Source organism: Mya arenaria, chromosome 4 (genome assembly GCF_026914265.1).
Source record: "Mya arenaria isolate MELC-2E11 chromosome 4, ASM2691426v1".
Taxonomy (NCBI): domain Eukaryota; kingdom Metazoa; phylum Mollusca; class Bivalvia; order Myida; family Myidae; genus Mya; species Mya arenaria.
Genome location: NC_069125.1, coordinates 35775977 through 35886541, shown reverse-complemented (window position 1 = coordinate 35886541; position 110565 = coordinate 35775977). Strand labels below are relative to the sequence as shown.

Sequence of the window (110565 nt, the reverse complement as noted above, 5' to 3'; positions counted from 1 at the left end):
TTTTAACTTTTAAAACAAATAATCAACAAATGGTAAACAACAGTTCTCAAGACAATAAAATGGTCTAGAATCGGGGCAAAGAAATGGGGTAGGTCGAAAAACCGGTAACAAAATATTTTTAACGCCCTAAGATTGTGCAAAAACAAGGAATCACAAATGATATCTATACCAAGTGTTTTTCTTAATAGATAAGTCAGTTCAACAACCACTTGAGACGTTTTTCCCCACGACGTTCGTACGTGTCTGTTCCTATGCAGAATACATACCTGATTCGCATGCGTGCTTCTATTACTTGAAGACCTATACACAATTATAAGACTCACGCGTGTGCATTTACACATCTTTCGCGTGTGTGCTGCATTTTTCATTTAACATACTATTTTTCATTTCCGGTTCAATAACCGGTTGTTACGTCAAGTTGACAAAACAGCGCTTGTTCACTAGTGGATTAAGGGGGGGGGGGGGGGTGCGCATCCTGCGCGCTCCCCTCTAAAATCTTCAAAGTTTACTTTTTTCATCAATATGGGATATAAAAGGTAATGAAAACGCTCATCATGCATCATTTCCGACTACAAATTGTTAACATTTGCTTGAGGGAGTAACCCAAAATCCTCATGCAAACAGTTTATGCCATATACTTTTGGTTCTGAGGGAGAGGCGCATGTCAAAAGGTTGCGCCCCTAAGTTACGCCCCCTCTAACATCAATTCCTGGATCCGCCCCTGTTGTTACTGACATACTGTGATAACGGGTATCGAGGACATTAGAATATTTTATTGACATGCGCGTGTTGATAACGCGTATTTTTTTTCACCTAAATAAACGCAAACATTATCACATGCGAGACAGATTAACTTCCCCATCTTGAATATTAGTCGAATATCAAGCGGAAAAACGAGAACTTTTATATCTTTTAAAATGACTTTATATGGGTCAGAAAAGGTTGCTTTGGGGTAAACGAGACAAGAATGTGAAGGTAGAAAAGTTTACCATCACACGAAAAAAGTAAATAGTTTCCAGACTGGACGTCAATCTACTTGTATGGAAGTCATTGTACTGTTTGCTTATGGGGTGTCTTGGTTTTCGGTAAGGAAACAGTGGAGCGGAAGAGACTATGACATGCCATTTGGGTCAAAACTCGAGTCGAAATAGAAATGCACTCCTAAATAAAGAGGTGCACCTCTCTTTATAAACCCCTTTAAATATAACAACTACTACGTTAGATAGCCACACCTCTAAATTTAGAGGTGATCCTCTTTTTCGGCACTTCTTTTGACTTTAGGCGACATTTGACCAAAAATGTTCGCCATAAATGACAGAGAAAGATACAAGAAGGTCCGAGTACTGTACTCTACCAAGGTAGTTCTAATTGGTTCTTTAGCGTGCATTAACTGTTCGGAATTTATTTAGTAAATCAGAATGATCATTCAAGGATGATATATAACAGACTGAAAATCCGAAGTAGAACATTTTGTTTGAACATGAAGCATTCAGGCCCAAAGCAAGGTAATGGGCTTAGGAAGCTGTTGATAATGTTCTGAGAGCCATTTATTTATTTTTAAGTTGATTCGTTATGCCAAGCAAAAAGAAATATGTGCAGATAACTTGCACAAATTTTTTTATCTAAAAATAACATTTCTGGAAAAGACCATGCGTTGTAGCCCAATTTATAACAATTGGGCATACATAAGCAGAAGCCTAGTCAGTTACACGGATGAAGTTTTAATTCAGTTCAATACGAACGATATCTAATTCAATTCAATACGAACTATATCTAATTCAATTCAATACGAACTATTAATAATTAAATTCAATATGAAAAGGTTATTAAGTCAATTTAATACAAGGGGTAAATCGATTCAGACGAGTTACTTATTAGATTCAATAGGAGAGGTTAATAGTTCGATTTAAAACCAGTGTTTAGTTATTTGATTGAATACACTTAGTAATTCATTAGATTCAATACGAGAGGTTAGTAATTTAATTCAAGATGTGTGTAATTATTTAGATTCATTACGAGTGGTTTCTAATTCAATTCAATGTGACTAATATAACTCGATACCAGTGGTTACTAAATGAATTTAATACGAGTTACTCATTAGATTCAATACAAGTGGTTACTAATTGGATATAATACAATTAAGTGGTTACTTATTCGAATCAATATGAGTAGTTACTTATTCGATTCAATACGAGTGGATACTAATTCAAATCAATTCAGTATGGGTGTTTACTGATTCGATTCAGTGTGAGTGGTAATTAATTCGATTAAAACAAGTGGTTACTAATTCAACTCAACACAAGTGGTTACTTGAATAAGTGCAAGCTGCATTGCCAGTAAAACGTTTTATTAGCTGAAAATAGACCAGAAGTTACACCTGTATGGCATTTGAGGTTAATTTTCGAAACCATTTATTTGAGATAAAAGTTGAGCAATGTCCGTTTTCAATAAACTCCCTTTAGACAAGTTAGACATGACTTGATATGCCACACACTGCAATTATAAAACAGACAGACACACACATACAGTTGTATTGAAGATCATATCCCTGCAAAACCAGCATGCGAAAATGTATAGTAAAGTTTGATTAAATTTGAGCCAGAAATATTTAAGACAACTACATTTCTCATGTCTCTTACCCCTAAGCTGTGGCTCAAGCCATTAATAATCTCCCATACATTGTAAGGGTCCCTACATAACACATTGGTGGTAAGTACTAAACACTTGCGCATAGCTCAAGACATTGCTATTATCCCATACATTGTATGCATCCCTACATTACACATTGATGGTAAGAACTCAAACACTTGCTCATAGCTCAATACATTGCTAATCTCCCATACATTGTAAGTATCCCTACAGTACACATTGATGGTAAGGACTGAAACACTTGCTCACCGCTCAAGACATTGCTAATCTCCCATACATTGTAAGTATCCCTACAGTACACATTGATGGTAAGGACTCAAACACTTGCTCACCGCTCAATACATTGCTAATCTCCCATACATTGTAAGTATCCCTACATTACACATTGAAGGATAGGACTGTAACACTTGCTCATAGCTCAAGACATTGCTTATCTCCCATACATTGTAAGTATCCCTACATTACACATTGAAGATTAGGACTGTAACACTTGCTCATAGCTCAAGACATTGCTAATCACCCATATAGTGTAAGTATCCCTACATTACACATTGAAGATTAGGACTGTAACACTTGCTCATAGCTCAAGACATTGCTAATCTCCCATATAGTGTAAGTATCCCTACATTACACATTGAAGATTAGGACTGTAACACTTGCTCATAGCTCAAGACATTGCTAATCTCCCATATAGTGTAAGTATCCCTACATTACACATTGAAGGATAGGACTGTTACACTTGCTCATAGCTCAAGACATTGCTAATCTCCCATATAGTGTAAGTATTCCTACATTACACATTGAAGGTTAGGACTGTAACACTTGCTCATAGCTCAAGACATTGCTAATCTCCCATACATTGTAAGTATCCCTACATTACACATTGAAGGTTAGGACTGTAACACTTGCTCATAGCTCAAGACATTGCTAATCACCCATATAGTGTAAGTATCCCTACATTACACATTGGAGGTTAGGACTGTAACACTTGCTCATAGCTCAAGACATTGCTAATCTCCCATATAGTGTAAGTATCCCTACATTACACATTGAAGGTTAGGACTGTAACACTTGCTCATAGCTCAAGACATTGCTAATCTCCCATATAGTGTAAGTATCCCTACATTACACATTGAAGGATAGGACTGTTACACTTGCTCATAGCTCAAGACATTGCTTATCTCCCATATAGTGTAAGTATCCCTACATTACACATTGAAGGTTAGGACTGTAACACTTGCTCATAGCTCAAGACATTGCTAATCTCCCATACATTGTAAGTATCCCTACATTACACATTGAAGGTTAGGACTGTAACACTTGCTCATAGCTCAAGACATTGCTAATCACCCATATAGTGTAAGTATCCCTACATTACACATTGGAGGTTAGGACTGTAACACTTGCTCATAGCTCAAGACATTGCTAGTCTCCCATATAGTGTAAGTATCCCTTCATTACACATTGAAGGTTAGGACTGTAACACTTGCTCATAGCTCAAGACATTGCTAATCTCCCATATAGTGTAAGTATCCCTACATTACACATTGAAGGATAGGACTGTTACACTTGCTCATAGCTCAAGACATTGCTAATCTCCCATATAGTGTAAGTATCCCTACATTACACATTGAAGATTAGGACTGTAACACTTGCTCATAGCTCAAGACATTGCTAATCTCCCATATAGTGTAAGTATCCCTACATTACACATTGAAGGTTAGGACTGTAACACTTGCTCATAGCTCAAGACATTGCTAATCTCCCATATAGTGTTAGTATCCCTACATTACACATTGATGGTAAGGAATAAAACACTTGCTCATAGCTCAAGACATTGCTAATCTCCCATATAGTGTTAGTATCCCTACATTACACATCGATGGTACTGAATAAAACACTGCATCATTGCTCAAGACATTTCTAACCACCTTTATTTCACATCGATGGTACCGAATAAAACACTGCATCATTGCTCGAGACATTTCTAACCACCGATACATTGTAAGTATCCCTACATTAAACATTGAAGGCAAGGAATAAAACACTTGCTCATAGCTCAATGATTTATTGTATGCATAACTGGAATTACAAAATGGAATGCTCTAGAAACAAAGTTTTTTTTACAACCATGAAAATATAGAATAATTAGACAGGGCATTTCTAATAACAAAATACACTTTCAGGTATCAAAGCATTGATTCCATGTAATTGATATAAAATATGTTAAATAAGATATGTAAATGTTTTAACACCATGAGGTCAAAACACATATTGGACGGAATACAAATATATATCATTAAAAGCATAAAGCTATAGCTTAATTAATAGTTATGAAAAATAAGGGAAAAAATGAAATAATCTATTATACGTGTAACTATTTTAAAGGTTTAATATGACCTTTATATATTCATTTAAGTGAACATGTACTAGGGATTTGTAACAATTAACACTGAAGGCCTTGTTAGAAATTGAAGCTGAATAAAGCATTAATTAAAAATGACCTTAATGTTGTAATTTCATTTTGGTTTTATGTTAAGTAAACATTTTATTGAATTAAATTCACATCAATAGTCCCCATTAAGATAAAAACAGGTCTTAAATAAGGTCAGTTTTGTTCAAGAGTGTCAAACAAATAATTAGCGTATTTAATAATGTTTTAAGAAATAACAATTACTTTGTATAAAAACGAAATAAATGACTGCCATATAACTCTATTTAGTACCATTCTAGAAATTGATTATTCTACAAAGGGACATCAATTATAAAGTAAAATTAAGGCACATGAATTCATAAACTAAGAATAATTTAAGGACATATAACAGGATGATACAGCAACATTTATCCATAAAAAAGTATACCGTACATTCACTGGCCAGTGTGGAACTATTTTGTTAAAAAATTAATGTTAATTTGGATATATATTTCAGTTATAAAATGACGAAATTGTAGCATTTACTAATTTTTCGTGTTTGTTTAGAAACTCAGCCCAATGAAAAAATGCAGCTTAAATAGCATTTAAAGGGCCTGCAGTTGTATAAGTATGTTTAATTCATTAAGATGCTTTCTAAGTGATCATTAAAAGTTTATAATATCTTACCACAGTGCTGTGGAGCTAACACAATGCTCTTTTGTTTTAAGCAGTCAGACAAGGGCATGACTCGACAATTATTTTAGCGAGGGTTTTAGGCCAAGCTGTACGTGCGCACAATTTCTCTTGCAACATGTGCACCAAATTTATCTTTTATTGAGTAATTTGCTAAGCTTTAAGTTTGTTTGCACCACGATGCCAACAGCTCCAAGGCTATCGCAATACCCCAATTTGTTTCTTCCAAAAATAGACAAGTTAATCATTATTACCAGAGTTGCAAAACAAACAAAACAAATATATATATGTATATATTAAAAAATACAACATCACAGGCATATTATAGCTAGACTATGTTCAAATATCACAGTTATTATAATATCTACAAAACATACAATAATTATCTGATATCAAAATCCCATGCTGCATGTGTAATAAGCTCATATTCACAAAGTCAACTAGTGTACTGCCCTAATACAGCCAGATCAACTATAACATTTTAAGACAGGATCTATCCGAAATAACAAGTGGGATGACTAAGAGTGCTGCATGCTCATCTAATATTTATGTTCATACATAACTGTCAGAAATGGCCAAATAATGCTAGGAAATAACATGCTGATCACATGGGTTTAAATCTTGTAGATTTGATTTTTTATGCATTTTGTATTTCAATTAAATTAATGAGGCTAAAAAAGGTGAACAGAATAATTTTCAATAAATTTAAGTATTTCACTCGTATTTCAGTAAGTATTAAATACTAGTAAGGCCATAAAAAAGAAATTGTATGGTAAGGGTTACATCTTGTCCAAAAACAGGTAGAGTAGGTAGGATTAAAAAAAATAGATAGGTAGGCTTGATGTTAGAATGATACTGTCATCATTTGGGAATGGTGTAAAATTAATCTTCTGTATAAAGCCTTTTAAACTACATACTAAACCACACATCTTGTTTTTTTTATGAAAAATGTTTCTTTAACCAAAAGGACTATAAAACTGGTAGGATCAGCCGCTATTTCGTATGTAAGGTCAAGTAACCTGAACCAGAAGTATTTTTTTAGGCCTAAATAAAATTTTCCATAGAATCCAAACATTCAAAAATTGTCTTTAAATCAAATTAAACCAGAATGCAATAAATTGGTCATGAAAAGCTGGAAACAAAAATACAAAGAAGTTTTCAAAATGAGAGCTCACTGTTGTTTCATGGAATGTAAAATAAATAAACCAAAAGTGCTAAGCATAACAGTGCAGATTATAATAGAGCAGGTAAGGCGTATCTTAACAAAGACAGATAATAAATAACACATAGACATGGCCATTAACACAAATAAAACATCAACACCGACTCTTGAGCAACACCTTTGCTACATGTAGTTACCATGGCAACTATTACAAATATTTAACAAATTTTCCAAATTGATAACATAACACCAAAAATCTACTACTCTCTCAGATGTATGGAAATACATTAATTTTTTTTGCTAAAAAAAATCCCAATGTGCCTTCATAGCATAAAATTCCTTAAACATAAAAACGTAAGGTCATACTTAATCAATTCTATGTATAGCATTTGGTTATAATTTGATTAACTAATATCAACATGTTAATAAAATATCATAGAGTTTATGAGACAGCAAGCGCTAAATTACCATGAAAATCTAATGATCTGGGGCCGTATTCAATAAGCATCTTAGTAACAATTTTCAACTTAGTGAAAAATTGCCTTTTTTCTAATTTGAATTTTAAGAAAATGAACGATGTTTGTACACCGAAATTATGAAAATAAGCAAGATCATGGTCTAACCAATGTATACATATGAATAAATCTGATGAAAAGTAATAATTTAGAAAAATAATTGATGTCGAAAATTACAAAAATCTCACTAAGTTGAAAATATTTACTAAGCTGCTAATTGAATACGGCCCCAGGTCATAATAATTTCTTGGTTCATATCTGAGGAGACTTTTCACAGTAAGCACTATTTTCCTTGAGCCATCTTAAGTCATTTACGTCATTTTGATACAAGTGACGTATCTCTTTCATTGCATTCATCGAAAACACTTTTATGTTAAAAACACTTTTATACTTTACTTTAATTTGGCTTCGAAACTTTAGAAAATTGACATAAGCTAGGAAATGACTGAACTTTAAAGATGTTTTAAGAATACCAGCCAAGCACTAAATATCTGATTAGTTATGCTCAAATTTCAGTTTTAAATCATACTCATTCAAAAATGCTAAACATAGAATTGTTTCACATGGCCTTGTGGCTTTATATTATTCAATGGAATCTTTATAACCTGTCCTGATATCCAGTTGTGTCACAAATGAGAAGGCTAAATCCTGTAGCTCACTCAATATATCACATAAATGTTTGGCAACTATGCTCTTTATGGGGGTTATTCTGTGGAAACATGTCATGGTGGGCACATTAACTTGTAGAAAAAGAACACATGCATACAAATTATATAACTTTAACTGCATAACAAACCTTGTGATAATTTAATAGGTGATCTTGGTGTTTGAAATTATATTTTGTAAAATCTGCCATACATACACGTTGAAAAATCAACAGTCTGCTAATTTTGAAATTTTATCAGGTGAATCGGTAAATTTAAACAGAGGCTGAGTCAGTAGAATTTTTTTAATCTCAAACACTAAGCTGGTTAAACAGTTATTTGTAAATACATACTAATAACCTTAATGTTCTAATAAAATATATGATTTTCATCCAAACATTTGAGTGCTGTTTGTAATACTAGAGTAACAATTTCCACTTATTAGAAGAGAAAATACAGAGTTACAGCGAAGCCCACAACTGACATGGTGCAGTGCCACCCTGGTGTCAATATTCGGAACTGTTAAACCAATGGAGAAATTTACTTGAAGTAATGTGAAAACCCTCAACAAGGAAATGCACATGGTATTGGATTTAAATTATAACCTTCGTTTAAACAATATAGATGACCATTGAGGGTGGTCCTAATCCCCTTTAGCTCATATAGATTCAGTTACTAAAACCTACAGCCACGTTAATAAGGTCATTTGTCCATTAAGCCTAAACCTATCACTAAATATTTACCTGTATATGAAATTAAATTGATCTTCTACTCCTTTCTTTATTTCTACTTCAAATTTCAGTATAAAAATCTCTATATAAGCTAACTAGAAGATTTCAAAATGAAAAGAGAAAAAAGTGATATTATTTCTAATAATGTGAAATAAACACCTAAACAGATAAAAAATTCTCCATCAAATATTACAATAACAATGCATTTGTTTTGAAACACTATCATCTTCACCATTAAATTATCAACACTTGAACAGGGAATGTTTTCTGATACAAAATAGGCTTCTTGAGTACTAAATTACACAATATTTACTGGAGTTACAAACTTGAAACACTATCACAAAGTCTGAGTTATCAGCTCTGTTCTTAATTCTTTTATCAGTGTATACAATACCTGAGATTTAGAACAGTATCATATTTAATGGTGGTGATATCAAATGTTCAAGAGACCGCAATAAATAAATAGTTTGTTTTGGAGTTTCTCTACCCACCTCTTTATGTTTGGGTGGGTAGGTAGGTTTTTCTTGTTGTTGTTTTTAATTCCATAATGAAAAAAAATATCTTCACTGGAGAGGCTAATAATAATTGGGTTCTGGCTACTATTTTGAGTCAGTTGAAAAAAGCCAAACAAACCATTTATTTTGGCCTGGAACTTGGCAATTTTACTTTTTCATCTTAAGGCTATTAGAGTCAGTCTAAACAAAACAAGAGCAACACATGCTGAAATGATGTCAATGCTTGTTCAATTTTCATAATCAAGGGCCATAACTCTACAAAACTGAATATTCAGCCAGTTATGGAACTTGAAAAACAGACGAGCTAAGGATCGAAAAGCATTTAACGATCATTCTTTCCATGTGGGGCCAAAACTCAATAAATATTAAGAGACAGAGTTATTAGACTTCCCTTATAAAGACAAAAAACAAAATGATCAAAATAACAGTTTTTCCCACTAGGGCTACGTCTCATTGTTGCTGTTCTGACGTCGTGAGGGACGTCGCGGCGGTGACGGGTGTTTGTATCTCATGGAGGCGGAGTTTACGCTTTGTCGCCCACGAGGAAGGGGAGGCTTAGCACTACTGGATCGTTCTACGATATTTCGATTATCCTGAAAAAAATAATATGCAATGGATGTTTATCATAATTAATATCTTATCATTATTCTCATAACAGTTCACAAACATTTTATTATTTGCAACGTACATTGAGACATTAGCTATTGATAATAAATTGATTATAATCCACATTACTGACATAAGTTCAGCCAACTAAGACACATTTGCCAAGTTCTTCACTTTTAGATCAGAAATCAAAACTGTTTCATTTACTTTCTTGCACTTTTCATGTCAAACATTATAAGTACATGTATAATTTCAAAGCATTGGGCATGCAATATTTCAACAAAAAGTAAAATAAAAGTATCATACGGATATTACACAATAAGAGTGATCATAAAAGCATAATTTAAAATAAACATTAAATAAAATATACATTGTTCAAAAAGTGGAAAAATAGGTTTATTAAATGGGGAAATTAAACTGATTACTTATTTAAACTGCAAGTTTAATACAATTTCCTGTGTGGCTAAGTCAAGGAAGCATAGTATTACGGTATGATAGGTAAATGTTGTGATCTATCGATAATCATGTCATATACTATTTTAAATCAAATTCTAACTTTACACAGATGTGAAAAGTTTGTGCAAGCCCTATTTTCAGATTTGCTTGAAGTCATGAGACAGAGTTTCAAAGGATTGTTATGACTATTACATATTATATTCACTAACAAGAGGAGCTTGAATACTGAGATGAGGCAGATCAACCCTGATCTAAATATTCATAATGGCTTAACCAATGGCAAGATTTTCTAGTCACATCACAACCCAGGACAAAGAAAGCCAAAGAAAGCACAATGAATTTAGGATTAAATATTTGATTCTTTACATAAACAAAGTATGTGAATATCAAGGGTGATCTTAATGCAATTTAGCAACTCTCTGCAAAATATAAAATATGATATATTACGATGTATTCAAATTACATGTGCATATATTGTACCTATTATGTGGATATTGTGTACTTTAAATTTGATAATACCTTTTCAAAACAGGGACAGTTCAAGACTTAAACAAATTATTGTCCATAAATACCTATGTTTTCCTGAAACAATTGAAATGTAAGTCTGTTAAATATTCAAGGCCATTTGGTTTCTCTTTTCATTATAACAATTCAATTTATTGCCATAAGGAACAAAAAAAGCACACAAACATGCAACCATAGTTCTTACATTACACTTTGTTTTCCTCGTACCCATTAGATTACAGATAATACATAACATAATATTTAAAATCACAAGAAAACATTCATGCAATGTTAACATTGACTACCAAATCCTAGGTGTAAATGTTTTTGATGATGCATTTAATATACCGGTAACTGTATCCACACCCAGACAGGGTTTAAGCTCAAGAGTTATGAAAGGGTGATGCACCCTGCCCTTTGTGGGTAGCACCCTTCTACCTCTATTGAGACCAGCATGTGCACCCTTCTGCCTTTTTAGAATTGAATGTTTTAGATATTCAAACCATTTTATTTTTGTGGAATAGCTTATAATATGATTATAAATGCGTACAAACTTAATATATCTGGCAGTTGCATTTCAAAATTTTAAACATATATGTATCTCTAACATTTTTACATTTTTTGTCAAATTTATAATATTTACATTCTTTACAGCTTGATACAATGAATATTCTCATTTCTCCACTAGCACCCTGTCCCTTTTCGGCGGCATCCTGCCCTTTTTCAAACCTGGCTGAAACCCTTCTGTTAACTATTTAAACAGTATTAAATTGATGGTAATGAATACTAGTATTTACTGCATATAGACCACAACATTTGACATAACATATATTACGTACATAAACCGTCCTTGACCGACTATACACACAACAACAACTACTCTCTCAAAACTCTGTCAAGAAAATGACTACGGTTTTTCCAAATACACGCACAGAAAATCCAAATTTTGCTTTCTTCTTAGTAAATACATAATTTATAATTGGCATGACGTTGAGCTACTCCGATATAAATATTCATATTAGAGATTTATTTGTATATTATTACCCTGGAATAAAAATTAAATGTGGAATAAGATTAAATAATTTTAATTAATATTTCCAGATACAAACTAACTTTTCACAGGAATCCAATTTAGCGTCATGTCAATTTAAACTGTATTTACAACATGAGCGGAAAATATCGAGTTCAAAAGAATCTGCATGGCAAAGCATTGCTAGAGCAAGAAATGGCCCCATGCCCAATTAACAACACCATATAAATGTATAGAGTATAAGAGACAGTGTTTTTGAGAGAGTTCCTATACATACTCTTGAACATCCTCTTCCAATATTGTGTCAACCTGACAGACAGAGACGGTTACAGACTCGTGGTACCCAACAATGAAATTACTATTCAACACATTTACAGCCACTATTGTACTACCAGACTGATTGACAGGTTGTCAGCTAGCCATGGTCATATTAACTATGATAGGGTTTTAGCTCAAGAGTTTTGGCAGGGTGCTGCACCCTGTCTTTATTTCGGTAGCTGCTCCCCCATGGAGACCAGCATGGGCACCCTTTTGCCTTCATAGAATGAAATGCTTAAGACGGTCAGAGATTCCCTTTTTTTTTATTGAAACAATATAATAATAACTACAAACAAAATTTACATATTTGGCTTTTGAGACCTGTAATACTTTAATTAAACTCAATTGCTAACATTTTCTGATAAATTCATTTTTTTCAAGTCCTTCACAATCTGACCACATGTCGCCTTTTCTCCCATAGCACCCTGCCCCTCTTCTGCAGCACCCTGTTCTTTGTAGAATCTGGCTAAAAACCTACATTAAACTAAGAGGATCACATGCCCATACCAAAGCTTGCATGTCTTTCTCAGATGGGCAAGTGGCATAATTCCAAAAAACATTTGGCCAAACTGCGAAGCTAAGAGAAGTTTCTACAACTCATAATACCATTGGTATGGATACAACGGAACACATAATTATTAAGTTCAGAAGCCAACTTCTACAACAAATTACAAAAGTAAAACAATTCCACAGAAGTCACTATTAAAATCTATGACAATGTAACAACTAAGGGAATTAACTGTCACATACTTGTGGAACAGATTGTGAGAGTGGCCTCCCTTGAGCAGGCCTTGCAGAGGGGCCTCTGAATGCCTGGGGAGGAGGGATAAGTGGCGCAATGTCATCCTCCTCATTGATCACCGATTCCTGGAAATACCAAAGTGTTTTTAAAAACATATATGTAAGTAAATGAGCACATACATCCGTAGTAACTTGCTTTTCAAACAATAGAATTTTATATTCAGGAAATAAACACCGCATTTCGGTCAAGTTTTCATCAAGTAATAACATCTGCATACTTTTAAGTATTCATCAACTTGACAAGACATTATAGTCATTTCATGTACAATGTAATGCCTCTTCAACATTCTTTCCCAGCCAATCTCAGCAACACATGAGACCTTCAAAGACCCCACGAAAAAACTTCTCATATTTACATTGATCTCAAAAGTGCCCCTCGACCCTCTAAATCCAGCTTTTAGAACTCCATTAAATCTGAATTGTTATCTAAACTAACAACAGCTAAACCACACAGCAACAACAGCTTAAACATAGTCCTAGACAGTTGAAGTATTACAAATACCAATTTATTACATGTATAATAAAAGAAACAACGTGAATAACATCAGTCTTTTGATAAACTGACTTACAAATCACACTATTTATATTTAGTAACATTGAAAGCATGAGAAAAATGTAACTATGATTTTTACAAGGTTGTGACATTCTTTTGAAAAGAAAGTTTCTTAGGAGCACAACTATATGAAGGTACTTGAATCAGATTCTCAGATAATGTGACACTATGCAATATGGTATCCAACAATATTAAAACTACATGAACATCACATCTTTACCAAATGCTTTCCACCAAACCAGAGCTTATTTTTCTTCTGAAAAATGTTCTGTTTAAAACCACAAAAACATTTGAAAAATAAATTCATTTTTGAAGAGTTTATGGCATTTATTTATTTAGGGCAATTCCAGTTAAACATATAACGCACTTGGGGAAGGCAATTATTTAACTAGTATACAGGTGGGTGTATTTTTTTCGCTTATTTGGACCCTACAAGGGTAAATTTGCTTCTATAGGGGGATGGCATAATTCAAAAGTTCCTCCCCCCCATATGTTTAAATGGAATAGCCCTTTTATGTAACTATTATGGTCAGACACACACACAAAAAAATAGCATTGAAATCTGACCATAATTTCAGTGTTTTTTCAGACTTTGTAACTTATTTTAACAGTATTTCGACATAACGCGAAACTGATGCAACAGTCTTAGTCAGCTCTGACATGAAACAATACAACTTTCTCTTGCAAAACCTATGCATATCAGTCTACCACATGTATGCCAGAGTTTTATAGAAAAATGATCCAAATACACAAGATATTTCAGTCATTGCAATTGAACTTTTTGATGAACTAGCCTGAATTCTTAAAACTAGTGTTTTGGCATGAAACATTTTAAAGAGCCCTAGGAGTCGTTTTGTCAAGAATCTGAAGACTGTTTTTCACCTAGGAGAGAATTTCAACAGTAGTTCTGCACTGCTTAAAATCTCTCCTAGGTACCAAATCACTCCTAGGATTCTTGATGCAAGATCTGAAATAACTCTGCTATATAAAATTTAGAATATGTGCAAGCCTGGAAAACACTCCACCAATGTGCAGCTTGCAGGCTTGTGCTACTTTTATATAAGAGCAAATGCCAAGTACTTATTTGTTGATGAATTTTTTATCCAAAAGGGGCATAACTGAACAATCATAAAAAGAGTGGGTTATGGACCATGCTATGCCTGTGCATATTAACTCTGGCAACATGTGTATCACGATTCATTTGAAAATCTTGAATGCTTTTTAGTTATGGCCAAAATTGAAGTTATTGCATTTGTTTGGTCGAAAAAGGTGCATTATTCAACAGTAATTTAAGTCACAGTTATGGGCCTTGCCAAACATGAGCCTGTTTTCATAGGCTACTTGTGTACAAAGTTTCATTTGAATATCTGGGATTTGGGTTAATGCTGAGTTAAAGATTTTGATGACACCAAGGCTATGACTATACCCTCTTTTTTTAAAACAGACGACCTAAACAACCATTGAAACTAGACTTTTGGATGAATAAGCCCAAATTCATATACTATAGCTTGGCATCAAATTTTTGAAAAAGCCCTGCTATATAAAATTCAGAATTTGAGCAAGCCCGGAAGACATTTTACCAGTGCAGGGCTTGCAGGCTTGTGTTTATTTCGACCACTGCCTAAAAAAGAACACATGTCTTGAAAGTACCTGTAACATGCCATCCCCATTCCCCACCACATCTCCATTCATCTCATACTCGTCGCTCGTATCCATCGGCTGTACCCGTTTTCCTGGGCGTGCAGATCGGGCAGGCCCCTCCTGCAGGGCGACCGCCTGACCGTTTACCATGGGAACTTTGTCACTAGTAATGATGGGATCCTCCTTTTCCTCATCCATACTTTCTTCAAAATATCTGAAACAGAATTGACAGATTGGAGAAATAGTAACGAGCAGCTTTTTTTTCCACAAAAGTCTTTGAAGTCTTTTACTTTAATTTTTTTTTAAAAATCATGCAACCCCCCCCCCCCCACACTCCGAAAAATCATAAATTGAAGCTTAAAAACTAACATTTAGTCCATGACCAACACATTGTTCTCTAGCACAAAAATAATAATGTCAAATCATGGAATTTTCATTTTAACAATTTCTAAGTTACTTATACAAACCTCTGAGGTTCATGTTTTTGTGGGCCTCCCTTTGAGTATTTCGGTGAAGGTATCCCAGACTGAGCTCTGGGCGGCCGACTGGTAGCTGAGGGAGGGGGATGCAAGGGAGCCGCGAAACCCCGAGGTGGGGTCAGGTTCTCTGGGAGTTCAGGCGGGGAGCGAACATCAAGCTCCCTTTCAATGTCATGCTCAGCTAAAAACCTGTCCCTCCTCTTCTTCTTTTTCTTCTTGGGTGGCTTTGAGTTGTCCTTGTTCAAATTGGGACGTGGAGCATTTTCTAGAGGCATCAGCATGGGGGGAGGTAAAATCTTCTTTCCTTCCAACATGCCTAAGGAAAGAAAAACAGAACTAGCATTTATCTTCTATATTAACATCAGGTAACATCAATTATTCAAAGCAACAATAGCTTGAATTAATTAATCTTTTCTTACATTATTTGCCAAAAAGCTCTACAGCCAAGTTATTTCATATGTGAATTGACCTAATAAGCAATCAATGGACATTTCACTTGCACGTTAGTATAAAAACAAAATATAGCTGATAGTTTTAAACTTCAACTGACACATTCATGGGTGACTTGCAAATAGTAAAATTAGGCAAATATGATAAAATATATGTGTGATTACTCAGATCAACATCTAACAAACCTGGTGGTTTATTTCCTGCAGAATCAGGCCTATGAACCTGGTCACCTGAGGGTGGACTAAGTAGACTTTCTCTTGAGCCCGAGACCGGTCTATTGGCAGGTGGGGATGGGGTAAGGCGTTGCTGAGGTTTCGGAGGCGAGGGCTGCATCCTAGGGGGTCGAGGAGCAGGCCGGGGCCTGTTAGACTGGGAGGGGTTGTTAAAGGCGTCGGGCATGTTAGGAGAGGGGCTGTTTCTGTTGTTGAAAAAGTTAGTCTGCGGTCTCTGGGTCCCAGGGGGAGGGTTGGAGGCCCGTATTGGGGGTTGCCGTGACTGCATGTCTCCCGTTGGACCCGGTAATTCATCATTATGGTAGTCACCACTTTTTCTGTAACTTGGCTGAAATTTAATGTGACATTGTAAAAGGAAAGATGATTTCAAGAAGAAGTACCCTTGTGTCTTAACATAAAACATCCAAAATAAAAATCGAAACAACAACACTTTGTTTGTTGAAATCTGAAAAAACTTAATGTGCATAAAACGGTAAGGAAGATCTTACATGTTTTTTTTTATTTCACACATAAATCTTTCCGTTGTTTTTGCTCATCGCATATACATTTAAGGCTTTGACTAAACTAATCACAAGTAAAAAATACTGAATTAAGCATTTATCTTTAAAAAAAGAATTAAATATTTGTAACATACTTGAGCAAAAGACTGTTGGCCACCACCAGGAGGCCTGGGAGCGAATCTAGGTGGGGCAGGTTGGTGGGAAGGCTGCTGGCTCATCGGTGGTGCACTTGGGCGAGGATGGGGTGGTCCCTGGCCAGATCGGCGTGTGGGCGGGCCCCGAGATGTCAGGGGTGGGCCGTGGTCGTCGTCCTCTATGTCGGATACATCCATTCCGCCAACACTAACACCATCTACATCCTCATCTGGTGCCTCTAGTACTTCATCTTGAAAAGGTGCCACACAGTTGCAAACAAATTCTCTAAGTGAACAATGGAAAACCAGCTACCCAGGAGTGGTTAGCAAACTCACTTTTTACCAAGTCACCTCCAGTTCGATTCCTGCCATGGGCACATTCGAGTTTGGTTGTTGGTCACCTAACCAGACTTGTGTTGTTTTTTTTAACCAGTTCTCTGGTTTCCCCAACAACACAAGACCTCTAATATGTGATCAGTTTTAAATCGTAGTAAAAAAAAGGTTTCAACTTAACTAAACTTCCAAATTTTCAAAAAAATGGACATGGCAATGAAAGAATCAGGGTTGCTTCCTTGACTTTGTATTAAAATGAATAAAGCAATGGTGTCTCATAATTCATTGAAGCAACGAAAAAAATGATTTGTGGCTAAAGAGAAAGCTAAATCACTCAAAGCAAAACATCCAAAAGTTCAACATTCAAAATCAGATCAATGGTTGTGAAAGATGCGAGTCCTGAGAGATGCACTCAAGCAATCACTGCATTTTGTTAGTATTTTTTCCATCAAATGCTAAAATATCCTAACAGATTTTCTTTTCAGTACATCTGGTTTACATAGAAACCTCTAAATGCAAATACTGCAAAGCAGCTCTAGCCTAACCTAATTTCACTACTTACAGACGTTGTCATCAGTTGCCATAGCGACCTCTTCTCTAGGGTTGCCACGGGCAGGGTTGAAGTAACCATCTTGTGAGGCCGTTCGTCGTGTGTTAACTGACACCTGGTAAATAGAAAATACATAATTAAAATTACACTTCTTTGATATGAACTTTGTACTAAACAAGTCTCCCCTTCAATTAAATCAAGTCATTCTTCTTTTCTTCTTTGGCAACTTCTTTTAGGAACTTAATGAAACTTTGAGCCTTGATAGACATTGCAATTGTTCACAGCACAGGAAGTTAATCTCTTGGGCACCCTCATGCAAAATTATCTTCCCATATACTTTCTTTAATTTCTTCTATATTCAAAGTACAAATATTTGAAAAAAAGGTTTAAAACACGAGAGGAAAATAATGCTTTATATAAAGCATTCTAAACTAAAATTTACCTCCGTTCTTATCAAAGTTTACCTCAATTCTTTCATTTGGTCTCTGGTTCTCTGCAGCACTGTTCACTATTCTCCTGTCACCACCAATCGTGGAAGATGTCATATTTGTCATATTTGACGACTCCCTGCTAATTGTGCTCCTTTGTGAAAACATGGCTGAAAGTCGGTCCCGGTCCTTCGAGCCAAGACTTCGTGACCTTCTGACAGGCATACCAGAAGTACGGGGACGTTTTGGCGGGTGGGGTGGGGTGACCGGCATACTGTCCACACTGCCTCTTGTGCTCTGAGAAAAGAAAGTAGCTGTGTTAACATAGATTTTGTTATATGAATGGAGACATAAGAGTAGACTTCATCTTTTTTTTTGACATACAATGTTTACATTATAAATAATATGTAAATGTTACAAACTGTCTAAATTAATAATGTCTTTCATCGGATACTTTGTAACAGCAGTTTGGATAGAAAAGTTACACTTCAAATCAAATTTCATTTTCTATCATAAAACTTTCACATTGATGAATTAACAATGGTAATAAGTTGAATTTCATACCTTAATACTTTTAAAATTGCAAATAAAAAAATTCTCAGCATGAAAGCATTAAATTCAAGCACAGTATATTTCAACCAATGAACCTACAGCAAAATCAAAGTCTGTGCTGTTATCAAAATCTCCCCGGGTAAAGTATCCCGACAGCCCACCATTCATCATAAGCCCAAGCCCGTTAGGTAGGGGACTGTTCGGGTTGCTGACAAGCCTCTGTCGCTGATGGGACATAATGATCAGCTGACAGTAATGCAGTTGTCTGTTCTTTGCATAGTCCCATGGTGTGGCATTGAACTTGTCCACAACTGTCAGGTCAGCTAAGGAGAGATGATGGAAGATTGTTGAATAACTTATTCACATGATTTAATTCAGGTCTGAAAAGCTAAGAAGATATGATAGAAAACTGTACTGTAAGAATTACTTTCATTCACATAATTTAATTCTGCTAAGAATGCTGAATTGCATACATCGGACAAAAAAATTACATAAAGATCAGTTGGCCTAAAAGAAACGGTGTATAAATAATCATTTCATACATGTGTTTAGTGAAACTTGTTTTATATATTTTAGGTTAGTAATGTTGATATCCATACAATGTAACAGAAGATGTTTCTAATATCCAGGGAATAAACATGACTAGGTAATCTTCATATCACTACACTATGAAAAACAAATCATACCTGACTGGTCAAGAAGGTAGTTTACAACGTCCCCATGCCCTCCTATACTGGCCAGGTGGAGGGCATTCCGACCCTGGGCGTCTCTGTCATGTATACACTGTCGGCCACCGATGTCCAGGATTATCTTACACGCTGCCAACGAACCTGAAGATAAGATAACATTTGCATTACTATACTACAGTTTGTCTGATTGAGCTACAAACTCATATTAAAGAAAGACAAAAGTACCATGTTATGACCGACAATGCTCATCTGTTTTTAAGGGGCATACTGCAACAATTATTTAAGCCAGAGTTACAGGCCTTGCTATACATGTTCGTATTGTCTCTTGCAACATGTGTACCAAGTTTCACTTCAGTATATTGATTTTTTTTAGTTATGGCCAATGTTCAAGCTTTTGCACAACATGGACCGAGCCCGACATAAAAAACAGATGACCTAATATGGTAAAGGGATAAACATGGGGGAAGTTTTCACAACAAATAAACAACTGCTCTGATACTAACACAACACTTTTAACAATTGAGCTAAACAGGCAGCTGGTTTTTACTTATACACACACAGACCCACCTTTTTTTCAATTAATTTTAGGTTCAACAAGGTTGATTTTTGCAGAGACTGAGTCAATTATCGTTTAATAAAATATTATGAAAAAAATCGTTGTCCCCATAAAAAATCTCCCAAATTGAAGATGCCACTTTTGCGAATCTGTAGCAAATAGTGAACGCCAGCAGGACCCCTGCTGCCTTTAACTCCTGACACAAGAACAGTATGATTGACTTGGTGGGAGGAAAACAGTCCTCAACCTCTGCTGTGACACTGGCATGGTGCACTACAACATGAGCTTACTAGACGGTTGAACTTTACACAAACTCACTACAATAAAAATGCATACATCTAAGGAATGCTAATGCAGCGAAAGGCTACAGTACAGGACAGTCACATATGTAAACCATCCAGCCTAATCTTGTATATGTATGGCCATAGTTTTATATATTGATACACTCCATGCAACTGTTTTTTGACCTACATCTGATTTACATGTATCCTTCTCCATATAATTAATGCAGATCAATATACATGTTTGAGATGTAAGAATCTTTTTTGTACATGAATAAAACATTGTAGCTCATATTTGATCATTTTCTTTCAAAATGTAAAACCTTTATGAAATGGACTGTCTAAATACATCTATAATTTGATATTCAGATTAAAATATACCACTGGGCAAATTTTTAAGAACTTTGTTTAAGTTAACAATGTTGTTAACCTCATTGTTGTTAACTTTTAATGGAATAATGGATTGAAGTTTAATATATACACTTGTTATTTGCAGTATTTGTAGCATTTAGCTTTGAGACAGATATTTCAGCTGCACTTGTTTGATTTAAAAACCCTTTAGCTGCTGATGGCGATTTTAAAGGCTTTGCAAACAGCTTGGAACCAGACCAGACGCCGAGTAACTCGGCGCCTGGTCAGGTTCCAAGCTGTTTGCCACTCAGTCAATATATCCCCAAAGTTTTAAGTAAATTGAAAGAAATTTAGAATAAACCAGACGACATTTTTGAGCAGACGACAATTTACCCAGCATGCAAAGGGTTAAATATATATGAGAACATCACTAAATATTTCATGTCTAAAAGTTGTTAACAATATTGTTAATCGCGTTGTTAACTTTAACACAGTCCTGAATAATCAGCGCATTGTTAACATCATCATTGGTCTTGAAGATACATGTAGCTGTATTGTGTCAATGTAAAAAAGTTCACTTTAAATTCACATTCATGTTTTGTATGGTACATCAAAGAAAACCACTTGAATAACAAACTCCAATAAATCAGAAATGTGAAACCGAGCTGAGAATAAATTTAATGCTCAATGCATCGAAAATGAAAAAAAATAGACAGCAACTGTTTTATCACCTACATATATTTACAACTTTTGAGTAGTGAGATATTGATTTCCTTATCTAAATAATAAAAAAAAAAAATTCAATTAAAAAAAAATCACAACCTTCTAAGTTGTGCTGCAGAATAACAGTTGTATTACAGCTTGTAAAAGAAAAAATATAAACAAATAAACCAAACTGGCAGCAAAATGTTTCGAAGTGCAAATAACCATTAGCATTCTCTCTGACAGTGTAAATTGATTTCATTTTTAAACATTTGCAAATGCATTCAGGTTTCATATTTCATGAATTATTCTGTCATATAAAAGGCTATTCTTTACAATCTGTGAAGCTTTACTCTGATAAAATCCAATCAATAATTATTGAAGGATAAAATTTCACAAGAGACAACAGTATAAGTAAATTCTCCAGCAGTGAGTTATTAAAATGTCATTTTATATCAATAGTGAATTTTCAAAGATTAGGTTAAAATTAATTGTATTGAAACTTTTGACAAGTTTCATTTTTAGTCATAAATGGCTGACAGGCAAAACAGCAAACATTTTTTTCCTAAAACAGGAACAATTGGGCAGGCTGAAAATTTGATATGATAAGAAGTACAATTACAAACAAGGGTACTTCAAGCAAATGCCAACACTGGTCTGATTTTTCCAGTTGATCAAGGGGCATAGCTCAACAATAGTTAAAACCAGAATTGTAGATCTTGCTTAACATTACTGTTATGCATATTTTCCCAGCAGTGCTCCAGCCAGGATTTGAAAAGGGTGAGGTGCTAGGTCAGAAAAGGCTCTTTTGATGTACATTGAATGAGCCTTAATCATGGGCACTTGCGAGGGTTCAATTCTAATTGTATATGTGTTTCTATACTAAAAGTTTATAATGAATACCTTAACTATTATCTCAACTTCAGTTTCAAAATTATGCATATTTATTATTTTTATACTTTATATTTCAAAAAAATGACTCTGTCAAACAAAAGGGCACAGGAGGGTGCAGTAAAAAGGCTGCAGGGTGCCCAACGCTACTATTTAGGCCTAGCTGAAGCACTGCACAGGTTAAACATGTACTAAGTTTCCTGGCAAATATGCTGACACAAAAGATATGCCAACAACTTGATATTTTCTTCAAAAAGAAGTCTAGTCAATAAAATGTGAAGAATCACTGTATAACAATGTACCTTTTAATGTATTTCCTAACCATTATGTCTTACAAAGTCTTTCCGGTCAGGAATCAAATGCTAAAATACAGAGGATCCTATGTAGGGTTTTCGCTAAAGAGACATGGAAGGGTGCTGCACCCTGTCCTTTTTTGGTAGCAACCTTCTGCTCTCATGGAAGCGTGCATGTGTACCCTCCTGTCTTCAGAAAATTAAATGCTCAAGATTTAAAAAAAATATATCTTGTTTTAAACAAAGCATAACATATTCAATAAAGCACAATTCCCACTAATTTTTGTGAAATTCATTATGTTCAAATTCTTCAATACCAGACACAATGTACCATTTTCTCCCTTAGCACCTTGTCCTTTTGAAAACTTGGCTAGAACCCTATCTATGTGCCCAAGGCCCAAAACCTAAGGGCATAACACTCAGAGTTTACATAAGGAAGGAAGTGCCTGATATCAAGATTGAAGATGCTTAAATTAACTTTTTACTAATGAACATTATTTTTCATTAATCTGACCATTTAAAGCTGCACTCTCACAGATTGAAGGTTTTGACAACTTTTTTCAACTTTTTTTATTTTTTGTCTTGGAACGAGCCAATTTTTGCGAAAAATCATGGAAAACAGTGATATAAGACTGCTGACAAAAAATAAGATAATGTTTTATGCATTTTTCTTAAACCGTTAGTAACGGTTAAAGCCATAAAACATTGATTTTCGAACGGAGACATGCAAATCTGCGATCTTATCTTTTGTCAGCAATCTTTTATCATTAATTTGCAGATATTTATGCAAAAATTTGCTCTTTCCAAGATAAAAAATAAAAAAGTTTTAAAAACGGTAAATCTGTGAGAGTGCAGCTTTAAGAGTCTAGCAAAGAGTTTTGACAGGGAAAGAAAAACAACACAAAACCTGTCAATGAGGCTTGATTATGTCAATCACAAAGAGACAATTTTCCTTTATCTCACAAAGAGACAATTTTGCTTAATCACTTAATCTAATTACATACCCAAATGAACCTATAGATAATTTCCCCTATCAGAGGAGCAGTGCACATGCCCTACGTGACTAAAACCAACTGCAAATATTGTTTAATAATTGGTTATATAACAAGACACATATTTTGTTAACTTGGGCCAATTTTTTTTTTATTTCAGATGTTTTTTGTTATTTTTACCTTTTATATCCGCATCAACATTTTGCTAGAAGCAACCTCACATTTTAATTTTCTAACCTAAAAAAGTGGCACATAAATCTGCAAAGCGCCTTACCCAGTTCAGCTGCAGTCAACAACACTGTTCTGCCTTCATCATCCTTGATGGCTGCGGTATCACTTGTCAACAACGTCTGTAACAGGGCAATATACTTGTTTATACATTAATATCGAGTACAAAAATGTACCTCTCTCAAATCTTAAATTGCAAACAGTTTCATGAGGTTGAAATATGGGCAAATTTTGGACCCCATTCACAATCCCAAAAACAATACTTATTTAACAAAAACTGGACTCAAAATTCACAACAAATCTATAAGAAAACTCTCAACAATTATTGCAGATTTTTTAATACAATCTTAGAGTCTTAAAAGGTTTCAAAAGGAAGCTAAAATATTAAAAAAAACCCAGAAACTGTAGCAGTTTCATTGTAGGACACATACAAGGTATCTATCCACAAATTTATGCATATATATATGTATCGCTAATATCTTAATTCTACTGGCCCTGGCCCCTACACAAACAGTTGTAACTAGAAATGTGTCCATAGGACACGGATGCCCCCACTTCGATTTTTTGTCACAGAAAATAAGCCATAATGATTATTCAGGATAATCTGCACAAGGGCAAATCCTTTTCAAAAATTAGATCGGATAAGATATTTTTTAAGTATTGTTGGGAAATAAAGGGCCCTAACTCCTAAATGATTAAAGCGATTTCCATGGCTATCGAACTTGATCAAGGTATTATGGTCACAAACATGTGTTAAAAGTTTGGTGAGGATTGGACAAACAGTTTTCAAGAATTAGATCGGAAACAATCTTCGGGACGTATTTTTCAAGTCTTTTTTTGCAAATAAAGGGCCGTAACTCCTAAATGACACAAGCGATTTCCATGGCTATCGATCTTGATCAAGATATTATGGTCACAATCATGTATGTAAAGTTTGGTGAGGATTGGACACATACTTTTCAAGAATTAGATTGGAAACATATATTTTTGAAGTATTTTTGGCAAAAAAGGGCCGTAACTCCTAAATGACTAAAGCGATTTCCATGACTATCGAACTTGATCAAGATATTATGGTCACAAACATGTGTTTAAAGTTTGGTGAGGATTGGACAAACGGTTTTCAAGAATTAGATCGGAAACAATCTTCGGGACGTACGTACGTACAGACAGACAGACGTACGTACGGACAAGGGCAACCCTATATGCCGCCACTTTGTGGGGGCATAAAAACACTGTCAACAGTTTCAAATTTTGATATAACATAAGTTAGAGTAAAAGGGTTTATCTTATCAAAGAAAGTTGAACTAAATATTGTAAATTCAGTTAAGCACTAATCGAATATCAGATATCAAATAAAGATTTAACTTGTAAATTCAAATAAACCTTGTCTTTAATTTACAGTCTCACTACATGCTTGTGTTTCAAATCATATCTCATTATGAACAAGAATAAACAAAGAATAATTAAAACAACTAGTTCATACAGATACTGCATTCAAGCTGGATTTTTATTTGACAAATGTGATTTTGCAACAGAAAACTGTATGTTTATAGAGGAAAGGGAATATGCTGCTGATTCATATTCACCATGGTCCGCTCTAGTTTTTTTTTATCAGAAATGAACCATATTTACACAGGTCTGACCTAGTTTTTTTTATCAGAACTAACCAGTGTTCACACTGGTCCGACCTAGTTTTTAATCAGAAATTACCCATATTCACACTGGTTAGACCTAGTTTTTGACAAGAAACGACCCATATTCTCACTGGTCCGACCTAGTTTTTTTTTTATCAGAAATGACCCATATTCACACTGGTCCAACCTAGTTCTTGACCAGAAATTACCGATATTCTCACTGGTCTGACCTAGTTTTTGACCAGAAATGACCGATATTCTCACTGGTCCGACCTAGTTATTTTTTATCAGAAATGATCCATATTCACACTGGTCTGACATAGTTTTTAAAAAGAAACGACCAATATTTACACTGGTCCGACCTAGTTATTTTAATCAGAAATGACCCATATTCACAGTACTCCGACCTAGTTTTTAATCTGAAATGAACCATATTCACACTGGTCAGACCTAGTTTTTGATTAGAAGTGACCAATATTCACACTGGTCTGTCTCATCATGCTGAGAAATATTCTGATTGAGTTTCTTGAAAAATTGGATTTACACTGTTGAATTTGTGAAAGGGATAAGAAACTTGAACACAAAATTTTATTTTAATATTGACCTAGATACCTAATTTTTGACCCGAGATGACACAATATTCATACACAACTTAAATAACATGCTGAAAAACATTCTAACCAAGTTTCATAAAGATCAGATAAAAACTGTTGTATCTTTGACCTGGAAAAGTAACTTTAATGCAAAATAATTAATGACACCCGAACACATCCCCTCAGTCCCTGGTTTTTGCCAGTCTGTAACCCACTATAACACACTCGCACTTTTATTGACATTAAGCACCTTGGACTGTCACAGAAGAAATATCCCCATGACCTGTCCATTATATTCCAAATAATATCATCTGGAACAAAATTATTTTCTATTTCTAGATTTAATGGACCTAACCTGTAAGCACTCAAGTGGCTCCATACGACGTACAGCCCAGTGCATCCACGTTCGACCAATGAGGTCTCGCTCGATACCATCAGCATCATCAACATGAAAAGTCTCGGCCTGACACAGCAGCTGGAAGTGCTCAATGTGGTCCAGGCGACACGCCCACATACAGGGAGATAACCCATCCTTATCACGAATATTCACATCTGCATGGTGATGTATCAATAACTGAAAAATGGCAATAGAATATCCTTACAGTTTTGTTTTTCTTCTTGACTTATCAGCAAGCCCCAATTTCTTGAAACATCAAAAGTCCCTTATAACAGGTTTAAGCTAAGCTCAATATTTTTGTAAAATAAAATAGTATTGGTACAATTTGTGTAATATTATAGTTACATTCTTCAGAGTTTTTTGGGCTTTAAAAAGAAATCTTTCTTATGTTAATCATGATAAACTAATTATGGTGTAGTAGAATCAAGATGAAGGACAATATTTGGCTTAATGTAATAAGCTACCATACTCAAGCTTTTTATGCTTAAGAACTTTCAAGAATTTGGGACAAGGCCTGATTATCATGAAAATAATGAAATCATTTCTCAATCAAAACCATTTTCTCACATTACACAGTACATCAAGGTGTTTCACTCTTATTAAAAGTGTATTTTCTTAAGCATTCAATCATTGCTCAATATTTTAAAGAATATTACTTCTAGAGCACAAAATGTACTTGAGTAATAAACAATAATTATAAATTGGACTCATGCACAATATATGGGGGCCCTGCCCTAGGTATTTAAGATGGTGTAATCACCTCAATATATTGTAACAACAGACAAATTGAACATGATTCAACCCCCTACCTGAAGAGATTCTTTGTTGGGTGTAGTACAAACCCACTGTACCAGGGCCATGCTCTGTCTTTCAGGGGTGGTGAAATCACCCCAATATTGTTACAATAGACAAATTGAACACCATTCAAACTCCTACCTGAAGACATTCTGAGTAGGGTGTAGTGCAGACCCAGTGTATCAGGGCCATGCTCTGTCTTTCAGGGGTGGTGAAATCACCCCAATATTGTAACAATAGACAAATTGAACACCATTCAAACTCCTACCTGAAGACATTCTGAGTAGGGTGTAGTGCAGACCCAGTGTACCAGGGCCATGCTCTGTCTTTCAGAGGTGGTGAAATCACCCCGATATTGTAATAATAGACAAACAGAACACCATTCAAACTCCTACCTGAAGACATTCTGAGTAGGGTGTAGTGCAGGCCCTGTCATGTTCATCGGAAATGGTAAAATGACCCCCATATTGTATAAACAGATAAATTGAACACCACTGAAACCACTCACCTGAAGACATTCTGTGTAGGGAGTAGTGCAGGCCCAGTGTATGGGGGCCCTGCCCTGTGTGTCAGGGATGGTGAAATCACCCCCATATTGCAACAACAGACTCAACGATTGGCTATTTGAGTCATGACAAGCTTGGTGGATAGCTGTTGAGCCATCTGTAAAAAAAATAATAATTATTATCATTATGGTTCAGCTTAAGTCCACCTCCAATGTGACTAAGAGTTTGCTCAATAATGCTCTCCAATCATTTAACAAAATAACACTCAAAAGTCTGGTATGGGTCAACATTTTACATATTTCGACTCCTATACAAGCGCTTTCTTCCACACATTATATTGACATAAATATTTTATTCAATATATATAATTGAAGATTTTTTTGGGGAGCAAATATATAATTCACAACTTGTGACTGAAATATATATTTATTTCCTTTTGCTTTTATGCTCCAAGTTTAGTAAATACTGGAGAAGTTTCAAGGCATAGGCCGTGTTTGTAAAGTAACTCATATTAATTGTTAATGAGCACAAGATATCTATTTTGAGTTTAAATGATGATCGTTATTCTTCCTACAGAAATTATTTACTGTTCAATACATTGCTCTCATATGCTTTTGTATGCACAATACATTTCAGTGATTTTTTTTAAATATAAAAAGAAAAGAAAAAACAAAATTATAAAATTGTTTTAAAATTTACCATGTGCTGTGACATTAGGGTTGGCCTCTGCCTCCAGTAATGTTTGTAAAGCTACCATCTGCTGGAAGTGTACTGCGTAAGTGAGTGCTGTCCGACCAAGGCCATCCTGGTCATCAGCACACGTAGGATCTGAAAATGTCACCATTGTAAATGATATAGTGTTTCTTCTAGGCCTTTTGACCATAAGGTTAAGCCATGCTGCATTTTTTACTGCTAGAAAAGCAATTTTGTCTCATATTAAATAAAACTTATTAAAATCAACTGTGATATACACTTCCACATTTTGATGTCAATTCATAATCCTATCAGGTGAGGGACTAATTTCTAGCCCCTTGGTTTAAGCCTCTACGAAATTTCTGTTTATCTATAGTTTTAATAAGGTGCATACTAACTTGTGACTAGAACTTACCAGATCCTACTAATTCATTTATTAAATCTGTATTCCCTTCTTTAGCTGCCTGAATAATAGGTGGGAGCACTGTGATATGCATACTTTCATCTACAGTCATTGATGCTTTTAACCTTGCACTATCTAAATTTATCCATTTGTACTGAAATTTGTCTGGAGCATCTACAAATGGCGTCATTGGACTGAGCCCTCTTGCAGTTAGGGACAGGTTCATTGCTAAGTTTTTCTCTTGATTTCGAGTCTGTAATATTCTGTAGTATTTCTGCATGTGCAGCAATGCTAAATTGAGGGAATCCCTGAGTTCTGCACATTCTGAGTCCTCTTGCAGCTTCAACAAAAACTCGTGTATGAAGGCTGCTGCCTTCTGAAAATCTGGAAAGTAACAAAAACAAAAACATTGTCAGCTTAGCCAATCACAAAAAAATATGTATGACATACAGTTTTTAATGTTATTGCCAGATGTGCTACATATGACTAACAAAAGTGAACAAGAAAGTCTACAGTCTGCCAAAGATACCATAAATTGTTGTGGAAAATAGTATAATCAATGATACATTTAGTCAGACAAGATAGAAGTCTACTTTGCTGCATTGATGATTTTATAGTGTTCCGAAACTACCAAAGGTCATAGAACTATGTGATTTCTTGAGATGAAAAATCATTGATAATTTATAGTTTGCTGCAGTTTCACTTCTACTTTCACTTTCAAATGAGGCTGTTGTCTTAATTGCCATAGATACAAAATCTTAATATTAATAATTTCAATTACAAAGCATTTCTGTTTGTGTGTTATTTTGAAGTAATGTGTTTTTAAAATGAGTTTAACTGTTAACAGACGCACAGCCACCTCGTGCCTTCAATACTTTGTAACAAACAGGACTGTACATGTATAATCATTGAATTCATACTGATATGGTACAAACTTAGGTTTCACAAGATGCGATTCTGAATAAAGACACATGGCACAAAAACTGTTGTAATTGCCGACTGACAGCTGCGGCAGCACAGTTACGATTGTAGGTATATGTTCGGCAACTGACATAAATGTTACCGCTTAGACAGCAACCGAAATACAAAATCAAATGTAAACAAACAAAACTAGGTCAATGATACCTCTTCTTTTAATGGTCATTTTTTCTGCGCACTCCTTTCAAGGGTTACCCATATGTGAAACATTTAAATAGAAGTTATTTTTTTCTTAAACGAAAACAAAATATTTGCAGAATCTTATTTCAAACAGGATAGTTTCTCTGTTATCCATATTCCGCGAAGAAGGCAGCCATGTTTATTTACAGTTTCCCGTGATCCTCTTTGGGTACCTGTCACAATATAGTTCTAAAAATTCAAGTATTGTTTATGCATTTGTGCTTTGTTTCAAGCATATTTCTTAGTTTCATTTATTATTTAGTAATATGCTTCGTGATTTTGTACAATTTTATTTTCATAAACTGTATAAGATGTAATCATCATAATTTATAAATAGTTCACCAGCCTAAGTACTATACCGGCAAATTTCCTTCCGCAAATTAATGCGCCTTCGTAACGGCCGCCATCTTTTTTCCAGTAGTAAATATTTTGGGTCTTAAAACGAAATCCGTGAACATCGGCTGTAATTTGGGCTTTTAAACATTTTATTTTATAAATTTGCAATCCCTTATTCTTACTGGAATGGCCGATACTGATAAGTTAAATATAGACAGTATCATAGCAAGATTGTTGGAGGGTAAGTATTACGTTTCTTCTATAATCGGGAAGTCCGAAGTAAAATGGACCATTTAACTGATCAGTACGTGTTATTACTTCGTCAACTATTTACATTGAATGAGTTTTGCCTAACGTAACTTTCCTTCTTTAATAAACCGTTTGAATACTGTTCAATTTTGAATAATGTCTTCCTAAAATTGCCTAGTTCTAGCTCAGCTGTCAAATTCACCTTTTCAAAAAATTCAGGGTCATACAAAGTGTATTGAAACTAAGTTTTGAGTGTTTTAGAGAATAATAAGTGATGTACAACCGTTTTCAAAACTACCACAATCGAAACCTTTCTGAAAGACTTTGAATGAGTTGCAAGATCCTTTTATTTAATGATTGAAGGAACTTTTCCTTTAGAATAAATGCTGTATGTTCAAGACATCTGCATTTGTGCAAAAACTGTAGTATGGAAAACACATCAAACTCATAATAATTTGTTGGATATTTATTTTTTGTGTACGGAACTGAAATGAAATAACATCATGGGGTAATATTTCTTGTTTTTATCATATTTTATAGACACAATATGCTTGAACCTGGAAAACCAATAACTATATAACTACCCACTTTTGGTACAAAACAATTTGTACGTGATGGATTTGCCATATCAAAAATGGTAAAAAAAACCTGTCAACATACACTTGTTTGGACTAAATTCATATTTTGCCATGTAAGTGCAAAGGTATTTTGCATAAAACAAGCATTTAATGCATTATAACCCAGGATTTACCTTTCCAACAAAACAAAACTTGACTGACACAGACAAAAATTATGCCAAGCGTAACAACTTTACCATCTCCAGCAAGCTTCGAAATGGACCTTGTAAATACTATCACAACAACTCGGCCATGGCCGAAGTCTCATGATTGTTGTAAAACTGAACCGCATCCTTACAGGTGCCCTTCATGTATATATCGTTGTGTTTTGACAGTATGAAATGAATAAAAACACATCAAACTCATAATAATTCATTGGAAATTTATCTTTTTGTGAACAGCATTAATTCAAAATGGAAATTTATCTTTTTGTGTACAGCATTAATTTAACTATCTGATAATATTTCTTGATGTTACGATATTTTATAGACGTAATATGCTTAAACTCGGAATCCCGATCAGAATAACTACCCACTTTTGGTTCAAAACAATTTGTACATGAAGGATTTGCCATATATCAAACAAAAAAAAATGTGTAAACATACAATTATTTGGACTTTTTTTTACTGTGTTCATTTTTCACAAGGTTAATGCATGCTTTTTTCCACATAATTGCATGATAGAAATTAGGAATTAGGAATTATACCACTGACCAGTAGATTTTGAAAGGTCACTTTTTTTTAAACTCTAATTTTGTTTTTTTCAGTTCGTGGAACACGTCCCGGAAAAAATGTACAGCTTACAGAATCGGAGATAAGAGGACTGTGTCTCAAGTCCAGAGAACTGTTTCTCAGTCAGCCAATCCTTTTGGAGTTGGAAGCTCCTTTGAAAATTTGTGGTCAGTACAGTCCAGTAGCTGTTGCCAAAAATAAGAATTTAACTGTTAAAGATATGAATATTCATACTTGTATTCTGTAGGTGTTTTATTTTTTGAAAAACTTGTCTCTCTGATGGGTTTAACTTTCATTGTTAAATCTTGTTATTTTCGAAATAGAATGATGAAATAATTATGCCATCTTATTCTAAACCTGACTTTTTCAACGTTTTCCCTTTGAACAATGTTAATTGATATTAAATGGTGATGATAAAGTGTTTGTCAATAACAAAACAGTTCCGTAAGCTTGAAATAAGGCTTCAAGACCGATTGAGAAATGGGTCCTTGGAAATTCAGATTGACAATGTTGCCGAATATATGTAAAGCTGTCCAGTCTTGCACACCAAAAAGCAAGATTTGGCGATTTATAGATATTTTTGATAGATTATTTAATATTTCTGTTAGACTCTTTTTACTAAAATCATATTATTTTTACAGGAGATATTCATGGACAATACTACGACTTGTTGAGATTGTTTGAATATGGTGGATTCCCTCCAGAGAGCAACTACCTGTTCCTAGGTGACTATGTGGACAGAGGAAAGCAGTCTCTCGAGACCATCTGTTTGCTGTTGGCCTACAAAATCAAATACCCAGAAAACTTCTTTTTACTCAGGGGCAACCACGAATGTGCCAGTATTAACAGAATCTATGGCTTTTATGATGAGTGTAAGTGTAATATTTAGGTACAGGTTTGTTTAGTATTATGTTTTCCATTAAATGATGCCGGAATCAACCTTCTGAAATTATAATCAGTAAATCTAGTTTTATAAACCACTAAATTTCAAGCAGAAAGGAAATTTCAGGGCTTGAATTAAGCACTCCGGCAAAATGAGTGTGGAAATTTAAAAATGCGAGTTGATTTTTTACGTACTTGAAAAATTGTGCGAGTGCAAAATACTTGAAAAAATAGTGACTGGTTTCCTTTTGTTTCCCTATTTGATTATTGTCATATTGATTGTGAGGCACTGTGGTAACAATGACAGTAAAGTTGATTTAATATGGGCCTCTCTACCTTGTTAGATAGATCTAACCTGGCAAAGAGGCCAGAATGAAATTAACTAATTAAATTGGAACTACATAGAATTTACCTTCAGTACAGATAACGATGAAAATGTCTACAAGAAAATTGGGGCTTACAATGTCAAATACTAAGACATTTTTCGAACAAAAATAGATGAGAAAAATCGTGATTGAACTTAAGATTTTGCAAGTTACTATTTTCCAGCACTCCAAACAGTAAAATATATATTTTTAATTCAAGCCCTGATTTAAAGTATAAATATTGTTTTTAATATAACAAATTTTAAAGAAATGATTCATGCGGAATCACGTTAACCTTCACATTTACAATTAAGGAAAATATCAATCTATATTGATTTTTTTTGTATTTATAGGTCTTCAAATAAGCTCGATACTGGTAGATAGATGTGTTTTGTTTTAAGTGTGATCTTGCATTAGGAATTTGAACATTGATATTTCAGGCAAAAGACGGTACAACATCAAATTGTGGAAGACATTCACAGATTGTTTCAACTGTTTACCCATAGCAGCTATCATAGATGAGAAAATATTCTGTTGTCATGGAGGCTTGAGTCCTGACCTGCAGTCCATGGAACAGATCCGGCGTATCATGCGACCCACAGACGTTCCCGACCAGGGACTGCTGTGTGATCTGTTGTGGTCAGATCCCGACAAGGAGACGATGGGCTGGGGCGAGAATGATCGAGGAGTGTCGTTCACTTTCGGCGCAGAGGTGGTTGCCAAATTCCTTCACAAACATGATCTCGATCTCATCTGTCGAGCACATCAGGTACTGTTGTTTTCATTTTAAAAATGGAATGTTTGTAAAGCGGAAAATGGGTTGCATTAGCTGATTCAAACTATAGCCAAAATTTTATTGACTATTAATAGCCAGTGTTTTGTCATGTATCAAATTAATAAATAAATAATTCTGTATACTCATCATTCTATATCGAACTCAAATTGATGAAACTTGTAACAAGGGTTCTCAGTAGTGGCCAGTTTAAATTTGAAGAAAAAAGAACTAACAAAAAACGAATTATCATCAATTCTAGCTAATCAGTGTACCATGTAGCTGATAAGGGTACCTTTTCGCATTTTTGTGTGCACCAACAGACTGGTTTTTTTTATCTAATATTGTTTCAATTTTAATCACCAAATCTGTTTGACGAACATGTAAACTGTAAAGTACGCAACAAGGTAGGATACATTGAGGAGAAAAAATGAACAGAACCATTTATTATTATTATTAATTTTTATAATGTAAGCAAGTGTTCTAAGATAACATGGCCATGAATTCAGTAAGTGAAATGCTCAGTTTCAAAAAATTCTTGGATGCGGAGAGCGAGTGTGGCATGCACCTGGATGCCCATAGTTGGCAGGTTCACATTCTATTTTTGGACGGTTCAACAAATATTTTTTAGAACCTTATATAACTTCTGACATTTTGTTATTGTATCAAACTATGCCAAAGACCATAGAAATTATAGGTCAGTCTTGAGTTGGTTTAGGAATAGAAAAAAAATTACCAGCCTGATTCAAACTTTACCAGCCCGAATCGCTTGTCAATATTTATGCGTCTTGTTGACAATTTTGAGTTCTTGTATACAATATCATAACCCCAAATTGTTTTCCCTGTATCTATTGTTACCATTCAGTTTAGGTACAAGCTTAAATGATATACAAGTACTTTTATCCTCTTAAACAAAAAAAAACATTAAAAAAAATAACAAAAAGGGGTAACAAAAGTTGCAGGAGAACAAAACAATTTCATCAACAAATGTTTGGTTATCTCAACTCTAATTACGAAAACCAAAATCATCAATGGATTGAAAGGAAATTCAAAAGATTATTAAAAAATTGATCCTTTTTGCGTTAGAAAAATTGTTGATGGTCGTGTATTGAGTGACAGCAATGCTTTTGTTGCCCGTTCATAGTTATACCGTTTGATTAGGAATGGTCTTACTATGAAGACAAAAACAAAACATCTCCAAACACTTTGCTCTGATTTAAATCTTTTCTCATTTTTGGACAGACTGACATTTTACCAGTCCTCCATAAATTTTGCCATTGACGGATGGTATTCAGAATGTCTTAATTTACATATTAAGCTTATTTAAAATGTTTGTTAATGTTAAACTAAAACATAAATTTATATATATATATAATGCATGTAAATATTCTTTGTGAATATTTTCACACCATAAGTGATAACTATAAGACTGTTGTTCATTTTCAGGTGGTTGAAGACGGGTATGAGTTTTTCGCCAAGAGACAGTTGGTCACCCTTTTCTCAGCCCCCAACTACTGTGGAGAATTTGACAACGCTGGTGCTATGATGAGTGTCGACGAAACACTGATGTGCTCATTCCAGGTAAAACCATTTTTAGTTCAAATTAATGAAGTGTTTTTTAACAAGAACAATTTTATTATGTCCCCCTTGGATAAAAGGGTGATTACCAGTGGTCGAAATTAACACAAGCCCGCAAGCCCTGCACTGGTTAAATGTCTTTTGGGCTTGCTCAAATTCTGAATTTTATATAGCAGGGCTTGTTCAAAAATTTGATGCCAAGCTATAGTATATGAATTAGGGCTTGTTCATCCAAAAGTCCAAAGTTTTTAGGGGTCATTGGGTCAAAGCTCAAGTTCCCAGTAACCTTAATTGCGAAAAGTTTAACAAAGCTTGTCCAAGTGATAACTCAACGTGGCCTGGACCTTTGGTCATCAAACTTGACATGGAGGCCGAGCCTGACCAGTAGGTGACCCCTATTGACTTTTAGGGTTCATCAGTTTAAAGGGCAAGGTCACAGTGACCTTGAATGCGAAATGCTTGTCCTGAGTGATAACTCGACAATGCCTGCACCCATGGCCCTCAAACTTGTCTAAGAGCTTTGGCCCGACCGTAGATGACCCCTATTAATTTTGAATAGGTGAACAAATAATCTTGTACGGAATTGACTTATACTGACTGGTGTAAATAATTGCATGTTTGATATGTGTTGTAATTTCAGATTTTGAAACCAGCGGACAAAAAGAAATTCCCATATGGAGGTTTGAATGCAGGTCGACCAGTGACCCCGCCAAGAGGGACGGCAAAAGGCAAAGGGAAAATATAGATAGCGTGTGACTTTGATACCAGTGTGAATGTAGAAAGCGTGGTGAGATCTGATGTGTGGATTTGTAAAACACCTAGCCTGGTTTTCACCAATGGGCAGGAGTTGTATTGACCCATTATTGCTAGGTCATGAATTGTAGACCATTATCATCCAAAACTTTTTACTGCACAGAAGTTTGTCTGTCAGGCTGAGGTAGTGATTTGAATTTATTTAGACAAAAAAGCACACTGTTGATGTTTGCCAAATATTTCTTTTTTGTTATAACACAGAAAATTGATACCATCTGAGAGCTTGTGTCGTAAAGACCTTTTACTTGTAGTAATGGAAAATATTTACTAAGTATAGAACTCCCCTTTAAATTTCTTGATTTATATAATTTAGAAGTTATTTAAAGTCAAGTCCTTAAAGCCATTGCGTTACAAAGCTAAGCATCGATATGATGATTTGAAATCATGTGACAGTAACCTTACCTTGTGAATTTGATCTTTTTTGCTTAAGAGCTTAAAAAGTGATTGAAGATAAGACAACCTTATTTTTCCTCAACAATTATTTAAATGCTACATTGTGACACAGTGAATTAATTGAACTGTGATAGTGTTTCTTGAGTTTTTTTTCAAGCTTTTTACTTTTTCTCACTGATTTTCACATTTGTCTTTAAAACATAAATGACTTGTGTCTGTAGATTTATTTCCTCATTTTGTAATAACTTACTATACATTTTTACACATGACTCTTCGTTCAGTTGAACTTTGTGATTTAAACACTTAACATTTATGTGGACAGTATACCGTGGTTTGGTGAAGTTCATCCATGGTTGCATCAATGTATTATACTGGATATTTATTCATATCATGCTAGATAACACACTAAAAGTTCATGTTAAGTAAAATCATCATCTTGTTCATTAAATATTTTAGAACGTGTTGTCAGATCCTCATTAGATTTTGAGTTGAAATGTATGTCTTGAGCAAAATGTATGATTTTATTTAACATGGATTATTCATGTTTGTAAAGTTAATTTCTAACTTTCAATTAGGATTTTCTCAATTACATTTTATGTTCATTTTTTCCCAAAGAAACTACATTGCTACGACTGTGCATCCTTTGAATTGGGAAAATCCTATTTATAAGTTAATTACTGTGTAGTCATATGGTTTGTTTGACCTAGAATTTGACCTGTCTTTTGTACATGTATCATAAAATGTGAAATGAAAAATAACGATTAGATAATGTTTGCATCTAATGGTAGCAAGCGTTGTTAGTGACCAGCTGTCTGTTTTTATCTCAGATTATAGTCGTAAATAATAGGAAACAAAGAAGTTGTAATCAGTGTTTCAGTGACTAATATACTCTTGTCTTATTTATTTATAAAGTATGTGGATTGGTGAACAAATGGACATAATCTTTTGCAATTTGTTATCTTTGCAATTTTCCATTTTGTGAGAAAGTTGTGTAAAAAAAATGCCCAGCAACAGTAAGAACCAGGGAGTCCATTTCATCAAGAACTTGAGAAGTAGTTTTCAAACCAACAAGGGGGTTTAACACTGTTGGAAATCTTTGCTCAGTATGGGAACTGCTGCTAGGATTCTTGATGGAATGCCCCTCCAAGTCCTGCACTTAAGGACTTTCAGGGAGTTACAGCTGTTATGAAATGTATTTCTGTATCCTTTTTTAAAACTGAAAAAAAGATGGTAGCCCTTTTATCATGATTCTCTTGTCATTTTTATGTGTACTGATACATTTGTATATTGTAAATAAACTAATGTGACTTACTTGCAGGATGTGTTTTTGTAAAGAACTAGGAAACTGTTAATGAAACTGCGTATACATTCTATGGAAGTTGTTGAGATGCTTGGGCTCAGGGAACAAATTAAAAAAAAATGAATAATTTGTTTTCAAACTTGGTATGCACATTGCTCATAGACAGAAGATGACCCCTGTTGATTTAAGGGTCATTAGTTCAAAAGGTCATGGTGACCGTGTCTAGAAAAATGATGAGCGTTTCTGACGGGCAACAAATCAGGTTCTCGAAATTCTGGTTCATAATAAACTAATCATTGGAGTTATGAATATTTCTTGAATTGAAACACAAGCGATGACAAAAGAAGACTAAGAGATATTACTTGTACAGTCGATGAAAACGCACCACTTCTCAAAATATGAAACGTAATGATCATGGCTACTTTCTATTTCTATTCATTATATTTTTGTTGTCTAAACGCCCTAGAATCACTCGTTAATGTCGCAAAAATGAAAGTTAATGAAAGCCCTGGACGTTCACATGAGCCAGACTATATTCAAGGATTGCTACACCGACGTTTTGTTGACGTTCATCTCTTATGAGTAGGACTATATTCATGGATTGCCACGCTGTCGTCTTTATGACGTTCATCTCACATGAGCCAGGCTTTATCCCGGGATTGCTACACTGACGTTTTATGACGTTCATCTCACATGAGCCAGGCTATATTCAAGAATTGCTACACTGACGTTTTTATGACGTTCATTTCATAAGCTAGACTTTATTTAGGTATCGATACACTGACGTCTCGGTGACGTTCATCGCACATAAGCCAGGCTACTTTAATAGAAATTGGAATGTGTATGGCTTTTCACTTTGCACTTAACATGTGGAATTAGCGATGCCATAATTATTATATGATGCGCTGGATTCCGTTACAAAAAGATCCTAAAATTCCAGCCATAACCTCGTTTTTGGCAACTGTGTTTGAATAATAATCGTAAGGAAAATTATCGCATACATTCATCCCGTAACTTGGCAAGTGTACCTGAGCACCATCGCTAAGTTAACCATTAAAATCTCTGCCCTGACTTTATGAGTTACTACTGTTTGGGTGCACTACTTTCACTGGTTATTTGTTGGGTATATACTACGAACACAAGTTGATCGAAAATGATGTATTTTTTTAAACTACGGTATGATTTTATTTCTCTTAATTTGATTCAATTGAACTTGCTGTCATAGGCACATTCATCAGGGCATAGGTCTGGGTCGTTAACCTATGTCACAAACGCAATAATGGTGAAGAGAAATAAAATTAGTTCTTTGTACGCAAGTTTTTGATTAATTTGATTACTAGTAAATATTTGCAATATTGTACAATAATTCTTGGTGGTTATTTAAAAGTGAACTCAGTTTTGACACGCATTGAAATCAAACATGTTCTTAATGCTGCGCTGGGTGGGATAGTGCTAAATTGGATTTAATAACTTTGAAGACATTTATGATTAACATATGAAGCGAAGCTAGCATTTTCTGTACAATATTAAAATGTTCTTCTCTCTTCAATGCAAGACTAAGGAACCGCACGATACGTTAGATATATACTGAGTTACGAAGTAATTTACTTTGACAACATTTAGAAACTAGACGTACGGTTGAAAATCTAGATGAAGTTATCGCATTCGTTTCGTTTTAGTGTTACGTTGTACGAATGGATCGAAAATCATACCCATGAAAACTTACCCGTGATTAGTATTTCAAAACAATGAGTATTGTATCGCGTTTCAATTTGAATTGTAAGCTGACACTTAAAGAACGAAATTGATTAGGCACATAACGACACTGTTTGTCGAATACAAGTTTAAATACACACTGTATGTGCGGATTATACTTTAAGGACTTATTGCTTAACAGTAAGCTGATTGTGTTAAGTATACTTCTACGCAGTGACAATGGAACGGCATATCCGACCTCCTCGTAGGGACCCAACAACCTCTGACCTGGAGGCGCCCAGTCCGACATTTTCAAATTCTTCCGGTTCAAGTCAGAAACCTGATTTTCGGTCTTCAGTTGTCGAAACGCCTCGCGTATTTTCGGCGACATCGGGTTCATATAACAGTCTGCAGTTTCGCGCAGACTTGGACGTGACTGTGGATTCCCATATCACTGAGACGCTAGTATGCCCGATTTGCCTCGGATCGATGAATACGCCAAAGACGTTACCATGCCTCCACAACACATGCAAGAAATGTCTTCAACAGCATATTCTTACGCATTTGAAACAAGAATTACAATTGGACTTGAATCCAACCACCTTTCCATGTCCAGTCTGCGAGCGCGAGACTCAGCCACCGGAGAAAAACGTTGGCATCGAAAAGTGGGCATCCCTGTTTCCAACGAACTACTTTCTGCACGCGTACTGCATGATCCTTGCCGTCCAAAGGGAGGACGTCGACTGTGATCCTTGTCTTCGACGAGGGGAGACAACCCTTGCTACTTGGTGGTGCCGGGAATGTAGTGAATATCAATGTAACGTATGCAAAACGGTCCATGGAGGGTTTAAGATCTTCAAGGACCACGATGTCCTATCGGTAAAGGAGATAGCGAAAAATCCACACGTTGCTATTCCCCGTTACGAACCGTGCCACTTTCACAAAGAAAAGATCACTCATTTTTGCCGGGATCATCGCGTACCATGTTGTTCTCACTGTTTGGTGACTTCTCATCGGAAATGTGATCACGTTGTTACCGTGGAAACTGAATTTCTGGCCTTGAAAGGAAGAGGGGGTTATACTAATCTAGCGGAACTCTTGGCAAAATATGAAGACATGGCTTCAGAGCTTATTGACAGTCGAAAAAATGTGATTGATGATTTAGAAATTAAACGAAGATCAATTACTGACCATGTACAAACAGTTAGAGAGGGGTTTGAAAATGAATTGCGCAGACTTGAGAATAAACTCTTGGATGATTTTGATCGCTTTCATATGCAGGAAATGAACAAACTGCAAACCTTGACTTTGGATTGCGAAAATCTTGGGAAGCAGATCACGAACGCGGTGAATCTGGTTGAGACAGTCCAACATTCAGGCAATGAAGCTAACATGATCAATTTAGTTGAAAACGTGTCTAAGGAATGTCGAACATATGAAAAGAGGCTCCGGGAAAACCAGTCAAACTTTGAGCATGTTGATTATGAATTTCAAGTTGATCAAGCCATAGAAAATGTTCTGAAAACGGCAAAGTCTTTTGGAAACATCAATGTTAAACGCTCCAAAAAGAAATCAGAGAATGTCGTGAGTGGAGGAAGAATTGTGCGAAATATTGCAAAGGAGATGACACGATTTCGCGTTTGGATTGCAGGCGACAGAGGTCGTTGTGGAATATCCGGCGGAGTCTACTTCGATGACGGTCGTATTCTGTTAGCTGACCATGACAACTTTAAACTGAAACTGTTTGGAACAGAAGGTCGACTTCTCTGTAAACTGGTACTGAAGAGTAAACCAAGCGATATAGCTCTCGTTGATCCTGATAAGTTTATCGCTACCCTTCCGAATGCGAGTGCAGTCCAGTTCATAACCATGAAAGGAAATCAACTCACAGAAGGAGACTTTATGAATACAAAGAGAATGTATCACTCGGTGGCGTGCGCGAACGGCAATATTTACCTTCTTGGCGCGGTTGGAATCGCTGTTTGCAGTAAGGAATCATGCGCAGAGATGAACTTCATCAAGACAAAATTTCAGTCACCGGCTTTCATTCAGGCATCTACTTCGGGATTCGTGGTGACTGATCGTGACAAGAATGCTGTGATTTTTTTCGCTCTGGACGGCTGCCGTCTTCACAGGTACACCTCGAAGGATATGACATGTCCTAGTGGAATCGATTTCGATAGTCAAGGCCATGCTTTTGTCTGTTGTAAACAGTCCTCCAACATTCACCAGTTAAACGAAGACGGGCAAAGAGTCAAAGTCATTCTTTCCGAGAAGAACAGTATTGAGCAACCAGAGATCATCAAGTTTCAGAAATTCGGGAACAAGTTTTTCGTCTCTGAGTCGAAAATCTCTTCTCGCGATTTTATACGTATTTTCAAATGGAAGTAAATCAGGTTACGCAACAAACCAAAGTCTGTAGCGAATTGCAAATAACTGACATTTGTACTTGTATAACTTTAAAAGTCAAACACTCTTCAATATGTTAAAATGTTTCATGTTCAAAGAACGGCTAGACATGTCATGAAAATCTAAACGAAGGAACATATATAGAAAAGTTTTAGTAATTTGAATTCCTTAAAATGCTATGTTAATTATTTATTTGACAGGGTATCTGTCGAAATAAAATTAAAGCACACGGAGCTTACTTATGAATGATACGTCTTATAAATTGGTTGGTTATTTCAAGTGGCGCCAAACTTTTTATGTACATATACTCGTATTCTATTGAAGTGTGTTTACAAGGTACTCAAAATATTATAAGTACACTTATAATCTTTAATGGCTTGGTTTGGGAAGAAGAATAGATGATAGGATTGTAAATATTGAGAAAGGATGAATGTATACTGCATGTCTTTATGAGGGTCTTCTGTTGTCTATACGTATTGCAAGTTTGTTTTAATATAATAATTCAACTCATTGGTCTTTTTGTTGCCATTGTATATTACGAACAGTGAGTAGTTTGTAGAATAAAGTTAGTTTTTTCTTGTTTGTATATTATTCGATTTAAGAAAACTGCCTCCAAAACGCTAAGATTCTATAATATTGGTCGTTTCATGGATTGCTGGTATTGGATAATCTATTATACACCTTTCTTGAAGCTTTTAATAGAATTATGCAATAAAAGCTACAGGGACAAGCCCAGTAGTCGAACATTAAAACAAAACAAAACAATCAAGAACCATGTTAAGGGGGCTTAATGACTACTGGATCTAGTTTCTGTAAGACTTGGAATTAAAAAAGGTAGATGAATATGCAAACATGCCGAAAATATATCAGATGTATAAACTCAAGGCTATATTGAGAACTTAGTGTGTCCTACTACAAAGTATGTCCTTTTACATACTCAAATAATACATCTGCTCAATTCGAAAGACACAGACGCCGTCATTATTCCATCTTGGCAAGGATAACTCTTGCATAAGTCTTTTCAAACTCTACAGTTATTTCTCTGTATCCGTCTAAAAGCTTGCAACAGCTGCACGTCTCCAAGGCTTGTCGCTACACCTCCAAACATGGACTGGGAAGTGACCTTAAGGCCATAGTCCGTGACTCTCCCAGCTGCATCTTAAGCGTTCACGTGAAATTTTCAGCTGACGCCTAGATTCAGTGCTACATGTACTGAACACAGGACATTTACTGATTGTTTAATCTAAAATGATATACTTAAGTCATTTGATGACCAAATATCGACAAAAAACAACACTTTCGGACATAATAACTGATACAATTGTCCGTCACTACGAAACGAAACCCGACCTTAATAGATCTGGCTCAACATTATCATTCTTTCATGAGTGTTCGATGAACCTAGATCATCGCGCCTTAACCTAAAACACATTAATTGTAACAAGCAGACCTTTTAACCAATGGTCTACACTATTTACTAAACATATAGCAAGCACACGGCAGTCCGTATGACATTACCACAAATTTGCTGTATACATGCCTTGTCGTACCACAAAAACCTTAAATATTTTGTATGAGGCTCATAAATCTGCACAAAATGGTATGCACCTGTGAGATAAAATTTAATCATGAAATAATCATTCTGATTATACACCAAGGCAGGTTTACTATCTTCATATCTAGCTGACTGCTACCTCAAATGTTTATTAACCTCTCTTTAATCAAATGTTTTTTTATACCTGAATTCTGAATCGAAACAGTCAAGAGAATAACAATGAATGGGGGATTTGTATATTTCCCAGTACTGTTAAACATTATTGATACACATCTGGAATAGCTTCAAACGCAAAATCAGGCTCTAAAATAGCAGACTGATTGTTTTTACAAAATGTTCCAATTGGATTAGAGTTCAAAGGAATCTTGTTAAAATTTACGATAATGTCATAAATGAAATAAAATCATTTGTACCAATTTCTTGCCAAAATATCTAAATGGTCTTTTAATCTACTGTTTACAATCAAATGATTCTTACCTTGTTCATATTCGTAAAAGCCACGAGTAAATCGTCTATAATAGTCATAATCACATTTCATTGTCAACTCATCGGCGATCTTATTATCTGGACACTGATGGTCACTATTAATCCCCCCCACACCGACATTGAAAGCAGTTTTGCCGGAAATGGTTAGATTCCCAACACCCAAAACACTGACTGGAAGCGCCGGATCTTCCGAAACCTTGGTATGCGCTGTACTTAAAACCGGAAGTGAGGCGGGGATTGTAACCGTAAGTTATGTCGGAACCGTTACCAAAGCGCAGCCGGAATCATTACTATAAGGCCAATAGGGACGTAAGCCTCGACCTAATCTCAAAAGCGTAAGAGCGAGTGAACAGTCAGACTAGTATAAATAAAGTATATGATGGTACTATTTATTATGCGCAGTTTTACACTGAGTTTTGTTTGTGTTTAGCATTCGATCACCTCCGGAAACTGGTCACTCTGTTTTCGGGCTGATGTAGTGAATACACAAAGCGCTGACAACACTGTTTTATTTTACTTCTTTGCATAAAGTTGTTACTACTTCAGTCCCAATTGTAGATAGTAACCAGTGGTGGTGTTCGTTTTTTCGAGGCCATAAACAAACACCTCTTAAGTGAATCGAACCAATAACCTCTTTACACAACTACGACCGTGACCTTTTTCATCCGATGCGAATGCTCAGCTACATTGACAAGCAATCGGTGCGATACTATTTATTATCTCCAAATACGTAATAGAATAAATAGGACAATATCAATCAACATTTATTATTGCGCGCAATATTTTCTTTTTCATTCGAAGAAAGTTACGTACCTTTTTAGGACGATGAAGAGTTGGTTAAAAAAACATGTTATAAGAAGGTCTCAGAAGAAATAGCTAAGACTCCATTGGATGAATTTCCAATACACTACTAATGGTACTATTTATTTTATGGCGAAGTGTTACATTGAGGGTTTAGTCTTGTTATCATCTTAAGAACACTTATGAAAACTGATAGCTCGGTATCGCTTCACACGCAGTGAATGCAAAATTGATGACCATTTCGAAAAATCATTTCCAATAATTGGTAAGATATCTTTTACATATTATTTGCTTTAAAAAGACATAACACGGATGCATTTATAAAAAGGTGCAAAAGATTTACTGGAAACTGAGCTGTTTTTGGAAAAGGAAGTATACATATGCCATTTCTTATGGAGATCATCAAATCGTGCACGTACAAAAGTAGTTATAATATTTGGGCAATATCAACATTACAAAACATTACTTTTGAAAAATAATTTACTACACCATGCTAAATATTAATTTACATTTTAATATATAAGTATTGTGATATTGTACGAATATATCGACACTAATAATTTACTTCCGCCTAAAGGTAAGCATAAATAGGAGTTATCAAAAATATATGTTTTAGAAAAAGAAATGAGTGACGAAGCATCGAAATGTGATCATTTGTTGGTCGCTGCTTTCGATTTCGGAACAACGTTTAGCGGATACGCCTTTTCCTTTCGAAATGATCCAACAAAAATTCAAACCAACCTCGGCTGGAATGCGGGTTCGCAAAAGCTGATATCCTTGAAGACCCCAACATGCGTTTTGCTTAATCCGCATAAGGAGTTTGTAGCGTTTGGCTTTGACGCTGAGAATAAATACAGTAACTTAGCAGAAGACAATCAACATGACGGATGGATGTTGTTTCGAAGGTTCAAGATGCTGCTCCATAATAATGAGGTACGTTCGTAATATTGATAAGAAAACAAAAACTCTAATCAATTACAAGATGCTTGTTGTTGTTTTGACACGTGTTTTCAAAACTGTTATCTTATTAAATATCATGCTGGTACGGGTTATTAACGTATTGTACAATAACCCACCCTGACAATTGGCATCTATATGGAAACTAATATGCTAGTTAAATTTCCTACCGATTAAATGGATTATTTTCTTCATTTCTTAGGCTTAACGTTACCATATAACAAAATAATCATAGAATAGACGTCAAGCTGCAAATGCATTCTACTGTTACAGGGTCTTACAAGAGGGGCTACGGTGGAAGACATCAATGGGAAGTCAATGCCAGCCATGACAATATTTTCAATGTCCATTCGCTTCCTGAGGGATCATTTGGTCAAAACGCTTAATACACAGACTGTCGATATTGAAGAGGCAGACATCCAGTATGTCCTTACAATTCCTGCAATTTGGAATGACAATGCAAAACAGTTTATGCGCGAGGCTGCAATGGAGGTATATTTTACCGTGACATTTTTTTCATTAAGTCTATCCAAGTTTTTTTTAAATACTTGCTTTTGAACATATAAAGTTTTATGTTTGTACGGGTCAGCGAAAGACAATTACTGGCGAGGTTTACGTAAAATCTTTATATTTTGACTTTATCACGAAATGTATACTGGTATACACTTGTAATATGTATGTATGGCATAATATGTTATTATAAGGCTGGGATGGAAGCAGATCGAATTAAACTAGCTCTTGAACCTGAGGCAGCGTCGATCTGGTGTCAGAATGTCACAGCTGGCTTGAAAGGAGAGTTATCGGGGATGCAGTACATGGTACTCGACCTTGGAGGTAAATCGTAACTTTAAATATAATTTTTGTTGATTATTGGTCTGGAAACGCTTATATTTTAGTGTTGTTTAACATACAAATGCTGGAATAAGAGTTGCGTTGAGTGCTCGAAAATGCCGTTGAACACGTATACTTTAAAGGCATCTTTATTTTCAGGTGGCACTGCCGATATATCAGTCCATGAAAAGATGCAAGATGGCTCTTTGAAAGAGATACACAAGGCAAGCGGAGGCCCATGGGGAGGCACCGCCGTTGATTTGAATTACATGAAGTGGCTCACGAATCTTTTTGGAGAGGCGACTATGGAACAATTCAAAGATCAAGAGATGGCCGACTATTTTGACATCCAACGAGAATTTGAAACAAAGAAAAGAAATATTTTACCAGACACGACTGGAATGATAACATTTCGAGTTGCTGCTTCGTTGAAGGAAATTCACAACGATATTGGAGGTAAAGGTATATTGACGCGACTGTCAGAACTTGGTTTAAAAAACAAGGTTACTTACAGGGGAGATAAGCTGAGAGTTGATGCTTCAATTGCAAAAGAATGGTTTGCCGATCCTGTACAGAAAACTGTTTTGCACGTTAAAGTTCTACTTGCTGAGCTGAAAATGAGAAATGTCAGTATCATTTTGCTAGTTGGAGGATTTGGTGAGTGTGAACTTGTTCAAGATGCAGTACGAAAACAGATTATAAACAAGAGGCTGGTGGTTCCAAACGAAGCAGGGTTAGCCGTGCTGAAAGGGGCAGTGCGCTTCGGCCATATTCCTAACATTGTTGCTACGAGAGTTATGCGATATACATATGGAATAGAAACCAGCATTCCATTCATCCCTGCAGTCCATCCAATGGAATACAAGGAATTGGTAAATGGGGAAGAGAGACTGAACGGAGTATTTGAAAAATTTGTTGAAGTTAACAGTGACTTAAAAATTGGAAGTATTGTGGAGAAAAGCTTTCAACCTAACGACCCAAATAAGACTCGAATATCTATATTAACAAGTCCAGATCAAAATCCATTCCTTGTGCACGACGAAGGATGTCAGCGAATTGGAAACCTTGACATTGAACATCCTGAGGGTGAAATGGAGGACAAGGCTTTCGTGGTGTATTTTGAGTTTGGTGAAATTGAGTTATCTGTAAAAGTGAAGATACATAAATCTGGGCGCGAGTTTTTCAAAGCAATCGATTGCCTTTGATTACGAAAAACACGATAACGAGGGAAACTAACCACATGAATGGGTGAAATGTTAGTTAGTAACTTAGTGTCGATATCATAAATCGAACATAATACTGAAGTTAATCAAATTACAATTGAGCGTTAATGTGGATGAATCAATTAATTCTACGAAATTTTATATAATAATGGTCATTAGAAAAAAATGGGAAATACTCGAACAATAGGATATGCTACGGGATATCACTTTTTATGACGCAATTTTGCGTTCGTGCGCGTGTGTTAGTTTACAAAACGATACGAGTTTCAAAAACTATGTTTCCATATTCATTATAAAACATGTTAGTGAAAGAGTTTTGTAGATGTAAACCCCCTCCTTGTTCGTCCTTTGTGCTTTTTTGGTTCTGTTCATTGGGAGTCTTACGTACATACGTGTGCGATTTAAAAAAAACCCAATAATTGGACGGTTAATTTGCCATTCGTTATTTCACGGGGAAGAAGTTCAAGGTCACAGCGCCCTTTGAAATATGATGGGCGCTCATTAAAGGCGACACGTCTGGTTCTCGGAATTCTGGTTCAAAATTAATCTAGTGGAATGATGATTATCCATAGACGCCACCTGGACATAGGAGAGGTGGCATTTTTTTGTACTTTCTATCAATTAATCGCACCACTTACAATACATGAAAATATCATGGTTCAGTAATAAACTTTCTTTGTTTAAATTAACTAGAAATATTCGTCGAACAATCGACATCGTATCTCGTTTATTTCGCAAAAAAATATAAATGAACCAAATAGTCAAACAAATACACACACGCGTGTTAAGGCATATGAAACTCCAGCGTCACGATAAACCGACGTCGGTATTTTGTTCTCCAAGTTCAGTTGTCGCGTGATCAAAAAGAAAACGCATGTTTGTGTTTCTATACGATGACGTTTTCTGTGCTACGCTGACGTCTTGATAACGTTAATTTCACGTGAGCAAGACTATCATCATAACGCTTGGTATTTTGAAGGCATTGCTTTATCAACATTTTCGATGGCATACATTCTACGTGAGGCGCTAGATTCCTGATCGCTATGATTTGCTAATGGTGTGACGTGTTTAGGGTTTAGGTGTACAATAGATAGCATTCACTTGTTATTTGTTTGATATATATGACGGACTCTATTTGATCGAAAATGCTAAGTTAATGCTACATATTATTAAATAAATTACTGCAATATGTCTGATATTGTGAGTTTTCATTGGCTGTCAGAATAACTGGCCGTCGTGGCCACATCTATCAGAAATAAATGCTTGGTCTACCTATAAAACGCAATATCACGCCTCCAACATGAATGACGCGACGCCATTGGTCCAGGACTGGTCACGCGGTGACCCCATATGTTTCCGTATTGGGTTACCAAATTTATATCATACCAAAATGGCGTCTATTTTCTGATTCCGATGAATAAATGAAACATTTAAACATGTAAACAGGTTGTCGACGTGATATTCGCTCTCACCCGATATGGTTTCCTGCGCCCCGTATATCCCATATCGGGTCACCTACTAACCCCATAACTTAAAATATTAATGAAGAGAAATAACTTACTTAGTGCTACGTTGTACACATGTTTTTTCTTATGATTACGAGTAAATGTCTACGAGAGTATGTGATGGTGTGATGGATAGTGGAAAAGTTCTTAGTGGCTGATTTAATAGTGAGCTCAGTTTTGACCCTAAATTGTTCATAATGTTGCGCTGAGCTTGATAACTGATAGAACTGATGTGATTGTCATTTAGGACACTCATAATAGAACAATGTCAGCATATATAGCATTATCTGTTTAATATTAGAGTGACACTCTTATTCAAAATCAATACATAACACATGCATAACACACATAAATTTTGCGTGATACGACTTAATCTAATTTACTAAATGATGCATTTATAGAAAATATAAATTACTGATAACAAGATTGTAACCCGTGTAATTAATAGCTGAAAACGCAAAAATATTAAATGATTGGTGTGTGCTAAAAGATTTACTGTGATATACTTTAGTCTCATAAGGTAGGAATACCATGTTTTCTGCACCTTTCTTTCAAATTTAACTCGGTATCCTTTATTTAAGACATTTGGTATATCAAACCAATTGTATTATTAGTGGTAAATCTTATTTGGGAGTAAGAGTGCATATTTAAGATGTGCTTCGTTTTCCAATGTAACACTAGGGAATTGATTGATACTATATATATGCATATATTGCGCTTCAAAGTTACATACTTACATTGATAACATGAAGAAACTAGAAACGCGTACTGTATGATCGTTGCCGTCCAAAGCGAGGACGTCGACTGTGATCCATGTCTGCGTCAAGGGGAGACTACTCATGTTGGTTGTTGTTGTCAAGAATGCAGCGGATATCAATGTAACGTGTCCATTGGTGATTGAATATCTTTAAGGATCATGATGTCATGATGTTATATCAGTGAAAGAGATTGCGCAAAAACCACACGTTCGTATGCGACCCCTGTCACATTCACGACGAAAACATTACTTGACCATCGAGTACCATGTTGTTTTCAATGCAAGGTGATTTTACAACAAAAATGTGATCCAGTCGTTACCGTGGAAACTGAATTCCTGGCTTTAAAAGTCAGAGGGGGTTTTAATAATCATGCGGAACTTTTGACAGAATACGAAGACTTGGTTAAAGAGCTAATTGACAGTCGAAAACAATATAATTGATCATTTAGAATCTATACGAAGATCGATAACAAGTTTTTCGTCTACGAGTCAAACATCTCTTCTGGAGATTTTTAATATTGATAAAATCAAAGAACAGTCTCATATAAAACTATATAAGATATATAATATATGATAAAATATATTCTTGAAGCTTACAATAAAATATCGTTTTGGGTTAATAAAGAGATTAAATAAGTAACAAACATACATTTATTAATTTAGTTAAACTATAAATCTAATCAGAAAAAAACGATCAAATAACGACTGCAAATCATTGATGGTCAGATAGTTCCAAACCCTGGTAAAATCATTCAAGATTCCCGGAGTAATTTCAGAAGGGTTTCGAACGGTATGATTTAATGTTAAACAAGGTGTTTAGAAAAAAGTAGACAACGTCTGTTTCGCAATCAACTTTATTTCTTTAATTCAACAGTTTTGTGATAATGACTTGCCATATTATTGTGTACATACTTGGTATACTTAGTAGAATCATCATTAGAAGAACTCAATTGGGACAAATGTCACATACATCTGCATGGCACATACGGCGAAAGTAACCAATGAAACACCGCTTTTGGTTTCCTTTTATGTACATTGCACAAAAATACAAAATCAAATCAGTTTATTATTCCACTACACAGCTACATACTCAAATACTACACCAGACATTTTGTAATATTCGAGGGGCACAGGGAGCAGTCATTATTCCATCATGGTATGGATAACTTGTGCATAAAGGCCTCTTAGACTGTAAACTGATGCCACTGGATCCGTCCGAAAGCCACCCACAGCTGCACATCTCCATCTCTTGTCTCCACGCCTCCCAAAGTTGGGCAGGGGTAGCGATCGTGAGCCCAAAGTCTGTGCACCGCCTGGCCGCCTCGGCAAACGTTAACGTGTAAACTCCGTTGACGCCATTTTTAATTAATACTGAATGGAAAAAACACGAAGTGCTTAATTTTACAATATATTCTCACCTTTATAAATGTATGTTGATAATGATATCATTAAGAAACCCAAATTATAACAACTTAATTAAAAAAATGCATGACCATATTAAGAGGAGACCGTATTTACAATTTTTATCAACATGCTTGTTGAAATATTACTTCTTTTCTGTGTGGTATTTAGAAATTTCTATTCCTGATTTCAATAAAGGAAACACATTTTACAAAAAGTATAAATGTGTATTAAAATATATGTATTCAATACGTATGTGAACAATTACACTATCAATCATAACATAAATTAAATTATATAAACTTTGTTACGCTTTAATGAAACTTTTATATTATTACGGGATTTCTACATCGATAGAAAATATGTATATTAACAATAAGTGTAACTGCGGCACTAAATGCACTGTGATTTTATCCCCTAAAGCATAATTTAAAGCACATCATTAGGGTATGTATAACTAATACTCGGCGCTTATAATTAATTAACAACTAATGAACACTCAAAAATATCTGTTTCTAGTGGTATTGTAAAGAAGCTAAAATTGCAAACAAAATTAGAATTGAACAGGAATTGAAAGAGAAATGAAGGGCAATTTTTGTTTCCCTATATTTTTGTAAATTCCACTCTTTGATGTTTTTTTTCACAACACATATCTAAACCATTTGTTATGCTTTCATAACCGACAAGACATTGATTCCCATTAAAATAATTTCTACACACCTCAGAACAGAGATATATGAATTGAAGGAGTCTAATAAAGAAACCAATCTGAATACAGCAGCCAATCATATACAACCGGCCCTGATTTCTCGAAACTTCTTAAAGGCCTAGTTTAAGCCTTCTATAAGTGACCCCCCAAAAAAACAACAAAAACAACAACAAAAAAACACAACAACAACAACAAAAACCCAAACAAACCCAATGTATTTGTACACAACCTCTGTTAATTGATCTTAACCTAATTGCCTAACTGTCTGATCAGATCTCCAATCTGAGTATCCTGCTGTGCAGTTTTTGATGTTTTATGATAGAAATGGACCCTAAATGGCCCTGAGCCAATAAACAAATACACAGGAAATTGGCCATACTGTGACACCAGTGCAATTTGCAGGAGATGCACAGCAAGGAATTATCATGCCAAACATTCCTTAAACTAGGCCTTTAAGCTTAACAGACTTAAGTAGCTTCTTTTGTTTAGCAAATTTCTTACTTTAACCTAATTTTGATAGATAAAACTTAGATTTTCATAATTATCAGACATATAACTTCAATTAACAATACAAACTCTTCCAAGATAGTAAATATTTCACAAATTATTCAGGAACTAAAATAGTCAGCTTAGCTTAATCGTGTTTCAAGAAATTGGCACCAGGGTGGTTAAAGTTAGTCAAAATGTTTATTGATTGGTCAATATTTATCCATAAATGTATAGTAATAAATCAAATCAATTGATGTATTGAAATTTCGTATACTATACCCTGAACAGTGACGTGTGAAGTATTGTGGCTACAGTTGTCGGTATTGCACAAATAATTGTGAAACATTTAGCGCCACACTCAGGGCCTGAAATTACAGTAATTGTCTGTAGGATTGTTGCTACAGTTGTCAGTATTGCACCGGGAATTGTTGCAACAATAAACGCTGCAAATATGGTTTTAAAGTACTGAAAATGTCTGTATAATTATGGCTACAGTTGTCGGATATTGCACAGGGAATGGTGTTAATACTAAGCGCCGCTTACAGAGCCTAACAGGGTCGTGGAAACAGTTGTATGTCAATGTTCCACTGGGAGTTATGGCAATAATTAGCTTGAACACTGTCTGTGAAGCGTCGAACATCGTAACCATTCTTATAACACCGACGTAAGGATACCGTTCGCTTCTTATTTGTTATACATCACTGATTGTGTTTAATATTTAATACCGCCACTCAGCACTAATCAGTAGCTAAAGTCATGGCTGATGACATTGTAATTGTGTACTTAACTTACCCGATATGAATGTCAGAACGTTATTCTTTTGTGTTTCACAGGACTGAAAGAAAATTGTTTGTGAAGCAAATATGAAATATTTATATATATTGTCAATGAGATATAATAAGTCATACTCGAGTGAACTGCTGCTTAGAACTATTTTAATGTTGTTTCTGCATACTTTGATAAGATTTATCTTTTGCGTTTTATCTTTATTAAGAATTGTTGGGATAAGAGTGAGGTTTGTGCACATAAACTGGTTTAAACCCCCAGTAAATTTACATTTTACTGACCGTTCCAAGGCGGTACCTAACAATTCTTGATAAACATACCAATTATTTATATATATATATATATGTATATATATAGTATTTAGGCACTGTGCTGTTTGTAGAGTTGTGTGCTGTTCTATGTTTCTTGTTTGTGAATTTGTGTTCTATGTCTTTGGCGTTGCCCATTGCCACTAAACCGGGTTTATGTTTATCTTAGTAGAAAAAAAGAAGGTACTATACATGCTGTTGCACAATACTATTTTTACAGTACATGACTGCTTTTCAAATGACCTATCCTATCTTGCCATAAATTTACAGGCATGTGTAGCATTGCATACATATATGGATTAATAATAATACATATCATGTGGTTCCGGTCCTTATCGAATATTCCGAACCGAGGCCATGCATCGTGCCTGCTGGTTGGAATTTTCTCTCCGGACCGGAACCACGTGAAAACGCAATTTTACCAAAAACGCATACGACGTTGTTTGCTGACATCGTGACGCGTAGTTATATTATATCAAAGTTGACGTCCAATATTTCCTCACAAAATCGCGTTTTTGGCGATAATCTTTTCAGTTTGTGATTAAATTGCATGTATCAATATATGTTTTATCCTGCTCTTTTGAAATACTTAATTAGAATACAACGTACATTTTAAGCCAATGAAATTGCAGATAGGTAATCATAAGTTATAGTCTTAATCATTAAGAATTTCACCTATGGCGAGTGTTTAAAGGTCCGCCTACTGCCATTCATCCGAAACACACTCCCTTGCGTCAGATTTGACGTTATCAATGTAGCAGCCAATGAGGTTGTATTCTAAATCAGTTAAATGACTTGAAGTAATTTCTTAACGAATAATAAGAGCTCGTTCGCTTCGCACACTCTTATTCACTAAGAATTTACTACATGCCATATAACTATAACTTAACGAGTTTGATTATACGCTACACACACTATTCACACATGAAATTACTCTCATGGTGGAAATGTTCCTCTTGATCATCTACTGTTTTTAGGCAGTGAAAACAGCAGCGTATCAGTTTTAACAGTTACAGGTCATCGCGCAAAATTTGACCTACGCTTCAAGAGCAACGACGACATTGAAAAAAATCTTTAATAATACCGTAATTAAGTTTTGATCTAACCTCTTTTATACAAATATATAACTGTGTGTTATAATAGAAAGCGCTATTGTTAGTAAAAATGACGAAGGTACTTGTGTCCTGAAATAATGCCGGTTAATGAATAAAATCATTAATTACAAAACTATCAGCAAACAAATACGTCCAACAGTTTAAAAAGTGCACTGGTTAATAGTAATTATTGTTTAAAAGCAACTAATAGACTAATAACGTTTACCATACAATACTATTTTACACTAATAATTAAATAAACTATATTTATATTATGCCAAAAGCTAACCTCATCTCGTCCACAATGCTGAATTTGGTTGCAGGCATCAGGATCTTGAAACTGGTCACATGCGAAACACGTTGGTCCGCCTTGCAACGGAAATCCTCGAAAAGGGATATGATAATGTGTTAAGTATAGTTGTAACTGAATACATGGTTAAGACATTATCTATTTCGATGTCTGAGCTTGTTTGTTTGTGGTGGCTGTATTTATGTATTAATGCGTTTTGTGTCCCTAGTTCATTGCCGTTGAGACCCTTGCCTTGTGCCTATATATAAACAGGGTTTATTTTCTGTTAATATTAGTTATTTAATTAATTATATGGGCCTGTTTTCGAATATTTGTTATTGTAAGTCCTAATTTTGTCAGAATTCGAAGGTCTAATTTTATTTTGAACTTTAATTCAAAACGATGTAATTTAGGGATACGGAGATATGTATATCGTTTAGGTTACACTTGGTACAGTAACGATCGTTTCTGTTTAGTCCAAGCCATCGACCCTAATATATATACACATCATACCTGTTTCCCCACATAACTTGGAATTGCACATATCACCCTGACAACATTGTGTGCAAGACAACACACCGTAAGGGGACGATCGCCGTCGTCCTATCAGTTGCCCGGTACATTGCTGTGAACAACAAAATTTTAATACGTTTATTTAATTTTCAGTTTCAGTTTTATTTTCCTCTCAAAATATACAATATGAGAAAAGAGGTAAGTAATGCATATAACATATAAACTACAGAACAAAAATAGGGCGTTCAACAAGGCTGTAAGGGTTCTAAATAGAGCAAACTGACATGATACATTTTAAGATTAGTAAACACAATTCAATTAATTTTTTTGTGTAAGCAAGGTTGATTTGCAGTGTTTTACAGATTGACATGACAGTTTCCTAACAATAATTAATTTTGTTTCGTTCTCGTTCATAATTCACTAAAATCCAAGAATACTGATAAGTATCTTAGTGAAGTGTGGACATCGAAGGCGGTAATGGAATTCATCTCCAATTTCATTTAGGTTACACATGGTTCATAAACGATCGTTTCTGTTAAGTTCAAGTCATCGACCCTTTTTAACAGGTAAATAAGTACACAATTACAGGGTCTTAAGTCTACTAGAGGCTGTATATATGGTTATGGCAAAGGACAATCAAATTTTTCAAGTTTATACTCTGTTCTATACACGTGTATTCGATTATTATAACATTTTGGAAAATCATTCACATCTAACTAGATTTAACAGTGATGATTAAGAATTTTCGTAATATTGATTTTGCCAGGTAAAACTTAAGCCACACTCGTAAAAAAATGTTCTTAACATTTTGTTACAAAGGATGTGCATTCCCATCAAGTCATCCCAAAATAGTTTTCAGTTAACTTGTATCGAAAACCTACTATTTGTTTTTCAAGCATTATATTAAATTGGAAACCGCCTAGATCACCGTATAACATAAAAGGTGGTGTACTTTTCTTTACATTCAAAACATGTTTCATGAAATCAGGTTGGATTTCTTTTAATTAAAATAAAAAATCGACATGACCCTATATTTCACAGGCATACAGCAGACCTGAATCAACGATGTTATCAACAAGCTGGCAGACAATTGGCAGGTACAGGTTATGCTCATTCAAATGTAGTGTAAAAGAGCAGGTGATAAATGTTCACCCTAATGTACTCTTCGACTACATTGGAAACAAGTTGAGACATTGTGTTTTAACAAAATCTATGATTTTATGTAATTGTACATATAATTATTTAACATTAAATAATTTACATTATACGTAAACAGTTTGGACCATAGTCCTGCAAGCCAAATATAATCAAATGCCTTACGAAAGTCATTGAAAGCACAACATAGCTTATATATCTTATGCTTACTATATTCTGACAAAATTTGTTACACAAATATATGATTTGCTTTAATTTATACTAAAATCAGCTTCAGTTTATTTCTTTAAAGTATGAGGTGAGTCTGTCATTGATAACTGCAGTGAATAATTCACCTAAACAGCTCCAACTAGTAATATGTCTATAGTTTTTTGTGCATTTCTATTTCCTTTATATTGGGACAATGACCCCAACAAGCCAAGCATCTGTGATAAAGCCAATATATATATAGTATGTATGCACTGTTTGTGGAGTTTTGTGCTGTTCTTCCATGATTCTTGTTTGTGAATTTTTGTTTTTATGTTCTATATCTTTGGCGTTTGCCCAGTGCCATTAAACCGGGTTCATGTTTAAACGTTTGCTACTGAGCTTGTTTCTGTAGCTTTTCGCAAAACATTTAGATTATTCGGATTTTTTAAACATATAAAGGGATGAATTATTAACACAAGTATTTGACAAATTCGTTAGTTATATGGTAAAGACCTTTTGCATTTCCACAAATAAATTTTCTTATTGCTTTTCTAACTTATGTCGTATCTATTAGGTCATCCAGCATATTAGAATTGTCTATTAATAGAAAGTCTATATACAATTTACTTCACCTTTGTCACCTATGTTGATTTTTTTAAGAAATCAGGTGTCTTCTTCTTCATAGAAGTCTTCTTGTTTATACCAATATATAGCTTGAATATTCCTTTAGGAATCCGGCATATTACTTTTTGAAAGACCTTTGGTAATTCACAACAGTTGTGCAAACATTGTTTTAATCCTTACTAGCATTCAACATATCTGCTTTGTCTTCATTTGACACATGCTCATCAGCTATATTTCCATGTTGATAAATGAAACTTATTACGCTCATTTTTACAACTTTCATAAAACCATTTTTGTTTGAGTTTTTAGTTACAGTATCATGTGGCTCATATCTTGCAGCAGCATCAAACATAATGTTACATTTTTATATTTAAAAGCACTGAATTTGCTGAAGCTGCGATTGTCAAAAATGTCATACTTGCGACTAAATTGAATAAAGGATGAAATGGTGAACTGCTGGAAAGCAAATAGGCAAGGCGTAGTTTAACAGTAGCATAAATAAAACTATCAATTGGTTACATGAATGAGACAGCACTGAAAATATTGATGGATTAAATTCCGCAAAAATGATATTCCCCATTTCCCAAGCACTTTTCAACAACACAACTGTAAAAAGTATTAAAAAATGTCAGTATTAAAGTACTAGTGAAGTAAGTATACACATTTGCGAATCGTCTGAATACTGGCAGAAGGAAACAAGTTAAATAATTGAAATATTTTAGTTTTGGGTTTGTACACATCGGCTTCTTCGCACAAATTATGCTAAAATTAAGTTATTGTTTTGTTTCACATGCACATATAACTCGCCCTTTATACCATATGTATGTACTAAGTATCATGTCAATATCTTTAATAACGGTTTAAACATTTTTGGGACATGGCCAAACCCAAAGTTCAAGAGTTTACACAATTCGACTGGTCATCCATTTACTTGAACATCGAATTTCTTCAACAAACAACAAGCACAATATATACACATGTGTATACAGACCATATTTCTAAATTTAGATTGTCCCCAATCATCCTTTTTTATCTATGGGCTTCAAACTCTCTTGTATATCCTTAGTCGTATGCTAACTTGTCTGCAATATAGTGCTGCCATTATAACTACTTCTAAGATTTTCTTAATAGTGCACACAACAATTCCGAAAACGTAAAAAACCCTCAAGTTAACGAGTTCAAGTTTGATATGTAGGGCATTCGCTAGTACTGCTATACTTCACCGCGCTGATACTTGAGTTTTTATCATGCATTTGCAAACAATGGAGATATTTGGTCGCATATTTGACTGTACACTACAGACACTGCGACTGTCGATTTATGGCATAGGAGACTTACGCAGGAAACTTGAATTTGTTGTTTGCGTTGTTTTATTGACATTGCTTCACAATCGCCACAACACCGTCCCGATTACTTCTTGGTTTTGAGTATGCAAGGTAATGATGGACGTCGCAGAAGAATGGATTTCTGTATTAACCACTGTTTTCTACTTCCATATCAAGTAGTAGTATAATTTGTATGCTCACAAAGACTTCAGCACTTCTACGGAAAGAAACCCCAGAAATGTTGTTGAACTGAATAATGTTTTTTTTTATAATAATCTGAAACTATAGAAAATACAACGTTCGCCGGTTTTTGCTTAGTAAGTTTATACCAACTGCGTGAATAGTGCAGTTGTTTATTTTCTGCTCACTTGGGCTATTAAATATGGGTGATTCTTTGAAATTAAACGTTGCTTTAGCCGGTGCAAGGGGCTGTAAAGATTGTTGAATTTGCCATTGAATTGATGTCAATGAAAAGTCCCGTCAAACGAGAGTAATATATAATCAATCATTAGATGTTGTGTTACCGATGTATTTCTCTTCTAGAATGTTTTAATACCCTCTGCCATGGTATAAAAGAAGCAGCTTCCATTTATATCGTGTTTTAAAGGAAAATAGACCAAAGTGTTTACCTGTGAATCTCGACATCCATATTCCCGGCGTTTTCCAGTTGTTGTTGAAAATGCGTCCGAAAAACATACCTAAAAGATGTTAATATTTTTAAAGGTAACGTTAACATGCTTCAAATATTGGAAAAGGGGGAAATGTATGATGCGGTCGATAATCGTTACTTAAAATACTTGAACATACGAGTTGTGATAGTTTTCTATTTACTATTGGATGACATAACTTTTTACTTCTTCTAGGTTTTGTTATACTATTAAATTAACTGTGATTCATGGAGAGATACTTTGAAAATTGTTTAATCCGTGACAGTTAAATAAGGTAGACAGTTATGTTGTTAATGGCATAAAACAACAGCTATATAGAGATATTTATCAAATAATGGAAACCAAACGGGCTCATGCCGGACTCCAAAACGACTTAAGTTTAACTAATGTTCCGTATGAAGGCACAAGATCGATGCCAGCAAACACCAAATAAGATGCATGCAACATTACATAGCAGCAAACATATTGCACAGTTATTGAAATATCGTTATAAGATTGTTGGCGTACCCGTCTAGATTTTAAAAGATCATACGAGACAAGGTATAACAACGAAGACAGCAAAAGCTTCACTTATATCAGATAACCAGTGGGGACGTTTTTTTTCAAGAATATTACGAGCGATTACCATGGATTTGGTGGCTTCTTAATACTACTTAATTCTGTTTGAAATCATTCCAAGGTACGAAGGTCCTTAAATCTAGATGAGATTGGCCTTGCCATTCTTAAAACTATTTTTGTTTAAACACTTATTGCCTATATATGTCGTTTTCATATTGACATTTTGTATATGAGTTAAAATTAAACGTTTGTGTGCCAGTGTTATGGCAAGCAAATTATGAGTTCTTTCCATGTGATAGTATCGATTAAAAATAGATGAATGGCCTCAAATTCTGTTGCTGTATTTTCTGCTCATAATAAGTGAATATAACTTCTCAATATAACAAAATCGTAAAGCGTCCGGGTCAGGACGATTTAGGTGCAGTTAAAAGCTATATTATCATATCTTTCTTATATATTCTTATACAGATATATATATTTATACCGAAATTGTCCCAGCACGACAATTCCTCACTTTATCTTCTCTAATCTCATTTCGCGTAAAGAGATCTTACATGAGTTGCCATTAATACAAACATTTATTAAACGAGATTATGAAAGCTATGAAACGTGCCCTTTGTTTATAAGATTCCTAGAATCTTGTTGTTAATAACAGCGATGAAATAATCTCTTTGTCCTCGCAAGAAATGAAGGGTTTGACGCTAAATTAATAGAGCGAAAAGACTGCAGTGTCAAGTTCTGTTGTACTAGCGTTATATAAGAAAATGCGTTATGATTGAACTACACTTAATACAAGCAACTTAATGTCATAATACAATATAAGTTAACCATTTTAAAAGTATAATTATATATAACTGTACTTATAAATCAGTTGAATACATGCCGCAACAAGAATGAAGGTTAAACTACCTTGAAGGGAAAGAAACATGAACAATTTGAATAACTGAAATTATCCAGCATTATACAAAATGAGTACATTTGAAATGACTATTTACCATACGAATGCATTTTAAACGGATATTTTAAATACGAATGCCTTTGCAGACAGATAGGAACTACATGTTTATGGAGGACTTAAACCATGAACATTCGCTGGCTTTGCGTGTCCAGGAGAAATTTTGCTAAAATGTATTTGTTTACTAAGGTTAACATCTGTATAATAAAATAGTATTCAGCATAATTGTTAAAAAGAATTCATGTACAAATATCATAATCTGAAGCTCTAAACTCAACATATGCAAGCTATGTCACGAACAATGTTCTACAAACTAGTGCACACTGATGTTTGGCCCTGTTGTAAGATAAATATCGTGTATTGTATTTAAAATTAACTTTTTTTTTTACAAATAATAATAACGTCAGTGAACAAACCTTGTTTGAACAGTAAAAAGACCCTTCAAATTGGGTCATCGAACAGACACGCTTTTTTGGCATACTGTTTGTGACTGACTGATCAAGACATTCACATGAAAGATAATCTGATCCACTGCACACAAAGAAACAATACATACTCATATAATTAGTTAATTACCTTTGAAAGTAAAGACACGCAAAGCGACTGCCATGACTATAAGATTGTCTAGATAGATTAAATTAAATCTAAAAATCATAAGCAAAATAAATATATAAGAGAATGCAGTGTTATGGTACGTTATGATGTCTCTTCATTGATATACACATGCATTGCGATTTAAGGGAAATTTTATACCGATGAAAACATCCAAGTGATCAAATAAACGGTGTATTATATCCAAATATGTTTCAGTAAATTATTATCTAAAACATTTCTAAACCATTTTTAAAATAGTTTATATATATAAATAAATTGGAACATAGTTTAATGCGTTAAATAGAGTGTTTGAAATGTTTGTATAAACTTGTTTTTCAGTGTTCGATGTTATGACGTGTTTATGATTAAATAATGATGTGTTCAGTACAAGGTCACAATGCTTATGATTCATTACACAAAATGTTATGCTTTTTGTTCATAATTTCATTTTAATTGGTGCAAAATACTTTTTTTATATTTAAAATGCGTCCCCCTTTATATATCAGTCCCTGTACCAATTAAACTTTACAATATTTAGTCGTACAACCGCCTGTCATATGCAATTTCGCATGCATCAGGGTGTTTAAAATTGAAAGTAAAGTAAGAAAATGATTACCATCAACACATATTCAATTCATTTAAACAATTTTCTTGTGTCACGAATAAACTTATACCATTAATGAATAGTCACAGTATGTAAATGCATATTGAGCAGCATAACATTATGCATGTGGATTTGAGTTAGACCAGAGTTGTGACCCTTTACCATAAATTATTACTGCAAAGTCATATTTAAGACATTTCCCCAAAACAATTGTCTATCCATTATCTACGTAGGTGTATTTCATGATATATTTTATCAACATATTAAACTAAGCTTGCATTTGTGCCAGTTATAACCACAGGTGTGGCCATTTACCTACCCAAATAAGTTATGTTTCCATATCTCTAAAATAGTCTTACATTCAATCAGCAGCATTTGTTTTATCAGCATATACATATTTAGGTTACATAAGTACGAAGGAATTGCGTGTAGTGATTAAGAATATAACATTTGTTAAATAAAATATTTGGATATTAATTTTCAATAATAATGACAAATAACCGTTCATTATGTGTTCGTTCTACCGGCGATCCTGTTTTCTTTTTTGCTTATATTTGAGAAATTAACCAAACCCATGTTTAGAAATGCATAAGTCTCTGCCACTGTTGGTGCATCTCGTAATTAGATGGGTTTTTTTATAAATTCATTTAAAAAAGAGCTCTGTAAAATACAAAAATGATGTCCAATTATCAAAAATCTTACTTGCAATCGCTAAAATATATTTTATAAGAGTCATGTTGAAAGTTTGCAAGTGTCTTTCTTTTAATAAGATCGTTTTCACGAAATTGAAGTTGAAGTGTGTCCCCAGTATAAATGTATGTAGCAGTCGAACAAAGGGACTATGGTGAAATAAGATTCACTGAAATGAAAAAGTTTGAACAAACCTCCCTCACTCTTCAAACAAGCGTGCTTAAAAAACAACCAACATTTAAAGCCAATGAAAATTGCAGGAAGGCAATCATGAAGTACTAGGGTTCAAACTTTCGCGTGTGTTAAAGGGACCGCCAACTGCCACTCATCCGATACACAATCCATGCGTCAGATTTTTCTTGACAAAGTGTCAGCCAATGAGGTTGTATTCTAAGTCAGTTCGATGACCTGAATTGAAAGAATATTAATGACTAAAAACGCCTTGCTCCCTACGCTCACTTCGCCTATTCGTAATCATTAAGATTTTAAGTAATGTCATCTAACTAGTACATTGAACCTGTTTTCCCTACCGTTTATATTGGCAACGGGCAATGTTCGTTTGATGTACGCTATCCAAATCCTATAACCGCACATGCTTTAAAAAAATGTTAATGGCGTTCAGAGCGAACATTTGATTTTGTATATGATTTAAATATTTTACAACAAAATAACAACAACATTATTCTTTGATAGTTAATGGAAATGATTGATTTGTAAAACGATGTCTATTTCTATTCCAACATCAAACATCTTCACAGTGTATTACACATTCATTATTTATGCATTCCGTTGAGAAAGGTCTGCAGCGAGTCAATACATGAACATGTCTTATAGACAGTGCAACACTGTTTGGCCATTCTTGATTTTCTTATTTTTTTAAAAGAGACATATAATGCAAAATCAAAACAAAAAACTATGCGAATAATTTAGTTACAAGCCCATACATCCGGACCAATTGTAAATGATCGTGACAGTGGCTGTGAATTTCCTGGCTCTTCTTTCATCTCGAAGGATTCGAACTGTCATAATAGTTCAATTTCGATAGTCAACACAATGTTTTTGTCTGGTTAAAGAAGTTCACAAATATTCAATATATAAATGAAGACAAGCATAAGGTGAAAGTCATTCTTTCAGAGACAATCAAGTTTCAGAACTTTAGGAACAAATATTTCATCTTCGAGAAGATAATTGTTTTTCGCGAGTTTTATTGTATGTTCAAGTAAATGGTTTCAAGGTCTGTCAATAAGCAATCTGCCAATGTAAAACAAATGCATTACAAAGTTTGTTCTCCAGTTCATTTCTCTTCAGTGTGTTATACCAAAAGAACGGCTGGACATTATGATGCTTAGTAACTAGATTTACATATAATACTATGTAAACGTTCTTTACGACGTAAAAATCGTAATAAATTTACAAATACACAGAGCTTACTTAATGCAGGATGCACTTTAAATTGGGTTCTACTGACAGTTCAAAGGCGGAACCCAAAAATCCTTGATAAATACACCTAGTTTTTATATAGAAAATATGCACTGTGCTGTTTGTGGAGTTTTGAGTTGTTGTTGCGTGTTTCTTGTTTGTGATTTTTTTTGTTTTTGTGTTCTAGGTCTATGGCGTTTACCCTGTGCCATTAAACGGGGGTCATGTTTAAACGTTTGGCTACTGAGCCTCCTTCTGTAGCTTTTTATAGAAATATTCTTATCTTGAAGAGTGCATTCTTAAATTATATGTATATACATTTTACTTGCTATACATGTAAGTGTATTAACGGAGTACTCCAAATTGTATGCTCAATTATAATCGTTCACGGTTGGGTATTGGGAATACAAATGTAAAAAATTGACATTTTTGTAACAGGGACTCGCTCATAAACTGTAAAATGCACTTCTTTGCTACGACATAAAGTGTGGCAATCATTAGGAGTAATTAAACTAAGATATCTTTGTATCTTGCCGACTCAAAATAAAACTTATCTTATCTTATCTGTCTTAAGATACTGACAGCTGGAACCCTTCATTAATGTTCAGCAAATGTTGGTATTTGCTTAAAATTAATAATACAACAATTTTAAATACCGTTACTAACGGATTTAAGCGATTGATTGTTGCGTGATTGGTTGATTGACATTATCCCGTGATGTGATCAATGTATTGTTGAAAGGTCAAATAACCGTCACCGTTGTATAAGTGGTGGAGGCTCCGGTTTTCTATTTCTCCATGTCTTTACCGGGGTTGGTTTGCACGCCACTAAAACCATTATTTTTATTCTTAAATGTTTGGATACGACGGAGGATGGATTGTGATTGTGATATTCCTCGATCATTACTGTCGCCTCCTTCATTGTTACGTCTCAAGGGATGTGTTTGTATAATCCGTTACTGTTATGATATGGATACTTAAACACAGGATTTATTCAAGCACTTAGTTCGACTAGATTTATTAATCGACCGTTGAGGTATGAGTCTGGTCGTTGAGTACTTGAAATACTTAATTCTGTAATAGCTTGAAGACATTAAGTAGGAATTATTTATATAATATTCACAATAAACCATTTTTCATTTATCAAAATCGATTTTAAGTGTGTATTTTGTTTTATTGATTTAAGGTTCTTGAGCCTGTTAATCTTAAGAACTTATTGGGGCCTTGTGAGTTTTTACTTAGTATTCACTCAACCGTACAAAGGCGGTTACCCCAACATTTGAAATGTCCGGCCTGCTTTACAAAATCTGTGCTACTGATTAAGTCTTTTTGGTAAAAAATTATCTCTTGCGAAAAGCCAAATCCTGCTGTACTTTTTTATTTAAATATTTTAGAATATCATCAACAATTCCACGTTTAAAAGTTAACAACGATTTCGTTAATCACGTTGTTATTTCAACAATCGTGATTTTAATATTTTAAAGCGTTTATTTCTTTTTAAAACAGAAAAAATAGCATATTAACGAAAACAACAAACATCGCTGCACAAATTTTATTGCTTTACTTAGCACAGTTAGCTATGGTATTTGATAGTAACTTTGCATTGCTAAGGGAATTTCATAGTATTAAAGTGAATTCATTAATGTGTTAACTGTTAAGATACAAAGGTAAATAAAACAACGTTGTAGATTCGTCTTAACATTTTGCTTTATGTTTACGAATTTATCAATGCCATAGCATTCGACAGGGGAAGGAGGCTTGGTATACATAAGACAAAGTAGAAACAATATTTGTCAAGATCGCTCAAATAATACACCAGACATTTTGAGTCGTCTTAGAGGCACAGGGGGCCGTTATTATTCCTTCATGATAAGGGAAACTGGTACAAGCAAGGTCCACAGACTGTAAGATGAAGCCACCTGATCCGTCTGAAAGCCAGGCACAAACGCACATGTTCATCCCCTGTGACCGTGCTTCCAGAACTTGTGCAGGTGTGGCGATTGTGAGCCCAAAGTCCGCGCATCTCGCGGCAGCCTCGGCAAACGTTAACGTGTAATGTCCATTAACGCCTTGTTTCACGGTTACTGCATATAGAAATACGAGTGTTTTGTAATAAGAAACTCATTTAACTGAATTAATATAGTATATCATACTAATACCGCTGTTATAAGAATCGCAAAACTGGTGGAAATTAATAACTGAAACGATGACATGACTGTATTAACAAATTACAGTTGAACAGATCGCGTCTACAAAAATTGTATATTTCAACATAGTAGTTATTATATCAGACATTTCGCCCGTCTCCGAATAAAAAACAAAACTTAGATAAAAAGTTAAAAAAACCCGAATGATGTTATATCTGGTATTACCTCATTTGGCATTTAAAAAATCGAAAAAATCTTATAATTCTAAACTTAAAATTATAATATCAAAATTGTGAAAACATATATATTTCTTTTAAGTATGCACTTTGTACTGTATATATAATAAATTATTATTTGTTAGTTTATATTTTTGGTAATATAATTTTAACTTTGGAATTAATTTTGTATAAGATTTTTTTTTGATTTTTCAAAAAAATGATTGAGTATAAAAAACCGCTGCCAGCGGTCTAGATCCAAATAATGTACTTATGTAACTATATTTTAATAATGTCAACGGTGTTTGCTTGTATAGCTAAACAAGCGTCTCCTTGATACAGATCAAGACGTTATAGCACAAACTTCTTAGTTTTTCTTTCTAAGTATCCGTTTGCTTTTTTTTCATTAATTATTTTCATCATTCCACATATATAAACTTATTGGGTTTTCATCCGCATTTGAGCTTAGAAAATGTCCCCTGCACTTAATATATAGTTCGCCCTGGTAAATAAAGTTGATGTTTGTTTACAATACTATACTCACGAAAAGACTGCTCGATCTAATATTTCTTTTATAGATTTGTATAAAACAAAACGTTCCCTTTATGATAGTAATGAGGCCTAATGTGGCATCGTTCGCACACAAATTGTCGCATTATTCTAAAAAGGTGTTATTAATAAATTTTAGGCATATAATAATAAGAAAAAAAATCTTTGTTTCAGTGTAAGATAGCAATACATTTCAGCTCGTGAACACTAAAAACAAATATTTCACCCGTAGCTACGCCAATCGTGAAACTTATCTTTTGGTGCTCACTCGGTGAAATATATTACGATCGTACACTGAAACAATAATCATCCGCAATATGTATAGACAATATCCGTCATATTTGTGTTTTCTGAATTAGATATTACATTTGAAAGCGGTCGTCCAGCCCGATTCTTCGGTCAACGTTATACCTTCTCCATGATCAAACACCAACACCTCTCCGGACAACAGACACTGACCAGATCCGCTAAACGAAACCGAGTTACAAGAAGGATTCTTCGAGCATTTTGCCACGCACCCTAAGTAAGAAGCCGACTTTGTTTCCATGAACGTGTATGCTTTGTTTATCGTAATATTTTTCTTCGTCATTATTTTCACAGTTGTACATAGTACTGATTGCAAAACAAGATTAATTACGATGACAAGGACAAAATATTTTCCTCGACTCATCGTCACAGTGTACGAGGAATACTGCGCAATATCGTAGCAAATATAAACACTTCTACTTGATACCAGAACGGTCGTTCCTACTAAACAAGTACCGGTAGAATTTCATCCGCTGTGTGCAGAGAACTGTTTCCCCGTGACCTTAAATACATTGATTCAAGTATGTTTATCTCATATTTGATCTGAATTAATTGAATAATTAAAAAACCACTTGAACAATTACAGAAAATACTTGTTCATGTCTTATTTGTTAAAGCGACAGTCCGCAAAAGTAACCGTATTTCAAAAGTTTTTAATTAGTTCCACATTGTTTCAGACCGACTGAACCGCAATTATTTTTTAAAAAATCGCTTTAATAACTTAGATTTAACAAATTGAAAATTGCTGAAAGTTGCTATTTTTAGACGGCAAAAGAGAAAGTAGGTCTACGGTTTTTCCGACTACTCTTGGGGGCGATACTATTTCCCGGTCCCGGTCTCATCCGGTCCCGGTCTCCTCCGGTCTCTGTTTTATAGTAGCTATCGGGCGTGATCAAAAAGGTGTTAATGACCGCGGGGGGTAATAGGATTACAAAAGATTACAGTTGATTAAAACATTAGATATTTGATGATAATTATGTCACTATTTATTTCAAATTTTATATCAATAAAACATAAAATAAATTTAGGCAAAGATAAAAACATGAAATATGCACATGTACTGAAATTAATGTCATGAATAACAAACACATTGAGTGTGTGTTTTTTTCATATTAAATTCAGTTATAAGTATACTATTGATAATAGTAATACAAAAAATAACAATGCTTGACTACATGTAAATCAGATATGAGTCGGATATGCAAACATGGAATTTTTCAATTGTAATCATTTATGCTTAAAATTTTTTATGTCGGGGGGGGGGGGGGGGTAAACATAAAAGGAAGAACAATAACATAACATAACATAATTTAAAAGGTGCAATTCTAAGTTACTTCATACTCTAGCCGTCCTCAATCTTTTATGCAAAAAACATCAGCATTTGTACTGCATCGCATCTTTCTCTACACCTTTAACACGAATTGCATAAATAGTGTATACCTATAACAAATTGCATAAATTAAGACATAATGTTTATATATTTTATACCATTTTGTTACATATAAAAACAAATAAGATTGTCAAAATCGTGTTATAAACATCAGCAACACAATCCGTTGCCTGGGGCCATAAGTTATGAACCGGGAATTATGAGACCGGATGAGACCGGATTTTACGAGGAGAGACCGGGAAATAGTATCGCCCTGCGCATGCGCAAGAACTTTGTAATCCCACTGTTTTTTCTATTTATATAACCGTTAACTCTCGGGGGCCAATAGTTAAGAAGAGATATTGAAAATGACACGAAAAACTCATTTCTAGGTCGATTTGAACCAAATATTTTTTGGATTCGTCAGTCAGGAATGCTTATCAACAGATAGATGAATTTTATTTTTTTTCATGGCTAATTTGCCCGATTTGCGGACTGTCGCTTTAAAGGTTGTTGTCTGGCACTGCGTTTTAAATTATTTATTTCTTAAGGAAAATCGATCACGCTTATTACATTTTGTTGTAATTTAACTGATAAAACAGTTTGCAAATGTGCGTTAGTTTATTCTAGACCCGCTGACTCTATTCAAATATAATACAAAACAATTTGCTCAATACTGTTTCATTGAGTTGCATATAATTTCTACTCTCAAAGAAAAACATCCTTCCAGCGATTAAGTTAACATTTGCACAGATGTATTGCAATGACATTATTTGAAAGGCGCCATAACGAAGAGAACAGGCCCAGGTTATGTACCAAAGTTTGTTCGAATTTGAGAAATAGCTCTAGTTATTATTCGAAAAACTTGAACTAATTCATAAATTTAGGAAAGCTTTCAAATTCACGACCGATAACAAATTATGAGAAAATGCAAGTCATGATGAATGAACTTTTTTTTAAAATTTATATTTTACCATCATTTTACGAAGAACTAAAATCGACAAAATAATATTTAAAACATGATTTAAATTAAATAACGGGGAAGGTCATGGGAAAATATTGATTAATATTCATAAAATCTAAGACGATGTTCTAACAAGTGGTTAGAACATTCTATTTATAAATGTCATACTATTTATACCATTGATGTATAAATGTGTTCCTTCTTTGTATGTTTAATATCGATCGGTCCGTATATCACTGTATTATGATAAAAATCTAGTTTTATGACGTCATCGGTCCATATCATATTATTGGCCGGTCCGGGTATCGCCAAAAATGTTATATGGACTGCTGACGTCATACAACCAGTAAGTGCGGCTTGCTGTTTTCACAACGGCGTAAGTTTGTCACAAGTAAACATCATTATACCCCCCAAAACAAAGTTTGGGGGGGAGTATACTGGAATCGGGTTGTCCGTCTGTCCGTCTGTCTGTCTGTCTGTCTGTCCGTCTGTCCGTCCGTTTTTTTTTTGTCCGGGATTCATCTTTGTCGTTATTGAACAAATCTTTTTCAAACTTTCAGATATTAATGGCCATGATGTAAACTTGCGGCTCTGTGAAATTGGTACGGGTCACATGACCCTGACCAGAGTTATCTCCCCTTGATGTGTTAAAGTAGGCAAAATAAGCCCTGTCCGGGATTCATCTTTGTTATTATTCAACAAATCTTTATCAAACTTTCAGAAATTAATGGCCATGTTGTAAACTTTCACCTCTGTGAATTTGGTACAGGTCACATGACCCTGACTGGAGTTATCTCCCCTTGATGTGTAAAAGTAGGCAAAATAAGCCCTGTCCGGGATTCATCTTTGTTATTATTCAACAAATCTTTATCAAACTTTCAGAAATTAATGGCCATGTTGTAAACTTTCGCCTCTGTGAATTTGGTACAGGTCACATGACCCTGACTGGAGTTATCTCCCCTTGTAGGCAAAATTAGCTTTGTCCGGCCTAACTCCAGGGCAAACAACCTAGACATGGAGGGGTGGGGGGTATTCGTTAGCCTATGGCTTACAGTTCTAGTTTGCTTTGTTCAATAAAACACAATATGAGTGTTTTAATGGTTATATAAAATGTTTGGTATACTATAAGAAATATTAGCACACCACTTCGGGCGTGCGCCTCGTTCCATACACAGCTTCGGGGGTTGACCGGTCCTTATCATGTCATATGACTATCAGTGGTGTGTAATATTTATTAACTAGAACTGTGTGTATTTACAAATATGTTAACGCCCTTTAAGTGCTCTGTTTGAACTTGTTAGCTGCATTAAGCAATCTAACAGCTTAATTGACAATTATATGTTTGATCTGTATTGCAAATGCAATTTATAAACATTGATAGTTTGTATGTAGGAGTTTTGTCAAGTCAAGTACACTTTATTGTATCTCTCAGGCAACTTTATGCGGCCACAAGAGCAATTCATCTACACAAAACTGTATACTCATATGAATTGATATGTGTCTGCACCATCAGATTCGTATTTAACAATAAAAGCAGTTGCTTTATCAATAATTGTTTGTTCGAAATGCACACTGTACATATATTCTTTGACTTGTAACAGCTAATAACTCAATATGTTTAACTATTCATACGTTATAAAAAGTGCTTAATGTAACTCATAAATTTCATGTTTTCCCTGCCACTGTGGCTGAATCTTTCCGTAAACTTAAAAATGATGCATACAATTTAACAGGAGCTTACAATAAGTATAAAGATAAGGAATCGATTTGCACAATCAGATGCAGATATAGACGAACATGAATGTCAAATTAAGTTAAACTTAACATTTAATCAGAATAAACCGGATAAATAACGACTGTGATTGTTGTCTTTTTAAAATGTTTTAAAATGTGGTAATACTAATTCTTGAATTCCGGAGTGATTTTAAAAGGGTTTCAAAATTTGTCTTTTATTGTTTCATTTCTCAGATCTTCATCTTGGAATGAACGATTAAGAATGGGCATACAATTGTATGTCAAACGTAATGATTTTAAAGTTGACAATTGTCCTACTATTGCCAGCGCAGTTCCAATGTCTACTTCGTGAGGTGTGTGCATTTTAAAGTGTTTAGATTTTTCTCAAGTATTTTCGGAAGTGGAAGATGTTTTTCTACCATTGAAAAACTGATGACTGTAAACCGTTAAAGGAAATAGTTAGATATAATGAACAGAAAAGTGATTCCAAGTTTGTCATTAAGCCTTACAACCTGGTCTCTAAAATTAGTTACAGGCTAAAATCCCTGGTCATTTTTGGAATGACCCATCCTGATTTGTATGGTCATACTCAGAAAAGGACATAATAACATTTCTCGACTAATGTGAGCTATACATTTCCATTGTGTATCTCTTAATATCATACAATGAATGATGTGATTTATTTCTAACTTGTTTGGATATTTAGCTCGTCTGCTTCACTGGCGTGCTAAATACTCCTCCCTTAGCTACAACCTGATGATCAATCATGATGTGTACTTAAATTGCCAGAATGACCGCACGTATGTATGGCAAGTCAAAGTTCCTTTACATAATACTACATCGTTTTCAATATCAATTGAATTCCTCAAAACTAAAATAGCACCCAATAATAGCATTAATAATTATTGTTTTAATAATTTGCGATAAAGTTGTGGAAAATACTTGCTATGCCTTGTAATAATATACACGTAATAATGTTACACTTTATTGGGACAAACGTTAAAGGTTGATAAATCAGCATGGCAAAGAAGTCAAAAGTAATCAAGGCAATACCATTTATAGTTTATTTTATCTATATTTATATAAACAACGAAACAGTGTTTTCCCTACTACCAGTAAATAAGTGATTCCTTGGAGGCAGTTCATCAATTCCATACTTATGTGAGAAACTACAGAAACAAGCTAAGTAGCCAAAAGTTTAAAAATAATCCCCGTTTAATGGCACAGGGTAAAAGCCAAAGACATAGAACACAAAAACAAAAAAATCATAAACAAGAAACATGGAGCAACAGCCCAAAACTCATCAAACAGCACAATGCATATATTATACTATATAAAAATAGGTATATTTATCAAGGATTGTTCGGTACCGCCTTGGAACGGTCAGTAAAATGCAAATTTACTGGAGGTTTAAACCAGTTTACGTGCACAAACCTCAACGTGCACAAACCCAACAATCCTGAATAAAGAAAACAACGTAAAAGGTTAATCTTATCAAAGCACGCGTTATCACGCATTATCAGGTTTTTTTTTCATCATTTTATTACTCTCCAAGTCTGGATCTTGAAATTAGTAAATACGTCTACATCTTTTATTGTTATTATCATGTTCACCGTTTCTATTAAATATCACCAAATGTACCTCATTCAAAATCTCCTTGCTTGAACAATTCAAACTTGTTAACTATATTTTGTTTTAATGATCATTCTGTTTTTCATCTCTATATATATAAAAAAGTGTCATTTTGTACGTCAACAACAAATGACACATCGAACAGTTTCATATTCAAATACTACACCAGACATCTTGGACAATCCGATAAGAGCAGGGGGCACTCATAATTCCATCTCGATAAGGCGAACGAGTACACGTAGGGTCCCTAGACTGTAAAATTAGGCCACTGGATCCGTCTGAAAACCACCCACAGAAGCACTTCTCCAACCCTTGTTTCCACGCCTCCAAAACTTGAACCGGATGGGTGATCGTTAGCCCAAAGTCCGTGCATCTCCCAGCCGCCTCGGCAAACGTTAACTTGTAACGTCCAGCGCGGCTCATTTTAACTGTTACTAAATGGAGAAATACAAGCATTTTGATGAAAAGAAACTGTTTTAAATTGATACAATTATCCTACACTGATACTGATGTTGATCAGATATACAAACTTTAGAAATTCAATATATTTATTGATGGCATGACCATACTTACAAAACAAATTGACCGTGTGTAGAAAATGTTGCATACCAAATTAATAGTTTATATACTAAGATGTTTCTACTTAGTACTAGTGTCTTATGGTTTACACTTTCATGCCAAAGGGAGAAAAATCGTTTTTCAAATTTGATATAATTTGTAAATGCATATAAACTGTAGATAAAACAATTATTTGATATCTTTTACTGAATTGTTTGTAAAACCCCCAGCCCTAATGCCGTATTAAGAAAAATAATCATGCTATTTCGTGTAAATAACACAAAGCTGGCATTTTGACCTGGAAATGAACAATGCGTCATATTGTATTCTATCCTTTTTGGTGATCTATGGAAAAATGTCCGTTTGAAAAAGTGAGTTAATCAAATTAAAATGTTACTGTTTCTGACATTTTAGCCCACCAGAATATGAAAAACGATCTTTAACAGACACTAAATTTGGAGGAAAAAAGAATAATGTATTTACCGGGATGTTCTATATTAAAATACCCTTTTTAATAAAAAAACAACATAAAATAAAATTTAAAAAACTAAAAGTAATTATTTGACACGTGTGAAAGCAATTCGCGAAGTTTTGAGTTCATTCATTGAACTATATTGCTTAGACCGAAAGAAACAGTCGTCCTCCATGTTGTGGATTTATAATACTCTTGTTTCTTTAAGATGCACTCTAACTCCCAAATAAGATGCACCATAACTTAAACAAATGTTTTAATTTACTGAAAAGTTGAATAATTATCGAAAACAATGGTTTTTACGAAGGATACTGTGTTTAATTTGAAAAAAGTCAAGAAATCACGGTATTTCTACCTAACGAAACGATAGTGGATCACTTAAAACCTTTGAGCACTCACCAGCCATTTGATTTTTTTTTTCTTCAGCTTTTAACAGAGTTACAATTATGTTATCAGTAAGTTATATTTTCCATAAGTGCATTAATACGTAGGTAATGAAAGGTTATCACTCAAAAATTGTTTGTTATACATATGGTATGTATTGATTTTGAATAAGAGGGTCACTTTAAGGGTTTATATTGTATATCTATAGCACACTGTTTACATAACAAACTACTAGGGACCAGCCATTATTTCCCGAATTGTGATATATAATATATAACAAATGGATTTTATTAATTAGAAAAAATGTTTTAAGAAATATATCAGTGAAATGAAAAACAAGAATGAATTTCTCCGTAGCGATGTATCTTTGAATTGCCTTTGTGTATGGTTTATATTAAACTTTTCATGGTTTAAAAAACCCCAAACAGTTCCCATTATATGGAGACTACTCCTCATATTATAATAATTCAATAGCTACCTCGATAGATGAATTTAAATGCGGTCTTCCAGCCCTGTCCGTCGGTCAACTTCGTACTTAGACCATTATCAAACACCAACACTTTTCCGGACAACAGACACTGACCAGCTACGCTAAACGAAACCGAGTTACAAGTTGGATGCTTCGAGCATTTCGCCACGCACTCGAAATAAGATGCAGACTTTGTTTCCATGAACGTTTCTGCTTTTTTAACCGCTAGGTTTTTCTTTGTCATGAATGACAGAAACGGCACAGTCGTACATAGGGTTGATTTTAGAAGAATGAATACAATGACAAAGTTTTGAACAAAACACTTTCTGTAACCAAGCATCGTCGTATAAGAAGAATAATACACACATATTTTGTACTGGCACGTATATTCAGAGTGTTTTATATTTACAATTACTTTTCCGTTTACCGGTATTCCTTCTTTTTTGCCAGCAATTGAAGTCCTTAACGTCCGTTAGGAAATATATTGCAGCCTAGAGTTGCGTAACGTCATTTCAAAACAGACTGCTCCGTGACACGATATATAGCGGTTGCTATAAAATTCTTCCCCTGTATCCTTTACTTGCAGTTCCTACCGCAAGCGTTTAGGAAATTTTTCCAATAAATTTATTTTCAAGTGCCGTGATCGTGTGCAAATGGGATAGGGTTTTGGTTAATTTATTAATGTTATTGGTGTCATTGGCATGCGGACGCATCACGATGGCAATAAACCATAGAAAATATATGTTTGAAGATTCGATTTACTCAAACGATGTCCCTTGGGGTGTTAATTTGAGCTACAGACCTAAATATGACTTGCTGTGATTAATTGTAAACCAAACTTGACGCCATTTCAGTTCTGATGCGCTTTTTCTTATCACATCTTGATATATGTTTCCTTTGTCAACTGCCAGGGCAACTGAAGACGAGAATTAATTTGAAAAAAATACGACATGGATTACAAAGTGAAAAATTGATTTATAAATACTAGAACATACAACAACAACATTACATATATGAAAATATAAAGTAATAACAAAATAGCCTTCAAAACACTCGTTTTGAATATTCACCAAATATACAAATCATTTCAAGAGAAGCCCAAATAAAAGTTGATGTACTTGAAAAAGTCATACTTTCTCTGAGTCACAAAAACTCAATTAACTGTATTTAATCTTGAATGGAAATTTTCGAAATGCAAAATATGTTACAACAAGTCACACAATATGAAACATGATAACTATGCATGGTTAAAATTATGTTATGAAACAATACGCTCAATAGTAAGCATGAAAAACAAAACAACGAACAACAGATACCAATCTCAATTGAGTGATTCGCGGAACAAGTATGATAATGCCAAATTTACCGGAAAATGTTCATATTGGTCAAAGTACTAACAAACATAAGGAGTAAGAGAAACTGAATAAAACCTATGTTTCACAATGAATTTAACACCTGCTCCCAGATAAGAGCTATACCCTATATCTGTAAAGTGCTCGTTTCAAAGCTATGCCTGTTCCGCGTGATCCGTACGTGTTGAACTAGCATCTACAACGTGCATACAGAGATTTGCCTCCAGATAGGGTGACTTTGCGGAAGAAGTCATAGGGTCAACAGTTATCAGACTAGGAACGGACATATTTGTCTCGCAAAAGGGACGCGTCTCATCATACGCTGTGGAAAGATGTAGCGAACAGAAGAAATGGACTCTTAAGAAGAAGAATATGATTGATCAGGAGGATGTCCTTCTACAAAAGTTCAAGTTTACCGTTTCTTTCTTGGAGCGGGGTTGGTAAGTGGCTGAGACAAAGAAGAAACTCTATGTGAATGATTTTTAGGAGACCTGGATTCAAGCTGGACCTATCAGACTTGAAAATCACTGTTGTTGATCTCACTAATAGCGTAGAGCTCCAAATTACACTTATCCACTAATCTATGACGTTTCCTCAGGCCAACTTGACTGCCGCGGACTATACTCCCCATCCCGAACAATGATATTCTTGTTAATGTCTTACCTTTTGCTTGCATTCTTGGTTGAATCATCATACGTAACCTGCATGCTATCTCTCAGGCGTTTAGCATTGTTTGTGCGACCATCAGAATTATTCACCTAAGGTTAGAATCCATACTAAGGAGTCGATAGAGTGTCGAGGGTGACGATCAAATCAAAAAATGAAGAAAAACAAGAACGACATGCCCGAGAGGACTAATGTAAGCTTTTCCGTCTGGTTTCTCTAATTCGAGATAACCAAGCAATTTCAGAAGTGTTGCCCTGGGGAAAGTCACAGGCGTCTTTACATACAAACATGCAAACCTACAAAGTACTTTGTATCGATTATCTGATTTTTAGATTTATACGTTGATCTGAAGAAAGTGAACTATCAAACAGCTTTTATTTTATTCCTACGAACTAGCTTTGAAAACCGATTTCAATGATGTGTTATGAAAAGGACATCTTTGAAGCCACCTTTAGAAACATCAAGCTTCAGCAAGTCATAAGAGGTGCATAGGCGTTGAAACAGTAATTGGATTCAGAACATCGAATGACAGGAGTTTTTCGACAAACACAATGAGAGTGTGCTTGTTTTCTGGATTCAAAATTGTTCTTCATCCTAGACGAGTATAACCTCTTGAAACCCAGGCCAATGAAACCGTTGGTTAGCTTCTCTTCTTATCGCCTGTTTGACCACCGTCACTATGAAGGTTTACAACAAAAGGTATTCTGACTTTCGAGGAGGATCTTTAACCTAGGACATTTTATTTTGTACTATTTAAGCATTAGCTCTTGCCATAAACATTACATTTTGTTTACATATATTAATTGCTGTATACGATTGGTATATTTTTTTCTTCTATACAAAACGGAAAATAGTTATATTGTTTGTAGTTCTGTTTATTTGTATTTAAACTTAAATTTTAAGGCCAAAAGTGTTCTTTATAAAACTATTTTACGTATACATTAACATTTTCTTTACTTCTCATAAAAGCATCACAAGTGATTGATATGAATATAAGATGGAACCACCAAGGGCCATAAATACAAATAGTCTGAGTTTAGGCACAAGTGGCAAAATTGCAAGAACGTTAAAGCACCAAGGACACCAAGGGGTCTATTTGAAATACTCAGATATCTTTCCAGGGCTAGCATTCAACAAGCATCGTTTTGATCTAAATCTTTAGAGCAAAATCTGAGTTTTTCGATTCAATAACGAATATATTTTGTAAGTACCCCCCCCCCCCCCCCAGCAAAATGTCACTTATATCTATAAAATTAATCAACGATATTAATTGAATACAGGACCATGATTTCATACTGTCTGTTCTATTCTGCTGTCCAATTGACCACATTGTACATTAGCACAATGCAAATTTCATAGGTTATCGCAAGCATATGTATAATATCCACCCATACATAAAGATATCACTCTGCAGTAGCCTTATTGACGCTGAAACGTTATATAAGAATAAATTGCTTTTAGAAATCAATAGAAAAGCCTTTATGAAATAAGTCTGGGTTTAAATTATTTATTTTTAAATCTCGCACGAACAGAAGAATCACTTAAGTTTACTAGGCTTTTTTGTCAAGAGCAAATTATATTGGTTTTAAAATATGTTTTCTGTGTAATGTTTCGTTAGATTTATAATTTAAATTCAATAGTTCCATTAAGGAGGTTGCGATGCATAACACGTTTTCCATTTACTTCAATAAAATACTTAATAAAGTACCAGAACCTTTTACTGATATACAAACTTGATGCATGTCAAATTTCACTTACATCCCCTAGTCTTTTAGATGTTCATCAATAAATTGGGATATAAAAGATTATAACCAGCGCAGCAGATGGGAGTCATAATTATGAACGTTAAGCAGATTTACCGCGAAATCAACTATTTGTCCAAAGCCGACTATAAGTTGCATGTGAAATACACTTGTTTTTGGTCACTTTCTTTTCCATAATGACGTTTCTTTCGAAGGTGAACATACTTACGTATTAACTGATCGTACTTAATACATCACTAATTAAATAAACTGCACCGAGCCAAACGACGTGATTGAAGGATCCCCCTGAGCCCTGACATCGGCAACAGAAAGCCCAGCACCGCCTTTAGCAGGTATTTCACTACCGTCCTCCAAATTTAACCTGGTCGTTTAAGGCAAAGGTATCCAACACTTGTCACCTTAGTGTCCGGTGCAGATTCAACGTCCGGCGTTTCTTTCCAAATTGTCTTTGTCATCCCCTATATCAGGTTAAGCCTTGCTGGATTCTAAGCCTAAAACTATTATATCTGCTGCACTAGGCTCCACCGTCACAGCAACAAACAATTTAATTGGCAATTCTACGGTACCCGATGCGTGATTTACATCTGATAATAATAACTTTTTCTACCTACGGGGTACCCTTGGTATTTTTTATTATACATCTCGTCATATCCCACTTTTTTGACCGTTGCTGGCAAACCTCCCCGTATTTTTGTTAAATTCACCACCAAAAATACGTCAATTTTCTCGAGCTAGCTTAAACATTTTCAGAGGTAGTTATCGCCTCCTTGTTACAAAAACATTTGATTTGAATTGAAATAAAAGGAAATGTAAACTATACATAATCAGTTCTTTTAGTAAAAGCTGTAGTCGTGTGAACTGCTCATATGAACTGTCCATGAAAACATAAAACGGCGACATGCGCACGAGTACTGTATTGTACTGTACTGTACTGTACTGTACTGTAGTGTATTGTACAGTGCTTGCGCAATAACCAGTGAGTGGTTACTAAAATAGCAATAAGATACATACACGTGGGATTTCCTATCGCAACATAAGTCAACGGACTTTTGTTTCATATCATTCACCTAGTTTTAATGAATGTTAAGAAATGTATTAGTCTGACAGTCTCATATCTGATTGTGATCTTATTCTAATTTGAGTTTAACATTCACTGTATGCACAGCCGCGATATGTATTTCTTCATGTTTTTTTTAAGGTTCAAATGCATAACAGCTGTGTTTTTTGTTATGAATATAATGCATATAGTTTTGTTTTGAAAACATTGAATTTGAACAGCTACGGAAGGCTGTTTTGTAAAATGCTACGACAGGCGGCAGATTTCAGTTAGTAAGATTATTGTGTTACGTTAAAACTGTGACTCATGAAATTCAGTATTTATTTACATCGCATACACAGCCATTTCGACTAACAGGAGAGAGTCCGTGTTAAAGAGAAGAAGAAAACGGCAAATATTTGAACCAAACAGAACGCTGTGAAACATGGCTCCCAGGTAGTGCGATGGTGAGGTGCGCGACGAAAGCGAAATGTTTACAAGGGTTGGAATCGTCACTGGATGCCATTTCTGTAAATGTTTTGCACGTTAGAAAACAGAAATAAATTTAACAATAAACTAGTTCTTTAAAATTAACACCTCAACTTCCATACCTTAAATGAACTGACTTTCGGCAATTGCGATTACCTTCCGATGAACGCAACCTCTTCGGAAATGTTCGGATCGAACCTTCGGACTCCAAACCCTTTAACAAGCCCAACTGCATTCAAACCCCGATAATGACATCAATTACTTATTTGGTGTCATTTAAAAATAAACAATATCGGCAAAAAGAATCACAAATAAATCAATATCCCAGATTGACTTGAGAACCTGCACATGAACGATTTACCAGAAATCAAATGCATCGTCAACATAATGCAAAAATGGATAATCATCGACATTTCATGATAAAAGGCAAACTTGACTTGTATCAGCTGTGTTTATGATTTGCGTTCTTATTAAAAGTAAACAAAAGTAAGATATAGTACTTATTAGAAGTATACATTAAGATTTGTTTAAACTATAAACTACACAAAGCACAGGTAATGCTAAATGTGAATTTGCAAAAGGCATATCTAAAAAGGTACAATGGAATTGAAATTATTAATAAACATTTTGAAATCATTACAGTTAAGCAATAAATACAGCATTTAAAACAGCCAGTTAAGAAATTGAATAAACAACACACTGTCATTGCATGTACGAACTACAGACAGGCGATTACATATACAACGTCAACATATTACATCCTTTATGTAGAAGTGATCATTATGGCAAAACATAATGATTTAAAATGAAAATGAAGAATCATACGATTGACATTTTCCTCATATAATTTAAAGATCACATTTTACCTCATCTGATTTGTTGAAGTTGCAAATACAGTAATGCGATAAAACGAGGACGCATTGGCTCGATCTAAGACTTCGAGATATTTCGTCATTCCGAGTTTCCATTTGTGTCCTTTCTAAATGCCTTTCTTTTAAATTATAAAGTCAAGTATATGGAATATGAAAAAGGAAGGAATAAAGGTCGGGACTTGTGGCATTTCTTTTAGATTGCAAGATTTGTTCCATTTATTAAAGGGGAACAATGTAGGTTACTTATATTTGCATTTATCATAGAGTAAACCAATATTGTGTCCCTTCAAATCAAGTTATACTACTCGATGAAAGTAATGTTGAAGAGCGTAACGATGGAACGCACCTATTTTCAAATTAAATTAACATAGAAACGAAAAAAAAAAAATAGCGAACTGCAAATGTAAATTGATATTAACATTACAAGACTTGTTTTCATGTTCAATGCTCTGCAATGCTTTAGACAGTTTAATATCTAAAAAAAACGGCTGGACATGAAGAACTAAATGATTGAATATTAAGGAAAAGCTTAGGAACATGATTAACATATAATACTATGTAAACGTCGTTTACAGGATATCTGGCGTAGTTAATATAAAAGCAAACAATGCTTACGTAATGCATGATGTACTATAATTTGGTTTGTAATTTAAAGTGGCCTCTAACGTTTTATGTATATATATTCTACTTAAGTGTATTTACCCAGTACTCCAAAGTGTTCAATCGCAGTCTTTCACGGCGGTTGGGTTTTGCGAAAATGGAAAATGAAAGAAATGGGGAGGATAAATGTGTACTGAAGGTTTGTCTGAAAGTCTACTGTTCCCGAGTATAGACGTAGTTTGCATTTTTATAAAGAGCAGTTCAATTCATTGGTTATTTTGTGGCCTGGATATTTTTTAAAAGGTAGGTGTTTTTAGAATTTAGTTATTTTTCTCTTGACATAAGTGTGTATATTATTGGATTTGAGATTACTTTAATAAATGTAGGTGTAGATTTAGCCTTGTCACCAAATTGTGTACGAACGATCGTCAAGATTTATAAATTCAATGGTGCATGCAGCATCAGCCTCGTAAAAAGTGACAGCCAAGATTTATGAATTCAATTTATTGGTCACTTCGTAAAACGCGATACATCGATGCATAGATGCATCTTCATTGGAAAGCAAAAAGCAGTTAATGTTAATATTTTTATTCTTTTTTACTATGTAGTGTACGTATTGTCTTTGAACTATACCAACTTTTAACCTTATAAACCTTATGTTTATTCGTTATAAAAATATGTTACATAAATTTCATATTGTTTCCTGTGGCTTAATCTTTCGGCGATACATTTATCAATCCTTTGTACTGAAAAGGTACTGCAATAAAGTACAATGTTCCTGAAGCTTACAGTTAATATATATACAAAAAAATTCGGCTTGCACACACACGAAAAAGGACGAACGTTCATTATCAAATTCAGTTAATAAGATTAAAAATTACAACTAGAGATTGCCACTCATTGATTTTAAAGCATTTCGGAGCAATTTCAAATGGTTTTTCGAAATTCATTTAATGAATCTTCTTCGAACTGCACTGTTTCAATGTCCATACGATATTCATTTCGCAATTGGTTATACTCGCTAAAATATGTTCGAACGTGGGTTAGATTTTTTTCTCATTTTTTTTTGACTGATGACTGTTACACTATTTAAGCAAGTATTAAGATGTCATAAATTGAAGAAAACACTCCGAGCTTATCAATAAGCATTATGATAGGAGCCGCTTCACGCTATTTTGGACCTTTGGACAAACTTTTGCTGAAATTATTTTTTTTCGTTTGAGTTTTTTAACTTACACGGAAATTTCATGGAACACAATAAAGGAAACTTTGATGATTTATATTTGTATTTTTTCAACAATTGGGCCGTTTAAAGAGATATTTTCAATGTAGTCAAAACAGAATCCGTGGTTGTGACTGAAATATGTATAATGTTGTTGTCATTTAAAAGTTCATTAACTTCGGCATGTTATATCAAAGAGTGTTTCATTTGATATAATTATGTCCGATTTCCCAAAATCGCATGATGCGGCAGTCACGTTGTCTCTTTATTCAATTTTAGTCTTAAAAACCATACAGTTTCTGATATAACCCATCAGGAATCTGACGACGATGTTCTAAAAATGACCTTAATATGTTACTCAACTGAGATGAGCTATAAGTTCCAAGCGTGCCTCTCTTTTTTCTCATACATCGAATGCAATGATTGTTTTTTAACTTGCCTGAAGATCGTTTGTTTTGTTTTGTAGATAAAACTCAAGTACATGAATTGGCAGAATCAATGCACATATTTATGGCAAAACCCAATTCTTTCCATACCGACTTTTTCGACTGATGTAATCGATTGCACCTGTGTTTGTTTATCATTCTGGACAGTGTGTCGTCTTTAAAACCTTGGTTCAGTGAAACAATCTTTCCTGGCATTCAAAGAGTTGTTTTCGATATTTTCCATTTAGTAGTCAGGATAGCTCGAAACAGCTTATTTAATCACTTGAAATTTGTTCTGCTCTTCATTTTGATTCACTTCCAGGTTGTATTCAATGATACAATCGAGAAAATATTAACGCGCAGTGTTAAGCGGTCTTTGAACGACTTGACCGTACCTTTAACGCGTTGGCACTGTTGCTCCAGCTAGATTCATTCGATGCAGGTCTTGTTTGTAGCTGGGTAATGTGTCCTTGAAGTTTATATGGTTGGTTATACTTTATTTAACATTGCCTTCTAGTTAATGGTTGCTCCGATTATTGTTAAATCGTTAATTTATCTTTATATTTTAAATTGTAAGAGAACTCCTCAACTAGTAATAATGTTTTTTAGGCCTTCCTTAGGCAAAACCTCGATTGATCAACACACATTATTTTCAACACGTATAAATAACATCAATGCATTATGACGCATGGTTGTGTGGTTTGATTAAATTAATTTTATGTCCTTTATTTAAGAATATGTTATGCCTTAGCCCTGTGCATTCTTATACAGTCTTTACTCAGTTTTGTGGTTACTGAAATTTAATATTATTATTAAGTAGAAAGCATTGTGTGTGCTTTTAAAAAGGAACTTTATTTTTCTACAATTAAACACGAAATTCTCGTGCAATTACTAGATATTTATCAAAGTAACATAATTATATAGCACCTTTGTTATTAACGTTTTAAAGGTAGATGAATCTGCATGGCACACATGTCGAAAAAAACAAGGTTATATTAAGTTTGGTTTCTTTTTTTAAATAAGACAATCTACAAAGCAGTGTGTTGCCCTATTACTAATGGAATTATTATTCCTTGGAGGCAGTCCATCAAGTCCTTGTTAGAGGGTTCCTTACTTTCACAATTTCGTCTATCTCGCAGTCTGGATCTGAAAAATTGAGTAAATTTGTTAAGGGACACTATTGTTATTATCATGTTCACAGTTACCATTAAATAACACCAAATGTACCTCTTTTAAAATCTCACTGATTCAAATATTCAACTGCTCTGACAAACATCTCGATTTATTCTTTGTTTGTTTGTTTGCAGAGAGAAATGTTTTTCGTGAAATATGTTTCATAACTCCTGCCACCGCAAATGATGAACGATGGTTGTAAAATTGAATCATTTAGAATCTTAATAGAAAGTAAAAATCAAACAGCAAACACTAGAAGTGGTATTGCTCTTGGAATGTAATGGACAAAATTGATTTGACCTGCTGATCGATATAATTTCTAAATCAACATCAATACTTGTGTGAAAAACTTATCATTTATCAACTTATTAATAACAAGTTATTCCACTTAAATTTCAATATTATTATATATGCATTTTGAGAAGTAGGGGCTGCCACAATTTATTCACAATCTAAATAAATTCCTTATAAATGAATATAAAACTGAGTATAGAAAATATTATTTGACTTTTTCTTCTCTCTTATTTATAGGAAAGCCACATCCTAAATCAATACTTATGTCAAAAACTACAGAAACAAGTTCAGTTGCCAAACGTTTGAACATAAACCCCGTTTAATGGCACATGGTAAGCGCCAAAGACATAGAACAAACAACAAAAAGAATCACAAATAAGAAACATGGAACAACAGCTCAAAACACCACAAAACTAATAATTTGTCCCTCCCTTTAAAGCTGCACTCTCACAGATGTACCGTTTTTACAACTTTTGTTTGTCTTGGAAAGAACAAATTTTTGCATACATATCTGCAAACCAATGATATTAGATTACTGACAAAAGATCAGATCGCAGATTTCCATATTTCTGTTCGAAAATTTATGTTTTATGGCTTAAACCGTTACTAACGGTTTAAGAAAAATGCATAAAACATCGTTTTATGAATCAAATATAAAAATCTGCGATCGGATCTTTTGTCATCAGTCATTTATCACTGGGTTGCAGATATTTACGCAAAAATTTGCTCGTTCCAAGACAAAAAGTAAAAAAGTTGTCATAACGTTCAATCTGTGAGAGTGCACCTTTAATAACCATACACATACTTAAGGACTCTTAGTCAATCGCCGTGGCAGGAAACCTGTGACTTTCCTTGCAATCCGATGTCGCCATATCCGTGAACTGTCCAATATCGATTAATAAATTTGTATGTTTCAAACACTCATCAGTTAAATAAAGTTTAATGGAATATCAATGCATGCTCTCAGAGAAGAGTGGCATTGAACAACCAAACTACTTAAAGTACGGAACGATTAGAATACGGTTTTTTTGTCCGTATCTCCTTCGATTCATACGTATTTTAAATGGAAGTAAAATAGTAACAAGAAACAAAATCTGTTACAGTAGCGAGCGAACTACAAATGTCTAATATTTAAATTACTAGGTATGTTTCCAAGTCCAATGCTCTTGAAAGTTTAAAGAACAGCTTGACGTCTAAAATAAACTTGATTTACACGTGAATTTTCTTCGTGGGATATGTGCCATAAATTATGTAAGTGGTCGACATTTTTTTGTCAAATACGAAGGTTTTTCTTTAAATACTAAGTACATTTATTTCAGCAAAGCAGCAATCAGCTATTATTGATTTAGTTCAGGTCAAGCAGAAGATCAAAAACAGTGCCTGGCCTATTTAGTGAGATGTTTACAGAACAAATGTGTACCACTAAAAAATCAATGGTTTTCTGTATGCATTTACACACGATAAATGGTTCTGCAAGTTAATACCAACATCCTTTAACTGTTACTTACAACGTTATTCATGATGGTTTATATTTTGGTTTTTGAACTAGGGTACTTGTGCTCTAGTTCATAGCGATGCACCGAATCTTTTTAATTACGTCATGTATCACTACGCTCTGCAGGTTTATCATTTAACTTTTTTTAGGTTTTAGCCAAGTTTTAAAAATATCAGTTTGCTGCAGAAAAGGGAGAGAGGGCTAAGGGTTAAAAGAGGCCATTGTATCGGTCTTTGAAGCACTTGCACATTCTAAATTTGGCAGAAAATGTTAGGAATTTCGTTTTAATGCAGTATTAATAGGTTTCAATGGCAAAAAGAGAAGTTTTTAAGTATGTATAATCTAATCATTGATTTAAATCAAAGCCACAAGATATTTGACAACCATAAGCATTAAGTTCCACATAGCCGGAAAGGTGGCCATGCTGCAAATAAAGGCAAAAGGGTGCTTTCAAAGACCGAAAGGGTAGAGCACCCTGTCTTCACCTTGAAGGGGATACAAACATAATGTATATACATACCACTTGACAGTATTAACGAAGCACTCGATATCTATACGTATACGCATACTCTTTTACGGCACGAATTTGATGAGAAGAATATAAGATCAAAGCAAATATAGAGCAAGTGTGAATATATACAGAATGTCTCAGATGTTTAGAGTTACCTAGTATATGCGTAATTCAAGTTTAGTTCAGTAGGTATATAAAATCATTGATATACTTAAAGGGAAAACTTTCAAACAGTAAGAACCTTTTTTAAAAACAAACATTAAGTATTCTTTTGTGCCTTTTATATTTTATTAAGAACAACTGATACTTTAAAATAAGGTCTTAAACACGAATCGTGAGGCCTGATAGAAGAATAATAAAAATATGTTATAAAGAATCTTTTATATCTTAAATTTCTTTTTTTTTATCATACGTTAAAAGCCTTTACTTCCTGTCGCAGTTTATTTGTGATAATCTCTTTTTGCTGACGTTATATGAAAATATATGTTACTGAAAAATAATTATGATTTGAATTTGCTGATGAAAAGGAATTGTGAAGATCAAATTAAGTTGAATCTTAGAAAGCAATGTTTAAGACTAAACGAAACAATATGTTTCGCAATGGATAGTGGGAATAAAGATATGAATGTTTTTAAACTTATAATAAGGCAACAGTGCTGTCTCTGTCAAAGTAGGTTGCATTGCACATAACAGCTCCCTACCTATTTGGAATGTTTATAAAAACAGGTCTAAACTAAAAACAACAAATATTCATAAACGTAGTTTTTTGTTCCCATTAAAAATGCATTTTATAGGGAAATAAAATGTGGTAATCAATAAGAATGTAAAAACTAAAATACCCAAAACCTGGAACTCTTCAGCAAATGTTGATTCTTGCTCAGATATCATTTTAATAGCGTCATTGAGAGATTCGTTGTTGCGTGATTAGTTGATTGAAATTATCACTTGATGTTATCATTGAATTGTTAAAAGGTCAAAATGTCCTTTTCTAAAAGTCATGTTTTTAATGGTTAAGGCTGCTGTTTTCTTTTTCTTTCTTGACTTTACCAGCGTTAGTTCGAACCCCACTAAAAACTACTTTTTTGTATTCTATAATTATATTTTGTTCTTCAATTTTGATATCATGGAGTAAAATAATGATAAAATAAGTGTTCTCATATGCATTTCCGGGAAAACTAATTTCTGGTTTAAAAACCTGATCTAGTCCCTTTGAAAAGTCTTAAAACGAGGATGCTTGGTTGTAAAACTTGTTAAATATGTAATAACCATACTTCAAAATGTTATAGCCATGTAATGTTGCATGAGTTGGATAGTTACAGTTACTCGTGTTTAAAGAATGTTAGACCAAGTGATTTAAATTGACGAAATAATTCTGGGCGTTTAGACAGAAATTGCACCAATGAGCAACTATTGCCTCAAAATCTACCTAAGTTAGAAAGTGAACAGCTTTGTGTACAAATCAAGTCAGTCCATCAAAGGTTGGCAGTTATTGCTCTGGAAGTGTTCTTTGTTTTGTTTGTTTTACTAACATTTTGGAAAATAAAATGACTCGGTAGATATTTTTTGCCGCGGTCTTCGAGCCAAGTGCTTCGTTCAACACGGTGCCGAATCTAAAATGACACATTAATACTTCTCGTAAGCAGTCACTGCTTACAGTGCCAGTACGGCACCGAGTTACAAGACTTGTAATATTCAACGACACCAAAAATTCTGTGAAAAACTACCGAAACAAGCTCAGTAGCCAAAAGTTTAAACATAAACACGTTTAATGGCACAGGGTAAACGCCAAAGACATAGAACACAAAATCTAAAAATCTCAAACAAGAAACATGGAACAACAGCACAAAACTCCACAAACAGCACAGTGCATATATAGTATAAAAACAACTAGGTATGTTTATCAAGGAGTGTTAGGTACCGCCTTGGAACGTTCAGTAAAATGTAATTTTTTAAAGGTTAAACTTTGTTTTCGGAACGTTTAGTAAGGCACATGTCCAGTGCGGAACAAAATGGCGGATTATATTGGTATTTTTTTATTTTCGAAACATACTTTGATCTGGTTAGTAAGTTTTTATTAATGTATAGTTATAAAAATACACTTAACCGGATGCCAGACGTGAACGCTCCACTCTCGTTTCTAGAGGCTTTTTGGCGTAACAAAAAAGGAATTGAATGTATACGTTGAAAGATTGTTTTTTAACAAAGTGAAAATAAAATATTGCGTGGCTTGAAACTCTTTTGTTTTTGTGAAAAATATACCGTTCTTTGACCAACTTAAGTTACACTATTATCGCATTATATCGTCTATTTCTTTACGTCGGATATTCAGCAATACACACCCGCTAAGTAAGATAAAGAAGTTTCCATGAACATATATTCTGTAGTTAGTGTGAAGTTCCAACTCGTCATAAACCGTGCTATCGTTAAATGTAGGCTGTATGAGAAGAGACGCAAACACGAAAAAATCTTGAAGGGGAAATCGGAACACCTCGGCCATCACCGCCGTACGACGATCCTCGGATGTATGGCGGTGCATTTGTAAAGTAGTTCTTTGAATTAATAATATTAATAATTTTTAATGCTTTGACGTTTTTTTTCTATTTATGGATTCAAATTGAATCCCAGAGAATTGGTGTCTTGCATCAATCATTAAGATGCCTAAGAGGAAAGACCTAAGGCTTAAATGCCTATTTCAAATTACTACGCTATCTACTTGCAGCGTATTTAAATAAAAAAAATCCTCCATTGAAAACCATGCATATAAATCTGAGGTTGTCTTATAATAATAACTGGCTGATAGGCTCCGATTGATAGGTAGAGATGTTCATCTTGAGTATTCGTCTCAGCGACATACACTGGTTGTTCATCATTTTTGAAAAGCATTAGTTCGTAGTTTCTAGAATGCATATTACGTGTGCACATTGTGCAGTACTAAAGTACTACACAACTTCGATCCCATAAGAGCAAAGTTATTAAGCTTATCGCGTTTAGTGGTCGGTATTCAATGATTTAAGGAATTACAATCGGCATGGAAGAGAATAACTTTTATGGGTTTACAAACCATCAAACAGCGCACAAAACATTTCTGGTTTAAGAGGTAAATACTCGGCAATAGTCCTTTTAAAACATTTTATTCAACTAATCAATTCAATTGTTTGTGTTCTTTGTGTGAAGGGCGGCTTCAACAAAATTGACACAAAATCGAAGATATGAGTATGACGTGAGCGGGGAATGCTCTCTGCATCTACTGATTGGAATAGAGTGCAAGTAATTTTAAATTTTGTTGTATCATCTCTTATTGTCAACTGTTTTCTAAATCGGAAATGGTTTACCTGGAATGGTTTTTACTTTAATTTTGAAGTTAAATACAATGACGGATCAATGTAAATTTGTATATGCATATCCGTTTGATAGTTTATTAATTCAAGTCTTCCACATCGCTACACCAATGGACGTGAAGCTTTGCACATGATCAACAGAAATGCCTATATTTAGGTAATACGGGTTCATAACAAACGTAATTCGACTATGACATTAGACAATACCTAGCAAATGCACATACAGTGTGTATACTAGGTCAGAGGGCAACATTTTGATTCGAATGAAGACTTATAACAAAGAAAAATATTGCCTTCCGACGAAGCATTTATGACGCAATTGAGCACGTGGAATACACGCACTGACAAAAGTAGCAGGGCATGCTTAAAGACATTTGGAATATCAAAACCCTCGAAGCAGTCAATAAAACACGAACCCGCAGTTAAGACATTATTTGCAGCTATTGCTTTGTGAAAAGCTATACAAGGAAATATACAAGGAAAGAGAAATAAAGAGGAAGTGCATTTCTACTGACACGCATTCAAAACCAATATTTGATTCATTGTTCTTTAAACCGTAACATATACATGAGCTTCACACTCCAAAGAATGTTGTCTTGGCAATTTTTCTCATCATAAGTAAAAAACCCGGTAACACACAACCGTTATAAAACTGATGCGTTAACATCGTCAGCAGTTTATGAACCATATAGCAAATGGCACCTTCATGTACATACGTGTTGTTTCTTACTGTTTCTGTCATGTATTACATTATGTCTTAGGTAAAAACCTTCTCGAAACTATTCATTCAATATATAAATACGCATATACAGATACAATAAAAACAGATTTTATTAAACTTAGCAACCTAATAAGAAATACCGATTGGTCATTTAATAATGAATATAGTGTACATGAAGCAGTTTAATTGTTTATCTCGACATTTCCCGATTTGTCTAAGCTTTGTATACCTACTGATCTTATAAAATAAGGCCAAACAATAAGCCGTGGTACAACTCACAAATAAGAAAAAAAACACACAACAGAGATATACATAAGAAAAATGCCTTGATTTCTAACAAAGTTTCTGATCGGAAAGCCTACAAACAATTGCGTTATCAAGTCAATAACATAAGAAAGCATGCTAAAGCAACATCGAAAACTTCTTAAGCGAAACATGGTCAATAAATTCGAAAGAGAATTGGAAATCCGTTGTTTGGAAAGGATAACTGTAACAGTATAACTGCATTGTTTTATTGTCCTACCTCACAGTTCTATGGTAAAATACTACACCAGACATTCTGTAATGTTCTAGGGACACAGGGAGCACTCATTATTCCATCTATGTAGGGATAACTCGTGCATGAGAGCTTCTCAGCCTGTAAAATGAGGCCACTGGATCCGTCTGACAGCCATGCACAGCTACACATCTCCATTCCTTGTGTTCTCGCCTCCAATACTTGGACAGGGGTGGCGATTGTGAGCCCATAGTCCTCGCATCTCCCTGCCGCCTCGGCGAATGTTAAACTGTAATGTCCGTTGACGCCTCTTTTCACTGTGACTAAATAGAGAAATACGCAGTGATTGTCACAAAAGTTTCTTATATTTATAAATATATACTGATTGATGCCCATAAAGTAGAAGTTTATTAACAATTCAATGACTAAACGAAACTTAGTCGAATGGCCTTATTAAGAGCTTAAAGTCTAAAACGAACGTTTCAATAGAAGTATGTTATACCGATATGAATTTTAAATTTTGAATTTTCCCTTTTTGTTTCGATGAGATAACAAACAACATACATTTACTGTATTATGTGTGATTAAAAAGTATATATGAATTCTCAGGATTTAATTATATACCAAAAATCTATGTACTACACTTTAAAAAAGAACATTCGTACCTTTGTACTTATACTTAAAAGCGGTCTTCCAGTTCGGGTTTTCGGTCAACTTTATACCCACTCCATTGTCGAATACTAATACCTCCCGTGACAACAGACACTGACCAGCTACGCTGAATGAAACCGAGTGACAAGTCGTCTCCTTCGAACATTTCTTCACGCATGCTAAATAAGATGCTGCTTTTGTCTCCTCCATTAACGTGAACTCTTTGTTTAGCGCAATGTTTTTCTTTGTCATAAATGTTTCAGCCGTACATTGGACAAATTGAAAAATAAGTATCCAATAAATGACAAAGCTTTTGACTAGGTAATGTCCCACACTCATCATGCCTGTGTGCATGGCACCTTTTCCCATCAATTTAAGTCCGTAGTTGGCAGACAGAAATGTCTTCGTGAAATATTTTTCCTAATTTCTGCCGCCGCTTATGATGTGAAATTAATTTGGAATGCTGTTTGTATAAGTGAATGTTTAGAAGCTAACTAGTAATTACAAATCAAAGGGCAAACATTGGAAATTGTATCATTCTTGGAATGAAATGTTTAAAATTGATTTTGATCTGCTGATTGATATCATTTTCCGAACCAATATCAAAACGAATTGATAGAGAATTACACATCAATCTCAATATCCTTATATATGCATTTTCAGAAGAAGGGGCTGTCCTAATTTATTCACAATCTAAATTAAGTTCTAATTCGTAAATTTAAATATGAATATAGAAAATGCCAGTTGACATTTTTCTTTCTTATCTATAGTAAAGCCGTACCCAAAATCAAAAATAATGAACTCCATCCCTTAAAAATCAACACTCATACTTTAGAACTCGTAGTCACTCTACTCTACAGGAATACTTTCACTGCCCTCACTCTTGGCTGTCGCCGTTTTCATGTTACACGTTAAATCATTTGGACAGTCCAATATCGATTAACGATATTGCATTGTTTTTGTTTGTTGCAAACATTCACCAGTAAAATAAACTTAAATGGTAGATCCATTCATGCTCTCAGAGAAGATTGGCATCGAACAAGCAAAAACCATTTAGGTACAGAACATTTGGAAAACGTTTTTTTTGTCCAAATCTACTCCGGTTCATAAGTATTTTAAATGGAAGTAAAGTAGTTACGGGAAATAAAGTCTGTAGCGAACTACAGATGTTAAGTTCTTACATGACTAGGTATGCTAACATCTCCAATGCTCTTTTATAGGTTAAAACGTTTCAAAGAACAGCTTGACATTTTATGAAGAGCTAAACAATAAAAGGTTAAGAATAAACTTAATGTACATGTATTACAATGAAAAATTAATTGACGGGATATGTGCCACAATTAATATTTGTGGTTAAAACACTTTCTTTTGTCCAGCAAGAGGGAAATATTTGTAAAGTTTTTTAATCAATTTATTTCAGTAAATAAGCATTCAGCCGTTATTGATCTAAATCAGGTGAAGCGGTATATATGAGCTGGGGCTGGCCTATTAAGTAGGTAATATACAGAGTAAATGTGGACAACTTATGAGGTAAAAATGTGTGTATGTAATTCCAGAAAATAAAAGGTTATGCGACTGGGTACATACTAACAGCCTTTAAGCATTACTTTTAACTAGTGATGGGCAACCGGCTTGGATTTTTATAATCGATAAATCGGAGACCCTCATCATGTTTTGATGTATATATAAACTATATATCAATAAGGACTTCATGTATATTTCATTTCTAATGCTTCAGTTGGAAAACAGGTATTATTTCTGGCACATTGAATAATTCTTAAAATGATTTAAAAATAAATATTCCAAGGTTTTTGAGTAAGTAAACATTTCATGGTGAGGTTTTCTTAAGCTGGTTGTTATTTATAAGATAATACATGGTTGATTATGGCTTTTGGTTGATAATTTCACCAGTGCGAAGAATAACTGCCCGAGGGTAATTATTTTTCACTGGGGCAATTAGCAACCGAAACCGATGGTCAATCACTGGGGCAATTAGCAACCGAAACCGATGGTCAATCACTGGGGCAATTAGCAACCGAAACCGATGGTCAATCACTGGGGCAATTAGCAACCGAAACCGATGGTCAATCACTGGGGCAATTAGCAACCGAAACCGATGGTCAATCACTGGGGCAATTAGCAACCGAAACCGATGGTCAATCACTGGGGCAATTAGCAACCGAAAGCGATGGTCAACCACTGGGGCAATTAGCAACCGAAACCGATGGTCAATCACTGGGGCAATTAGCAACCGAAACCGATGGTCAATCACTGGGGCAATTAGCAACCGAAAGCGATGGTCAACCATGTCTTCTCCTGTATAATTTAATTTTATATTTTATTTGCGTCTCATCAATGTATCACTAATAATATACATGTACATATCCAAGGGCGTCCAAGATTAGAGTTATAGGAGACATTTTATAAAAAACTAAAATGTTTTAATATCACAAATGTTAATATTATAAACGTATACATAAACACGGCTCCTTATAACCAAACCTCAAGAACAATTATTAAAATTGATTTTGTTACCTAAAGGTTTATAGAAGTTGCATATGTGAATTGTAATATATTCTCTGATTAATCCATACCAGTACTTGAAATGTTAGGCAAACTCACATATTTTATATTTATGGATATTTAAAATATAAAAAATAAACATATTACTTATCGTACTATTTCCATACTGAAAAAGTAGTACATGAAAAGTTTAAAGGCATATAAAGATAAAGATAAAAGATAAAAAAATGGCAAAAACATTTCTAATATAGTAGTATAAAATATTCCTGTCAACCACGGACCGATTAGTATATGTAACGTAGCGAAGGCAAAATGTCTTGCAAGCGCTGTAAGAATCGAATGAGGATTGTCCGAATCGTCATTCGTCGTCCTTATTCGAAACGTCAGTGTAGTTATTCTGACGGAGAGGGGGCTCAAAGACTCAAGTTTTAACATATTAAGGCAGGATTTGGCAGTATATTTTACTATTCTCTCATCAGATAAGAGGAAGCAAAGCTTTTCAGTATCATTCTATGAGTTAAACATTGTGTTAACACTACTAGCTTTTTGAAGCAGTAACTGACGAATTTCAGTATATGTTGAACAGTTAAGTAGCACATGCATTGCATCTTCTATCTCAATATTACAAATTGGACAGATCCTATCATTAACATCTAGCCTTTCATAACTACCTGTCTCTAACCTTATCGGTGCAACGCCACTTCTGGACTTTGCAAGTGCTGATCTATGACTATATGACATTAATATAATATATAATCAGTTTCACAGTTAAATTTAAATTTCTGATACAATCTTAATTTGTTTCCACCATGACAAGTTTTAACCATAATTCAATTTACTGATACATGCCACTTATCTACACACACATCCATTGCGGCTTTTATCAGTGTTTTTAATAGTATATTCTAGTGAAATCTACATAATCACCACAACGAAATTTACACAGAATACTCTTTACTTTAAATTGCCATTTTTACAGTTCCTATTGGCAGGTAAAATACAATATTCAGAAATCTTGAAATTTAGTCTTGACTGATCCATAACCGATATTCTACACCAAATATTTGCAATACATTTTAACTGTTTAACAAACACTGGTTCCCAGCCCATATCACCAGCAACAGCAGAGTTTGGTTTGTATTTTCCTGTTCCTAGAAAGAAACGCTGCGGTTTTCGATTCAATACATGAACATTTTCAAGTTCCCCAAATGGCTGCCCCGTTTAATACGTATGTTTTGTCATTTATCAATGACTTGAACCAGTTTTGAAAATTAAATTGAGAAAAATTAGACATAACAAATTGGTTCTGGAATGCATTAGCTATTAAAAATAAGGGGTAATTGGTAATTAAAATAGCAAACATATTCTCACGTATTTTCGGAATTTGACGGCAATTTTTCAAATATTTCTTGTATTTATATCGAATGATTTTGACGTTCATTTCAAAATGTGAGAACAGCTAGGGTCGATCAAGCCTAGTTTAATAAGAATCTGGGCTCGAATGACCCTAACCATTTCGCTGGATCGGTGGAATGAATAACACTTTTCCAGCACTTGGAAGACCAATTACCAGGGTAATCAAATATTTTGAGATCGGGGTCGCTGTCTGCCATCATAAAGTGATTTGAGCGCAAAGAAAAACAAAAGGGAAGTACTGTTAAAACTCAAAGTAGCGGTTACTTCCCTTAGCTCTAAGTTACTGCGCTATATAAAGTTGGAAATTGACTAGATTCAAGCAAACTTTTTATATTCGATTATTCGATTATGGAACGATGAGGTCGCCAATCGCCGAGTTACGACTGTCGCCCGATATAATCGATTATCGGCGATCATTGGCCCATCACTTCTTTTAACGTAAGTAATGATGTTGTTTATGTTAGTTTTTATTTAAGAGGTCTAATGTTTTAATGAATACTTATTTACATACTAGAGTTCTAGCAAGGTTTTAAAAACAACAGGGTGCTGCGAAAAAGGGATAAAGTGCTAAGGGTAAAAAGGGAAAATTGTATCAGGCTATGAAAAACTTGAAAATTATAAATTTGGCAGAAACCTTCAGGAATTGTGATTTATTGTATATTGGTGTTATAAGTAATATTGCTTTTCAACTGCCAATAATGTAAAGTTTATATGTATATATGATCTTATTATTAGTCTTAATCAATCAACAAAATATTTGAAAACCTTTAGCATTTAGTTCTTCATTGGTAGAACGGTGCCCATGCTATCAACATGAGGACAGACGGGTGCTTTCAAAAGAGGACAGGGTAGAGCACCCTTTTATAACTCTTCAGCTAAATCGCTAAACAAACATATGTATATATCACTTAATTTTTATACGTATACGCATAGTCTTTTACATTACGAGTTTGAGAATAAAAATATAACATCAAAGCAAATATAGGGCAAATGTGAATGTATACAGATTGTCTCTCAGAGTCTCGAGTTACCTAGTATATGCGTAATTCAAGTTTGTTCAGTATATATTTCAAATCATTGCTCATTTTGACGGGAAAACTGTCGAGCATTAAGTACCTTTTTAAAAGCAAACATAAGGTATTCTTTTGTGTCTTTTATTCTTTATTAAAAGAAACTGATACTGTCAAACATGGTCTTGAATCCGAATTGTGAGTTAGTTTCTTTTTTTAATTTTCTTTTTTATCAGAAATTTCCTATATTTTCATAAGTAGAGACCGTTCACATGCTGCCGCATATCAATTGTAATGTTTTGATACAAATACTCTTTTTTGTGACGTCATATGAAGAAATGTGTTATTGAATTATTATTTAATTTTGCTGATAAAATAGGACTCGTGGAAATCAATTAAGTTAAACGTTACAAAACCATGCTCAAAACTTACCGAAACGATACATTTGGCAATGGATAGTGGTAATAAACATATATATAAACTCTTGAACTTTTATCCAATTATAATATGGCAAAAGTGCTGTCTATATCAAAGTATGACGATTTGCACATCAGACAATCTCTAAGAATTTGGATTGTGTATTACGTAAACCAGCTATCGGTTTAATTTGACATTGATTTGAGTAATGTGAAACTAGTCATGGTCATGGTCATGCAATAAAGCCACTTTAATTTGAAGTGATTTTTATTTAAGTATTTATTTATCGCATCAGTCTTTTCGTTACTTCAACGATTCTCCATTTTGGTAGAGAATATGAATATCATGATGCACATACTCAAATACAGGCTTGGTAAAACTAACAAGTTAAGACATGTTTGTCATGCATGTACGAAGATAAGACACTTGAATTCCGTTTTTTGTTTATTCTAACGGAATAAACTGATAAAAGAAAATAGGAACGCATACACTTTTGAAACAGTCCTTGCTAGTAGTAATTCAACAATTTAAGGGGTCAACCAACTCATTTTTAAAGATTTAAAATAGAAAAGAAAGTATATTAGGTAATCAGGAGACAACGCCTTTTTAAATCCTTTTAGTTTAACTAAACACAGCAAACATTCATAAATGTGTAATTATTTTCAATTTTAGCGTTGGAATGCTTAAAAGCAATTCTGGAGTATTATTCTTCGTAAAGTTACGTAGGTAAATGAATCTTCATTGCCGATACGTCCAAACAGTTTGCGGTATATAGAAACGTATCAAGTAAAGTCAAGTCAAGTATTTTTTATTGAATCTCCCTGGCAAGTATATGCGGTATGAACTGCAACGCAACATTCTTACAAGGCTCAAACCATCGGTTTCAGATGTTTTATCATAAAGCTGCACTCTCACAGATTGAACGATTGACAACTTTTTTATTTCTTGTCTTGGAACGAGCCAATTTTTGCGAAAATCCATGAACACCAAATATATATGACTGCTCGCAAAAAAAATAATTGATGTTTTATGCATTTGTCTTAAACCGTTAGTAACGATTTAAGCTATAAAACATTAATTAATCTTATATCAATGGTTTGCAGATTTTTACGTAATAGATTGCTCTTTCCATAAAAAATTAAAAATGTTATATGTGAGAGTGCAGTGCAGCTTTCATATATGAGCATGTTACAAAGAAGTACCTTTTAAACGATGCCGTTGTTTAACGAATTTCTGAATAATCGGCTTAATGTGTCCCTGATTATAGAACATATTATTTGTAAATCATACATCATTGATTTACCGTCTTTGCTCCTATAATAGCACTATAATTAAAAGTTATTCTAAGTCTGGGTTTAAAACTCAAGACTCATAACGCTTCTGAATACGGAGCCAGAAAACAAGTCTAAAGTTGTTTTCGTATGTTACGTTAATACAAATTTAACAATATTGAAGCTACGACTAAGATTCAATTATAAAACGGACCCCTGGGCCGTTTAAATAATCAACTTATTTCGATTTAAAGCTTCAATTGAAATTCATTTCGTGTCATATTTTCATTATTTAGCAAGCAACATATTTGTGTAATTTTAAGTTTAGCCATTGTTGAATCCACCCGCAAAGTTTAGGTAATAATAACAGCCAATGTGTTGTCATCCGTAACTTTAATACAGATTTACAGTAAAGATTAATTGGAACTACGCCTTAAATTCTTTTGTGTTACCCCCTCCCCCCCCCCCACTAAACTCTAAAAGCCTCACTTTATGGCCAAACATGTTTACTGTTATGGTGTAATTATAATTATAAGATAGGACCTAAGAATTAACTATAAATCTCAGTTTATCTTTAAACATGTTTACTGTTATGGTGTAATTATATAAAATAGGACCTAAGAATTAACTATAAATCTCTGTTTATCTTTAAACATGTTTACTGTTATGGTGTAATTATATAAGATAGGACCTAAGTATTAACTATAAATCTCAGTTTATCTTTAAACATGTTTACTGTTATGGTGTAATTATATAAGATAGGACTTAAGAATAAACTATAAATCTCAGTTTATCTTTAAACATGATTACTGTTATGGTGTAATTATATAAAATAGGCCCTAAGAATTAACTATACATCTCAGTTTATTTTTAAACATGTTTACTGTTATGGTGTAATTATATAAGATAGGACCTAAGAATTAACTATAAATCTCAGTTTATCTTTAAACATGATTACTGTTATGATGTTATTATATAATATAGGACCTAAGAATTAACTATAAACTCAGTTTATCTTTAAACATGTTTACTGTTATGGTGTAATTATATAAGATAGGACCTAAGAATTAACTATAAATCTCAGTTTATCTTTAAACATTTTTACTGCCAATGTCATAGGAGCGTAACGTTTAAGTATCTGCATTAACCGTGCGAACATCTAAGAATAATAATGTACCGGTCACATACACGGCGCGGATAGCTACGTCTAGCCACGGATAAAAATGTTGTAATCCGTATAGATCCGTACCTACGCCAAACCCCAACGTAGTTATCCGTATCAATCCGTATTAATACTTAATGATATCCATGACTTATCCCAAACTTGCAAATTTCTCGAAATTTTGAACGTGCAAGTTGGAGTGATCGGTGGCCATTTGGGCTTTGCTTTTGTCCGGTTTGGTTGAAACTTCTTCATCTATAGCCTAACGTACTTAAACGTAGAATATTGAAATCATTAAATTTTACGCAAGCGTAGTGATACGCACTGATGCTTACTTGAACGTAGTAATCTGAGGCTGCCCATACTTAAACGTAGTTCAACGTAGTTCACTGCAGAATCGTCCATGCACAGTAATACGCAAGTTCAACGTTGTACAACATACCTATCCGTACTTATCCGCGTCTTGTAGATTTTTCCATACTTTGACGTACTTTTGCGTCCTTATCCATGTCCGACCCAACGGACCAATCACAGCCACGCTGTACCTCATAACGCACGGACATATATGTCTGTGTGACTGTACCATTATTAAATACTTTGATACGAATACACTATCTATGACGTCTTAACAGGCATATATTTGGTAAAGAAAGACTTCTTTACTACATGTACTCATAGGTAAGCGTCAAAAAAGCCTTATCGTACTTTGTAATTATAAGTAAGTGTATTGTATTTCTTTTTATTTGGTTAAGTTTATGGACTATCTGAGTATGTAAACCGCTTGAATGAGAGAATAATTTTACTATTGAAAACACAAAAACAATGGACAATTGTAGCAATAACAACGTAAAAAAATAATTTAATGCGGTATATTAAAGTGATATATCATTTTAAAGGTTATGTCATTACAAACTCAAATATGCACATTTTTCAAAATCCATCAATTTTTGACAGAATTATGGCCCTTTTAATTTTACATTTTTATCAATTTTTCTGCCAAAATAGGTCAAATTCAAAACTTCGGAATTTAAATGAAATGAATAATGTCAAACAACACATTTTGTTTATTTTCTATAAATTTAATACACATTCCTAAATATCAGAACCTAAACAAAGTTTTAAGCAAATTATTTTACTTTAAAAAAATGATGAAAAAACGTCTATTTTTAAGAAATTTTAAAATTGCTTAATATTTTGAAGAATGAGCTTGAAAAAGGTAAAAGACAAAGAACATTTACATTCTTCCATTCACTGCTTGACTGTTGCATTTTTACAATGAATAGTATTATAAATAGGAAGATTAAAGGCAAACAAAAAATTAGTTGCCATGGTAACCATTCAATAAAAATTACATTACTAATGCTTTAAACATCGCTTTTTGTTAAAAATGAGAATTATGTACATCTTGCCATGATTGCCTGACAGTTGTAATAAAGGTGAACTTCAACCCATCTAGCAATTCTGAATATTTCAATATAAGTATGAGATTGTCAGCAATTTTCAAGGTTAAATTATAAATATAATTCTATACAAAGTATGACCAAATGATTAACAAATAACAGAAATATTTCATTGACTGAAGCGGAACAATATTTATATTAAAAACTACACAAACAAGTTCAGTAGTCTAAGTTTGATGCACAGGGTCAACGCCAATGAGAACGAACAGAAAAAACAAACAATCGTTAACCAGAAACATGGAACAACAACACAAAACTCCACAAACAACACACTACATTTATACTATATAAAACCAGGGGTGTTTATCAAGAATTGGTAGGTACCGCCTTGGAACGGTCAGTTAAATGTAAAGTTTCTGGGGTTTAAAATTTGTTTGTGTGCACATCCTTACCCTATACCAGCAACTCCGATAAAAAAGTTAAAACGTAAATGGTTAATCTTATCAAAGTATGCATTAACTTGAGGAAACTTAAGAATAAAAAAAAATAAAACTAATATGTTAACCCCACATTCTTCTATGATATGTTACCCGTATAAGGAATTATAGAAGCTTTGCCTGGTTAGTTTTCTTGATGTTTGTGTTTTAAAAGAATATGATCTGTTTTACTCTCAGGATGAATGAATGAGAAACAAATTTTAACTAAAAAAATACTTTTACAAATAAGACAAATTTTATGTGTTTTGTTATTACAAACCATGCGTTATAAACCAATTTCCAATGTTTCTGCTTATAACTAATAACTGTTACAGCTCATACAAACTGTGTTTCATATTATAATAGTAAACCTGTAAAATATGCGCCTTGTGTAGAGTTCGAACCAACAACCGTCGGTCATCTAGAGCCAATTCAGCAAACTTGTCAACATCTTCTTGTCATCGATTACCATACCTTTCCATTTAAAGTGACAATCTTATTAAAAATCAATACATACACATGTAAAACAAACATAAATTTTGAGTGATACACCCTCATCTACTTACTAAATAATGCATTTATGGAACATATTATTTACTATAAACAATATTATAACCGTGTATTTAATAGCTGAAAACGTAAACAATATTAAATGATTGGTGCGTGCTAAAAGATTTACTGCGATCTACTCTGTCATAAGGAAGCAACAACGTGTTTTCTGCACATTTCTTTCAATTAAACTCGGTATCCTCCATAAGCATCATTGTTTTCGACAGTTGCTCATCCATTTTGGTATATTAAAACAATTGTATTAAATGTGTTTAATCTTTTTGGGGAGTAAAAGTGCATCTTTAATTAATCAAATTTAAAACAGCATGATTCACCGAGATTGTGTTCAACTTTGCACGGCGGAAATATTGTACTATTAGCGAATTCCGCCCAGCACATATTCTTTAAGTCCGTTGAAAATGAATTACAAGCAATCGATTGCTAATTTTCTGCTATGGCCGGGAAGTAACTCTTCGTTGTCAAGTCTAGTGATACAGTTAATATTTAGCTCCTATTATTAGATATGTTTGATTCCACAGAGCAATGTCTGATAAATTAAATTACTCAAGGGCACGCAATTAAATACAATAAATGATTGAGATTAACGTAAATAAGATTTTAGGAGCAGGAACAGTTTTATTTCAAGTTTTGTTTCTTCCTATCAGCGCAGAGGTATTTTGTTTCGTTTCTTTCATATTGTTTCTTTGAAAAGCGATTTGTGAACTTGTATTAATGAAAATTGTTTTGATATATGTCAATACTATAATAGTCCTAATTATTTTGCGGACAGACGCCGTATTTGTTTTGGTATAAATTTAAAAACAAGACGCAGCATGTAACATCCGACTTGACGTAATTTGCCCTGAATCATTATTCACAATTAAGGGGCCATAACTTCGAAGTATCGTGGAAGTTATAGCTGTTTATCAAATCTGTTATCAAATATTAGAAAAATTATGACAATAGTGATAATCCTGGCCGTTTCTACCAGCTGGTTCGAGCTAAATACCCATAAACATTGCTACTTTGATGGAGATTCATTACTTACAGTGTGGGCAACAACCGTATGGATAGAGCAGTTGAAACATGTTAAGTTAATGAACTTGTATTTGTGCATAGGCGGGATTATCATAAACGTCACGATACACATGATCGTGACAGGTTGGACAAACAATTGTGTACTTTCTGAGATAGTTAACGATGATATTTATTTTATTTCTTCCGACACCGAGCGTTTCGAGTAACTTTGATTATACCTGTTAAGTAACAGAATTGCCAACTCATAAAATATCACATTCGTGGTCATCAATACCTAATCGATTAAACTCGTTTACTGACGTTGAAACAAACGTACATTGGCTTGACCAATTTTAGAATTATCGTTTAAAGCTCTCATTTGAATGACCAACCAGGTAATATCCTGTATATATTTAAGACAGCATGCGTATGTTTTTATTTAGTATTAGAATCTCGGATGAAGCGTGCATTTCTTCTTTTAGGAACCGTAGAATCAAATATCTCCATTTCAGGCGGTGCTCAAACGCGCAGAGATTTCCCGTACTTTTTTTGTATATCGGAAAATTGATTCTTAGTGACGGCTGGTTACGAAGGAATCTGCCCATAGTTAACGATGATGCCTGAAATGAAAATGATCTCTCTTATTATTTGTTTCTAAAGTTCAAACAACAGCACATTCAAAACTTGTTGTTATTATTATTATTATTATTATTATTATTATTATTATTATTATTATTATTATTATTATTATCGTTATTATTATTATTATTATTATTATTATTATTATTATTATTATTATTATTATTATTATTATTATAAATGATTCATCTTGACCGAGGCATTGCAATAGAAATGGTATATTTAGTAATTAATGAATTATAGAGGGGCGGAAAAGCCTCTGATCTTTGTGAAGGTCCTTTTTTTCCAGACTTGTGCATAACACATATCAAGAAATATCTAAACACGGGTGTGGTTTAGATAAATGGCTGCTGCGGAGAGTTTCGACAGGGGATTTATCCTCAGATGCTGGACAAATGGACGTGAAATCGTTGACATGTTGTTAGAAAAGTCATGTTTCTTATCCAATGGGCTGTATATCAAAATTACATATTTTATTCATAATATACTTAAAATATGTTTTAGTATATTTTAACTAAACCCTTACATGTTTGAAAAAGCTAGAAGATAGTTTGCAAAACAGCACAATTTGGAAGAATGTTATGTTGTAAAACACGGAATAACAAATACAAATTCAATCTAAATCTGTCTAAATGAGTGTTGTTTGTCCAGGAATTACAACTTCTGTTGACATATATGTCGTAAAGCATTGTAGAAACGGCATCGTTATTGTCGTCATCGGCATTAGTGTGCAAATCCTTTAACCTAAGACTATAACTCATAACCGTTCAAGAAATAGAAAAAAACATAACAGTGACAAAAATTATAACAATTCCCTTAACTCTTTCTTTACAATACTGAGTGTTACCACTAAAAAACGGACGAGCGTTGCAACGAGCGGTGCTCTCTTCCTTGATTTACGAAAGGCTTTTGATCTAGTAGATCACCAAATACTTTTACATAAATTGAAATTATCCAATTTCAGTGATAATACCGTTCAACTGATAACTTCGTATTTGAAAGATAGACACCAAATTGTAAAGTTTGGGGGTTTCCAATCTTCACGAAGATGTATAAGGTCTGGAGTTCCTCAAGGATCCATTCTTGGACCTATTCTTTTTCTTATATATATTAATGACATTACCTTTGAAATAGAAAATTCCTTGATTGACTTATATGCTGATGATACTACACTATATGCAAAAAGTTCAAATACGCAGGAAATTGAACGTACGTTGCAAATAAATTTAGATATAATATCGGAGTGGTGCAAAATAAACAACATGGCAATACATCCATTGAAAACGAATTGCATGTTGCTGGGTTCAAATGCAAAGTTAAGAAATGCATGTGCACTCAAATTATTCGTAGACAATGTACTTATTGAAAATGTAACTTCGAAGAAATTGCTTGGAATTGTTATTGATTCATCATTGTCATGGAACCTGCAAGTTGACTTTGTCTGCAAGAAAGTAACTGCAAAGATAGCTCTTTTAAAAAGACTTAATTACTTTTTAACGGACCAAATGAGACATTTGTTTTATAAATCGTATATACTTCCTATGTTTGACTATTGTTGTAGTGTTTGGGGGAAAAGCAAGCAAACGCATACGAAACGAATAACCATGCTTCAAAAAAGAGCTGCTAAAATTATTCTCTTTAAGCCTATTAGAACGCCATCGCGTGAATTATTTAAACAATTAGAATGGCGTCAATTTGAATACCGTTGCAAATATCAAACGGCTGTTATGGTATATAAATCTATCAACAATCTTACACCGAGTTGTATAAGGGACATTATAAAGTTATCAAACAATACAAGATATGGATTACGATCTTCTACGCGACAAGACATTGCCCACATTCGACATAAAACTCAATACAAGAAACACTCGTTTGCATGCTACAGCGGGACAGTTTGGAACTCTTTACCAGAACGAATACGTAAATCGAACACGGAAAATACATTTAAAGCCTGCTGCAAGAAGTTCTTTTTACATCATCAATTGCAAAAACCGTTGTAAGAATTGTACGCATAATTCCATGACTATTGTTTTTACATTATATATATCTCGATTAAGGTGTTAAATACATGTGTGACTGTCCTACTTACTCAGTTAATAAATTTTAATGATACGATTTGTTAACCTTTAGGTACAAATTGATGTATTGTTCGGCATTGATCTTATAATTAATGTATTATATTCATGTTTCTTTATGTTTTCGTATAACATTTTAATACGTACCCTTTTGAAATAACATAGATTTATGCTTGCGTTTTCATTCTAAGCATTTATGTGTGTGTGCGTGTGTATGTTCTTTCAGAAGGCCACATTGTAAATAAGTCGTGTGTTATGTTTGTTTATAATATGATGCCTATGTCTTAATGTGTTACCTTCTTTAAATAAAGTTATTATTATTATTATTATTATTATTATTATTATTATTATTATTATTATTATTATTATTATTATTATTATTATTAACCAGCCTCATGAGCTCTTACTCTTACAACCAATGTCATTTAATCAAAGTTGTTTTTATATGGTTACCATTTTGAAGAAACGCAGTTGCACCATGTGTTCTTTCTCCAGTAGTTTAATGTTGCTTCATATTGCTTTCATTTCGATGTATTAACATTCGCCAGGTCCTTTGTAAAAGATAAAACTTGACATGCATATTCACTTATGTCGTATTTCAAGCGAGGATTTATGACGTCATTGTTTATATCAATATTGCGCTCCGATTAGATAAACGCGATATCATTTAACCAATGATAAACGCGATATCATTTAACCAATGATAAACGGCGTTACATATATCAGCTATTCTTTTATTCAAATGTACGTCGATTACACTTCTTTATGAACAATAACTCAATTGCTGAACATACTGCTAATTATTAATCGCAATTAATTATTATTTAAAATGTAAATACAAGTCTTGATTTCATTTTTTCTTGCGTTAAAGCTGAATGAACGCAGTAGGCATTGCGTGCAAATTACTTAAAAACGCTCCTGTGCTTCATGAAATTTGCTCGCATTCCCTACACCAAAATGCAAAATGATTGGTCAATAATTAATCTTAATTTATAAAACTATTTTAATATACGTACTAGCCTTAACTTAACCTGAGAACAACTTTTCCAATTTTTCATTGGTCTATTTAAGATTATCCTATTAGGGAAAACCTAATAAATAATATAACTGCAATGCAATTCAGACAATGCAATTATCCAAAGATACTCTTGAAGGCTATACATCACAAAATACCACATTTGTTTTATTTAGGCTTCTGTCATTACACATGTGTATCAATGTTTTTGTGTTGAAGACAAAAATGAATACAAACATTTTGGAACAGCTTTTTTGATTACCAGATGCGTTTGATCAAGCTAACAGAATATTCGTAAACTCCTATGGATATGTACATTCAGAACAATAATGAGGACATTTTTTCTGGTCAGATATCTCATTTGTAAATGTCTTCCTCAACAAAGCCACGTGAAAGAGTTGTTCATGGGTGATTAATGAAATAATCACAAGCTGTAGTGTATCTTAAAAGCATACTTTTGATTATGTTGAAAGGAACCAACATGTATCAGTGAATGTAAGAAATGGCAATTTTTTCTTACGATTGTTCGTATAAAAGGTCTTCCAAAATATAGATGACAGAAATAAACGTTCCATACAGACGAGATTAACGGCAACAGACCCACATGCTCGTCGCATACCTCAACTACTGACGGCGCTACCGTTAAAAGTCCCATTTATTTACCTAATAAAGTTAAACAAATATGACTCGGGAGTGACTAGTTGTAGCGATTCGTCGCTTCACTTACGAAAATCACCGACTGTAAATCTGACTGATCGCCATAATGCACACTTTTATCATACCTTAACGAAAAGATGTCGAATACCTCGTTTAATGATTGTCTGACTTGATATTCCCAGCTATATATGTCTTGGTGTCAAAGCAGGGCACACAAATTCATATGAATTCTTTATCGGCTTATACCGATCTGTTCAAACAAAAAGGGCTGCATCTGAGATCTGATCAGTGATAACAGACACCAGAGGTCAACGAAGATTAAAACCAATAAAGTATATGTTATGTCCCCGTTGTTAAGGGTTGGGCGTATTTGATGGGTAGGGGGGTTTGGTCACTAATAGAAGGGTTTTACCGAAGTGAACGTATTTTGTTATATCTTATGAATCTTATAAAATATTGCAAGAACAATATACAAAAAACATATTAACAATAAGTTGTTTGTTTTGTTGAAAATCGAAGAAGTTAGGGCATTAATTTGAAATATAATCGTTTTTTTATCCATGTGTCTTATATTAGGGTTAAACCGAAGTGTGCGTTTTTTGCTAAAGTAAATGCGATACTTCGAGGAACAAACTCATGAAAACACATTCAGTTTACTTACATGTGTCAAGTAACTCTCAATTGGTTTTGTTGATAATTGAAGCATAAGTAACTTTATTGGAATGTACACGCTATTGTGTTTGTCCGGGAACATTAAAATATCAGCAGATAGATTAATATGTAAAATATTTTTCAGACAGATTCTTAAAGGTGATTTGTAAAAGCACGCAACATTTCATCGTTGTGCTGTATTCACAAAGCATCTTACTGAAAAAAATAACTGAAACATCCGAATTTTTGCACATAGGAACATGATCAATGAATTTCACAGCTACGTTTTCCATTGATACCGTGCCCCGTCATATGTAAACATGAAGGTTACAATGGATTCTTTGTAGCTGTTTTACAATTTGCTTAAAAAAGTGTGAAGAATCGCCTACTTCTAAAGCGTTTTATGAAAACTTGATCAAATAACACTTCGGGAAACGGAAGTTGAAGATTATTTCTTCCGACGCCGAGCGTTCGAGTAACTTTGATAATAGCTGTTATGTGACAGAATTGCCAACTCATAAAATATCACAATCGTGGTCATCAATACGAAATCGATTAGACTCTTTTACTGACCTTGATACAAACGAAACTTGGCTTGACCAAATTTAGATTTCTCGTTTAAAGCTCTGATTTGAATGACCAACCAAGTAATATCCTGTATATATTGAAGACAGCATGCGTATGTTTTTATTTAGTATTAGAATCTCGGATGAAGCGTGCATTTCTTCTTTAAGAAATCGTAGAATCAAATATCTCCATTTCGGGCGGTGCTCAAACGCGCGGAGAGTTCCCATACTTTTCTTCTATATCGGAAAATTGATTCTTAGTGACGGCTGGCTACGTAGGAATCTGCCCATAGTCAAACGTACAGCATTACTGTGGATGGCTAATAATCCAATTATGGAGTTTGTATAAAGATATATGTCTGCAAATTTCTTATGAATTAAACACACGGGAAGGATGTACCGGACAAATGGTAAGAACAGTGTTGTACATAAAATATTGACAATTTATATTCAAATTTATGCAAATTATTTGTAAAGAGAATGACTAGAAAATATATCAAAAACTTTCTTGTTAGTAACTACGAACAAATAATATCTTTAGATATTGAAGGCTTCTGTCATGCTGTTTAGCTAATAGTAACAGTGTACTTGTCGTTCGAAACAAATATCTTTCAACAAATAAACACGTCAGCTGGAAAAAATTCTCTTTTTTATTATAAGTTCATATTCCTTACTTTTGTTACGGACGTTTTCATTGATTTCAACGTGTTTTTCTATTCTTAATTAATGAATGTCCTTAAATATGATTTAATTGTACTGAACATTATTCAAATTGTATACATAGTTTCCTTGTTCTTTTAAAGTATAATGAATAGAACAGAACAGAACAGAACAGAACAATTCTTCACAACAATGTTTCCAAACTGAAGTTAAATATGTAAAAAAATCGAAGAGCATGTATCAGGGGCGTATCCAGGATTTCAAGGAAAGGGTGGGGCGGCGTATTTTTTTTGACATTTGCCCCTCCGTCAGAATAGAAATTTAAAACGGTTTAAAAATATTGGCGTGTGGGGGTGGGGGGTGCAGGTACTCCCGCATTTTTAAAAAAAACATTCTAGTCCGAAATGAGCGTATTTTATTACCCTTTTCTCCGATTTTAACATAAAGTTTAATTTTGACGATTTTGTGGGCTTAATCGA

At 34.2% G+C, this 110565-nt stretch overlaps 4 protein-coding genes across 5 annotated transcripts; 3 read left to right on the top strand and 1 right to left on the bottom strand.

Moving 5' to 3' along the window:
• Positions 1–4701: 4701 nt before the first annotated feature.
• LOC128229610 (uncharacterized) lies at positions 4702–30195 on the bottom strand. 2 transcript variants are annotated; one of them, XM_052941368.1, is made up of 17 exons: positions 30020–30195; positions 28907–29278; positions 28498–28626; positions 27801–27955; positions 26456–26674; positions 23920–23995; positions 19577–19720; positions 18990–19213; positions 18375–18635; positions 17923–18025; positions 17028–17278; positions 16346–16721; positions 15699–16026; positions 15241–15445; positions 12987–13103; positions 12196–12227; positions 9746–9915 (listed from the first exon to the last, which is right to left on the bottom strand). In XM_052941368.1, exons 1-17 carry the CDS (start codon positions 30036–30038, stop codon positions 9897–9899), a joined length of 3030 nt encoding a protein of 1009 aa, XP_052797328.1. In that variant the 5' UTR covers positions 30039–30195; the 3' UTR covers positions 9746–9896. The 2 variants fall into 2 exon arrangements, with proteins under 2 accessions (XP_052797327.1, XP_052797328.1); XM_052941367.1 differs by lacking the exon at positions 12196–12227 and having other exon boundaries at positions 4702–9915.
• Positions 30196–30423: 228 nt separating this feature from the next.
• LOC128229620 (serine/threonine-protein phosphatase alpha-2 isoform) lies at positions 30424–38105 on the top strand. Its single transcript, XM_052941382.1, has 6 exons — positions 30424–30629; positions 32021–32152; positions 32627–32857; positions 33673–34001; positions 35451–35585; positions 36223–38105. Exons 1-6 carry the CDS (start codon positions 30575–30577, stop codon positions 36325–36327), a joined length of 987 nt encoding a protein of 328 aa, XP_052797342.1. The 5' UTR covers positions 30424–30574; the 3' UTR covers positions 36328–38105.
• A 1840-nt stretch (positions 38106–39945) lies between these two features.
• On the top strand, positions 39946–42607 carry LOC128229612 (uncharacterized). Its single transcript, XM_052941372.1, has one exon. It carries the CDS (start codon positions 40024–40026, stop codon positions 42172–42174), a length of 2151 nt encoding a protein of 716 aa, XP_052797332.1. The 5' UTR covers positions 39946–40023; the 3' UTR covers positions 42175–42607.
• A 3051-nt stretch (positions 42608–45658) lies between these two features.
• LOC128230777 (heat shock 70 kDa protein 12B-like) lies at positions 45659–48027 on the top strand. The gene is made up of 4 exons (XM_052943219.1): positions 45659–45967; positions 46265–46483; positions 46696–46825; positions 46982–48027. Exons 1-4 carry the CDS (start codon positions 45659–45661, stop codon positions 48025–48027), a joined length of 1704 nt encoding a protein of 567 aa, XP_052799179.1.
• Positions 48028–110565: the final 62538 nt, after the last annotated feature.

What these genes read in the sequence shown, in the direction of transcription:
- LOC128229610 (XM_052941367.1), bottom strand. An exon ending in CAAAAACATGAACCTCAGAG is followed by an intron (nt 15,446 to 15,698) that starts GTTTGTATAAGT and finishes ATTCTGTTTCAG; the next exon opens with ATATTTTGAAGAAAGTATGG. An exon ending in TCTCACAATCTGTTCCACAA is followed by an intron (nt 9,916 to 12,986) that starts GTATGTGACAGT and finishes TATTTTTTTCAG; the next exon opens with GATAATCGAAATATCGTAGA.
- LOC128229620 (XM_052941382.1), top strand. Translation starts at nt 30,575, where the DNA reads ATGGCCGATACTGATAAGTTAAATATAGACAGTATCATAGCAAGATTG. An exon ending in CATAGCAAGATTGTTGGAGG is followed by an intron (nt 30,630 to 32,020) that starts GTAAGTATTACG and finishes TGTTTTTTTCAG; the next exon opens with TTCGTGGAACACGTCCCGGA. An exon ending in AGCTCCTTTGAAAATTTGTG is followed by an intron (nt 32,153 to 32,626) that starts GTCAGTACAGTC and finishes TTATTTTTACAG; the next exon opens with GAGATATTCATGGACAATAC.
- LOC128229612 (XM_052941372.1), top strand. Translation starts at nt 40,024, where the DNA reads ATGGAACGGCATATCCGACCTCCTCGTAGGGACCCAACAACCTCTGAC.
- LOC128230777 (XM_052943219.1), top strand. Translation starts at nt 45,659, where the DNA reads ATGAGTGACGAAGCATCGAAATGTGATCATTTGTTGGTCGCTGCTTTC. An exon ending in TGCTGCTCCATAATAATGAG is followed by an intron (nt 45,968 to 46,264) that starts GTACGTTCGTAA and finishes CTACTGTTACAG; the next exon opens with GGTCTTACAAGAGGGGCTAC. An exon ending in CATGGTACTCGACCTTGGAG is followed by an intron (nt 46,826 to 46,981) that starts GTAAATCGTAAC and finishes CTTTATTTTCAG; the next exon opens with GTGGCACTGCCGATATATCA.